The 144,179-nt window shown below is 47.0% G+C and overlaps 1 protein-coding gene and 1 non-coding gene across 2 annotated transcripts; both read left to right on the top strand.

The window, feature by feature from the left end:
• Positions 1-26,927: 26,927 nt before the first annotated feature.
• Positions 26,928-133,457, top strand: VIPR1 (vasoactive intestinal peptide receptor 1). Its single transcript, XM_053359216.1, has 13 exons — positions 26,928-27,351; positions 61,840-61,936; positions 89,319-89,426; positions 102,338-102,441; positions 104,034-104,131; positions 104,791-104,923; positions 116,940-117,093; positions 117,588-117,648; positions 120,316-120,382; positions 121,295-121,386; positions 127,218-127,350; positions 128,581-128,622; positions 133,189-133,457. The coding sequence occupies exons 1-13, from the start codon at positions 27,286-27,288 to the stop codon at positions 133,378-133,380; spliced, it is 1,347 nt and encodes a 448-aa protein (XP_053215191.1). The 5' UTR covers positions 26,928-27,285; the 3' UTR covers positions 133,381-133,457.
• Positions 44,925-44,998, top strand: TRNAI-GAU (transfer RNA isoleucine (anticodon GAU)). Its single transcript has one exon. It is a non-coding gene; the product is annotated as a tRNA-Ile (tRNA).
• Positions 133,458-144,179: the final 10,722 nt, after the last annotated feature.

The raw sequence follows: 144,179 nt of genomic DNA, 5'->3' as shown, positions 1-144,179 counted from the left end.
CCCAGCCAGATGGGCGTGATACAAATAATAAATAATTATTATTATTATATTATAAATGGTCCAAGATGAGGATCCACAAAGCCACCAGATGTGGTAGAAGGTGCCCTTTGGTCTGCAGCTTCTCAGTCAATTTGCTGAGATAGTTGGGGTGACATATGCAAACATTACTGGAGCAGCATACCAGCTATAAATCACTTTTAACCTCTTTGATGTTAGCAGCAGTGCTTTTATCTGGTGGGACGCACACCCCTAAACATTTTGTGAATCTAATGTGAAATTTTTCGTTTCTTCTCTAGCACAGTGAATCATCAGTTCCGTTGCTGCCCCTGTTGGCGGCCTCATTTCCTGTCTCAGCTGCTTCCTGAGTCTCAGACGGAAGCAAGCGTTTGATGTGTGAAGTAGGAGTTGGAATCTAACACGATGATTGGTCAGTTTCGTTGTTACCACCTCCAATGGCGACTTCATTTCTTTTCCAGGTGCTTCCTGAGTCTCAGATTGAAGCGAGCGTTTAATGTGTGAAGCAGTGTGGAATGTCGATGTGTACTGATGGAAGTCAGGAAGATGTTAGTGCACACAACTTCATGCCAATGTGCGGTGTAATATGAGGTAATGCATGTTCTTTGTACTTTTGTTCATTAACTGTATTTATTTTTCCTGATTTGAGCTATAAAACGGTGGTTTTCTTGAGTCAAAATGAGAGTACCCCTAAACATTATTTTTTTGGGGAAAGCACTAGTTAGCAGAGATGGATTTCAGGGATGGTTTAGTCCAGGGGTAGGGAACCTCAAGCCCCAGGGCTGGATGTGGCCCTCTAGTCCTCTCTATCTGGCCCTAAGAACTCCCCTCAAGCCATACCCATTGGCCCTACTCCACACCCCGAATAGCTTTGCCTGACTGAAGTGCATCCCTGAATCGTGGTCATGTCTCTTGCTCATTTATTAATTGCATTTATATTCCACCTTTTTTCTTCAAGGTGATGTTCTCCTCCTCCATATGTCATTCTCAAAACAACCCCTGTGAAGTAGGCTAGGCTAAGAGATGGTGACAGGCTCAAGGTCATCCAGTGAGCTTCGTGGCTGAGTGGGGATTCGAACCTTGGTCTCCCAGGCCATAGTCCAGCACTCTAACCAGTATGTCATGCTGGCTTGTCTGGATGGAGGACCAGGAGGTGGGTGAAGAAACTAATCTACAATTAACATTTGTTGCTTCACCTTCTTTTGTCTCTGCCCTGCCCACTACTGGCATCTTGGAAGAGTGTTCAAAAGAATATGGGGTCTTTGGAGTGAGAAAGGTTATATACACACACTCCAGGGAGAAAGAAAGAAAGAAAGAAAGAAAGAAAGAAAGAAAGAAAGAAAGAGGGGGGAGGGAGGGAGGGAGGGAGGGAGGGGAGAAGGAAGGAAGGAAGGAAGGAAGGAAGGAAGGAAGGAAGGAAGGAGAAGGAAGGAAGGAAGGAGAAGGAAGGAAGGAAGGAAGGAAGGAAGGAAGGAAGGAAGGAAGGAGAAAGAAGGAAGGAAGGAGAGAAGAAAGAAAGAAAGAAAGAAAGAAAGAAAGAAAGAAAGAAAGAAAGAGGGGGAGGGGGGAGGGAGGGAGGGAGGGAGGGGAGAAGGAAGGAAGGAAGGAAGGAAGGAAGGGGAGAAAGAAGGAAGGAAGGAAGGGGAGAAAGAAGGAAGGAAGGAGAGAAGAAAGAAGGCCCCACTGCTTTGAGTTCATGTCCATCCTCCATATCATTTTAAAACTTTCAGTAGAGCTAATGTCTATTTCTGTTCATAACGTGTAAATACTTGAAACCGATGCTTCTTCAGATTCTCGCGCTTGGAACATTAAGGACTCAAATGGGGTTAAAGGTCTTGCGGCTTGACTCTTTACAAAGCGAGTTGTCAGGGAGATGTTTGGAAACGCTGAGATGTTCTGCTATTCATTGTCATGGCTGATTTACTTTTTATGGGCTGCGAGATACTTAGAGTGTAATCTTTTGTGGAGAAGCACCATTGGAGATCAGGCGATGATCATATGAAATAAATGCTTGTGTCAAGTGAGGTCTCGAGAGAGTCCTGAACTTCCCAGGAGGCAGATGTAGCTTGTGTAATTCAATTCCCTGCCCTGCCTGATGTTACAATATTTGGCAAAACAATTAGATATGTAGAAAGAAAGCCAACCGACAAACATTTGCAAACTGTGTTTGAGTTTCTTCTTGAAACAACAACAACCCTCAAATGGTCAATTTGAATTAAGTCTCTTTATTCTAACTTAATTTATCTTGACCAAGAAAACCAATACTGTGCTTCCTGCATGAGGCTACGTGAGGATTTGCTGCTGTCCATTGTACATACTGAACTAGAATTAAATCCCTGAGCCAATGGCTATTTTTTCGTGCTCATTGAGGAAGCTGGGACAGAGCCCAGATTTACAGCCTAAACCACCAGTTACAAGAGGCAATCGCTGTGATCTCGGCACGTCCGAAAGCTTCAGCCACCTTGGCAATTTTGAGACAGGGCTGCAAAAAACTGCTTTTCTAGTCCCGTGTAGTTTAAGACTACAGTTTCTTGCACAGGCTCATGACAAAAAATTTGCACAGATTTGGAATCATTGCATGAGGACAGGATAGAGGTATAATATTATTCACGGTTTGGAGAAAGTGGATAGGCGAAGTGGATATGTTGCTGGCCTTCAAATCCTATCAGTCCCAGCCAGCATGATCAATGGTCAGAGATGATGGGAGCTGTAGTCTATTCAGAGCTGTCAACTTTTCCCTTTTCTTGCGAGGAATCCTATTCGGAATAAGGGAATTTCCCTTTAAAAAAGGGAAACGTTGACAGCTATGAGTCTATTATCTATCTATCATCTATCTATCTATCATCTATCTATCATCTATCTATCTATCTATCATCTATCATCATCTATCTATCTATCATCTATTTATCTATCTATCATCTGTCTATCTAATCTATCGATCTATCTGTCATCTATCTATCATCTATCTATCTATCATCTATCATCATCTATCTATCTATCATCTATCTATCGCCCTATACCTGGAGTTCTCAGGGTGGTTCACAGAACAAAATCAAAATATAAATATAAAACCACAAAATATATAATCAAAATCCAAACAACAACCCAACACACACACACACACACACACACCCAAAACACCACATTTTAAAAGGGCATAGGATGTCAATCAAATCAACCCAAGGCCTGATTACAAAGGAATGGTTTTGCCTGCCACCTAAAGGTGTATAATGAAGGTGCCAGGCAAACTTCCCTGGGGAGAGCATCCCACAAATGGGGAGCCAATGCAGAAAAGGTCCCGTTCTCGTGTTGCCACCCTCCGGACCTCTCAAGGAGGAGGCACATGAAGGAGGGCCTCAGAAGATGATCTCAGGGTCCGGGTAGGTTCATATGGAAAGTGGTGGTCCTTGAGCTGCTTAAGCAGTCTTGAGCTGCTTAAGGCTTTATAGGTCAAAACCAGCACTTTGAATTGTGCCTGGAAACTAATTGGTGGCCAGTGCAGTTGGACCAGGATTGGTGTAATATGCTCAAACCTTCTTGCCGCTGAATTCTGCACCAGCTGAAGTTTCCGAACCATCTTCAGAGGTAGCCCTATGTATAACACATTGCAGTAATCTAGTCTAGCGAATCTGGAGGGCCACAGTTTCCTTGCCTCTACCCTAAGAACTGGTGATACCAAAAGAGGGAAACATCCAAGCAGATGAAGCCACCACTGTATGACTGGATGATCTCAACATATTCCAAAGTCTCCAGAGTTTTGTCAATGAGATGTTTTCGCATTCCATCCTGGAATCCATCTGTTGGGTATTTATCCCATTTGCATCACCATCCAAACACTTGAAATCACTATCCTCCTTAATCCTAATATTATGGTGTTTAGAGAACTTGGCTCATATAATGAGGCAAACAGTAGAATGATTCAGTGGTGAGTGAGCAGGCTGTTGCTCACTGATAGCAGAACACTAACATTATAGAGTTCGCTCCCACAAGAGGCAGTGATGGATTTGGATGGCTATAAAAGAAGATTAGACAAAGGCATGCAGGATAAAGCCACCGGTAGCTACTAGCCACAGTGGCTATGTACTCTCTCCATTGTCAGAGTCAGTAGGCCACCGAATAATAGTTGTGGAGAACTGCAGTTGAGGAGAGCACTGTTGTACATTTCCAGGCACAATTCAAAGCGTTGGTGCTGACCTTTAAAGCCCTAAACAGCCTTGGCCCAGTATACCTGAAGGAGCGTCTCCACCCCCATCGTTCATCCCAGATACTGAGGTCCAGCTCAAAGGGCCTTCTGGCGGTTCCCTCACTGCGAGAAGCAAAGTTACAGGGAACCAAGCAGAGGGCCTTTTCGGTAGTGGCACCCGCCCTATGGAACACCCTCCCATCAGATGCCGAGGAAATAAACAACTACAGTATTTTTTGCTCTATAAGACTCACTTTTTCCCTCCTAAAAAGTAAGGGGAAATGTGTGTGTGTGTTATGGAGCGAATGCAGGCTGCGCAGCTATCCCAGAAGCCAGAACAGCAAGAGGGATTGCTGCTTTCACTGCCCAGCGATCCCTCTTGCTGTTCTGGCTTCTGAGATTCAGAATATTTTTTTTCTTGTTTCCCTGCTTCAAAAACTAGGTGCGTCTTGTGGTCTGGTGCATCTTATAGAGCGAAAAATACAGTACTTGACTTTTAGAAGACATCTGAAGGAAGCCCTGTTTAGGGAAGTTTTAAATATTTGATGTTTTATTGTGTTCTTAATATACTGTTGGGAGCCGCCCAGAGTGGCTGGGGTATAAATGTTGTTGTTGTTGTTGTTGTTGTTGTTGTTGTTGTTGTTGTTGTTGTTGTTTTGCACTTGGATCCTGTTTCTGAGCTTCCCAAAGGCATCTGGTTGGCCACTGTAAGTACAAGATGCTGGACTAGATGGGTCATTGGCCTGATTCAGCTACAGGACTCTGCTTGCATTCTAGAAGACCTTGAGAAAGTACCTGATCACATCTTGGAGCCAAAACCTTCTTCCACCCTTCATTGCAGCCATTCATTTTGTCCAGTTCACATATCAGCACTGTTTGAAATTCATGCTGGTGTCAGGAAGGATAAGCGTATTAGCAAAACACTCTCCAGCAAGGACAGGGTTGCAGGGATAGTGAAGCCCAAACAAACAAAAATCAAGCATGTCTAGGTCCAAAACATGGTCCAGAGGCAAGGCAAGGCTCAATATTGTCCAAGCTCAATATTGTTGTTGTTGTTTAGTCATTTAGTCGTGTCCGACTCTTTGTGACCCCATGGACCATAGCACGCCAGGCACTCCTGTCCTCCACTGCCTCCCACAGTTTGGTCAAACTCATGCTGGTAGCTTCGGGAACACTATCCAACCATCTCGTCCTCTGTCGTCCCCTTCTCCTTGTGCCCTCCATCTTTCCCAACATCAGGGTCTTTTCCAGGGATTCTTCTCTTCTCATGAGGTGGCCAAAGTCTTGGGGCCTCAGCTTCAGGATCTGTCCTTCCAGTGAGCACTCAGGGCTGATTTCCTTCAGAATGGAGAGGTTTGATCTTCTTGCAGTCCATGGGACTCTCAAGAGTCTCCTCCAGCACCATAATTCAAAAGCATCCATTCTTCGGCGATCAGCCTTCTTTATGGTCTAGCTCTCACTTCCATACATGACTACTGGGAAAACCATAGCTTTGAAAACCGGACCTTTGTTGGCAAGGTGATGTCTCTACTTTTTAAGATGCTGTCTAGGTTTGTCATTGCTGTTCTCCCAAGAAGCAGGCGTCTTTTAATTTTGTGACTGCTGTCACCATCTGCAGTGATCATGGAGCCCAAGAAAGTAAAATCTCTCACTGCCTCCATTTCCTCCCCTTCTATTTGCCAGGAGGTGATGGGACCAGTGGCCATGATCTTCGTTTTTTTGATGTTGAGCTTCAGACCATATTTTGCGCTGTCCTCTTTCACCCTCATTAAAAGGTTCTTTAATTCCTCCTCACTTTCTGCCATCAATGAAGCTCAATATTACAGGGAGTCTATGTGGGGTACAGAACAGTAAAGCTTGAGAACTATCATCAACAGCAAAGAGCCCTCCTCTCCAGAGCTTTTTCCAAGCAACCAGAGACTGCGCCTGCATGGAGTTAACCTCTCCTCTGCCCTCTTCATGCCTCTCCTGGTCCTGGGAGACAAGGCGAGAGGGGAGCTTGTCACAGCAAGACTCTTCTCCCGCCTGACTCATCTCCGCCTTGTGGCCTCCCTCCTTCCTCTTGCCTACTTGAGCTTCTGCCTCTAATTCTGGACTTCTCTCTGCCACAGATTCTCCCAGCTCACTAAGCCCTGTTACCTCTTCTCAGTCTTCTGCCTCTGACAACTCATTGCTGTCCCACCACTGCTCTCCAGGCTCTGAGCCTTCATCCCGTGGTGGTTCCCCAGCTGGTTCCTCTCACCATTCCTCTGCATCCAACCAGTCCATGGTATCTAGCAGGCCACATTTGGCCCCCAGGCCTGAGGTTTCCCACCCCTGCTACAGATCCTTTCCTCCACAAACGATGACTCTGGGGGCATGTATAGGACGCACTTTTCCCCCTCCAAAAATTAAGGGGAAATGTGTGTGTGTCCTATGGAGCGAATGCAGGCTCCTTGGCTTCAGCAATAGCAACGCGAAGCCTCCAAAGCGCAGAGGGAGTGCTCCCTCCGCGCTCCGGAGGCTTCGCGTTGCTTTCGCTGAAGCCTGGAGAGCGAGAGGGTTAGGTGTGCACCGACCCCTCTCGCTCTCCAGGCTTCAGGGATAGCCGCCTGAAGCCTTCGGAGTGCAGCACGAGTTCCTGCTGCGCGCCACAGGCTTCGGGTTCCTTTTGGTGAAGCTGGGAGAGCAAGACTCTCCTGGCTTCAGCAGAGAGGGAGAGCTGTGCAGCGCCCCTTCAGTGAAGCAGGAGGAGAAATGGAAGGGGCTCCGTTTCTCCTGCCACTTTGCTGAAGGGGCGCTGAGCAGAGAGGGGGATAATTTTTTTTTTCTTCTTCTCCCCCTCTAAAACAAGGTGCATCCTATGGTCAGGTGCGTCCTATAGAGCAAAAAATATGGCAAATCTTGAGTATGAACTCTGCCAATGCATTTGAAAATCTTCCCACCTTGCGCGATGGTCTCTGAATAAATCTGAGGTCTCTCCTGTCCCAACAGCTGATGAAAATAGCCTGCACAGCTCCTAACTTCCTGGTAATGGGCTTGGGGAAACCCTTCTTGGGTCCTCTGGCTTTCTCCGGTGTTATGTACTGAGTTGAATAGGATCCAAACTGCAGCAGTCTGATTGGTCCTAGAACAATAGGATCCAAATTGCAGCAGTCTGATTGGTCCTAGAACAATAGGATTCAGAATGCAGCAGTCTGATTGGTCCTAGAACAATGCAGCAGTATGATTGGTTGGCAGGAACCACCCAATCATGCTCCAGATAGAAGTGAATCCACAACCTGATTGGCTTACAGTAGAATTCCAGAATTAGCCAATCATGTGCAGCCCATTGTGTAAATAATGTATATAAAGCAGATACTTTGAGGGGACTTTCATTCATTCCTCCTCACCACTATGAGCTGAGTAAAAAGCATGAAATCACTTTGCGACTCTGAGTATATTTCATCCCTCCAAGTATCAGATGGGGGAAAGGTGATGTTACCACGATGACTTGGCAGAGCTGCACATGATTAATTGAGGGAAGTGTTTGCTCTGGCAGTTTCTACGACTTAAGACATCTAGCTCCCAAAAGCTCGTGACTATCCGAGCACGGCTTTAAGAGCAAAGTTGCAATATCTCACTTCCTTTGGAGAGGTGGGTGGACTGTTTGCTATTGGGGGATGAATCATCTCCAGCTTGGTTAAATGAAAAACCCTGCCTATTCTTCATTTATATGAGTACACCGGGCATATTCATGATGGATCTCGTGCACAAGTCACCATCCTAATGCTCTAAGGAGCAATCAAATGGTAAGCTTGTCTGTACCTACGCATCCCTGAGGATTAAGATGCTTCTTGATGGCTAGTTGCATCAAATTGCTATGCCATTATGCACTTTATAACTTGGGTATCTGGGCAAACGAGCGAAGAGCAAGGCCAATGATCCTTCGTAGCAAAGCAAGAGATGGAACAACTGAAGCAAGGGATGAAGAAGACATAGTCAAGTTCTCCTATGCAAACCCTGCTGACTGGAGGATTCTCAAGATTAGGAGAGTATCCCAGCAGACACTGTTCATAGGCAACTTGAGGAGTAAAAGCCAGGAGTCATAGCCCAGGAGCCAGAAATCATGAGCTGGGAGTCACAAACTGAGAAGCAGACACCGTGTCTACTGCTGTTGCTCAGAAAAAGCCCTAGACCACGGACGTCCAACTCCCAATAGACTGCGATCTACTCACAGTATAAAAAACTGACAGTGATCTACCCATTGTCGTTTGATGGATCAAAGTTGTTAAGGGTTTTTTTTTTTAGGAAGCAAATGAATGAATGGAACTGGATATATGAATGAATGAAACTGAATCAGCATTGCGATATACACAGAACATAATAAAAAGTGGATTATATAAAACACACAGTTGAGGGTCCTGAATCTGCAGTCAAATAGTGGACCTTAATCTGATGGTCCATTTTTTTGCTAAGAAGCAGAAGTTGCTGAGCTTTTTTTTGAAAGGCAAAGTTGTTCAGCTTTTCTTAGGTTGAGCTTTTTAAATTCTTTTTTATTTTTTTATTTTTGGGGGGAAGGAGATCCCTGAGGGACCAGAGATCTACCAGGAACACCCTGTGATCTACCTGTTGGACATGCCTAAAGGTAAAGGTAAAGGTACCCCTGCCCGTACGGGGCAGTCTTGACAGACTCTGGGGTTGTGCGCCCATCTCACTCAAGAGGCCGGGGGCCAGCGCTGTCCGGAGACACTTCCGGGTCACGTGGCCAGCGTGACATCGCTGCTCTGGCGAGCCAGAGCCGCACACGGAAACGCCGTTTACCTTCCCGCTAGTAAGCGGTCCCTATTTATCTACTTGCACCCGGGAGTGCTTTCAAACTGCTAGGTTGGCAGGCGCTGGGACCGAACAACGGGAGCGCACCCCGCCGCGGGGATTCGAACCGCCGACCTTTCGATCGGCAAGCCCTAGGCACTGAGGCTTTTACCCACAGCGCCACCCGCGTCCCCCATTGGACATGCCTGCCCTAGACCAACTCAGAAGCCTCTATTGCCCATTTCGATTGGAAGGGGCAACTGGGCAGCCTGCATGGATGGAGTCCCTTTGGACTGAGCAGGGATGTGGAATCTCAGGCCTGGAGCCAAATTTGCTACCCCAGGCCTCTCCATCTGGCCCTGGGGACTCTCCCCCATGTCCCAAACCCCTCTTCAGCCACACCCCTCTCCACAGACCACACCCCTCAGCTGCCATATTTCATATCTTTGTGGAGTATTTTTGCCTGACTGGAATGCATCAACTTTTACCATCAATGAAAAGGCTTGTTCTCTTGTTGCTGCCCCTGAAATTCTGTTGGAGGTGGCACACAGAGAAGAGTCTCGGGTGATTATTTTATTTTGTGAAACTTACACATCGCTTGATTATAAACACACACAAAAAACTCAAAGCAGTTTGCAAAAGATAAAAGAGTAAAATCAATTTTAAAAAATTGCAATCCTCCTTTAAAACGTATGAACTAAAACAGATTAAAATTAACTTGACTTTCTAATCAAGGCCCAGAGAGAGAGAGAGAGGGAGGGAGAACTAAAGGTATGAACTAAAACAGATTAAAATTAACTTGACTTTCTAATCAAGGTCCAGAGAGAGGGGGGGGGGGAGATGGCCCAGAAGATAGCTGTATAAGGCTTTATAAACCAAAGGTAGCAGTTTAAACTGAGCTCAGAAATGAACTGAAATTGGAAACAGAATATATTGCTTGTCCTGCACTCATGCACAAGCAGACTCGCATATATACCACCCAGACCAGGTCCAATACATTGTGGAGCCAGTGTGGTGTAGTGGTTAAGAGCGGTAGTCTCGTAATCTGGGAAACCGGGTTCGCGTCTCCTCTCCTCCACATGCAGCTGCTGGGTGACCTTGGGCTCGTCACACTTCTTTGAAGTCTCTCAGCCCCACTCACCTCACAGAGTGTTTGTTGTGGGGGAGGAAGGGAAAGGAGAATGTTAGCCGCTTTGAGACTCCTTAAAGGGAGTGAAAGGCGGGATATCAAATCCAAACTCTTCTCTTCTTCTTCTTCTTGCTACCCAAGGCAAAGGGCAAGACGGTGTCCTCTCCCATTCTAGGGAGCTGATAAGACCAGCCACTGAATCTTACTTTAACCTTGGTGATGGGATGACAACGTCTTTCACTGCATGTGAGACCAGCAGGGTAGTACAAGACAGATCAAGTTGCCCTACACAGCTGTGCCCTCAAACATCTAGCTGCTACTGCCCACTCCACAGCATCTACCGCCTGAGGCAGCTGCCTTACTTTGCTCAATGGCAGGGCTGGTTCTGATACCACCCGTCAGAGTGATGGGTATTTTACTATTAGACAGTATACATCCGAGTTGCATAGGTTCTCTGTTTCTCTCACACACAGACAGAGAGCAGAAGGCCTAGGCAAACTTCTCCAAAGCCCAAACCTCCATTCTGAGGAACCTGCTTTTGTCAGTGTGCCAACATCTCCTCTCTTTGCCCAACTGTGAGTGGGTGGTATTTGCAAGTCAAACCTGTTATCCAGAAATTGCCCTTCCCTCATTTGTTCGATCTTCCTCTTTTCCTTTCTTTTTAACTTCAGGCAACTCCACATGGAAGAAGAATCTACTGGCAGATTTCTAGATGGTCTGAGGTAGAGGCACAAGGATTTCTGGTGCCTGAATGGTTCCAAACTCACAAGGGTTTCTGACTCTCAATTATCAATATGGAGGGGGTCACTTCCCCGCCAACCCCTTTTCTGTGGTGGTTGCATTTTTAGATTAATGAACATCCAAATCTGACCACTTCTACAGAGCTGTAAGGCTCTGGGTGATAATTCAGTCACTAATTTGAACTCTACAATGCTGGCTCCAGCAAGCTCAGCTAAGAATTTTATTTATTTATAAACCACCATCTCAAGGTTCTCCCCCTCCTGATGTAATCTCCACAACAACCCTGTGAGGTAGATGAAGCTGAAAGAATACAGCGACTGGCCCAATGTCACCCACTGAGCTTTATGGCCCGGTGGGGATTCAAACCCTGGTCTCCCATGTCCTAGTCCAACACTCTAACCGCTGGACCAAACTGGTTCTCAGTCCCCTCTGCATCCTCCCTTTAGTAGGCATTCTTGATCTCCACCAGCTCCACTGGTTGTTCTTATTTCATTCTGTTTTTTGCCCAGCTGGCAATCAAGTCGTAGCAGGAGCTACTCCTTCAACTCCCTGCCAGGGCCAATCTCTCGCCCATCCCCATGAAAACCTGAGCAAGTTTTGCAGATGCCACCCCCTCTGGTCTCTTCTCTCTCCCACCCTTAGGTCAAACCACCCCTCCCCACATTATGCAGAAACAGACAAAATGCTCTCTCACAAACTTTGATTATCCAAGGGTACTGGGCGAAAGAATGAATCTGAGCCTTGAAAGGCACATTGAGATGAAAGAGGAAGTGGGAAAGTGTCGGATTTGACACTTCCGCCTTCAGTTCTAGGTACATTTCACAGAAGGAAAGGTCATCGCCCTCACCTTCCCATGGCCAAGGAGGAAGAGAACAGGGACTTGGACACCTCCTGGGCACCAGAGAAAGATCTCAAGGGTGTTGCATGGCGAGTTCCCCCCCCCCAAGGTGGAAATAATGACACATGACACAATTATTAAGGTTAATGGGCTAAAAAAAGGCCACAACGTTATTGGTTACAGATGAAGAGCGGTATTGGCTTAGGCATTGGTCCTAACTGACTATATCCGACTCCAGCCCATCTGCATAAAGTCTGGGAAGGGTTAACCACCAGTAGGGGGAGTCCTGCTGATGCACATCAACTAGGAATTCCCCCGGGGTCACCGATAGGGGGCGTGTCTTGGGCCCTCACCTCTATAGGCTTCGGACAGGGCCACGCCCCCCGGAATCTTTTAACGGACTACCCTTCTATATGCGGGGCAGGTGATGGCGTTACCACCCCTCTTCCATCTACAGAGCAATACCAATGCCTAACCCCAATACCCAGAAAGTTGTGACGATTTGCTACGAGGTAGGCGGAAACCAAGTGGCTGGTGTCAATTTGCCAAGTGGAAAAATTTCTACCAGGCCCCTCAACGGCGCCCAGCCAAGGTCCATAGCAAGGTCAAGGAATGAAAACCTTATAGGGTGGGAGGGTGGGAAAAGCAGGAACAGCTGGCGGGTGGCAAAGAGGGAGATTCCAGGTGTGTCCTGCCTTAAATAGGGCAGGCCATGCCCCGCAAGCCAGCTGATTGGCCGGCCAGGGGATGACGCAACCGGGAATCCCCTCAATTGTGCAGGGCTGGCCTCCAACCAACCGCGCACATGGAGGGGCCATGCAGCCCACAACCCCACCTGCTTAGGCAGAAGTGGCTCTGTTGCCCTCGCACCCACCCTGAAACTTCAGAGATTTAGCCATTTCTCAACTTCCATCTCTATAGGAGCAAAATGGTACACCTGCTGAACCCCAGTCCCTCTTCCAGCCATTTCTCAATGAATTGTGATGGTGCCAAGGGAGTTACTATGGGGGGCGGGGGGAAGAGGGAGCTAGGCTTGCATACTAAATCTTTTCTGCTGGCTGGGGAGCGAGCCAGCCAGGAACTATTTTTAAATCCCTAAGGAATGAAGCGGCGATGTGGTGCCAACACCAGAATTCTCAATGTGCAGTTATAACAAGAAGCTTTCCTTTTGCGGGGAGCTGGGGGAGAGGGTTGCCAGCAACTGGAGAAAAATCATCACGACCATCAGTGCAATTTATCAGGCAAGCTTGGTACTGCAAAGCCTTAATTAATTAAGGATGAAGTTTCTAGTTAAATGTGTGTGTGCTTTTTAAAAAAAGGAGTACCAAATTTTTGAATCCAGCTTCCTCCTGACTAATTTGCATAAGAGACTGGCATACCAGTGAACCTAGCACTAGTCAGTCACAACCCTCTCGCATGAATCAAGAGGACCACCTGGCTATCATATGTATATTTAAAGGTAAAGGTAAAGGGACCCCTGACCATTAGGCCCAGTCGTGGCCAACTCTGGGGTTGCAGTGCTCATCCCACTTTATTGGCCGAGGGAGCCAGTGTACAGTTTCCGGGTCATGTGGCCAGCATGACTAAGCCGCTTCTGGCGAACCAGAGCAGCGCACAGAAACGCCGTTTACCTTCCCGCCAGAGCGGTACCTATTTATCTACTTGCACTTTGATGTGCTTTCGAACTGCTAGGTTGGCAGGAGCAGGGACTGAGCAACGGGAGCTCACCCCGTTGTGGGGATTCGAACCACTGACCTTCTGATCGGCAAGTCCTAGGCTCTGTGGTTTAACCACTACACTAGGTTCTTGGCAGGTAAGTAATTTGGTCCAGAATCCTATTCTCACAGTGGCCAGTCAGATGCCCCAGTGGGAACCCTGTAAGCAAGACCTGAGAGTGTTCTGGGAAATGATATATAATGAAATGGGGGGGGAAATGTTTAAAATAACCTTTGGGTTTTTAAAAAAAAAAAAAAAAACAATGCCCTCCCACCAGATGTCAAAGAGAAAAACAACTACCAGACTTTTAGAAGACATCTGAAGGCAGCCCTGTTTAGGGAAGCTTTAAATGTTTAATAGAGTATTGTATTTTAATATTTTGTTGGAAGCCGCACAGAGTGGCTGGGGAAACCCAGCCAGATGGGCAGGGTATAAATAAATTATTATTATTATTATTATTATTATTATTGTTGTTGTTGTTGTTGTTGTTGTTGTTGTTGTTGTTGTTGTAGAATGTGTGCTTTTACTTAAAATGCATCTCTGGGTTATTTGTGGGGCATAGGAATTCATTCATTTCCCCCAAAAAAATATAGTCCGGCCCCCCACAAGGTCTGAGGGACAGTGGACCGGCCCCCTGCTGAAAACGTTTGCTGACCCCTGGTTTTAACCATGTGAGGGCTGGAGACGTGCTTCCTTTTGCCTGTCCTGGATCCTCTGAAATTTTAACAGCAAGCCAAGGAATTAGTGCTGTGCAGCACATTTATGAAGTTAAGAAGTATACGTACATTATTTTGCTGCACTCAAATTGTAGCCTCAAGCAATAGTCAAGAGAAGAGATGAAACTGCAAGATTCTGCACCCAGAGGTGCAAGGCATATCTTTTAACACCTGACAAATTGTGGTGTGTCCCCCCCAGTGAAAATAGAAACCATCAACACTGTGGTTAAAGAAGAAGCAACAGAAGCAATAGAAGTACCATATCTTACCTGGGCTTAGAATTAGTATGAAAACCACAATGTCATCATGCAGAAAAAGGAAATTTCTAGAGAAAAATCTCCGAATTAATCATCCCTGATATGCAGTGCACATCACATCAACTTAGCTGTCTAAAAGAAGAAATATGGAATATATCCAATTAAGGACTGGTAGGAAAGAAAAGGGAAGTTTTTAATGAGAATTGGTTTTTGATGGCAACTGTTACTTTTCATTTAAAAGGGCTGCAACCGTTAAGTCAATTGCTTGGATTAGCTGATTAGAAGAGCCTTTTGATCAGCTCAAAAGGTGCCCCGATTCATTAGGCAGTCATTTAAACTTAAATGATTTTTAATGCAAGCTTCTAAAAATGGCAGACAGAAATGCCTTGAGGGAGGGAGGGGGACAAGGCAGTGGAGGAGTTGACGCAGTGCACACGCATTGGCAGAGCCAATCCAGCAGTCCTGCTGGTGCATTCACACTGCGCCAACTTCCATGCTGCCTTAACCCTCTATGCCTGTTAGTGATAAAAGAATTAGAACCCCCAGGTGTGTGTAGGGGTATGTGTGTATAAAATATATTTAATAATGTTTCAGTGTTTCACTTAAATTGCATTTAACCTTTTAGAATGTATTAGGCTTGATTATTGTGTGTGTGTTTTTCTCTTTTTAATAATTTTCTTTTGACAAAGTAATAAGAATAAATAAATAAGAATAAAAGTGCGCCCCCCAACCCGAGACCATTCCATTGTAACTACCCAACCTCCCAAAAATCCATGACTTCTTGCAATGGTTTGACCCCTTTCCGAGTCTCTGGTAGAGTAGTGTTCAAGCACTGCAGGAAACATGTTCCCTGGCCATCAATCTTGCTTCTACGACCATCAGCAGGATAGATTGCGGATTTTGAGGAGATAGGGAAGGTGGTTGCGTGGCAAGTTTCCTCCCCCATGTGAAATGAAGACTCAGACACATTATTTAAGGTTAATGGGCATAAAAGGCCACAACTTTATTGATTACGGAATTGAAGGTATTGGCCTTAGGCATTGGCTTCTATCGACTACCCAGGATGGTGACCGGGAAGGGTTAAACACAAACCGCGGGAGTCCTGTTGAAGTACGCCAACTAGGATCCCACGGGTGTCACCGCTCGGGGGCGTGCCGGCGGCCCTACCTCTCCAGGCTTCGGACAAGGCCACGTCCCCCCTGGGAGTCCTCTACCGGACTACCCCTTCTTCTTGGGGGAAGGTGATGGCGCTCCCTTCCCCCCTCCTTCTTCCTAAAATTGCCCCATGCCAATGCCTAACCGCCAATACCGCGAAAGTTGTGACGTTTGCTACGAGGTAGGCGAAAAAACCAAAAGGCAGGAAGTGCGCCAACTTGGAAAAATTCCTACCAGGCCCCTTGCGGCGACCAACTGGAGTCCATAGCAAGGTCAAATCTAGCTAAACCTAAGGGTGGGTGGGATGGGGAAACCGCTCAGCTGCTGTGCAAGGGGGAAAAGAGGGCGGTCCCTAGGCGTGCCTGGCCTTAAGTAGCCTAGGCCGCGCCTCCCCCGCCCACCAATTGGCGGGCTGGGTTGCAGGCACGCCCAGGGATTCCCCCAACTCTCGCGGGGGCAAGGGAAGCCCCCGCGAATGTGGGAGGGGCCTGCCCGCAACACCCTCTCCTCATCAGGCTTGGAAAGGGCTTTGTAGAATTTGTACTGTTAAAACGGAAAGGGGTTGTACTTGTATATATAGAGTGAGAAATGTTAGTTTGTTGTTGGGTTGGTCGGTTGGTTGGTTGGTTAGTGAAAGCTGGCAGTGTTGAGGTGTGTACAGTTGGTCAGTCACTTTTGCAGAAAGACTTTTAAGAATAAAAGCAGAAAGTGCTCTACAAGGATACTCTTCTAGTGGACTCTTTTATGCCGACAAGGGTCCGAGGACCAGGCTGAGGCGACAAAGGGAGGTCAGAACCTTTTTTTTTTCTTTTTTACAAACACTGACAATTTCTCCTGCACATTCCCGTCTTACCTTAATAGCACATTAATTTATCATTAATAGCTATATCCGATTTTTGTGTGTTCTGCATTTGTGAGTCTCCTTGCTCCTACGCTATATTCTGTGTCTCCTCATCTACCCCTGAAAGTGGTACAAATGGCAGGATGTTTTCGCACCGGAGAGTAAATCAGCTATCCTTGAAGCTCTCTCTGAGACCCAGAAAGAGGATTTTATGATACTCTTCCCTCACTGAATAATAATAATTTTTATTTATACCCCGCCCTCCCCAGCCAAGGCCGGGCTCAGAGCGGCTTACAAGTAATAATAAAAACAAGTTGAATGAATACAACTTAAAAACAAAATTAAAATACAACATTAAAATATTGAAACATTAAAATATTAAAATGCAGCCACATCACAGGAGGAGAAAGGAAAAAAGAAAGAGGGGGAGGGAATCAAATTGGCTCCAAGCCAAAGGCCAGGTGGAACAACTCTGTCTTACAGGCCCTGCGGAAAGAAATCAGATCCTGCAGGGCCCTGGTCTCATGAGGCAGAGTGTTCCACCAGGCTGGAGCCAGTGTTGAAAAGGCCCTGGCTCTGGTTGAAGCCAATCTAACTTCCTTAGGGTATGGGACCACTAGGGTGTTGCTATTTATGGACCTTGAGGCTCTCCGTGGGGCATACCGGGAGAGGCGGTCCCGTAGGTACAAGGGTCCTAGGCCATGAAGGGCTTTAAAGGTCAAAACCAGCACCACCGGGAGCCAGTGCAGCTTGAAAAGCACTGGGTGAATATGCTCCCATGGCAAAGACCCCGTGAGGAGCCTCGTTGCAGCATTCTGCACCCTCTGGAGTTTCTGGGTCAGCTTCAAGGGCAGCCCCGCGTAGATTGAATTACAGTAGTCAAGCCTGGAGATGACCGTCGCATGGATCACTGTGGCCAGGTCGGGGCGGGAAAGGTAAGGGACCAACTGCTTGATGCGGCGAAGGTGGAAAAATGTCCCCTTGGTTGTTGCTGTAACTTGAAGGCTAAGTTGCCAGGGTAACGCTGAACATCTGAGACCTAAAGTGGTCAAATGGCCTGGGCACATTGGGGCCACTCTGAGGTGATGCAGGTCTGAGGTGATGCGGAGGTCAAGATGGAGCCATGCATTATTTACTTCTCTTTTTAATAATAATAATAATAATAATAATAATAATAATAATTTTTATTAAATTTTCCATTTTAACAATCCAATCAGATCACATTAAGTATTCCAAATTATATAAATACATATCATATAGTCCAAATATTCTGCCAAATTATAAATTTTTGTTGGGGCTTCCCATGCTTCAGGTTCAGTGGGGTTCCAATCATCTTATGTTTCTACTGCCTTGAGTTTCCAATATTTCCTTCTTTAAATCTTCCTGTTGTTATCCTTCCTTCTTTCGTGGCCTCTGAGTTGTTTCCACAGGCGAGTTGAAGTAAACAATAATGTGCTTCTGTGTGAAATTTGCATGACTCTCCTTTTTTTTGCAGCTGGTAAGTCTATTGTTTGCAGAATGTCCTCACACGCTGGTGTTTATGCCGAATTACGTAATCCAAACATCCTTCTTTAGTGGCAGACGCCATCTTCTCTCAGGTCCTATGAAATAAAATCTAGGCGTTTGCTCATTAATTTTCTCAGACAGGTTGCATCAAACATTAGTCTTTCCAGGGGAGATTTGCCAAATCAGACTTGAAATACAGATATAATAACAATTTAAGAGCTCACCTCCCCCATGACTATTTATCTCTGCAACACGGTCTTACCCCATAATGGCGGATCCCAATTAAAAAATGTGTCACATCACCCTTCTCAAAGTCCATCCAAAGTTTTTTTGTGTCTCTCCAGCGGCTAACGAAATCCTTCTTCTTTCTAATATCAATATTCGGAGAGTATTTTATCTTCTTCCAAGCGTTTCAAAAAACAAAAGCTTTAGTTATATAGTATTGTTATTTCCTATAACAATACTATATATGCAAAAACGATGCAAAAGCCTTTGACTGTGTCGACCACAGCAAACTATGGCAAGTTCTTAAAGAAATGGGAGTGCCTGATCACCTCATCTGTCTCCTGAGAAATCTCTATGTGGGACAAGAAGCTACAGTTAGAACTGGATATGGAACAACTGATTGGTTCAAAATTGGGAAAGGAGTACGACAAGGCTGTATTTTGTCTCCCTGCTTATTTAATTTATATGCAGAATACATCATGCGAAAGGCTGGGCTGGATGAATCCCTAGCCGGAATTAAGATTGCCGGAAGAAATATCAACAACCTCAGATATGCAGATGACACAACCTTGATGGCAGAAAGTGAGGAGGAATTAAAGAACCTTTTAATGAGGGTGAAAGAGGAGAGCGCAGTCTCTGGTTGCTTGGAAAAAGCTCTGGATAGGAGGGCTCTTTGCTGTTGATGATAGTTCTCAAACTTTACTGTTCTGTACCCCACATAGACTCCCTGTAATATTGAGCTTCATTGATGGCAGAAAGTGAGGAGGAATTAAAGAACCTTTTAATGAGGGTGAAAGAGGAGAGCGCAAAATATGGTCTGAAGCTCAACATCAAAAAAACGAAGATCATGGCCACTGGTCCCATCACCTCCTGGCAAATAGAAGGGGAAGAAATGGAGGCAGTGAGAGATTTTACTTTCTTGGGCTCCATGATCACTGCAGATGGTGACAGCAGCCACGAAATTAAAAGACGCCTGCTTCTTGGGAGAAGGGCAATGACAGGCCTAGACAGCATCTTGAGAAGTAGAGACGTCACCTTGCCAACAAAGGTCCGTATAGTTAAAGCCATGGTTTTCCCAGTAGTGATGTATGGAAGTGAGAGCTGGACCATAAAGAAGGCTGATCGCCGAAGAATTGATGCTTTTGAATTATGGTGCTGGAGGAGACTCTTGAGAGTCCCATGGACTGCAAGAAGATCAAACACATACATTCTTAAGGAAATCAGCCCTGAGTGCTCACTGGAAGGACAGATCCTGAAGCTGAGGCTCCAGTACTTTGGCCACCTCATGAGAAGAGAAGACTCCCTGGAAAAGACCCTGATGCTGGGAAAGATGGAGGGCACAAGGAGAAGGGGGCGACAGAGGATGAGATGGTTGGATAGTGTTTTCGAGGTTACCAGCATGAGTTTGACCAAACTGCGGGAAGTAGTGGAGGACAGAGGTGCCTGGCGTGCTCTGGTCCATGGGGTCACGAAGAGTCGGACACGACTAAACGACTAAACAACAACAAATTGTTATTTCCACACAGTTTATATTTTCCCATCTCACTTGCTGTAAATAATGTAAACGGTTCTTCGGGGGGGTTGTTAGGTATTATTGTAGTAGAAAAAGAAAAAGTTTTATCCCCCCCCCCCTTCTCATGACCTGTCACCTTTCCTGACATCTGTGAAGATGTTTTATGGCTCTTTGTCTGCTGTATTCGAACTACTATATAAGCTTTTATTCTAAAGTGCCTCAGGGCAGGCCTTCTCAACTGGCACGTTGAGTTGAGTGAGTTCTGCCCTATTGCAATAGCTATAATACCAATGCTGGGTCCCTAAATCTGGATGCTGTACTTGAAAATAGTTTCCTTGACATTGTAAACAGATCAAAACATTAGCAGGATTAGCATTAACATTAGCCAGCAATAATCTAGAGAAGAGATGAAGCTGCAAGATTCTGCACCTGGAGATGCAAGGCGTATCTTTTAACACACGACAAATTGTGGTTTTCTTCTCCTTAGTGAGAACAGAAACCATCAACACTGTGGTTAAAGAAGAATTAGTATGAAAACCGTAATGTTCTCATGCAGAAAAAGGAAATTTCTAGAGAAAAAGCTCTGAATTAATCATACCTGGTATGCAATGCACATCACATCAACTTAGCTGTCTAAAAGAGGAAATAAGGAATATATCCAATTAAGGACTGGTAGGAAAGAAAAGGGAACATTCCTTGTTTTCCTAGAGTAGACATGCAAGGGAATGTTTTGTCCAGTCAGTTGAAATTTCCTGCTCCTCCTGGCCTGGACCATCCTTCCTTGCATGTGACTAGTGGGTTGGTGTGACTTTTCCAGATCTGGTAAAAGGACAAGGCATGCTGTCACTCTCTGTGTTTTCCATCTTCCTTTCGTTCTGTGAACTGCTGGACCGCTAGCCTGCAGTCACTAGGTAAATCTCCCTTATGGGGTCTGTTAGTATAAGTTTGTAACTTTAAGCCTTAAGCCTGCCTTCAGAGATCACACCGTGCTCTGCCTGATCGTGAGTAAGCTTTCTTTTTATTGCTTATGAATAAGACTGTGATGTCTTTATTCTTTTAGGAGGGAATCAAGGGGTCTTACCAGGAAAATATTAGAACACATTTCAATCCGGACAAGCCAGATGGAATTGCATATTGTCTTAAGAAACTCACATGAGTTTGCAACTAGTTTTCTGCTGTGTAAAGGGGAATGCACTCTGCTAAGTAAAGGAACTTGCTAGCACAAGTTAGGAAGGATATTAATAAACAATATATCCTCTCCTGCCTCCCTGAACATTCCCACAATGGGTTATGGGCCCAGCATGCTTCTGCTGCGGAACTCTGCTAAGTAAAGGAACTTGCTTGCACAAGTTAGGAAGGATATTAATAAACAATATATCCTCTCCTGCCACTCTGAACATTCCCACACACAATGCATGTCAATGGTGTCTGCTACTCCTGCAGCAATAGGTCCTAAATCTAATCAGCCAAGGGAGCCATATTCTGTCATGCCCCAAAAGGAAGGATCATTCCCCTACTTTCTCGAGTCTATTGCAAAACGGTGGTGGGTGTCCCCATGGACTATCAATTATGTTGAGTCAGTGGCTTCTACCAGCAATGAGCTGGGCTGTGTACACGGTGTTAAAGCACTTGATCCTTTAGCTGGGATTCCTGCATTGCAGGGGGTTGGACTAGATGGCCTCTGGGGTTCCTTACAGTTGTGGACCACTGGGATTAAATTTACGGCATGTAATGCCTTAAGAGAGAATATTATGAAAATGATGTATAGGTGGTACATGACCCCAGTCAAGCTTGCAAAAATCTATCATTTGCCCGATAACAAATGTTGGAAATGTAAAGAAAATGAAGGTACATTCTTTCACCTTTGGTGGACGTGCCCTAGGATTAAGGCTTTCTGGGAAATGATATACAATGAGTTGAAAAAGGTATTTAAATATACCTTCTTGAAGAAACCAGAGGCCTTTCTCCTGGGCATGGTCGGCCAATTGGTGTCAAAGAAGGATAGAACGTTTTTTATGTATGCCACAACAGCAGCAAGAATACTCATCGCAAAGTATTGGAAGACGCAAGATTTACCCACTCTGGAAGAATGGCAGATGAAACTGATTGACTGTATGGGATTGGCAGAAATGACTGGCAGAATCCGTGACCAGGGAGAAGAGTTGGCAGAAGAAGATTGGAAAAAATTTAAGGACTATTTACAGAAATATTGTAAAATTAAGGAATGTTGAATGATGCTGGATTGAAATTGAGTGGTTTCTAGCTGTAATGGTATAAAGGAACATGAAAAAATGGTTGGATAGAAAATAAGGTGTTTTTATAAGCTGTAATGCTTTGAGTTAAGGATTTGCTGAACAAATAATTTGAAATGGAATACAAGAAGGGGAGGTATGAGGAGGTCAGAGAAATATGTTGTCGAAAACTACGTATTATGAACTATATGTCTTTTTAATTTTTTGTTTGTTTTTTGTTTGCATAAAAAATTGAAAACTTTAATAAATATCTTTTTTAAAAAAAAATAGATGGCCTCTGGGGTTCCTTCTGACGCTACAGTTCTACAATTCCATAAGCTCCAGTGGTGCAGCACTGACTCAGGTTTGGCTTCCACTGAAAGCAGGTCATTGGACGTTTGCTGGCATTTTGCGATCCTGACATTTATTTCGAAATGTTCTATTGGAGACATGTAGCTTAAGCCTTCTGACAAATAGCCATAGTGTAGCGCTCTGCATTAAATCCAAGCAGACGGCCAAGCTCTTAACAGGTCTATCCTGTGCACACTCAGAACTCTGTATCTCCCTCTGTCTCCTAAACTCAAATTCCAATTGGTTTCCTTTCGTTTCATTGTGGCGCACAGATAGCCTAGCTCACACCACCCCCAACAGTTGAGGGTGAATCTAGCCATCGTGGCTAGTAGCCACGGAAAGCCTTCCCTTCCATTAATTTGTCAATCCTCTTTTAGAGTCATCCGAGTCATTGGCCATTGCTGCCTCCTGTGGCGGTGAGTTCCACAGACCAGCTGCATGCCGGCGAATCAATACGTTCTTACGTCTGTCCTGTGCGCATGAATTTGGCTTTGCAGTGTGCTGTCTGTTGCCACATCTGCAGGAGATGCAAGCCTTTCAGCTGCTTCTCTGCCTACCTCCTAAATCAGAAACTGCAATTACAGAGAAACATGCTTTTCTTCTTCTTTCCTTCCTAAAGAAACTCTCCTTTTACATTGGTGCATGTGTGTTGTTCGTGACTTGCGCGTGCGTGTCTATTTGAGACCCCGTGTTTTTGCTCATCCTCTCCCTTGCACCATCAATCACCACTGCTGTAAACTTTTGAGACAGCTCCTGGGTCACTGTCAGAAATGTTCATATTGTTTAACAAATGAGCAGGAGGAGAAGCCTGAATACTTGAATTAACATATACACCAGCCATATTCTCTGGAATGTTCATCTCAAAGGAAAAGAGGGAGGGAGCATCTGCCTTGCACACAGAAGTGTACAAAATACCAAGCCTGGTGGACCAGGGCTCCGATTCAGTATAAGGCTGCTTCGTTCGTACCTATTCAAACAGTTCTTGCTTTAAAAACATGAGGACTAGGATCTTACTTTATATTCAATGGAAGAGAGGTCAGTGCTGGAGCACCTGCTTCCCACATAGAAGGTCCAGGTTCATTTCTTAGCATCTGCAGGTAGGGCTGGAAATTTCTTCTGCCTGGAACCCTTGAGAGAGCTTCTGCCGGTCTGTGCAGGAAGTATTGGGTTATGGCCTAAGGCAACTGAAAGAAAGAAAGAAAGAAAGAAAGAAAGAAAGAAAGAAAGAAGAAAAGAAGAGTGCTGTTTTTCTAGAAAAAGAGGTGCCAGAACTCACCATGAATGCCTTCCTCATTCTTTAATAATAATAGTAGTAGTGATGTATGGAAGTGAGAGCTGGACCATAAAGAAGGCTGATCACCGAAGAATGGATGCTTTTGAATTATGGTGCTGGAGGAGACTCTTGAGAGTCCCATGGGCTGCAAGAAGATCAAACCTCTCCATTCTGAAGGAAATCAGCCCTGAGTGCTCACTGGAAGGACAGATCCTGAAACTGAGGCTCCAATACTTTGGCCCCCTCATGAGAAGAGAAGACTCCCTGGAAAAGACCCTGATGCTGGGAAAGATGGAGGGCACAAGGAGAAGGGGACGACAGAGGACGAGATGGTTGGACAGTGTTCTCGAAGCTACCAGCATGAGTTTGACCAGACTTCGGCAGGCAGTGGAGGACAGGAGTGCCTGGCATGCTTTGGTCCATGGGGTCACCAAGAGTCGGACACGACTAAACGACTAAACAACAACAACAACAACAACAACAACAACTAATAATAATAATAATAATAATAATAATAATAATAATAATAATAATAATATATTATACCCCACCCTCCCCAGCCAAGCCTGGGCTCAGGGTGGCTAACAACCAATAATAAAATCAAGGTGATTAAAATACAACTTAAAAAACAAGATTAAAATGCAACATTAAAACATTAAGATGCAGCCTCTTCACAGGAGGATAAAGGAAAAAAGAAAGAGGGGAAGGGAATCAAATTGACTCCAAGCCAAAGGCCAGGCGGAAAGAAATCAGATTTCGCAGGGCCCTGGTCTCATGAGACAGAGCGTTCCACCACGCAATAGCACCCACAACTAAGTTCCAGTGAGTTCTGGCTGGGGGGGAAAGCCCTGGAGAGAAGGAAAGAAAGAGAGAAAGAGAGAAAGAGAGAAAGAGAGAAAGAAAGAGAGAAAGAGAGAAAGAGAGAGAGAGAGAGAGAGAGAGAGAGAGAGAGAGAGAAAGAAAGAAAGAAAGAAAGAAAGAAAGAAAGAAAGAAAGAAAGATGTTTGTTTGGCTGTCTCCTAGGCTTTGATCAACAGCATCAAGATGACAATTCAGTGGTTATATATTGTTCCACGTTGTCACTACATTCTCTCAGTTTGTCATCACTGAGTTCTGCCTCTGTTTGGCTAAGAGCAGAATTTCCTTCTGCGCTTTGTGGTTAGAGGGGAACTGCCTTGTTAATGCACTTGTCAAGTCGCCTGTTGTCTCAGGCTGCTGAAAGAGCTCTATTAATCCCTAGCCGCAGAGGATGTGAGGCGCATCTAACACTGTCAGCTTTTGACAGCGCTGGCTGCGGCAGATGGGAGTTGTGGTCTGAAACACTAAGCTGGCACTGGGTTAGGGAAGGCTGCCCTAGACATGGGCATGCTGTCTTGCTTGCTGATAAAGGAAAAGGTAAAGGGACCCCTGACCATTAGATCCAGTCGTGACTGACTCTGGGGTTGCGCGCTCATCTCGCTCTATAGGCCGAGGGAGCCAGCGTTTGTCTGCAGACAGCTTCCAGGTCATGTGGCCAGCATGACTAAGCTGCTTCTGGCGAACCAGAGCAGCGCATGGAAATGCCATTTACCTTCCCGCTGGAGCGGTACCTATTTATCTACTTGCACTTTGACGTGCTTTCGAACTGCTAGGTTGGCAGGAGCAGGGACCGAACAACGGGAGCTCACCCCGTCGCGGGGATTCGAACCACCAACCTTCTGATCGGCAAGTCCTAGGCTCTGTGGTTTAACCCACAGCGCCACCCGCGTCCCAATGCCTTCCTCCAATCCCATCGTTCATGAGGACAGGTCAGCAACCCATTCCAAGCACTGCTCCTCGGTGCCAGGTAGGTGGCTAGAGAAACCTCTGCATAAAAAAATAAAAAAATTCCTTCCAGTAGCACCTTAGAGACCAGCTAAGTTTGTTATTGGGTTTTTTTAATTTTTTTTTTATTTCAAAACCAAAAGGAAACAAAACACAAGCACCAAATTCAAAATCCATATTCATTTTCTAACATAAGCCTATTACATAGATTACCTAAATTAAAATTTACATGATTACTCTAGGCTTCCCTTTGCTGTACGTAAATACATCGCAGTTAAGAAATTTATATTATACATAATATTATAGATTCCCACATGCCCCCCACAGCCCTTCACCCATGTGTGATCTCAATATTATTATTATTTTGCCATCTTGTTGGGTTGTTATAATTTAATAATTATTCAGCCGTTTCTATTGTTATTTTCTTGCTTATCCCTGCACGTTTTACACATTATCTATTAATATTTCAATTCCGGAACAATATTTTTTTCATATGTTCCTTCACTCCATCCCACTTTTTGATTATTCTCCGATTTAAGTTACCTCTAATAATTGCCGCCAATTTTGCCATTTCTACAAATTCACAGTTTGTTTTGCCATTCTAAAAAGGATGGGCTAGGTTTGTTATTGGTGTGAGCTTTCGTATGCATGCACACTTCTTCAGATGCACACAGAAGCTCGTACCAATAACAATCTTAGATGGTCTCTAAGGCGCTACTGATCACTACAGATGGTGACAGCAGTCACAAAATTAAAGACGCCTGCTTCTTGGGAGAAAAGCAATGACAAACCTAGACAGCATCTTAAAAAGCAGAGACTTCACCTTGCTGACAAACGCCCGTATAGTTAAAGCTATGGTTTTCCCAGTAGTGATGTATGGAAGTGAGAGCTGGACCATAAAGAAGGCTGATCGCCGAAGAATTGATGCTTTTGAATTATGGTGCTGGAAGAGACTCTTGAGAGTCCCATGGACTGCAAGAAGATCAAACCTCTCCGTTCTGAAGGAAATCAGCCCTGAGTGCTCACTGGAAGGACAGATCCTGAAGCTGAGGCTCCAATACTTTGGCCACCTCATGAGAAGAGAAGACTCCCTGGAAAAGACCCTGATGCTGGGAAAGATGGAGGGCACAAGGAGAAGAGGACGACAGAGGACGAGATGGTTGGATAGTGTTCTTGAAGCTACCAGCATGAGTTTGACCAAACTGCGGGAGGCAGTGGAATAATAGCTTTAACTATACAGACCTTTGTTGGCAAGGTGATGCTTTTTAAGATGCTGTCTAGGTTTGTCATTGCTTTTCTCCCAATGACAATCCTGAGAGTTATAGTTCGTTAAAGGGTGCCAAGTGCTACAGTTCCCAGAACTCCTGGGGAAAGCGATCGACGGGAAACCACCCTGAGAACTGCAGGAGAAAACTCTTTCCCTCTTTTATTTTTTTCTTTCCTTCCTTTCTTCCGCGTCCGTCCTTCGTTCCTTACGTTCCTCCTCCATCCTCCTTCTGCCTGCTAAGCTATCCAAACGCGTGTCCCTACCTGGACCCAGCCAAGCCGAGCCTCTTCCCATTGGCTTTCCCCGCCAGCCCCGCCCCCTCCCTCCCGCAAACCCCGCCCTCGGGGCGGAGCCAAGGGAAGCCCTTCCACGCGGCGCCTCGGAGAGAGCCGCACATTGACTTGAGCCTTGTTGCTGGCTGGTGCCTCTCGCTCCGGGTCTGCGTCTCTTCTGCGGAAGAGAGCCTCGTCCCTGCCAGAGTCTGCAAAACGAAAACGGAAAGAATCGAAGGAGGACGCTGGTGGATTTTTATTTTTTAAAAAACGACTTTTCTTATTTAAAATTCAACTTCTGCAAAATGCAGAGATCACTTTCTCTTGCATGAAGAGGAGTTTTTTAAAAAAATGAGCAAAGCAACGCACGGGGCAGAATAATGTAGTTGTTATTATTATTTTAAATTGTCCAAGAGAAAATCCGGCAGAAAAGAAGCAATTTTACATTGTTGGATCTTCCTTGCCCCGCACCGTCACGCTATGGAGTATAAAGCAAGACCGCGTCTGTGGTTTTGGGTGACCGTCCTCGGCTGCATGATTTCCGAGGTGAGTACCCCTTTTTCTCTGCGAAGACGGTAAGGTAGGAAATTCTTAAACAGGAGAAGGGAAAGTCTCTGGTTTCTAACCACCTTCATGCCTTAGGAAGATAGGGAGCTGCTATCTACTGAGCCAGACCATTGGTCCATTTCATATAATCAAAGAATTGTAGAATTAGAAGGGTTCCCAAGGGTCATCTAGCCCAACCCCCTGCAATGCAGGAATCTCAGCTAAAGCATCCATGACAGCTGGCCATCCAACCTCTGCTTAGACACCTCCAAGGAAGGAGAGTCCATCACCTCTCCTGGGAGTCTGTCCCACCGTCGAACAGTTTCTACTGTCAGAAAGTTCTTCCTGATGTTTAGTCGGAAAGTCCTTTCTTGTAGCTCGAAACCATTGGTTTGAGTCCTACCCTCCAGAGCAGGAGAAAACATCCGTGCTTGGTTTCCAGACCCTTGATCATCTTGGTCGCCCTCCTCTGCACACCTTCCTGCTTGTCAACATCCTTCTTAAATTGTGGCGCCCAGAACTGGACACAGTATTCCAGGTGTGGTCTGAAGAAGGCAGAATAGAGTGGTACTATGACTTCCCTTGATCAGGACACTGTACGTCTGTTGATGCAGGGACGCGGGTGGCGCTGTGGGTTAAACCACAGAGCCTAGGACTTGCTGATCAGAAGGTCGGTGGTTCGAATCCCCACGACAGGGTGAGCTCCCATTGCTCGGTCCCTGCTCCTGCCAACCTAGCAGTTCGAAAGCACGTCAAAGTGCAAGTAGATAAATAGGTACTGCTCCGGCGGGAAGGTAAACGGCGTTTCCATGCACTGCTCTGGTTCGCCAGAAGCGGCTTAGTCATGCTGGCCACATGACCAGGAAGCTGTACGCCGGCTCCCTCAGCCAATAAAGCGAGATGAGCCCTGCAACCCCAGAGTCGTCCGCGACTGGACCTAATGGTCAGGGGTCCCTTTACCCTTTACCTATGACTTCCCTTGATCAGGACCCTGGACTTCTGTTGATGCAGCCTAGAAGAGCACTAAATTCGTTCTAAATTCAGTATTTCCTACCCTGACTGGCAGCTGCTCTGTGGGTGGTTTCAGATGGGGTATGATCCTAGCCCTAGCTGGAGATGGGAAGATGGGACTTTCTGCACGCAGTTCCTCTGCTACTGAGCTACACCCCTTTCCCCTATTAGCGACATAGGAATTTGCCTTGCCCTGGGTCAGACATTTGGTCCATCTAAGCCTGTATCGTCCACACTGGCTGGCAGCAGGTTTCAGGCAGGGGACGTTCCCATCCCACAGCAGGGAATGAATCAAAGCTACCAATGAGCTGCGTCTTTTCAGTCTCGCCCTATTTGGAGTAGCGTAGTGGGGAAACTGGGGTGTCAGGAGAAAAGCCCATGAGGATGGATGCTGTGTTGGGTCAAAACATTGTACAGCGCCTGGCACAAGGCACCTAATCGCAGTAAACATACTGGGACTTCTTCCAGGGGGTGACGTTATGAATGGGCTGTCTGATGCTTTAAGAATTCCACTTTGTGTTTATACATGCATGCACAAAATACGCACACACTCGCACAAATATCGAACTTGATTTTTTAAGGCATCCAGCAGTGATCTGGACAAGTTTACTCTGAATGTTGGAAGGATGCAGCTAACCACTAAAACCATTTATTTATTACGGTGACCACTGGTCTCTGTCTCTCATATATGCACAAATGCATGTCTGTGTGTATAGACAGATATCAAACGTACTTGTGTTTTTATTTTGTAATATCTATGCTTTGGTTTTATTCTACACCCCTGAGAGGTTTTTAAGAATATTTATATATTGAGTAGCATAGAAACGGTCTTAAATTAATCAATAGCATTTGGCAGTATTGATCTTCCAACTTTATCAGTGCTTAATTTCTAGACAAACAGGCGATGAGGCAGGTGCTTTCTGCACATGCTCAGAGCATTTTCATTTGCTCCTGCGTGATCTAGTTCTGGTATTGAGATAAATGGATCAGCCTTGGGGAGCTTAAAGTCATCTTATGTCAAGGGACATCATTAATGCTTCTTATTTTGGGTTTATGGGGGGAGAATTTCAGGTTTTTTCCTCAGCACAGGGCAAACAAAAGCTTTCCATTTCCCCCGTTCGTTGATTCATTTGGTGGGGGCAAAGTGCTTTAGCTGAGGATCAGACCCACACATGACATCAGGAGATTTGTGATGGGACCTCTTGACAAAGAAGCTGATGGGAGGCTGTTTCTCAGTGGTCCTGGGGGGGGGTATTCAAACTTCCGCCTCCACACACACCACAATATTGATCTGAATCGCTGCCCTTTCATCCCCACAACAAGCCTTTGTTGTTGTTGTTGTTTAGTCATTTAGTCGTGTCTGGCTCTTCGTGACCCCCTGGACCAGAGCACGCCAGGCACTCCTGTCTTCCACTGCCTCCCGCAGTTTGGTCAAACTCATGCTGGTAGCTTCGAGAACACTGTCCAACCATCTCGTCCTCTGCCGTCCCCTTCTCCTTGTGCCCTCCATCTTTCCCAACATCAGGGTCTTCTCCAGGGAGTCTTTTCTTCTCATGAGGTGGCCAAAGTCTTGGAGCCTCAGCTTCAGGATCTGTCCTTCCAGTGAGCACTCAGGGCTGATTTCCTTCAGAATGGATCGGTTTGATCTTCTTGCAGTCCAGTGATCCATGAAGGGGACAACAAGCCTTACAGTGGGTAAAAATCCAGCATACATCTCATCCAAAGTTGAATCAATAGCCCCAATAGAGGCCGCAGACTCTCCATAGCTAAACACTTCTGAGCCCTGATGATTTCAGCAAGAAAGTTAAGCAAGTGTTTAATTCTTCTCTCTCTCTTTGGGAAGTCAGTAGGAGGGCTAATGTTTGGCTGGGTTGTGATCAATTTTCAAAATGCTTCGTGGGTGGTGCTGTGGGTTAAACCACAGAGCCTAGGACATGCTGATCAGAAGGTCGGTAGTTCGAATCCCCCCGACGGGGTGAGCTCCCGATGCTTGGTCCCTGCTCCTGCCAACCTAGAAGTTCGAAAGTATGTCAAGTGCAAGTAGATAAATAGGTACCGCTCTGGCGGGAAGGTAAATGGCATTTCCGTGCACTGCTCTGGTTTGCCAGAAGCGGCTTAGTCATGCTGGCCACATGACCCGGAAGCTGTATGCCGGCTCCCTCAGCCAATAAAGTGAGATGAACCCCAGAGTCGGCCACAACTGGACCTAATGGTTAGGGCTCCCTTTACGTTTACTTTACCTTGAACAAAGAGGGTGGTCACGGAGTTTGTGCAGCAGGACTTGGGTTTCTGCCTATAATCATTTGCTTGTCCCCCAAGTTTTGTTTTGTTTCCCCCCAGTCGTCGTTGTTTTTTAATCATCGATCATTGCTATATTATTCCAGGGTTCGTTTTAAAACAGACCCTGTTGGACTGTAATCACCTGGTTGTACCACAAGTTGTATTTCCACACACCACACACACCCCGCTTCCCATTGATCACTTCCATTTCCCACAGTTAATGCCTTTTCACTCGCTCCGTTCAGCTGCAAAATACATTTGCGCTGCAGAACATACAGGCTGTCACAGATTGCATGTTATTCTCATAATACTGTCACCAGTGTGTATGGAGCTCTGCAGAGAATGAAAATAGAGGATCTTACAATCTAAACTTCTATACTGCAGGTTATTGAGGGACGAATAGACAATCACTTCAGTTAACGTAGACATAGATTTAGTTCATGTAAGGGCAGGGGCAACCCAGGTGATGATTTCCTGGTCTGCAGTTAAGAACTGCAATGTCCATCCTAGAGCCATGATGGGATTTGTAGTCCACAACATCAGTCTATCCCTGAAGTGGGACATGAGAGCTGATAAAGTCATAATGTGAAAACTGAGAATAATGGCACATCAGGATTAAGGAGACCGGGGGTGGGGACAGGGGACAAGCTGAATCTCTCCTGCCTTTTCCGACTTGCAAGAAATTGTGTTTCTTCTGTGGCCCACATGTCTTCTTTGCAATACTCCCTTAGAATGCTGGACATACCTGGGAGATGGTGAATTTGAACCCCACCCTTGCGGGAGGGTAACCAATGTGTCACTTGACCTCAGTCCTCCCATCTGCGAAATGGGTTCATGCAGAAGGCGAACGGAAAAGGGGGTTGATGTTGTCACACCTCCAGTCCCTTCCTACCCACAGTTGGCCCCAAAGTTAAGCCCCACTTGAGTTCAGTAGGACTTGCCCCTTAATACCCGTGTTTCTAATTGTCGTTTGAGCTTTGCTGTCACCTTGGCTATAAAGAAAGACGGTCCTTTGATGGCTATTCTCAGGAGCCAAATACACATTTTGGCACCTTGCCTTCCTTAAAACCGAGAATTCTGCGAAATGAGAAAAAGCTCGGAGGAGCTTCTCTCTGCAAGTCATATTTCCTCAGGGTCATTTTCCGGGACTGTTCCCATGTGCACATCCCATCACCTAAAAACTGTAACTTGCCAGTATGAATGGGCCATAAACAGAGCCCTGACTGCTGGATCTGACCATCTAGTTCAGTGTGCAGAGGCAAATCAGATTATTTCTGGATACTCACAGACAGCGCATGAAAGGGATGAGCCCTTCCTTGTGTTTTTACTGGACATCTATTATGCAGTGATATACTGCCCCTGAACATGGGGTTTCCATTAAACTCTTACAGCTGATAGGAACCAAGAAAATTATCCTTTCTGATATTGAGGGATCTTTTTCTAAGCCCAGTGGTCATCAAAAGATTCTACTGATGTTTTAAAAAGCCATCTCCTGCTATGCCAAGCCTACTCCATCCTGCTGATGCCCTCAGGATGGTTTTGAATTAAAATCAGTGCTTTTCAGTGGAATCCAACTGCATCCATTTAGCGCAGATTAACAGGCATACTGTGGTTGAGCGTTGAGATTTCAAATGATGTGTGAATTTAGCCTCACTCACCCAGCCATTCTTGAAACACCAGCTTCCCAAATCGGCTTCTAATTTCTTAGCTGGAAGCACTTGAGTAACCATTGATATATTCACAATAATTCCCACATGCATCACTTCCCTTACTTCCCTTCCCTTTGGTCGTCGCGGGGGGGGGGGGGCAGTTTGCTTCCTTTTGCTGCTTCGTTACAATGTTGTGAAATTGGTTGCAACGCAGGCCAGTTTGCAACATAGACCACAGATATCAACATAGCGTAAAACCCAAACCAGTTATATAAATTCAATTCTGGTAGGAAATACAAATAAAATACAAGTTCTCATAACAGCAGCGACATATAAGGAGGAGGAGATCGACAGCCGGGTGTCTAAAATACAAAGAACAGTGCAAAAATGCAGAATCTTTTCTCTACCCAAAGGTGCCTTTTAAAAAGAAAATGACAGACCCTCCCAGCTCTGACTTTGCAGCTTTCCTTTCTTCTCCCATTCTCTCATCCTGGGAGATCTTTCTTGCCTACCTTTCATGGTCTTTCCATCACCTACCCTATTTTTTGCTCTATAAGACTCACTTTTTCCCTCCTAAAAAGTAAGGGGAAATGTGTGTGCGTCTTATGGAGCGAATGCAGGCTGCGCAGCTATCCCAGAAGCCAGAACAGCAAGAGGGATTGCTGCTTTCACTGCGCAGCGATCCCTCTTGTTGTTCTGGCTTCTAAGATTCAGAATATTTTTTTTCTTGTTTTCCTCCTCCAAAATCTAGGTGCGTCTTGTGGTCTGGTGCGTCTTATAGAGCGAAAAATACGGTACCTGCCACTTTCATACTGCTTTCACTGGTAGTTTGGGGGGGTATTTTTAAACAGCTTCTGGGCTCTGTCCCTCTGTCACACACTAATGGGACGTGGGTGGTGCTGTGGATTAAACCACAGAGCCTAGGACTTGCCGATCAGAAGGTTGGTGGTTCGAATCCCCGCAGCGGGATGAGCTCCCATTGCTCGGTCCCAGCTCCTGTCCACCTAGCAGTTCAAAAACACGTCAAAGTGCAAGTAGATAAATAGGTTCCACTCTGGTGGGAAGGTAAACGGTGTTTCCATGCGCTGCTCTGGTTCACCAGAAGCGGCTTAGTCATGCTGGCCACATGACCCGGAAGCTGTACGCTGGCTCCCTCGGCCAATAAAGCGAGATGAGCGCCGCAACCTCAGAGTCGGCCACAACTGAACCTAATGGTCAGGGCTCCCTTTACCTTTAATGTGAGCAAGTAATTGGAACACAAGGCAGGGTTGTGCAAACTGAAAATGGCCCGCTTTTCTTGGCGGTTCCCATTCAGTTCCATGTGATGAGGAACACGGTGAGCAGGATTTAATCTGGGATTCGTGGAATGGAGCGGGCAGCCTGCCCCTTAGCCTGAGGGCCACTGGGGGAAAAGGGGGTGCTTGATCCCCAATTCAATGAGCACATCTAGTTTCTCCCTTATAAGTGAATGGAAGAAAGGAAAGTAGCTTACTTGGAGGTATTGTTGCATTGGGAGAAATCCTCGCCCCATTGCCTTTTAATTCTCCACAACAACCTTGTGAGGTAGGTTAAGCTGAGATAGAGAGTGTGACTGGCCCAAGGTCATAGAATCATAGAATTGGAAGAGACCACAAGGGCCATCGAGTCCAACTCCCTGCCAAGCAGGAAACACCATCAGAGCACTCCTGACATATGGTTGTCAAGCCTCTGCTTGAAGACCTCCAAAGAAGGAGACTCCACCACACTCCTTGGCAGCAAATTCCACTGTCGAACAGCTCTTACTGTCAGGAAGTTCTTCCTAATGTTTAGGTGGAATCTTCTTTCTTGTAGTTTGGATCCATTGCTCCGTGTCCGCTTCTCTGGAGCAGCAGAAAACAACCTTTCTCCCTCCTCTATGTGACATCCTTTTATATATTTGAACATGGCTATCATATCACCCCTTAACCTCCTCTTCTCCAGGCTAAACATGCCCAGCTCCCTTAGCCGTTCCTCATAAGGCATCGTTTCCAGGCCTTTGACCATTTTGGTTGCCCTCCTCTGGACACGTTCCAGTTTGTCAGTGTCCTTCTTGAACTGTGGTGCCCAGAACTGGACACAGTACTCCAGGTGAGGTCTGACCAGAGCAGAATACAGTGGCACTATTACTTCCCTTGATCTAGATGCTATACTCCTATTGATGCAGCCCATGAGCTTTACGGCTGAGTAGGGACCTGGTCACTGAGGGACCTGGTCACTGAGGTCTTATTTTAACACTGCAACCCCCACAGTAGGTAATGGTAAAGGGACCCCTGACCATTAGGTCCAGTCGCGGACGACTCTGGCTCTATTAATCCCTAGCCGCAGAGGATGCGAGGCGTATCTAACACTGTCAGCTTTTGACAGCGCTGGCTGCGGCAGATGGGAGTTGTGGTCTGAAACACTGAGCGGGCACTGGGTTGTGGAAGCCTGCCCTAGACATGGACATGCTGCCTTGCTTGCTAATACCTTCCTCCAATCCCATCATTCCTGAGGACAGGTCAGCAACCCATTGAAGCTTTCAAGCACTGCTCCTCAGTACCAGGTAGGTGGCTAGAGAAACCTCTGCATAAAAAAATACAAAAATTCCTTCCAGTAGCACCTTGGTAAAGGGTAAAGGGACCCCTGACCATTAGGTCCAGTCGTGGCCGACTCTGGGTTTGCAGCACTCATCTCGCTTTATTGGCCGAGGGACCCAGCGTACAGCTTCCGGGTCATGTGGCCAGCATGACTAAGCCACTTCTGGCAAACCAGAGCAGCGCACGGAAACGCCATTTACCTTCCCACCAGAAGGTACCTATTTATCTACTTGCACTTTGACATGCTTTCAAACTGCTAAGTTGGCAGGAGCTGGGACCGAGCAACGGGAGCTCACCCCGTCACAGGGATTCGAACCGCCGACCTTCTGATCAGCAAGTCCTAGGCTCTGTGGTTTAACCCACAGCACCACCCGTGTCCCTGACCCCCACAATATGTCCTTGTTATTTACCTTAGATACTGAAAATGGGCTTCTAACTATGACACTGCTAGCTGTTTGGTTACAGGTGACCCCTGGAAATGCTGGTCAGAGAGCCTTGAGCTGAGGTTCCTGCAGAGCGCAGCTCTTGTTGTGGCAACAGATGAAGTCACAGCCAATTGCCGTCAGCAAGAGATCTGAGAAACAGAAAGCTACTCAGGGCCGGGGCAGCAGGGAGAGGAGGGTGAAATATTTTTAGGGCCAGGAGAAGCGCCTGGCAGGGCAAGAACTCACATTGAAGAAACAGTCTCCCGAGAGAACGTGATGCTTCTCTGTAGGAATGTAAACCCAGGCAGGGTAAAATGCTAGGATACATAGCTTGGGGAGAACGTACCTCGTGAATCACCGGGCTTCCTCGCTTTGACATCTCTGCACACATTCTTCCATTGCTGGGAGCACCCAGCTGAATCGTTTCCCCTCTTTATGGAAGGCAGGCTGCACCAGCAACCAGAGAACCCCAGAATGAGTGGTTTCTTCATTTATATATTATATTGCATTTATAGTCCAGCTTTTTTCTCCGTGGGGTTTAAGGTGGTTTAAATGGTTCTCCTCCTCCTCCTCACTGAATCCCCAAAGCAATGACCCTGTGAGCTGAGAGCCCAAGGTTCCCCAGTGAGCTTCACAGATGAGTGAGGATTCGAACCCAGGTCCTAGCCTGACAACCACTAGACAACGCCGGCTTGGGGAAGGCTGATGCAGGCAATTAAAGGAGCACAGTCCAATTTTCATAACATTTGTGTGTCAAGCGCTTCATTGCCTTGGACCCTACAAACCCACGCAGTCTTAGAGCCAAAGTAGCCATGACATGTGTGTGTGTGTTGTTGTTTTTTTCAAAAAAGAAAATCAGATTGAATGGGGACCTAATAATTTTGGGGATTGTGGCAGGCGGGGAGGGAGGTGGAAGTTTAACCCTTTCCTTCTTTGCTGAGGATAAACACATATGTTGAAACTGGGTGTGGGAGCAACTGTTCCTTTCAGGGATACCAAATTCAAAGCAGGGGGTTAAATCTGGGGAGGAGAGGGTTAGATACTCCCCTCATGCCTGCTCTGATCCTCTTAATTATCAGCCTTCTCAGCTCCCCCCTCCCAGAAAAAAAACCCTACAGCTGACACATTTATAAGGTCACATCACGGTTTGAGGTTCTTTTTCATTTCTTTGGATAATAATAATAATAATAATAATAATAATAATAATAATAATTCTGGATTATTCTTCCCAGCCACTCTGGGCAGCTCCCAACAAAGATTAAAAATACATTAAAATATCACACATTAAAAGCTTCCCTGAACAAGGCTGCCTTCAGATGTCTTCTAAAAGTCTGGTAGTTATTTTTTTCCCTTGACATCTGATGGGAGGGCGTTCCACAGGGTGGGTGCCACTACCAAGAAGGCCCTCTGCCTGGTTCCCTGTAACTTGGCTTTTCACAGGGAGGGAACTGCCAGAAGGCCCTCAGAGCTGGACCTCAGTGTCCGGGCAGAACGATGGGGGTAGAGATGCTCCTTCAGGTATACTGGGCCAAGGCTGTTTAGGGCTTTCAAGGTCATCACCAACACTTTGAATTGTCCTCGGAAACGTACTGGGAGCCAATGTAGGTCTTTCAAGACCGGTGTTATGTGGTCTCGGGGGCCGCCCCCAGTCACCAGACTAGGCAAGGTTGGGTTGTGGTCGCTCCTTAGGCAACAGAAACCGCTCTGTATATGCTCAGAGGGATGCTCATTGATGTTTTTATTCCTCGTGTCATGGAGTGCTCTGAGTTGGGGGAGAGGCTGTTCTGTTCTTCCTCTCTGGAAAGCTGTGCCAAGCTAAATTATGTAAGAAGGCGAGATGTTTATTAATTCCAGCGCATTGTATGTTTGTTTTCTTCTCTTGCAAACACTCGGAGAGCAATGCTCTTTCCCTTCCCTTTGGGCCTGATATTCACACCGTTTGCCGCAGGGTGTTGGTTAGTGGAGTGGGGCTTGGAATCGAATCCCCCCGCTCTCTGGAATCGGAAAGCCAGAAGGCGCCCCTGAACTCTGATAACGCCCCTCGCTCGCCTGGATGGAGGGCAGAGAGGAGCTTGTCTGGAAACTGCTGTACAAAGGCCAAATTTGCATGGTATCATAGCCTCGCAGAGTTGGAAGGGATCCAAGGGTCATCTAGTCTGACCCCCTGCGATGCAGCCCCGCCCACTTTTCCTCTCGCCCCGCCCACCGTTTGCATGCTGCCATTGTGAGCATGAGCAGTGCTTGCTACGAAAGTGAAATCATCGCTGCTGGGATAGACACCCACCCTTCTCTCTAAAACTCCCACAAGCAGAGGCGGTGATTTTTTTTTTGTTTTTAAAAAAGGAGAGCTCTCAAAATGATTCATGCCAGAAAACTAGGCTGCCTGCATACTGTTGGGGAAAACGACTCTCCTCCAGATTTATCGGGCGTGGGCGAGGAGGAGAATTTGTTTCTTCAGACTCTCCCTTGGCATTCTTTTCACTTCCCCCCCCCCCTGGTTCTGTGCTGGGAATAGCAGCGAAACAGGCTGGTGTTCAACAGGCGAAGCTTTACCTGTCTGAGCCCTGCAATGAAGGGCGATGCTTCAGCTGTGTTTTGTTTATTTATTACTGGGTTTATATCTTGACTTTTTCTGCAAGGAACTCAAGGGAGCATAAATGGTTCTTCTCCTCTTCATTTAACCGCCACAACAATCCTGTGAGGTAGGTTAGGCTGAGAGTCAGTGATTGTGTTATGTACTGAAGTTCTCACCCTGGGCCAGCAGGGGGATACTGTAGATAGTTATGCAAATAAGGGATCGAAAGTGACGTTCAGTGATTGGATAGTTTTAGAAAATTGTTACAGTTACGTTGTACTGGAGCTCTATATAAGCAGGCTGACTGAACCCTTCAGTTCAGTTCTGTTCTGGCCTGTGAATAAACAAGAGCTGTTTGAAGAATCGCTGTGTCGTCTGATATGTTCACCCACAACTTAACAGATTGGACCAAGGTCACTCAGTGGGTGTCATGGCCAAGTGAGGATTTGAACCCTGGTCTCCCAGGTCCTAGCCCAACGCTCTAACCATTACCCCGCACTGCCTCACTGCATAGGAACTTAGGAAGCCAGCTTCTACAAAGTCAGACCCATTGGTCCTGCTAACTCAGTATTGTCCACACGGACCGGCAGCAGTTTGCCAGGGTTTGAGGCATCCCAGCTCTACCTTGAGGTAGCATTGGGGACCTTCTGCATGCAAAGCAGGTGTTCTGCCAACGAGCTACACCGTTGAATTTCTGCCTGTTGAGAATTTCTGCCCACTGAAGGCAGAGAGCCACAAGATAAGCAAATGTCCAGCCCACGGGACGTTCAGAGTGGCAGAACACTGCCCTTTCCTTGTTCTGCTATCGCCGTGGTGAATGGATGACAAAGCTCTCACGGCTCTGTGCGAAATCTTGTGATATACTGTATTCTTTGCTCTATAAGACTCACTTTTTCCCTCCTAAAAAGTAAGGGGAAATGTGTGTGCGTCTTATGGAGCGAATGCAGGCTGCGCAGCTCTCCCAGAAGCCAGAACAGCAAGAGGGATTGCTGCTTTCGCTGCGCAGAGATCCCTCTTGCTGTTCCGGCTTCTGAGATTCAGAATATTTTTTTTCTTGTTTTCCTCCTCCTCCAAAAACTAGGTGCGTCTTATGGTCTGGTGCGTCTTATAGAGTGAAAAATACGGTATATATTTTTTCTGCCAGATTCATTTCAGCACAGCTTGACTCTTTCGGGTCGCTGTGAGTTCTTTGTGTGGCAGGAGAAAGAGGCCAACCTTTCTCCTGCCCTCTAAAGCAGCTGTTTTGGTCGGAGACCCGGAGCTAAAATTCCAGGAGACGTGGGATGAATATGTTTGGGGGGCCAAGAGCCAAAGGCTTCTGAGCACCTGGCCTGAAAGACAAATGGGCCAATGACAGAAGTTTTGACAGAAGGTCTGAGGTTTCTTAGAGCTGCCAGCCCTCGCCTTAGATTTATAAGGACGGCATCTGAAAAATTATTGTAAAATAGTTTTCCTGGCTTGAGCAGCATTGAGCTGATGCTACAAACCTGCTGTAAAAAAAGAAAATTCAGGTGTGCTGATGCTTGCTGTGAATTCTGGCTCTGATGCTTAGAGGTGGCGAAAGGGAATTCAGTTCAGGTTGAATACAAAGGCAAACCTACCAAATCTGCAAACTGAACCCGAGCCGTCCTTTGAAATCCTTTGCCTTTTGCCAATTCAGTTCTCAAGCCTAGTAATGTGTGCAAAATTTGTTTGCTTATTTAATTAAGCTAGCTATGTGCTGCTTAACCACTTAAATGGTTTGTGAGGATACGATACAAAAAAAAAACCCAACAGGAGTCAAAACTTTAAAATCAGACTTTGATTAAAATGTTTGCTCGATTTTTACTTTTTGCGTATTCAGTTTGAATATGCCGTGTGCTTTACATTAGTGAAAACAACATACAAAAATGTGTTATATTATGTGGTATTGCTTTGCTAAAGCTAAAGACAAAATTATGAACAAAAATCATTACATGTTTGGAGATCCGCACTGAAATGCTGGTTTGTTTGTTTTTCGGTTTTGTTTTTTTTGAGGACTTTGAAAAAAAAAATAACCACAAACTGACGTCAAAATGTGTAGAGCTGGATTTAAGATTGGAAAAATGAGAAATCCATTCACTCATTCCTATTGATATATTAAGTTTCATAGAATCATAGAATTGTAAGGGACACCCAGGGGTCATCCAGTCCAACCCTCTGCAATGTAGGAATCCCAGCTAAAGCTGACTGAAAGAGTCAGAGGAAATGAATCACATGAACCCCCCTGAGGACTAGTGAATTTATTTGTAAAGAAAAAAGGCAGCTGATGACGTAAACTGGGACTTAAGTACATAGCGAGAGCCCTACGCCATCAGACCAAATTGTCCATCTTAGCACAGCATCCTGCTTCACGTAGTAGAGAAGCAGCTGGTTGGATACTTCTGGGAAACTCTCAAGCAGAGGCTGAAGGTGATAGCCCTAACTTTGGTGTTCCTCCCAGCAGCTGGTGTTTGCAGGTAGACTGTCTCTGCACATCGAGGCTCCACGTTGCTGGGTGCCTCCTGGTTGGTGCTGACTCTCAACGGGGCCTTCTCGGTGGTGGCTCCCTGATTGTGGAATGCCCTCCCTGTCAATGGCCAGAAGAGACTATTCCCAGGAGCCTTGAAATGATTAGCTCCGGGGACCCATGATTGCCTTAAAAGGTTTTCGGATATCTTAATATTTTTCAGATGCTTTTATCTTTAATTTTCTGGTTTTTGTTGCTTTATTTGTGGCCTCAAATTCGCTTGGGAGATAGGGCGGGCTAGATATAAATAATAGCACTAGTACCAACAGCTGAAGTTTGAAATAGTAAAGTCCTAGGGAAGCTGTACTATATACAGTAGATACATAAATAGATAAATGTGTAATTCAGTGCTCAGGGTGAAGAGTATGGGAATTAAAACAGGGAAGGAGTTTGATAAGCTGAAGTAACTGTGTGAAAATGCACTTAGCCATGTCCATTTCGGGACGCGGGTGGCGCTGTGGGTTAAACCACAGAGCCTAGGACTTGCCGATCAGAAGGTCGGCGGCTCGAATCCCCGCAACGGGGTGAGCTCCTGTTGCTTGGTCCCTGCTCCTGCCCACCTAGCAGTTCAAAAGCACATCAAAGTGCAAGTAGATAAATAGGTACCGCTCTGGTGGGAAGGTAAATGGCGTTTCCATGCGCTGCTTTGGTTCGCCAGAAGCGGCTTAGTCATGCTGGCCACATGACCCGGAAGCTGTACGCCGGCTCCCTTGGCCAGTAAAGCGAGATGAGTGCCACAACCCCAGAGTCGGCCACGACTGGACCTAATGGTCAGGGGTCCCTTTACCTTTACCTTTATGTTTATTTCACAGAGTAGCAACACCTCAGTGTGATTGAAGAGGGTGGGCGATTAGATAATGAAGGATGTGAGCTTCAGAGTTAAGCAGAGCTCTCCTTCACGCGTTGCTTTGCAAAGCCCCAATCCAGAATTGGCATCGCAGGACCGAGCCGAGTGTTGTTCCTTAACACCAGGAAAATTAGAGGTTTTTAACCAGGAGTTGTGGTGGGTGCATTGCAAATCACCCTCCTCCTCTATCAGGAACCCTGATGCAAAAAATCCTTCTTCCACCACCCCAAAAACCTTCGTGGAGTGAGAAAAATGTCCGTCGAGAGGTTAAAAAGAGGGAGGGAGACATGACTGAGTGCCACATTTCCACCGGGCCTCAGTTTGAGTGCATTGTCCGCTGCGAAAATATCGCTCTGCCTTTGCCAGCGGAATTACAACCACGTAAATCCAGCCTGGATGGGAGCCAAATTGAACACATTGTCTTTTGCATAGCCAAAGTGTACAGTTGGCACACTCAGCTGTCTCGCTGGTACATGAGAACTGCTCATGTTCTCTTGTTTCTCTCTTGCCCATCCCCCTTTTGAGCTCTGCTTCCCAGCTTTCTTCATTCTGCCACCTGGCGTTACTTAGGGAAAGGTTTGGCTCAATCGGTAGATCGTTGGCTTTGCATGCAGAAGGCTCCCCCGGTTCAATTCCTGCCCGGCGTCTCCACATAGGGCTGGGGAAAGTCTTCCATTAAAAAACCTGGAGAGTCAATGCCAGGCTGCCTAAACCAGCCATACCCAGCGTGGGCTCTCCCAAGGGTTTGGAACCACAGCTCCCCTTGTTCCTGCTGGGGCTGATGGGAATTGTAGTCCAAATCACAACGAAGAGCTAGTGTGGTTAGTCAGCAGGGGTCAGCAAACTTTTTCAGCAGGGGGCCGGTCCACTGTCCCTCAGACCTTGGGGGGGCGAATTATGTTTTTTTGGGGGAATGAACAAATTCCTATGCCCCACAAATAACCCAGAGATGCATTTTAAATAAAAGCACACATTCTACTCATGTAAAAACAGCAGGCAGGCCCCACAAATACAGCGGTACCTCGGGTTACATACACTTCAGGTTACACACTCCACTAACCCAGAAATAGTGCTTCAGGTTAAGAACTTTGCTTCAGGATAAGAACAGAAATTGTGCTCTGGTGGCGCGGTGGCAGCAGAAGGCCCCATTAGCTAAAGTGGTGCTTCAGGTTAAGAACAGTTTCAGGTGAAGAATGGACCTCTGGAACGAATTAAGTACTTAACCCGAGGTACCACTGTAGTTTGCAAAGGGATGCATTTTAAATAAAAGCAAACATTCTACTCATGTAAAAATACACTGATTCCCGGACCGTCCACAGGCCGGATTTAGAAGGCAATTGGGCCGGATCCGGCCCCGGTCCTTAGTCTGCCTACCCATGGATTAATGCAGCCATGGGCAAACTTGGCCCTCCAGATGTTTTGGGACTACAACTCCCATCATCCCTAGCTAACAGGACCAGTGGTCAGGGGTGATGGGAATTGTAGTCCTAAACATCTGGATGGCCAAGTTTGCCTATGCCTGGGTTAGTGTCAGACTAGGATCTAGGAGATCAGGGTTCGAATCCCCACTTGGCCATGAATCTCACTGGGTGACCTTGGGCTAGTCACTGACTCTCAGCCTAAGCTACAACCAGGTTGTTGTGGGGATTAAATGAAGAGGAGGAGAACTTTGGGTTGTTGTGCGGAATAAATGAGATGGGGGGTGACTATGTATGTGCCTTGAGTCCCTTGGACAAAAAAATTCTATAAATGCAATGAATGAAAAAATGAAACAAATGAATGAAAAATGCCTGGAGGGCACCATGTTGGGGCCAGTCGACACAGAGAATACTGAACACCTCTGCTCTTAGACCAAGTGGAAGGCTTTGCAGGCATCAAGGACTTGCAAAAGCCATGCCTAATGTGGATACTCACTGCAGAATTGAGGGTTCACCACACAGCTCTGCCTGCCTGTCTGCCTCCTTAGTTAAAACCAGCCAGGGGGTGGCTCTGCCTGTCGTTAGCGCCATCTACTGTTGATCTCCTGTCCTTCTGCCCTATCAGCTGCAATGGGTACCAGCCACCACTGTGGCAGAGGTTATCGCCTAAGAACAATAATAAGCTAAGTGTGGGGGGAGGGGAATAGCAAGATGGACCACACTGGACATAAGAAAATAAATGCTTCCTATCTGTATGTGTGAGAACCTTTTCATTAAAGGTTCTTTTTCATTAAAGAACCTTTTAATGAAGGTGAAAGAGGAGAGCGCAAAATATGATCTGAAGCTCAACATCAAAAAAACGAAGATCATGGCCACTGGGCCCATCACCTCCTGGCAAATAGAAGGGGAAGAAATTGAGGCAGTGAGAGATTTTACTTTCTTGGGTTCCATGATCACTGCAGATGGTGACAGCAGTCATGAAATTAAAAGACGCCTGCTTCTTGGGAGAAAAGCAATGACAAACCTAGACAGCATCTCAAAAAGCAGAGACATCACCTTGCCGTCAAAATCTGCATAGTTAAAGCTATGGTTTTCCCAGTAGTGATGTATGGAAGTGAGAGCAGGACTATAAAGAAGGCTGATTGCCAAAGAATTGATGCTTTTGAATTATGGTGCTGGAGGGGACTCTTGAGAGTCCCATGGACTGCAAGAAGATCAAACCTATCCATTCTTAAGGAAATCAGCCCTGAGTGCTCACTGGAAGGACAGATCCTGAAGCTGAGGCTCCAATACTTTGGCCACCTCGTGAGAAGAGAAGACTCCCTGGAAAAGACCCTGATGTTGGGAAAGATGGAGGGCACAAGGAGAAGGGGACGACAGAGGACAAGATGGTTGAACAGTGTTCTCAAAGTTACGAACATGAGTTTGACCAAACTGCAGGAGGCCGTGGAAGACAGGAGTGCCTGGCGTGCTCTGGTCCATGGGGTCACAAAGAGTTGGATACGACTAAACAACAAAAAAATCTGTACGTGTTATGCTTTCATGTCCAAAAGACTTTCCCCACATTATCTAGTTGCTATCTTTACAACAACCCTGCAAGGCGAGCCAGAATTCATATGCCCCATATTGCAGATGTGGGGCAGGACAAGGGAGCTAAAGGCGAGAGAGTCGCTTGCCAAATGTTGGTACTAAAGGGTTAAGAGGTAACAAGTCGCTCTAATCACTGAGCAGCTGGAAGTCATTAAGCATCCAGGAATGTGAGTTAGTTTGTATAAATAGTCAGTTCACCTGTGTGTTCTCCCCTTCCTCTCTTTGACCTGACTCGCAGACTCAGTTTGTGGCCATGGGCGTGTTTGCTGATATGAGTTAAGTTTAGAGTAAAGTTTTCTTTATACCGGAGATAAAAGCATGTGTGCTTTATCGCCAGGGGTTTTTTTTTTTTTTGTAAATAAAGTTTTTTCCTGAGTTCCAAAGTGCTTGCTCCAGGATTCTTCATTGAAAGGTACTGACTCTCCTGCCTTCTTCAACCGCTGCACGAAATTCTCTGCTGAGATAAGATTTATGGCGTTGGAAGCGCACTGGACGTTTACTTAACATTAAACTAATTAAAGTTTAATGGACACCTAAGGTCTGCTGGTGAGTCTGTGGCAGTGGCCTGAGTCAAAGGGGAAAGCTGAGAAGCGTATCAAAGAGAAGACATGGGGAATGGATGGGTTGAGGGTAAAAACGAACTTGCAAAAATAATCAGCCTGGATAGCTCAGTTGGTTAGAGTGTGGTGCTGATAACGCCAAGGTTGCAGGTTCAATCCCTGTCTGGGACAGCTGTGTATGGGTGTGGACTAGATGACGCTGCAAGTTTAATACACCATAATAGCTGTCTAAATATTCATGATAAATCAATCCTCCCACTGCTTAGGGAAACGGTGCCCCAGAGAGAATCATTGCTGGCTGATCTTCTCATTTTAAATTGCCTTTTAAGCCTTCTGACCTGTGAAATGGAATTGCAGGAGAAGGAGGAAAAGGAAGGCTTTGTGCAAACTGTTGGCACTGATGGGGGAGCTAGGTGCATGCTTAAGGGTGAACATAAGAAGAGCTTGCAGGATCAGGCCAATGACCCATCTAGCTCAGCATCCTGTTCTCACAGCGGCCAACCAGGTAGGAAACAGGATCCGAGCACAAGAGCCCTCTCCCCTCGTGTGATTTCTAGCGACTGCCGTTCAAGTCATTAATGCCTTTGACCAGAGGATAGTCATCATGGTTAGTAGCTACTGATAGCCTTCCCTTTGATACATTTGTCCAAGCCTCTTTTAAAGCCATCCAAGTTGGTGGCCATCCCTGCATCCAGTGGGAAGGAGTTCCATAGTTTAACTATGCACTGCATCAAGGACTTTTTAAAAAATCTGTCCTGAGCCTTCCAAGCATTCAGCTTCATTGGAGGTCCATGGGTTCCAGTGTTATGAGTGAGAGAGAGAGGGAGGGAGGGAGGGAGGGAGGGAGGGAGAGAGAGAGAAGCGTTTCTCTATCTACTATCCATCCCCTCTTCCAACTGCAGTCTGCTAGTGCTCCTGAAAGCATTCCCAATCCATCCTGCTGGACAGACTGGGCTTTATGTGGCTTATGGAATGGGAAGAGACAAATTCACAGGGGACGATGGGCCTATTGCTTGAGGTTTTGGGGGGTGGGGGGTTCCAGCCAGCCAGCGGTCCAGCCCCTGCCCCGCAATACTCCTTTCCATTCTTCCTTCCTTGGATTTCAGCCCACCCCGACCCTCCACTCACTAATCAGTCAGTATTCCACATCCACAGAGCATGCTCCGTTCTTATTCGCCTATTTGGGGGGCTCCTACCCACCTATAGGTAGGGACGCGGGTGGCGCTGTGGTCTAAACCACTGAGCCTCTTGGGCTTGCCTATCAGAAGGTTGGTGGTTTGAATCCCCGCGACGGGGTGAGCTCCCGTTGCTCGGTCCCTGCTCCTGCCAACCTAGCAATTTGAAAGCACATCAAAGTACAAGTAGATAAATAGGTACCGCTCCGGCGGGAAGGTAAACGGCGTTTCCGTGCGCTGCTCTGGTTTGCCAGAAGCGGCTTAGTCATGCTGGCCACATGACCTGGAAGTTGTATGCCGGCTCCCTTAGCCTATAGAGCGAGATGAGCACCAACTGCAAAGTTGTCCGCGACTGGACCTAATGGTCAGGGGTAGCTTTACCTTTACCCACCTATAGGGATCTCTTTCCCTTAAAAAATGTTTGAACTTCTCCAGACCTTTGATTACATAAGGATTGGCACTCACACCTGAACTTGGGAAATGGAGAAAACAATAGTGAAATAATGATGATGATGATGATGATGATGATGATGATTTTATTATTTATACCCCTTCCATCTGGCTGGGTTTCCCCTAGCCACTCTGGGCAGCTCCCAACAGAACACTCAAAACAGAATAAAACTTCAAACATTTAAAAACTTTCCTAAATGAAGCCTCCAAGTTCCTAGGTAATATACCTCCGGGTGAAGCACTGCTTGTGCATTTCTCAGAATTTGCCAAAGCAATTGGCTAGGGCTATCATATATCAAACAGTGAAAAACCAGACTGAAAAGTTGTTGAGCGTTTTTTTTTGGGGGGGGGGGTCCAAAGTTGCTGTGCTTTTGCTTTTCTTTGCTTTTGGTTTTTGCTGAGCTTCTTTTGCAAAATGGCAATATAAGCCATTTTGAGCTATTTTTATGGGAAATTGGTAAAAATGACACTGACAATATGGAGTGCCATACGTCTGGATGTTTCCCCGATTTCCGCCCAGACGCTGCTGCCGACTGCAGTATTCCAGATATGTCCGGGAAATTCTGGACGCATGGCGACCCTTTGTTTGGCTAATCAGTGTGGGAAGCCGGATGTCGAAGGAGGTGGACTTTTTGCTCTCACACAGCAGGGCACTTTTTATGTTCTTGCATCTGGCTCCTGAGTCTTCATTCATGAAATTGTTGCAGCCTCTTCTTCCCAGGCCTAAAGAACCAGGGTGCATCTATTTAGGAGATCAATGGGTCATGTTCAAAGGGAAAGGGCCATAGCTCAAGGGTAGAGCATTTTCCTTGCAAATTCAATCTTGGAAAAGACTCCCTGCCTAAAATCCCAGAGAGCAACTGCCAGTCAGTGTAGGCTATAATGAGCTGGATTGACTCCATATACGGCAGCTAAGAAAGCTCCTATGTTTTTTTAAAAAAATATTTTTATTAGTTTTTTAGCATATCATTTTCAAGTTATAAAAGTATGTTTAATATCTTATACAATTTTTTTTTACTTCCATCAATCACATCTGAAAATTTTCCAATCTTTTCACTTCATATACCTTTCTTATTTTCACTATTACATTTAAATCTCATAATGAATGTCTCCCTTCTTTCTCTTCTTTGCAATATTTCATATATTTCTCCTTACAAAACTTCTTGTAATCCTACTAGTGTAATTTGTTGATTACAGTTGCTCTTCAAATAATTTGTATATTTCTTCCAATCTTCTGTAAATCTCTGGTCCCGCAGGTTTCGGATCCTTCCTGTCATTTTATCCAATTCCGCGTAGTCCATTAATTTTGTCTGCCATTCTTCTTTCGTTGGTATTTCTTCTTGCTTCCATTTCTCAGCCAACAATACTCTTGTCGCTTTGGTTGCATATAAGAACAATTTTGCATCCTGTCTATTGATATCCTCACCTATAATGCCAAGTAAAAATGCTTCTGGTGGAAAGCTCCTATGTTTTGAGCTTCAGGACATGGGATCTGTCTGGCTTTAAAGCCAGATAGTTCCAGGGCAGGTAGGTAGCCGTGTTGGTCTGACGCAGTCGAAATAAGTAAATAAAAAATAAAAATTGTCCAGCAGCACCTTAGAGACCCACTAAGTTTGTTCTGGGTATAAGCTTTTGTGTGCATGCACACTTCTTCAGATACACTGAAACAGAAGTCACCAGACCCTTATATATAGTGTGAGGGTGGGGTTTTTCTCAGAAGGGTAGTAGTAGAAAAAACCCCAGCCCACCCTCACACTATATATAAGGGTCTGGTGACTTCTGTTTCAGTGTATCTGAAGAAGTGTGCATGCACACAAAAGCTTATACCCAGAACAAACTTAGTGGGTCTCTAAGGTGCTGCTGAAGGGACGTGGGTGGCGCTGTGGGTTAAACCACAGACCCTAGGACTTGCCGATCAGAAGGTCAGCGGTTCGAATCCCCGTGATGGGGTGAGCTCCCATTGCTCGGTCCATGCTCCTGCCAACCTAGCAATTCGAAAGCACATCAAAGTGCAAGCAGATAAATAGATACCGCTCTGGCGGGAAGGTAAACGGCGTTTCCGTGTGCTGCTCTGGTTCGCCAGAAGCAGCTTAGTCCTGCTGGCCACATGACCGGCTGTACGCCGGCTCCCTCGGCCAGTAAAGCGAGATGAGCGCCACAACCCCAGAGTCGGCCACTACTGGACCTAATGTTCAGGGGTCCCTTTACCCTTTACCTTTAAGGTGCTGCTGGACAATTTTTTAATTTATTTTGACTTCTAGGGCAGTGTTAGGAACTCGGATATATAAGCTAGGCACCCGATGGCGGCTCCTTAAACCAGGGAATGTCTGGTTGCCTTTTTGCAGCCAGGTGGCTAGAAGGTCATATTTCCCCCTATTTTCAAACTAGACTGGATGGTAAACACAAATAACCAGCGTGGAAGGACCCAAGATGCAATGGGATGCAGGGGGTGGGTGGGTTAACTCATTCCCCCTACCATAAGGGCAATCTTTGCTATGGGAGAAAAGCTTCCATTGGTGCCTGTGGGAGTTTTCTTCCCTTTGCAAAATAGCAATGGGTGGGGGCTGCTTTCAGTTGAGTCTGCGGCAGAAGCAAAGGGTTAAACACACACACACACACACACACACACACACACACGCCATCACCTCTATCTGATAGGTCCCTCCACCTGGCTATTTTGTTTGGGTTTTTTTAATCAGCTGTATGATGCCAAAGGCCAGATCCATCTCACCACCAAAGCCATACTGCGCTGTTTTGTTTTTAAAATAAATCAGCCCTGCGATGCCAAACTATATGACAAATGTCATGTGTAGTTTGGACCTCAGCTCAGGAAGTAGGAACTGAAAAGCAACAGTGTCATCTTGATTTAGCAAGTGGGAGATGCCAGTTCTTCTTAACTCTTGTTATGGAAACATCTCGTTTTTGATTAATTCTAATTTCATTCTGGGCTTTATACAATCCTCACTCCCAGGCTTGACAGTCTATGCAGCACAAACTTCCTCATTTCCTCAGCGTTCCAAACCTCTGGCTGCGATAATATTTTCCATTTTTGCTCGAGCCAGTTACGGGTGCTCATTTCTCTGGTGCAAAGGAATTCACCCAGGGGCAGGATTTGTGGCTGGGTAGGGAGTCAAGAGGGGACTAAACCACAGAGCCTAGGGCTTGCCGATCGGAAGGTCGGCGGTTCGAATCCCCACAACGGGGTGAGCTCCCGTTGCTCGGTCCCTGCTCCTGCCAACCTAGCAGTTCGAAAGCACGTCAAAGTGCAAGTAGATAAATAGGTACCGCTCCGGCGGGAAGGTAAACGGCGTTTCCGTGCGCTGCTCTGGTTTTGCCAGAAGCAGCTTAGTCATGCTGGCCATGTATTTGATATTTTATGTGCACCACCCTGAGACCTTTGGGTATAGGGTGGGATAGAAATTAAATAAATAATAATAAAATAGTAATAGGCTTCTGCGCTAGCTGTACATGCTGTAGAGTGAGCCTGTGGCACCTGCTTGCAAGTAGATTTACTCATCTGTAAATGCTCTAAATCTTATTTTCTGCACCAAGGATGGTTATAGAAGTGATTAATTTTTTCCCCTTGGCATGAAAAAGCAACAGTTCTCCAGAAGCCACTGTCCTTCCATTCTGTCGGCCCTTGATTTCAGCCCTCTAAAAAATAAAATAAAATAAATTCCTGGACAGCAAAATGCCTCCCATCATTTCTATGCAGCCTCACTTTGCTTCCGTGCAAAAACAAGAGACTATTGTTATGTAACTCTTCTCCTTCTCTCTCCCCCCCCCCCCGCTGCATTGAGTAATTGGGGGGGGGGCAGGTTTGTTTTGTTTTTTTGCTGAGAATAAATGTTAGAATTCTCACGGACAACGTATGAACCTTGGCTCCTCTGCCGAGAAACTAGCCCTGGAGCGCATCTCTGCTTTTGGAGATTTCATAAAAGAGCTGGCTTTGCCTGAGAAGTCTCTAAATCTGTTTTGACATCTTGGTAGTGCTGAATAAGTGGCTGGCCACTTTATTAGAAGACGGAGATCTCTCCATCGTGGCTCCCTTTACAGAGGCAGTAGAGGCTGGATAATATTCTTGCATGCCACTCCAATCTCTGAGCGGCGCAAGATTCCCAGGGTTCAAGGCTCTTAACCCAGTGTCCGTGCTTCCTTTGGAAATGAGGCACAGAGGAGATTATGGTGTCTTTATGTGGTTTATTTGCACATATCTACAACCTGAACCTACAATGGAGGGTGTCAGGGAACGGACATCAGAGATCAACGGAGAGGGAAGTCGCTTCGAGGATGCAGGGGAGGGAACCAGCAAGGAGAGAGAGAGAGCTTCCGCTGGGGAAGGAAACCAAGGTGACACCAGGAAGAAAGGGGAGGCTGAGAGTACTTCGGAGGGAAGGCTCCGAGACTCTTCCAGTGAGATCAGTGGGGAGAGCGCAGGACCTCCGCTTGGCACGCCTACTCTGCGCAGAAGGCTTCCGCGCAGAGAAGCTAGGCGGAGATTGGGGGTCAAGGAATTTTTATGTTGGAAGAAGTTCAGGAAACGCCCACTGACGGATTCTGGCAGTGATTAAAACAGTCGCATTTGCAAGGCGCTGTCAAACCAGGGAAAGTTTGAGCTATATAACCTGCTTGGAGCAGTTTGGAGTTTTACGCATGAGCAACACCATTTCCCATTACAGAGGGCTTTACAGCAAGAAGAAGAAGAAGAAGAAGAAGAAGAAGAAGAAGAAGAAGAAGAAGAAGAAGAAGAAATAATAATAAAATGTTATTTATATCCCGCCCTCCCCAGCCGAAGCCGGGCTTGGAGCAGCGAACAACAGTAAAAGTAACACAGCATTCTAAAATCAATTCATTCTAAAATCAATTCAAAATCAAATTAATGGCAACCATTGCACTAGAGTTCTATGAGGATTACCAAAGGCTGTGCCTTGGCCAAAGGCCTGGTGGAACAGCTCCGTCTTGCAGGCCCTGTGAAAAGATGTCTAGTCCCGCAAGGCCCTAGTCTCTTGTGACAGAGCATTCCACCAGATTGGGGCCACAGCCGAAAAAGCCCTGGCTCTGGTTGAGGCCAGCCTAACCTCCCTGTGGCCTCGGATCTCCAAGATGTTTTTGTTTGAAGACCATAAGGTCCTCCGTGGGACATACCAGGAGAGGCAGTCCTGTAGGTACAAGGGTCCTAGACCGTATAGGGCTTTAAAGATTAAAACCAGCACCTTAAACCTGATCCTGTACTCCACCGGGAGCCAGTCACCCCCCCCCCCAAATTTCAGCTCCATTCGGGGAATCACTTCACTACCAAAAAAATTAAATATGGGATCAAACAACTGCCCCCCCCCCTCCTTGGAATAAAACTTCATCAATGTCCCTGTCACCTTCTGCGTCTTGGCCTGGGTGGTGAGGGAGAGAGGGGAGAGGACTATAATTGTGCAGGCCAAAATCCAACAGGTGCAAATGCAGCCAAGAGGAAAGCTGCACCTGCAGAATTTTGGCCCGCTGGTGCATAAGACACAAGAATCAACTTTGGTGGCCTTGCATGTATGTGGTTCCTTAGCTCTATAAATCCGGGACTTCTCTGCTCCAGTTTTCTCACCACTGTCATCTGATAATGACAAATCACTCTTTGTTTGACCATTGTCGATATTGTGGCTAGAGTAAATATTTTCTATGCGTCGCCTCTGACATCATTTCCTCAGGTTTATGAGATCTGGGCTTTGAATTGGCAGCAGTCTAAGGGGCTGAAAATGCCTGGAGCTGCTCTCTGCGGAAATCCGATCAGGCTCTAGAGGGGTTATGGACACATTTGTGTTTCCAAACATTTAGACTGGGATTATAGCAGCCAAAGGAACAATCATCAAGGGAAGGCAGAGAAGGATGTGTCAACCTTGTTAGACAGCTCTAGGCGAGAAAGCAAGCAAATAAGTGACGTGGGCTGGAGATAACTTGAGGGTGCCTTTGAGCCAGGCAAAGGGTGACTTCCCATGTTAGAGGCTCCAGGGCAGGCTGTAGCAACCTAAAAATCCGAGATTAAAATCAGTTGTAGCAATTCATGACTGTGCTCTATGGAACTGGGTGATAACCAACTCTGGAAAGTGAAATAGCATACATTTGAAACACCATTGAAGAAGCCTACAAAGACCCCATTCCATATGCCCCCCCCCTTTGTGATGTTTTTGTGACATTTTCGAGTCACTTCCAGGTTTAGTGTGTGTGCAGTCACACAAATATCGGACGCACCTAAAACAGTGGCTGCCTGTAGTCCTCTTTTCCACCTGAGCTCTGCTTTGACCTTGGGAGTCAACTAAGGGATTGAAATCCAGAAGAACTGATAATAAACACCAGATCTCCATCTTGGTACCCTCTCTTGGGAAAACAGCATTTTAGAGCTAGTTCTCTGACCAAACTCTCAGCAGTTTCCTTGTTGTTGTTTAGTCATTTAGTCATGTCCGACTCTTTGTGACCCCATGGACCAGACCACACCAGGCACTCCTGTCTCCCACTGCCTCCCGCAGTTTGGTCAGACTCATGCTAGTAGCTTCGAGAACACTGTTCAACCATCTCGTCCTCTGTCGTCCCCTTCTTCTTGTGCCCTCCAGCTTTCCCAACATCAAGGTCTTTTCCAGGGATTCTTCTCTTCTCATGAGGTGGCCAAAGTATTGGAGCCTCAGCTTCAGGATCCGTCCTTCTAGTGAGCACTCAGGGCTGATTTCCTTCAGAATAAATAGGTTTGATCTATGGGACTCTCAAGAGTCTCCTCCAGCACCATAATTCAAAAGCATCGATTCTTCGGCAATCAGCTTTCTTTATGGTCTAGCTCTCACTTCCATACATCACTACTGGGAAAACCATAGCTTTAACTATACGAACCTTTGTTGGCAAGGTGATGTCTCTGCATTTTAAGATGCTGTCTAGGTTTGTCATTGCTTTTCTCCCAAGAAGCAGGCGTCTTTTAATTTCGTGGCTGCTGTCACCATCTGCAGTGATCATGGAGCCCAAGAAAGTAAAATCTCTCACTGCCTCCATTTCTTCCCCTTCTATTTGCCAGGAGGTGATGGGCCCAGTGGCCATGATCTTCTTTTTTTGATGTTGAGCTTCAGACCATATTTTGCGCTCTCCTCTTTCACCCTCATTAGAAGGTTCTTTAATTCCTCCTCACTTTCTGCCATCAAGGTTGGGTCATATGCATATCTGAGGTTGTTGTTTCTTCTGGCAATCTTAATTCTGGATTGGGATTCATCCAGCCCAACCTTTCACATCTTGCCATCTCATTTTTGACCACATCCAACTTACCAAGGTTCATTGCTGCAGTTTCCTTAAGAAATCCCTTTACTGAGCCGTGTTTCCAAGAGATGCCCACTGCAGTCTTGGATAGCTGCTGCAACAAGGTCCAGTACGTGGACAGACTTTGCATTTGGGTCAACCTCAGACGGAAGACATCACTCGATATCTGTTACTCTGCCTCCTACATAGAGACCCAAGAGATCGCTTTCTGAAACCTTTGCTCACACCAGCAAACATGGCACACCCAGGCAGAAATGGTCCGGTTTCTTTTGAGTGACAATAACAGCTTCGTAACGCAGAGGAGGGCATTGCTGCGTTGTGTAATAAACAAAAATCTGCCCTTATTCCCTTATGGGGGACACAAGAGCCCTTATAGAGTCCTTTGTAGGTTCTCCATCGGAGAAAATAACAGAGGCCAGCCAGAGAATATGGAGAAGCAAAGCAACTTGTAAACTTGATCTTTATTGAACTGTTGCAACAGGGTGTTCCCCTCACACGCAGGAAAGGAGGAGGACCCTGAACAAAGGTGTGCCCACCCTTATATAGTCCAAGACCACCCCCAGAAACATCACACATACATCACAGAAGGGGTGTAGCTCAAGACCACCTCCCAGATACATTATACCTACATCACAGAAAGGGCGGTCTACAACAGAAATCCGAGTGCGTTATTTATCTCCTGTTTGGCAGGTTACCTGTTAATGGTCACTTGACTGGATTATCTGGGGAACCTGGCCAGTCTTTCATAATGACTAATACTTAGTTCCTGAGCCAGGTCACAGGCTCACACCCTATTCATACACAGGCATACCCTTAAGACAGGATTTGTGAACGAAAAGACAATGGGGAGGCTTTTCCACTTTCCTTTGACCTTGCAGAGAAATATTTGAGGTCAATTTGGGAGGGACAAAATGGTTTCAGGATTTTTTCTGTGGTGTTTCAGACATGTGGTTTATATATGCAGTTATGAACATTTATCATAGATATATGACCTTAAATTTTTTATTTCATTTGGCTGCAAATGAAAAATAAAAACCAGGAACAGGGAGTTAGATAAAATCACTATAAATTGTTGAGGAGTGTCGGAGGTTTAATTTGAAATCAAGTTTGTTGGTGTCTCTGCCAACCTCTCTCTTATATCATGGATGTTGGCTCATATTATGGACGTACAATCTGCATTGCTTATTTGGTACTGTTGCTGCGGGTTTGTCTCAGCCTTTGGCTAGAACAACAAACTTATACGTATGTAGCTTGCGCCTGTATGGCTGTTCTCTTTTCCAAGACTGCTTGCTGCCTGGAAAGAAAGGGCTGTGTTGATACTGCCCTAGTTAAGCATCTGACCCACTTGTGGCAGTGCCTGTGGGGAGTTAAGGATCTGAGGATGTCATCTGACAACGCTGCCTGTTTTCGTCGCGTTCACCCAAAGCAGTGTGCTTTTCTTAAGTGGATCAGAAAACAGAAGGAAAAGCAAATTAGGAGGGAGCAGCAGAGGTCGTTTCATCTGTTGGACTACAACTCCCATCATTCCTGACCATTCGCCACAGTGACTGGGGCTGATGGGAGTTGGAGTTCACCAACATCTGGAAAGTCACAGGTTCCCCATCCCTGCCTAGAGGGGTAACAGCAGCTGTGGCACAGTACTAGCTTCTGGAATCAATTTGGTAGGAGTGGAACAGTGTCCCCTAAATTCCAACTGTCTCAGGTGACCCAGAAGAATTTGATGAAAAGTCACTGAGAGGTCCAGTAGAATGATCACTCTCCTCTAAAGATGTAGATTGCTGATAGCAGCCACTGATGTAGATCCAGTCCTTTTCATTTTATTCAGTCATAGAAAATCATCTAGCCCAACTCTCTATTGTTCATTTTATTGATAAATTTCTATCCTACGTTTCATCCCAAAAAAGCCCAGTGCGGCAGAACCTTTGCCTTGAACCCAGATTCTTTGGAGTCTAGACCAGGCATCCCCAAACTCGGCCCTCCAACTGTTTGGGGACTACAATTCCCATCATCCCTGACCAAGGGATGATGGGAACTGTAGTCCCAAAACAGCTGGAGGGGCGAGTTTGGGGGGTGCCTGGTCTTGATTAACTGTCTCATGCAATAAATCTGAGAGCTGACCCATTTTTCTTTTGCTCAGTTACCCCTCACTTAATAAAGCCCAGAGTTAAGCGACTGCAATTTTGCTCAATTACTGTCCTGTAAAAGGCAGTTTGGAAATGAACCTATTATTGAGATCTGCCTTATCTAAAAGGAAGGAGTTTTGTTGGGGGTTTCCCCCCAGAAGAGGTTGGATTCCAGCCTCCTTTTAACACTCGGGGAGGGGGAGCCGCCTTTTCTCTAGGCTATAACATTATTTACCAAGGTTCTTGTGAAGCTAGTCAACTGGGTACTTCATACTTGCCATGACGGCTACTAGCCATTTCTTAATGGTGACCTGCACTATTCATAACACAGGAGTATTCTTCACAACTGTGAGCGGGGCAGTAGGGGGTGTAAGTGAAGACAAACAACAACAATTAACTATAAAGTTGTTCACTCCTCAGGCTGCACAGATAAAGCATTTTGGTAACCAGTGTGGTGTAGTGGTTAAGAGCGGTGGACTCGTAATCTGGTGAACCGGGTTCGCTTCCCCACTCCTCCACATGCAGCTGCTGGCTGACCTTGGGCCAGTCACACTTCTCTGAAGTCTCTCAGCCTCACTCACCTCACAGAGTGTTTGTTGTGGGGGAGGAAGGCAAAGGAGATTGTTAGCCACTTTGAAACTCCTTCGGGTAGTGATAAAGCGGGATATCAAATCCAAACTCTTCTCTTCTTCTTCTTCCGATTGTGTAGATAAAGTATAACTGATATGAATTCTACAGGCTGTGGTAGTAGTGTGTGAAAACGGTCCAGATCAACGGATTCTCAGGCATGCACCTCCCGATGGTGGAGATGTCAGGTGTCTTCCTGGCACCCAGATATCTTCACTTCACGCATCCGGCGGATTCCAAAGCATTGCAGACAGGGAGTCTCTCTCCCAACTGAATATGGAGGTGCCAGGGACTGATCCTGGCTCCTTCTGCAGGCAAAGAAGATTCTCTACTGCCAATCCACAGCCCGGCTCCTACAAGATTAATTGAATTATAAAGGCACAAATCTGGGAGAAACCGCAAGCCCTTTCAGAGGATAAAGTCCAAATTCCAAGTGACGGCGATAAACTAGACTCTGGTTACCCGAGAGACAGCAAAGTATGTGTGTGTTTTACAGTAGAGTTTATGGACAAACCCAGTGTAAGCGAGTTCTAACTTTATAGGTGCTGTTACAAGCTGGTAAGCCCAGATTTGTTATGTTCCATTTCAGACATGATGGTCTCCCAATACTATACTTTCTTCAGCTTTCAGTTTATGCCAGCAGCGTGAGCTTGCAAAGTTAGCGTGCTCTTTGCCCCTGCAGGCTGATTTCAGTGCTAAGATGCACACAAACCTTAGGATAGTAAGAGGGTGGCGGATTGGGTATCTGTGTGTTTGGCTTATCTGATGGATGGGGAGGAGTAGTGAGGAAGTGGCTGCAAGGAGGAAACCAGGGGTCAGCAAACTTTTTCAGCAGGGGGCTGGTCCACTGTCCCTCAGACCTTGTTGGGGGCCGGACTATATTTTGGAAAAAAATAATGAACGAATTTCTATGCCCCACAAATAACCCAGAGATGCATTTTAAATAAAAGCACACATTCTACTCATGTAAAAACACCAGGCAGGCCCCACAAATAACCCAGAAATGTGTTTTAAATCTCGATTTCTTATTCTTCCGGTAAGTTTCGCCATTTCTGCATATTCCATAAGTTTTTGTATCCTTTTCTTCCTTTGCTGGGATGACTTCTTCTTTCCATTTTGGGGCAAGTAACATTCTTGCCGCTGTAGTTGCATACATAAATAAATTTCTATACGATTTACATAGGTTGTTCTATCCCTTTGGCAATCTAAGGTGTATCGGTCTAATCCAGGCTTCCTCAAACTCAGCCCTCCGGATGTTTCGAGACTACAGTTCCCATCATCCCTGACCACTGGTCCTGCAAGCTAGGGATCATGGGAGTTATAGGCCAAAAACATCTGGAGGGCCGAGGTTGAGAAAGCCTGGTCTAAACAACAGAGAGAGAGAGAGAGAGAGAGAGAGAGAGAGAGAGAGAAGTCAGCATAGACATAAAGGTATGTGGATAGTCTGGGAATCTGGAGGTTCCTCAATCTCACCTACTGTGCTGGTTCCGAGGGTGAACCGTGCAGCGAGGTCCAAGTCCAGTCTGAGGTCAAGGGTGCAGTATGGAGGCTGTCCGTCAAGGCTGAAGCTGGGTCCAAGGCAGGGAGTCGGGTGAACTCAGGAACTCTGGCAGGAGAGCAGAACAGGGTGCAGGCAGGAACAGGCTACCAACAATGTTACTCCCGCAACTTGGGGCTGGGGCTGGTCGGCTTTTATCTGCCCCGAGGCATAGGGTGGCCCCGATCCACAGGTGACTCACCTCTCCTGGCCTGGAGGCGAGCACTCCTCCTGCGGGAACTTAGTTCCCTCCGCCTCTCTGCCCTGAGCCTCTGCAGCTCAGGAGAGGCTGGAGGGTTACTGGACCCAGAGGCAACCTCACCTTCCCCCCATGGGGCTGAGAGTGGCGCACCTGCAGGCAATGGGTCCTCCATCACCTCAGGGGCCAGAGCAGACTCAGCTGGTGCCTGCACCTGAGGATCCAGCACAGGTGAGGACCCTTCAGGCTCATGCTCCAGCCCCGGCTCAGCTGGTTCTGGAGGCGGGGAATCCTGTGCAGGCTGGGATCCCTCAGGTTCAGCCTCCGAGTCCGAATCCCAGGCCATCACACCTCCATGCTAGCCCCTCTTTTGCAAGCTGAGTTGCACCCAAGCCTCCAATAGATTAGCATTCTGGTTCTTCTGACAGCAGTGTTTTTCTTATTGTTCTACATGCATGTTCTACATGATTCAGAGGAAGTCCAAACAGCCACTGTGAGCAGTAGGCACACAGGCTTGCAATGACCTTCACAGCAGAAGGCCAGGGGGAACAGGGCAAACTCACCCTTTGTATGTGATAGTGTGTCTCCTTTATATGCCCCAATCCAGCTGTAGCCACAGTTCCAAAAATATATATATATTAATTTTAAGTTGTGCCAGAATGTAGGTGGGAATGTGTGTTTCAATGTGCATCAAAATGTGCCCTGCATTTGATTTTTCCATAGGCATTCAGAGTTAGATGCGTTTTCCAAGGTGCATTGAGATGCAAAAACCAGTCTGTGTCTGAAATTCCTGATCTAGCCAGTGCTGACACGCACAAAAACCTTGCTGACCTGCATGAATCTCCTTATCTGGTTTGGAGCAACAGATCTCTTGTATCAGATCAAGAGTCTATTTTGCCCGTTTTTCCTAGCACCAAGAGTAATGCTAGCAGTCTCCTCCAGGAAATATCACTTGAGTACAGCAATAACGCTTGGAGTTTGCTTGCTTCTCCATCTTCTCTGCAAATCTGGTCTGTTTTTTCCATTCTGATTGAGCTTTGCACAGGTATTTCATTTATGTAAATCATTCCGAAAGTAGGTAAAATGCCGGCATCAGCTTAAAAATCCTTCTTCCCTGAAGACATGATATAAAAAACGCAGTACCAGTCTGTTAAAATCTTCGAGAATCTGTTTGACGTGGGTAGTCCTAACCTTCCCTTTCCGTCCATTTAAGGGAGCTTCTCAATCTTTCATTTATTCAAATGTATTTACTGCCTTTTGAGCTTTCAAGGCAGTTTGCAGCATAGTGATGTACTTAAAATGCTTAAGATCAAAGCTGAAGGAAAGTGAAAAGAGGTTGGAAGATAATATCACCTGAAACAAGCCACAGCATTAGTGATGCACATAGTGTTTTGTAGAATAACATCAGTGCTTCTTTTTCTGGGGGTATTAAGGTAAGGTTACCAGATTTTTTTCAATGAATCCGGGGACACAATCAATCAACCAATCAATCAATCAATCAATCAATCAATCAATAAATGCTACACGTTGAGGAGCAGCCCCATCCCAACTCCAACTTGCGTGTAAGCAGGAGGGGTCAGGGATCCCTCAGCTGGGAAGAGAGGCTTCCCATTGCCTAACTGAGAGATCCCTGCCCTCTCCTGCTTGCACACAAGTAGGATTTGGGAGGCTGCTCTGATAGGCAGCATGAAGCCTCCCTTCACAGCTTAGTTGCTGGGCTCAGGGAAGGTGGAGGCAGCCCGGAAGCTGCATCTTAGAGCCCCTCCACCACCATCATATGGGGACTTCTGAGCAGCTCCTGAAGCCAGCCAGAGCCAACTGCTCCGGGCTGCTGAGACTGCCGCCGCTGCGTTTCCCCGGGACATTAGATGAAATCCGGGGACATTCCAGGGATGGAATTTGTCTGGAGACTTATTTGCAAATCCGGGGACTGTCCTAGGGAAACGGGGATGTCTGGTAACCCTATATTAAGGGTACACAGCACTGGCACTTTTTCTTTAAGAAAAGCGCTGGTTAAAAGTATGGCACTTACTGTAAGAACTGTATGTTGAGTACCAGCACCTATTTTTCTAGAACTTCCGGGTCAAGTGGCCAGCAGGACTAAGCCGCTTCTGGTGAACCAGAGCAGCACACGGAAATGCCGTTTACCTTCCCACCGGAGTGGTACCTATTTATCTACTTGAACTGTGTGCTTTCGAACTGCTAGGTGGACAGGAGCTGGGACCGAGCAACGGGAGCTCACCCGTCGCGGGGATTCGAACCGCCAACCTTCTGATTGGCAAGTCCTAGGCTTTGTGGTTTAACCCACAGTGCCACCCGCGTAGCATTCTGAAATTTGATCACAACCCAGCCAAACATTAGCCCTCCTATTGACTTCCCAAAGAGAGAGAAAGCCCTAGGCTCTGTCAGTCATGCTGGCCACATGACCCGGAAGCTGTACGTCAGCTCCCTCGGCCAGTAAAGTGAGATGAGCGCCACAACCCCAGAGTCGTCTGCAACTGGACCTAACAGTCAAGGGTCCCTTTACCCTTTACCTAACAATTTTGCTCCTGGGCAACCACCCCAGTGTGCGCGCGCACACACACGCACACACACACACACACACAGCATGCTATACCACTGCTCATGGGCCTTATCTACATTTAAGTTTCCTCTGATTTTTTTTTCTTTGATAACATTTTATTAATTTTCCAAAAATAACAATACATTAAAAGAAAAGGAAGGGAAAAAACAAAACATCGTAAACAAATTTTAAAACCATAATTTTTTGCTTGACTTCCCGCCACTCCCCCTTTTGGCTCCATTGATTAGTATGTCCATAAAATCTTATATTCTTAACTATCCAATTTTAAACCTTCTTCATGTTATTACAAGTGACTTTTAAAAGTTATACTAATGTAAAAATCTATACACAAAGCTTGAAGAGTGTACATTAAACATTTGCCCTTTTATATATATATATATATATATATAAATACAAATTCCTCTTTGTTGGGTTTCAAGTTAACTACTTTGTCCTACATAGTTCAATAAACACATTTAAGTTTCCTCTGATCTTTCCAGAGACAGGATTCCTGCATTGTAGGGGGTTGGACTAAATGACCTTTGGGTTCCCTTCCAACTCTGTGATTCTAGGTCCGTGCTTTTAGGCTCCATATCCGAGCACCCTTTCTTTCTTTGCTCTGGAGCTTTCCTCGTGAAAACATGCTCTTTAAAGCTCATTCGGAGCAAACATCTGCTGAAAACCCAAATTCCCATTTGCTCTGATTGAGTGCTTGAAAGGTGGGGGGTTTGCGGGGAAAGCTGTGGGGTGGGGAGCCCCACTCAGACAGGGAGTTTTTAAGTGCAGGCCTGTGCCTGGAAAGAGTGGGGCAAAAGTTAACTGAATGTGTGAACATAGCAGTTCCAAGGTCCTGGGTCAGTTAAGGTCAGCTCCAGTACGGCGTGTCTTTTTTATATGATCCTGCTATTTTAACACAGGAGTTTTATTCTGAGTGTTTTATTTTCCTGACGGTAGCTGCCCTGAGAATTTTTTAATGGAAGGACAGCTCATTTTAAACAAACAGACTCAATTCTTGGATGAGGGTTAAAAAAATCTCTTTTTCTCTCTGGCCTTCCTGCAGGTATCGAGCATGTCTCCCGAATGTTCTATCATGCTGATCATCGAATCCGAACGGGACAAATGTTTTGAGCACTCAGACTTTGATAACCAAACTTTAGGTAAGAATTGGGGTTTTAGAATTTTAAACAACTCTTCTGCTTTCTGTGTATCCTCTCCAACTCAGTCTGGTTTGTTTGTTTATTGATTGATTTACCATATTTTTCGCTCTATAAGATGCACCAGACCACAAGATGCACCTAGTCTTTGGAGGAGGAAAACAAGAAAAAAAGTATTCTGAATCTCAGAAGCCAGAACAGCAAGAGGGATCGCTGCGCAGTGAAAGCAGCAATCCCTCTTGCTGTTCTGGCTTCTGGGATAGCTGCGCAGCCTGCATTCGCTCCGTAAGATGCACACACATTTCCCCTTACTTTTTAGGAGGGAAAAGGTGAGTCTTATAGAGCAAAAAATACAGTAATCTGTTGCATTTTTATCCCAACTTTTTCTCCAAGAGGCTCGTAAGTGGCGTAAATCCTTTTGGAAGGAGGTCGCTGGAGGCTTAGTGTGGTGTTTTGCAACCATTTGGGTTTATTTGCGAATACGCAGGCAGAAGCGCAGCTTAAGCAGACACCCAAAGCCCATGTCAGACCTTAAGGAGAGAGGTAGCACTCTGAAAAACCGCTAATCAAAAACTCAGGTTTTCTGAGTCTTAGTCTCACTCAAACAGCAATCTGTTGTCAGCTTTCGCCCCATTCAGAAGACTTAAAGAGGAGGTCTAGCAGTTAGTTTCCATGGAAACTCCTCACCTATAGCTTCACTAACAAAAGGATGTATCTGACCAAAGGCTAGGCAGTAGTTTGACCAATTTTAAGCAATTCTTCTGGTCCTGTTAACTCTCTCCTGCCCAAACCTGCAATCACATTATTAGGCTAAAGTGCCAGACCAAGAAGAGGAAAACTACAAAAACACCTAGTTCCAACTGAGGTGGTCAGTTGATGTCACACATGGATCCCCCACAATATAGAAAACAAGCATGTCAGAAAGAAATTACAGTGGTACCTCAGGTTACAGACGCTTCAGGTTACAGACTCCGCTAACCCAGAAATAGTACCTTGGGTTCAGAACTTTGAGAACAGAAATCACGCCGCGGGAGGCCCCATTAACTAAAGTGGTACCTCAGGTTAAGAACAGACCTCCAGAACAAATTAAGTTCTTAACCCGAGGTACCACTGTATTCTCTCTGCCAGGCTTGTCTTCTCTGCATAGAGGGAATTTTTTTTTTTTTTTTATGAAGGCATTTGGTCATGTGAGCCACCCACCACTACAGTCTGAAGCGGCGCATCCCAGATATAGCTTTGCCACCTCGCTGAGAACTAGCCCCTTGCAGGGCTTTAATGTTCCTCTGGCTAAAAATGGCTGCCGCGGCTCCGAAACCAGTGTCATGGGATTCAGTCACGTTTGAAATCCAGGATGGAGGTTCAGGAGAGGGTGGGCCCAGGTGTGAGCTCTGCAGACAGAGGGGACTTTTCAGGTCCAATTGTTGAGGCAGGTGTGTTTAACTTGCCTTCCCCGTGTTCCCCTTTGGAGTCACCGAACGAGTTCTTTCTGTTTAAAGGAGGCTTAAGGAACGGGGCAGGTTTGAATGCGGCGTAAACAAACCGCTCTGTGAGTTGGCCTCAGCTGTCAGGGAGCATTCACCCTTTCTTGTAGTGCAGAGATTGATTTCACTTGCAGGGGGAAAGCAGATAACCTTTCTGAATTTAGCAGCCTGAAAGGCCAGCTTTAGGAATATATCTTTCCAGAACACTCTCCAGATCTGGTCTTCCTTTGTGTGGTGTCTGGAGAGAGTTGGGAAGGGGGAATTGGGACCAATGAACAATTCTCCCTCAAAATAAAAATAAAAATGTTCCTACTCAGCTGGCTATTGGTCCACCTAGCCCAGTCTTCTACAACCTTAGGTCCTCAGTTGTTGGACTACATTTCCCATCATCCACAGCCATCTTAGCCCAGTGGTCAAGGATGATGGGAGCTGTACGCAGGCTCCCTCGGCCAATAAAGCGAGGTGAGCAACCCCAGAGTCGGCCACGACTGGACCTAATGGTCAGGGGTCCCTTTACCTTTATGTATATTTAACTGATACTGCATTGCAAAAACTAGATGTGTGCGTGCAATCTTTCTGCGTATATCAGTGAAGGAACCACAAATTGGGTCAGTCGTCTTTAAATAGTTGCTCTGTGTAGACGGTAGCTACCTAGTAGAACGGTCTGACCTCGTATAAGGAAGTTTCCTTTGTTCCTATTTAAAGCAGTCCCTTTGCTTGGAAGTTATGAGGGCTGGAATATTATGCTGTTTTTAGAAGAGCAGCCACAGGTCAGAGGGAGAGGATCGGAAGAATTTATTTGTTTACGCTGTTTATAGGCCCCCAGACATCATGTGTACGTCTGCTGCCCCTTCACAGAATCATAGAAGTGTAGATTTGGAAGGGAGCCTGGGGGTCATCTAGTCCAACCCCCTGCAATTCTGGATTCTCAACTAAAGCAGCCATGACAGATGCCCAGCCAATCTCTGCTAAAAGCGTCCGAGGAAGGAGAGTCTACCCAGGGCCGTCTTAAGCATATGCAGTAGCAAGGTGCAAAGATCCTCCCAGCACCCCAGGGTGCCCAAAGTTGTTGACCTTTTTTTAGGAAATACCGTATTTTTCACTCCATAAGACGCACCAGACCACAAGACGCACCTAGTTTTTGGAGGAGGAAAACAAGAAAAAAAATATTCTGAATCTCAGAAGCCAGAACAGCAAGAGGGATCGCTGTGCAGTGGAAGCAGCAATCCCTCTTGCTGTTCTGGCTTCTGTGATAGCTGTGCAGCCTGCATTTGCTCCATAAGATGCACACACATTTCCCCTTACTTTTTAGGAGGGAAAAAGTGAGTCTTATAGAGCAAAAAATACGGTAGATGTTTACCTTTAGAACAGTTGTGGGACACAGGGACTCACAGCGCCAACCAACAGGGGTGCCAGCGCTCCACGCACAGGGGTGTACGAAGGTGGATGCGGGTTCCATGCTGGGGGGAGCAAAATGTCGCGCAGCACAGTCAACGTGCTTTCTGCCCACTGCCTCTCCCCCCGCACCGCTGCATGGTGGCAAACTGTTTCGGCTGTGCACGCAGTGCCCAGAGCATTGTATAATGTTGTGGGTGCTGCGCAACACATTCTGTTGTGTGCGCCAAGCTGCGGGTTCCTTTATTGGCTTTTCCGCTGTCGGCGCACGCTCCCAGCGCCACCCAACGTGGGGTGCCAGTGCAGAAAGATCTCCGGATGGGATCAGCGCTCTCCTATTCGTCGGGTTTCGTTGTTGCCGTTGGCGCACAGCGGATCCCGTCTGGAGATCTTTCCTCCGCTGCCGCTTGCATTCCCCGTCATTCTGCCCTGGCGTCCCATGTTGGACGGCACTGGGAGCATGCACCGACAGCGGAAAAGCCAGCAAAGGAACCCACAGCGTGGCGCAACCAACAGGCGGCGCCGTGCAGTGCTCACATCATTATACGGTGCTCTGGGCACGGCGCCGACACAGCTAGCCGCTATGCAGCTACGGCAAGAGCTGACAGCCGAGTGGAGCAGAGCCCATTGTGGTGCCGCAGGCTCTGCTGCAGGCGGCTCGGCGCGAGTTCGGGGCGAGCGTTGGAGTCCAGGGAAGAGCCGGCCACAGCAGAAGAGCCTGCGGCGCTCCAACGGACTCTGCTTCGCTCGGCTCTTCCCCGGACTCCAACGCTCGGCCCAGGACTCTCGGCCTGGCGCCCCTGAGAGCCCGACGCCCGGGTGCCGGGCACCCTAGCGCCAACGGTTAAGACGGCCCTGAGTCCACCACCACCACCCTAGGGAGTCCTGTCCACTGCTGAACAGCTCTGACTGTCAGAAATTTCTTCCCAATGTTGAGTCAGAATCTCTTTCCTTGTAACTTGAATCCATTGCCTTGAGTCCTACTCTCCCTCAGCCTTCTGCAAAGCCCCATGTGGCCTGCCATCCAGGCATCTCTGATCAGTTCCAACATGCCTGTCATTTGCACATACAATGCCCCTTGGCCGTGGCAGCGAGCATGAAAATCCTTGCAGTCCCAAATCTAATAGAACAGCTTTATAGGCAGATTCGTGTATTAACTGCTGCAGCCGCTTGCATCCTGTGGTCACATGGGAATATCGGTCATTGTTTAAAAAGCAATTTGTTGCCTTTGGCTAATGAAATGAAGGGTGTCTTTTTAAAAAAAAGAAGGAAAGAGTCAGACATAATCAGTACAAACTGAAAAGAACATTGGATTTAGAAGCCCTTTTATCACTTGCATTGATTAAAGGTGATTAATCTGCTTGGACATGTTTGATTAGGCCGCTGACTAGTCATTACTCAAGACCAGCCCTCCGCAATGCCTCATCCATCATTCCTTTACCTCTGGACACTAAATATACAAGCTGTTTCCTTCTATGAAGCAGGAAGAGCTGGCTGCGATTGGTGGCTTGCAAAAAGCAAACGGGGAAACCATCGGTTTGGCTCAGTTTATTGCTAAAGGCGAAGACAGACGAAATTGTTTAGGCGTGGTAGTTTGGTAGTGTTGTCACTGCCCTCCAAGAAAACCTGTTGCCTGTGCCTTGCAGCGAGTGCTAGCTGCAGGATCTGTGCTCCTTCAAATGTTCTCGGATTCCAACTCCCATTGAACCCAGTCAGCACAGCCAATAATCTAGAAATATAGTTCATCAGGACGTGGAAAGCTGCAGAGTTTGCGTCCCCATGCGGAAATGGAAGCTGGCTCCTGGGGTTTTCAGCTGCCATTTTGTGCTGTATTAGAGGAAGCGGTTTGTTAAAAAAAGCATTTCTGAGAGAATATGGTGGTGCTGGCAGGTGTGGGCACCTTCTGTCCAGTATACCTGAAGGAGCATCTCCACCCCCATCGTTCTGCCCGGACACTGAGGTCCAGCTCCGAGGGCCTTCTGGCGGTTCCCTCACTGCGAGAAGCCAAGTTACAGGGAACCAGGCAGAGGGCCTTCTTGGTAGTGGCGCCCTCCCTGTTGAACACCCTCCCACCAGATGTCAAAGAGAAAAATAACTACCAAACTTTTAGAAGACATCTGAAGGCAGCCCTGTTTAGGGAAGCTTTTAATGTTTAATAGGTTATTGTATTTTAGTGTTTTGTTGGAAGCCGCCCAGAGTGGCTGGGGAAACGCAGCCAGATGGACGGGGTATAAATAATAAATTTATTATTATTATTATTATTATTATTATTATTATTATTATTATTATTACTACTACTACTACTACTACTATCTGTCCTCACAAATACTGACTGCAGCTGAGATGGCCAACGTGGTGCTTTCAAAGCATTGTAAGAACTACAATTCCCATCAGCCCCATTTAGCAGGTCATGCATGTTGGGAGCTGTGGTCCAGTGGTAAATGGCGTAATGGTTAGCATGTTGGACTGTGAACTGGGAGACCAGGGGCAGGAGCAAACAAGCTTGCTCCATCTTCCATGTGACTGCCCTTCAGATATTTGAAGACAGCTACCCTAACTCCCTCTCAGTCTTCTCTTCTTCAGGCTAAGCATTCCCAACTCCCTCAACCATTCCACGTATGGCTTGGTTTCGAGACCTTGGTTCCCCTCACCTGCACACGTTCCAGCTTGTCAGTATCCCTTCTTGAACTGTAGGGACGCGGGTGGCACTGTGGGTCAAACCACAGAGCCTAGGACCTGCCGATTGGAAGGTTGGCGGTTCGAATCCCTGTGACAGGGTGAGCTCCCGTTGCTCGGTCCCAGCTCCTGCCCACCTAGTAGTTCGAAAGCACGTGAAAGTGCAAGTAGATAAATAGGTACCGCTTTGGCGGGAAGGTAAATGGCGTTTCCGTGCGCTGCTCTGGTTCGCCAGAAGTGGCTTAGTCATGCTGGCCACATGACCCGGAAGCTGTACGCCGGCTTCCTCGGCCAATAAATCAAGATGAGCGCCGCAACCCCAGTGTCGGTCACGACTGGACCTAATGGTCAGGGGTCCCTTTACCTTTACCCTATCCCCCTCTCAGTCTTCTCTTCTCAGGCTAAGCATTCCCAACTCCCTCAACCATTCCACATATGGCTTGGTTTCGAGACCTTGGTTCCCCTCATCTGCACACGTTCCAGCTTGTCAATATCCCTTCTTGAACTGTGGTGGCCAGTTCTGGCCACAGTACTCCAAATACTGGCAGAAGAGAGCAGTATTATTACTTCCCGCTATACTCCTGTTGATGCAGCCTAGAATAGCATTATTGAGGGGAGGGCATATCAAAGCCAGTTAAACAATATGGCAGCTACTCATCCACATGGGTGTAATCTGATTATCTCATTTTAGCTAATCAATTTCCTTCCTAATCACTCATTCTGTTAATACACACACAAACCATAACAAGCTTTTTCAATCTGTTCTGGCTCATTTGCTGGGCTGCTGGCTGCTCAGGCAAAGCGTTCCCCGGCTCTTCATGTTTCCACAAACACAAAACCACCCAGCATGGCACAGAGGAGTAAAGTGGAAAGAACGGATCAGAAAGCGACTGGCGTCTTGGGCAGCCTGGTCCGGTTCTTTGAAAGCCTTAGTAGCCCTGATTGCTTTAACAAATTGGATGAAGAAAAACCTCTAGGGGGGTGAATATTAGAGTAATCAGGATGAACAGTGCAGCTCAGGAGAAGCAAAAGGAATTGGGGGCGCAAGGTGGGGTGAGTCACAAATGAAGCAAAAGGGAGCACAGTTTCGTTTTCCTAATGGGGTCCGCTGCCGTAGCTTCTCAGCACTGCTCCTACAGTAGTGAGGCGGTAGAAGTGGCTGATTCTGAAGGCCTGGGATTTTCTTATTAAAACATTATTTTTTTAAAAAAGATATTTATTAAAATTTTCAATTTTTTATACAAACAAAAAACAAACAAAAAGAAAATTAAAAAAACATATAGTTCAAAATACAATCATTTCAGTAACATATTTCTCTGACCTCCTCATACCTCCCCTTCTTGTATTCCCTTTTATAATCTTTGTTCAGCAAATCCTTAACTTAAAGCATTACAGCTTATAATATCTCCTTATTTTCTATCCAAACCCTTTTTTTCATCCATGTTCCTTTATATCATTACAGCTAGAAACCACTCAATTTCAATCCAACATCATTCAGCATTCCTTAATTTTACAATATTTCTGTAAATAGTCCTTAAATTTTTTCCAATCTTCTTCTGCCGACTCTTCTCCCTGGTCCCGGATTCTGCTCGTCATTTCTGCCAATCCCATACAGTCAATCAGTTTCATCTGCCATTCTTCCAGAGTAGGTAGATCTTGCGTCTTCCAATACTTTGCGATGAGTATTCTTGCTGCTGTTGTAGCATACATAAAAAAAGTTCTGTCCTTCTTTGGCACCACTTGGCCGGCCATGCCCAAGAGAAAGGCCTCTGGTTTCTTCAAGAAGGTATATTTAAATACCTTTTTCAATTCATTATATATCATTTCCCAGAAAGCCTTAATCCTAGGGCACGTCCACCAAAGGAGGAAGAATGTACCTTCATTTTCCTTACATTTCCAACATTTGTTTCTTATTAAAACATTAAGGCAAGGGTCAGCAAACTTTTTCAGCAGGGGGCCGGTCCATGTCACTCAGACCTTGTGGGGAGCCGGACTATATTTTTGGGGAGGGGGGAAGAACGAATTCCTACGCCCCACAAATAACTCAGAGATGCATTTTAGATAAAAGCACACATTCTACTCATGTAAAAGCATGCTGATTCCCAGACCGTCCACAAGCCGGATTTAGAAGGCGATGGGCCGGATTCAGCCACCTGGCCTTAGTTTGCCAACCCGTGCATTAAGGGGATGGAGAGCTGCAAAGGATGTTTTATGACAGTGTTGCGGAATAGAGTTGTCATGCAGAGACATTGCCAGTGTTCAAGGACACGAGCCGTCAGGCAGAATCCAGTGGATTCCCGCTCACCACTGAATCATAGAATCGTAGAACTGTAGAGCTGGAAAGCATCCGCAAGAGTTATCTAGTCCAACCCACTGAAATGCAGGAATCTTCTGCCCAATGTGAACCAATGTGGTGTAGTGGTTAAGAGCAGTAGTCTCGTAATCTGGTGAACCGGGTTCGCTTCCCCGCTCCTCCACATGCAGCTGCTGGGTGACCTTGGGCCAGTCACACTTCTTTGAAGTCTCTCAGCCCCACTCACCTCACAGAGTGTTTGTTGTGGGGGAGGAAGGGAAAGGAGAATGTTAGCCACTTTGAAACTCCTTAGGGTAGTGATAAAGTGGGATATCAAATGCAAACTCTTCTTCTCTTCTTGAACCCATGAGCCTGAGATTAAGAGTCTTGTGCTCTACCGACTGAGCCATCCTCATTCAAATCTCAATAAATGGCCATCGCGTTATTCCAAAATGTGTACTCGGTGGTTTTCTTCCTTGGTCTTCTCCCCTCATGTATTCGATAAACAGTATTATAAAAAGAGAAAGGATTAGATTTTCCTTGGGCTGCTCTGAGTTGACATGTTAGCTTTCCAACTAATGCTACCAGGGCCGTCTTAATCGTTGGCGCTAGGGGTGCACCGCACCCGGGCACCAGGCTCTCAGAGGTACCAGGCCAAGAATCTGGGGCCTAGCATTGGAGTCTGGGCAAGGGCTGCCGACAGCCGAGTGGAGCAGAGCCCGTTGGAACGCCATGGGCTCTTCTGCTGCAGGCGACTCTGCCCCGGACTCCAACGTTTGCCCCAAACTTGCAATGAGCCACCCGCAGCAGAAGAGCCCGTGGCGCTGGGAGCATGCGCCAACAGCGGAAAAGCCACCAAAGGAACCTGCAGCTTGCGCATGCAACAGGATGCGTCGCGCAGTGCCCACAATGTTATACACCGCTCCGAAACAGTTAGCCGCCATGCAGCTGGGGGGTAGGGAGTGGGCGGACAGCACGGTGACTGTGCCACCCGGCATTTCTCCCCAGCATGGAACCCCCACCCACCTTCCTACGCCCTGCAACCATTCTAAAGGTAAACAACTAAGTCATACCTCATGTTACGTCCGCTTCATGTTACATTCTTTTAGGTTATGTCCCGCGGAGACCCGGAAGTACCAGAAAGGGTTACTTCTGGGTTTCGCAGCTTGCACAGATGCGCAAAATGCCGTCATGCGCAGAAGTGGCGAATCGCAACCCGACGCGCCACTACGGGTTGTGTTCCTTTCATGTTGTGAATGGGCCTCCAGAACAGATCCCGTTCGCAACCAGAGGTACCACTGTATTTCCTTTAAAAAGGGTCAACAACTTTAGGGTCCCCCCCAAAAAAGGTCGACAACTCTGGGCAAGCTAGGAGCACCGGGCGGATCTTTGCACCTGGCACCGCATATGCTTAAGACGGCCCTGAATGCTACTCTCCAGCCTTGAGCATGCCATGATTCAGTTTTAAAACGTTCTCCTGACTTCTGGCATCTGGCTATTTCTAACAGTGCAAGAAGACTAATCTTCATCAGTCATCTTTTGGTTAAGATAATCCCCAAACCCCGATAATGCAAGTGCAGGAGAAATGCTAGCCATCACATTGTAGATTTCAATGGAAACCTTTGACTTGTTGTTGTTGTTTAGTCATTTAGTCATGTCTTGCTCTTCGTGACCCCCTGGACCAGAGCACGCCAGACACTCCTGTCTTCCACTGCCTCCCGCAGTTTGGTCAAACTCATGCTGGTAGCTTCGAGAACACTGTCCAACCATCTCGTCCTCTGTCGTCCCCTTCTCCTTGTGCCCTCCATCTTTCCCAACATCAGGGTCTTTTCCAGGGAGTCTTCTCTTCTCATGAGGTGGCCAAAGTCTTAGAATCATAGAGTTGGAAGAGACCACAAGGGCCATCGAGTCCAACCCCCTGCCAAGCAGGAGCCTCAGCTTGGAGCCCCAATCTTGGAGCCTCAGCTTCAGGATCTGTCCTTCCAGTGAGCACTCAGGGCTGATTTCCTAAGAATGGATAGGTTTGATCTTCTTGCAGTCCATGGGACTCTCAAGAGTCTCCTCCACCTTCGACTAGAAAGACCAAATAAGATTACAGTTCCATTTTCAATCCCTTGCCTAGTCATCTCTAATGTGGAATTTGCTTTTTTCACAGCTGTCGCACTCTGGCATGACATCTTCATCCAACTTTATTCACTGTAGCGCATGAGAGAGGCTCTGTCTCCCCTCTGTAACACACAGCGAACGTGTATAAATCCAAAACATTTGATCATTTCCTTCCGACAATGATTTGCAGAAATGTATTCTTGAAAGGGTCTTGTCTTGGAGATCCCAGCAAAGATTACTTTGTTGTGATTTCCTTTCTGCCAGTCTTTGTCGAAAACGCACCACGTGGTGCCCTTCAGGAGGGGAGATTTAGCAAAGCACAGAAAAATGTTAAAATAATAATAATAAAAGCTGTCAAGAAAGGTTAATGAGTTTTCCAATGTGGCATCTGTTCTATTCTTCAGCTTGTAGAGCAGCAAGATAAGAAATTAATTAATGCATCCTTTTGCTTCCTCTGAGAGGGTAAATTCTTGCTCTTTCAGTCTGGATGACGGCAAAACCGCCTGCTGGGGAACCGAAAAATTAATCTTTGAAACTTTTGTGGAAGTTGCATTTGAAGTTCAGAAATGCCATTTCCAGAACCTAGAACTTTGGAAGAAAGGAAGGAAGGAAGGAAGGAAGGAAGGAAGGAAGGAAGGAAGGAAAGCTATTAAATAGTTTCTATATTTGGAGTCAGATACAGAGCCTTCACTATGCAGGTAACTTGCATCTTATAGGAGGGTTTGGTTCCAGGGTCCACACATAAATGCAAAAATGCATAAAGGCAGGAAATGGCCCCCCAATACCTCCCCCCCAAGGTGGAGGGCTGCTTGCCTGGCTTCGGGAAGACAGTATCCCAGAGCCCTCCTTCCACCTTCACAAAGTCCAGTAAAGGAGGCACTAAGCCAGGCACCCCCAAACTCGGCCCTCCAGATGTTTTGGGACTACAACTCCCATCATCCCTAGCTAACTGGACCAGTGGTCAGGGATGATGGGAGTTGTAGTCCCAAAAACATCTGGAGGGCCGAGTTTGGGGATGCCTGCACTAAGCCTTCACACAGCCTTACCAGCGCCAAGTAAGCCTGTGATCACAGCAGTGTGCAGGAGAGAAGGGATAAAGAAATGGGGAGTGGTGAATGGTGGGTTTCCTCCACTCCACATTTATTTATTTATCCCCCCATCACATACACACACACATGCAAAGCTGCAATCAGGTAAGGATAATAAGCGAAAGATGTGAGTTACCTGTACAGTGGTACCTCTGGTTAAGAATTTAATTCATTCTGGAGGTCCGTTCTTAACCTGAAGCTGTTCTTAACCTGAGGTACCACTTTAGCTAATGGGGCCTCCTGCTGCTGCCGCACGATTTCTGTTCTTATCCTGAAGTAAAGTTCTTAACCCGAGGTACTATTTCTGGGTTAGCAGAGTCTGTCACCTGAAGCGTCTGTAACCTGAGGTACCACTGTATTTACACCTGTTGGAAATTAAGTGGGGGATACCAGTTAATCCTGGGTCCTGGAGTGGGGAAACTGCAAAAGAAAGAAGAAATTCAGACTGCCTGAATTCAAAAAGTACAGTATTTTTTGCTCTATAAGACTCACTTTTTCCCTCCTTAAAATTAATGGGGAATGTGTGTGCGTCTTATGGAGCAAATGCAGGCTGCACAGCTATCCCAGAAGCCAGAACAGCAAGAGGGATTGCTGCTTTCACTGCGTAGCAATCCCTCTTGCTGTTCTGGCTTCTGAGATTCAGAATATTTTTTTTCTTGTTTTCCTCCTCCAAAAACTAGGTGCGTCTTGTGGTCTGGTGCGTCTTATAGAGTGAAAAATGCGGTACATGGAGTTTGGGTCACTCCCTAGCCAAAAGAGACTCCAACAAAGTTTTATACAAAAGTAGGTGCAGTGTTTGCAAAGCACGGCAAAATACAAATTGCCAGATATTTGCGTGTCCTGGTACAGTGGTACCTCAGGTTACAGACGATTCAGGTTACAGACTCCACTAACCCAGAAATAGTACCTTGGGTTAAGAACTTTGCTTCAGGATGAGAAGAGAAATCGTGCTCCAGCACGGGGGCAGCAGGAGGCCCCATTAGCTAAAGTGGTACCTCAAGTTAAGAACAGTTTCAGGTTAAGAACGGACCTCCAGAACGAATTAAGTTCATAACCTGAGGTAAAAAGGTAAAGGGACCCCTGACCATTAGGTCCAGGCGTGACCAACTCTGGGGTTGTAGCACTCATCTCGCTTTATTGTCCGAGGGAGCCAGCATACAGCTTCCGTGTCATGTGACCAGCATGACTAAGCCGCTTCTGGCGAAACCAGAGCAGCACACGGAAACGCCGTTTACCTTCCTGCTGGAGCGGTACCTATTTATCTACTTGCACTTTGATGTGCTTTTGAACAGGATCAGGGACTGAGCAACAGGAGCTCACCCTGTCGCGGGGATTCGAACCGCCGACCTTCTGATCAACAAGTCCTAGGCTCTGTGGTTTAACCCACAGTGCCACCCGCGCCCCTAACCTGAGGTACCACTGCATTAAGTGCTCGCAATTGTGCTCCCCACCCCACCCCTCTCGGAGTAAATAGACCACAGCCTTAAGTAAGTTTAAATGCTTTACTTACAGGAATCAGAGATCTCACTCATGTATCATTCAACACTGCAGCAGAAACAACACAGGCAAGGTATTATTGGTTACAAAATACGGACGTTGGTCTCAAACATAAGTCTGAGGTGTCGGCTCAGTTACATAGTTCAAAGAGAAGATGGGAGGACAGGAAGCAACCCTTATTTACTTCCTCTCCAAAGTTGAGGGGGACATGACCTAACCAAGCCTTCTGTAACAAATCACAGCAATTTACAGCTGCCTGGTCCTTAACCCCATCATTTATTAACTAGCACAGGCATGCATTGTTAAGGTTTGAATGCAATATCTCCCACAATACAGGCAGAGAGCATAATATATAGTAAAATGTCCGACACAATTTTAGGCCTATACATGACAGGCCCCGAGTGAGATTTTGTTTGGCTGTTACCACTTCTCCCTGACCAGCAAACTTAGCAAAATATTTCTCACTTCCTTCCCCATTTTCCACCTAGTTGCTTTGTTTAGCTACGGGTTTGCAACCTCATTCCAGAAACGCATGGCATTTTGTTTGCTCCGTGGCTGCAGCGCGAACACTTTTTGTCTCTCCGCCGCCAAGGCAGAGGCATGCAAGCCAAAGAGTTTGTTTGACTTGTAGCTGGAGAGAAAAACAGCTGTCCTCTATCTTCTGGGATTAAGCAGCCTTTTAGCAGCAAATCACCTTGTGCTGTGAAGGAAGAGACGTTTTAAATTTGGAACAGCTTCCTCTCCTCTCTCCCACCAAATCTTTAGAAAATAGTATGCAAATATGCTCAGGATTAGCTCTCCTAACAACTGTCGCAATAAACACAAGGATGCAATTGTTGCTGTGATTAACAGCGATGAGTTGGAGTCATTCACTTGCTATCCCTGGGCCCCTTTTCGCACTCTTTGTCTTATTTCTTTTGTAGGGTGTTTATTCTGGCTCAGATAAGGGGAACTTTCTTCTGACTGAGGTCCATATTTTCTCATGGGCAAAGGTTAGAGTTGTATAGACGCAAACACACACCTGTCTCCATCTTCCACCCAGGCAAGCAAGGACCTTGGGGCCAGTGATGGACATGGCTTAGAGATAGGGGATACTGCTCCGTGAGAGTCCTGAGGACCAGATAGAAAGGCCTTGGGGGCCATATCTGGAGGTACACACCTCATTTGTCACTTGCGGAAACCTGGTTGCTGTCTTCTTCTTTGGCGATCCCTCGTAGCCAAGTAAGATTGTCTTCCATAAACATGGTTTTAACAGTGAGTCCGTAAGTGACTGTGGAGGCCAATTCTGGATCCACATTTCCTTCCATGGTGGGGACATTGGTTTCCGGGCGGGAGTTAATCATGGTGAGGGTTTGCCAAGTGTGCCTTCCTCTTAGCACGTTTCTCCCTTGCGTCCTGAGTTCTAGTGTCTTCAAAGCCCACGACACCTTTGGTAAAGGCTGTTCTCCAACTGGAGCAATTGCAGGCCAGTGTTTCCCAGTTGTTGGTGTTTATACTACATTTTTTTAGATTTGCCTTGAGACTGTCTTTAAACCTCTTTTGTTGACCACCAGCATTACACTTTCCATTTTTAAGTTCGGAATAGAGTTGTTGCTTTGGAAGATGATGATCAGGCATCCGCACAACATGACCAGTCCAACGAATAATAATAATAATAATAATAATAATAATAATAATAATAATAATAATAATAATAATTTATTATTTGTACCCCGCCCATCTGGCTGGGTTTCCCTAGCCACTCTGGGCGGCTTCCACAGAAACCAAAATACTCTAAAATATCACACATTAAAAACTTCCCTGAACAGGGCTGCCTTCAGGTGTCTTCTGAATGTCAGGTAGTTGTTTATTGCTTTGACATCTGTTGGGAGGGCATTCCACAGGGCGGGCGCCACTACCGAGAAGGCCCTCTGCCTGGTTCCCTGTAGCTTTGCTTCTCGAAATGAGGGAACCGCCAGAAGGCCCTCGGAGCTGGACCTCAGCGTCTGGGCAGAACGATGGGGGTGGAGACGCTCCTTCAGGTATTCATCGACGAAGTTGATGTTGAAGAATCATTGCTTCAACACTGGTGATATTTGCCTCTTCCAGTACACTGATGTTAGTTCACCTGTCTTCCCAAGTGATGTGTAGCTGTAACGAAGCAGCGACCTCAATGCAGGCTGGCTAGAGTGTTAGTAATAAATACTTGGGTTTGGCTAGCAACATGCGCAACAGCATATAGAGGCCCAGAGCTTGGTGGTAGAGCTTCTGCCTCAGATGCAGAAGGTCGCAGGTTCAATCCCTGGCGTCTCTCGGCAGGCCTGGCAGAGATGTCCTGTCTGCAACCCCATTGATTTATTACTTATTTGTAAAAATATTTGTGTACCATAAAATATATATATCATTTTTAAAAAACTACCAAAGTGGTTTATAGCAATAAAAACATGAAACCATACAGCAAAACCACAAAAGGGAATTTTAAAAGGCACCGGTGGTCTGGGGGCTGGCAACACGAGAACAGGCCTTTTCTACAGTGGTTCCCCATTTGTGTAATGCTCTCCCTACAAAGGTTTGGCTAGCGACTTTATTATAAACCTTTAGGCGCCTGGCAAAAGTGTTCCTCTTTACCCATTGACCTCCAATGCCCTTTTAAAAGGTGTTGGGGCAGGATTATTGAGCTTTCCTTCTTATTTTTATTATGTATTTTGTGTTTTTATATTGTGATTTTATGTTGTAACCGCTCTGAGACCTGCAGGTATAGGGCAGTATACAAATTTAATTAAACATCATCATCATCATCATCATCATCATCATCATCGAATCTTAGAGTTGGAAGGGACCCTAGGGTCATCTAGTCCAACCCCCTGCGATGCAGGAATCTCATAACAATAATAATCCTTCAACAACCTGGTGATGTTACTGGACTCCAACTCCCATCGTCCTTGACCAATGCTGAGCCACCAGGGGAAGTGCAGCACTCAATATTTGGAGGGCACCGGTTGGGGAAGCCTTCTTCGTTTTGTATTTCATCATTTTGCATTTCCCTCTTGGTTCGAACGCGGGGGGGGGGGGGGGACCGGGACCTGACACTTGTCTCTTCAGAAGGGGAAGCAGTTGTTGCAACAGCCACTTCACGGAAACATTCCTGTGTGGTTATGCAACCTGACGGATGTGCTGGTCCTCCGCCCGACGAAAATATTTGACTTTTGAGAAAGAAAAGCTTGCGATTTTGGCTGGGAGATGTTGCCTTGCACATACACACACCCTTTGCTTGAACAGCGACAAGCAGTTGAGTTTCTGAGCATCATCTGGACCGCAGGATTGTTCCTGTTCTGCTTGCCAAAAGTTCCCTGGCTATGAGCGGATCCAGCCGCCGCCTCCTTGATCTCGGAAGCAATCGATAGCCGGGTGAGCTGGTCCCAAACAAGAGAGCTATTTATTATGTATTACAAGGAAGAAACCTGTATGTGTCGGGTTATTACTGGTGTCCTGTGATGGATTACTGCATGCTCAAATATTGATTGGAAACTCAGATGAGGGTTTGCAAAACTGTTGCCTAGATATGTGCTATCCCAAAGCCTTCAGGTGGGTAGCAGTGTTTCCCTGTCTTGTTCTGAATAGCCAAGTTAGTAATGGGAGGCAGCGGTCGTGTAGTGGCTAGAGCGTCAGACAAGGACCTGGGAGACGCAAGGTTTGAATGCCCACTTGGCCATGCAACTCACTGGGTGACCTTCGGCCAGTCATGGCCTCGCAGCCTGACCTACTTCGCAGGGTTGTTGTGGGGATTAAAATGAGGGAGGGGGGACTGTCCCACCTTGAGCTCCTTAGAGGAAAAGGAACGATATAAATGTTGCCGGTCAGTCAATAACGGAGACCGCTGTCACTTCGCATGCAGAAAATGACCAGAGGGGCAGAGCAACTTCCCAGTGTGGTGTAGTGGTTAAGAGCAGTGGACTTGTAATCTGGTGAACTGGGTTCGATTCCCCGCTCCTCCACATGCAGCTGCTGGGTGACTTTGGGCTAGTCACACTTCTCTGAAGTCTCTCAGCCCCACTCACCTCACAGAGTGTTTCATAGAATCATAGAATCATAGAATCATAGAGTTGGAAGAGACCACAAGGGCCATCGAGTCCAACCCCCTGCCAAGCAGGAAACACCATCAGAGCACTCCTGACATATGGTTGTCAAGCCTCTGCTTAAAGACCTCCAAAGAAGGAGACTCCACCACACTCCTTGGCAGCAAATTCCACTGTCAAACAGCTCTTACTGTCAGGAAGTTCTTCCTAATGTTTAGGTGGAATCTTCTTTCTTGTAGTTTGGAACCATTGCTCCGTGTCCGCTTCTCTGGAGCAGCAGAAAACAACCTTTCTCCCTCCTCTATGTGACATCCTTTTATATATTTGAACATGGCTATCATATCACCCCTTAACCTCCTCTTCTCCAGGCTAAACATGCCCAGCTCCCTTAGCCGTTCCTCATAAGGCATCGTTTCCAGGCCTTTGACCATTTTGGTTGCCCTCCTCTGGACACGTTCCAGTTTGTCAGTGTCCTTCTTGAACTGTGGTGCCCAGAACTGGACACAGTACTCCAGGTGAGGTCTGACCAGAGCAGAATACAGTGGCACTATTACTTCCCTTGATCTAGATGCTATACTCCTATTGATGCAGCCCAGAATTGCATTGGCTTTTTTAGATGCCGCGTCACACTGTTGGCTCATGTCAAGTTTGTGGTCAAAGTTTGTTGTGGGGGAGGAAGGGAAAGGAGAATGTTAGCCGCTTTGAGACTTCTTCGGGTAGTGATAAAGCAGGATATCAAATCCAAAGCCTTCTTCCCTATGAGGAAAGTCTGGCAATGTTTGGGGTGTTGTGGTTTGGGCGAAAGGAAAGTGGGGCGAAGGAGGGCTCAGTAGACGTGTACAGTGGTACCTCGGGTTACATACGCTTCAGGTTACAGACTCCGCTAACCCAGAAATATTACCTCGGGTTAAGAACTTTGCTTCAGGATGAGAACAGAAATCGTGCTTCGGCGGTGTGGTAGCAGCAGGAGGCCCCATTAGCTAAAGCGGTGCTCCAGGTTAAGAACAGTTTCAGGTTAAGAATGGACCTCCGGAACGAATTAAGTACTTAACCCGAGATACCACTATACTTGTCAGGATTCAACTTCAATCCATTATGTGCCATCCATCCTTAAAAGCATTAGAAGAGTCTGCTGGATCAGGCCAGTGGTCCACCTTGCCCAGCACCCAACTGGGAGAGATCAGTTGAGTTGGCAGGTGTGCATTGACAGCCCCTCGGTGCATGGGCTGTTCCCTTCTGCCAGCGCATATTATAAGAGAGGTTTATGGTAGCAAGTCCTCTGCCCAGAGACCATCAAGACCAGGCAAGCACAGATCACTTTGCTTTGGAGCTCTCTTCCCGGCCTGTTGTTTGCACAGGAACTTGGGCGAGTGCGAAACAGGTTCGGCCACAGCAATGTGCACAAGCAGAGTTATTCTAAGAATATAGCGCCAACCCCACTCCCACTAGCAAATAGGAACAAGTCAGGCATTTAAAAATAAGCATGACTGACAACACCGAAAGAAAAGGGTTTCAAAACCAAACAAGAGCTCTCGAGCTTGCATTTAAAGAAATGTCATTATAGGATGGATATGTGAGCAGGATTTGAACTATGAGCAACAGAAGAAGAACTTAAAGGCAGTGTTGCTAAGATATGAAGTAGAAGGCAGAGTGCTACAGAAGGAGGGAAATCAAAACATCATGGAAAAGGGGATGGGAAGTTGCCAAAAATAACAAGGGGGGGAGTGCTTTACTGTGTATGGAAGTGTATGTGTTAAATTTTTGGAAAACTTAATAAAAATTTGAGTTTAAAAGTGCTATTGCGCCTTATCTTGCATGCATCCAGGCGCACAATGGAATTCAATGTCAGAGGGCGAACCACTGGATCTTGAGCAGGAGAGTGAGAGAGAGTTTCCTAGCAAAGCTAGCTGGGAACCGAAGGAGCTTTGAATGGTGTGACTGGAAAACAGGGGTATACCTAGGGGTAAGGTAAAAGGTAAAGGGACCCCTGACCATTATGTCCAGTCATGGCCGACTCTGGGGTTGCGGCGCTCATCTCGCTTTACTGGCCGAGGGAGCCGGCATACAGCTTCCAGGTCATGTGGCCAGCAGGACTAAGCCGCTTCTGGTGAACCAGAGCAGCGCACGGAAATGCCGTTTACCTTCCTGTCACAGCGGTACCTATTTATCTACTTGCACTTTGACGTGCTTTCGAACTCTAAACTTAAAAATAGAAGGCGTAATGCTGGTGGTCAACAAAAGATGCTTAAAGACTCTCTCAAGGCAAATGAAAAAAATGTAGTATAAACACCAAAGTCAGGGGACTGCCATCGGGACAGGGGAGGGAGGCAGGGGGGCCGTTGGGATACAGAGAGCCTCCGAAACTCCTGAGGAGCAGTTCCTCTTCCAGGGGTGGAAAAAGCCACACCTCCAGTGGAGAAGAGAGGGAAGGGGCCAGCCAAGCAAGGAAAGGGCTCGAGGATGCTGCTGAGAGCCCCAGCGCCTCACCTAGCCAGGCTGGCCAGGAGGGACACACGCCACATCCATCGCCCACCTTGCACAGAGGAGTGAAACGCAAGAAGGGGAGGAGGAGGCTTGGGGTGCCGAAGTTCTTATGTTGGGGGAGAAACCGGAAGGGACCACTCTCGGATTCTGCAAGTGACTGAGACGGACATGAACTTGGTAGATCTGCACTGTAAATAGTTTGCCTGTAAAAAAACCTGTAAAAGACAAGTCGGAGTCCTGCCTGGTTACTCACGAGCAACCACCACCAGCATCTGACAACCAACAACTGGGAAACACTGGCCTGCGAGTGCTCCATTTGGAGAACAACCTTTACCAAAGGTGTCATGGGCTTTGAAGACACTCGAACTCAGGACGCAAGGGAGAAATGTGCTCAGAGGAAGGCACGCTTGGCAAATCCACACCATTATGGAGCTGACTCCTCCAGGAGGCAATGATGGTCACCGACCTGGGTGGCTTTAAAGATGATTGGAGAAATCCAAGGAAGAGCAGACTATCAATGCCTACTAGTCAGGAGGGGCTACCTCCACAGTTGAGGCAGTCAAGCTCCTAAATACCAGCTGCTGTAAACCAACAGGAAGGAAGGCTGCATTTGTACTCAGGTCCTGTTTGCAGATTTCCCCCAGACATCCTGCTGTGAAAACAGAACGTTGGTCTAGGGGGGCCATTGGCCTGGTCTAGCAAGCTCTTCCAATGTTCTCAATGTTCAGTCCCTGGTATCTCCAGATTGGACTGGGAACGTTCCCTGCCTGAAACCCTGGAGGGGCACCATCGGTCAACCCTGAGCAAGCTGGACCAATGGTTTAACCCTGTATAAAAGGTAAAGGGACCCCTGACCATTGGGTCCAGTTGTGGACGACTCTGGGGTTGTGGTGCTCATCTCGCTTTACTGGCCGAGGGAGCCGGTGTACAGCTTCCGGGTCATGTGGCCAGCATGACTAAGCCACTTCTGGCGAACCAGAGCAGTGCACAGAAACGCCGTTTACCTTCCCGCCAGAGCGGTACCTCTTTATCTACTTGCACTTTGACATGCTTTCAAACTGCTAGGTTGGCAGGAGCAGGGACCGAGCAACGGGAGCTCACCCCGTCGTGGGGATTCAAACCGCCGACCTTCTGATTGGCAAGTCCTAGGCTCTGTGATTTAACCCACAGCGCCACCCACGTCCCTTTAACCCTGTATAAGGCATTCCTAAGTGCAACACCCAAGTGAGAGAGGATCGCTCTCTATCATCAAGGGGCACATTTCTAACATCACCCATTTTAAAAGAGGGCTACTTCCATTAAAACAGTTCTTCAGAACCCTTTATTTTTGCACTCCATCCCTGTCGAGGGATTAAGATGCTGATAAAATCTAGACTAAAGGCTGAGCGTTCACAACAAGAGGCTGACTATATTGCATTCGTGGGCAGACTTCACAAGTTTTCTAGTTAATAGCAGGCATTTGAAAACAGGCGTTACTAGTCTTTTCAGCAGAGTTTATACATCCAGCTATTATTCCTTTAGGGACGCGGGTGGCACTGTGGGTTAAACCACAGAGCCTAGGGCTTGCCGATCAGAAGGTCGGCGGTTCAAATCCCCGCAATGGGCTGAGTTCCCGTTGCTCTGTCCCAGCTCCTGCCAACCTAGCAGTTTGAAAGCACGTCAAAGTGCAAGTAGATAAATAGATACTGCTCCGGCGGGAAAGTAAACGGCATTTCCGTGCGTTGCTCTGGTTTGCCAGAAGCGGCTTAGTCATGCTGGCCACATGACCTGGAAGCTGTATGCTGGCTCCGTCGGCCAATAAAACGAGATGAGCGCCACAACCCCAGAGTCATCCGTAACTGGATCTAACAGTCAGGGGTCCCTTTACCTTTACCTTTACCAGTTATTCCATTGCGGAGAGAAAAACCTTAAGTAGCTGAGAGAGTTTTGCTTAGTAGTTGCTACAGTGCCCTTATATGAGAGTTGGTGGAACTGAAAATAGGATGGTTTCCAGATTTCCTCTTGTACTAAATTAGAATTGCCGGGCATCAGTTTGGCTTTCGTTCCTGATGAGTGTCCATGAAGGGGTACTTCCATGCATGGAAAATCATGCGAATGGGGCACCCTTGAAGATAGGAGTCTGGTTGTTCTCCATGTGTCCTGCAAAGGGTTATGGCAGGGTCACCAACCATATTGATGGATGAGTGAGTGCTGTGCACACCACTTCCTTCTTTGACCTTTGTCTCCCTGTTGCAGGAAACCCCCCCCCCAATCATTCAGTTTGTACAAACATGACACACACACACTCACAACATACGCAACGTTTCTGTTATAAATTCATAGTAAATCAACCGTACATCAGATTTACACCGGTCCACTTTTATTTTGCTCCATGAAGGACTATCAAAGGGGGATGGTTTGATACAGGATGGCCATAATCCCTTAACCATACCAACATGTACTCAGGAGCCCTGCCCAGACAGAAGACCATCAAGGACACAAAGGTAAAGGGACCCCTGACCATTGGGTCCAGTTGTGGACGACTCTGGGGTTGTGGTGCTCATCTCGCTTTACTGGCCGAGGGAGCCGGTGTACAGCTTTCGGGTCATGTGGCCAGCATGACTAAGCCACTTCTGGCGAACCAGAGCAGCGCACAGAAACGCCGTTTGCATATGGGAGTGGATTCAACCCGGACTGGAACAAAGGACAATGATCAGATCTTCCCTCTGGGGGCAGGAAACTGCCAACTCCCCTTTGTCCTCTGGAAGTGACTCATGGGGAGGGGGAAAGGAGGAACCAGCCAGGTGACAGGATACTCAGGTTACCGCCACAACTCCTCCCTCAACCCATCCTTTTTGTGATGTGTCAATGATGTAGTCAATGATGTAGTTGTGATGTAGTTCTAGGGGTGTAGCTTGGGGGATTAGTAACTAATAAAAGTTGGGGTCTTCTTTTGTTCTGGGCTTCCATTTTGTTTCACCTGGTGGCAGGTGGGAGTCCTGTTGCAACAGTCTTCAATAAAGACCAAGCCTACTGGCTGCTGTTTTGCTCTGGTATTACTGGCTGGTGTCCTTGTTTTTTTTTGTCCAAGGGAGCCCTCGGATTTCTTCTCCATTAATATCCCAAAATTTCTCTTCATGGCCACTTTTGATCTCCAGGGGCTGTTCCAAGCCACTGGGTTTTTCTTTCCCCACTTCTCTCTCCCTGAATGGGGGCTGGACGGGCGAAGCTCTAACATGCGGAGACTTACAGCTTTCCAGTTGCACTGTAAGCTCCTCGTTTATTTTTTTCTGTTGGCAGATGAAACACAGGGAGAAATTAAGACGCCTCTGCGCTTATCAGATGAACCAAGTTGAAATACTCCCACAGTGGGGAAAGTGGATCTCTTCCTCTCCCAACCCCCATACTCCTTTGAAAATGACTCACACCATCAACTCCGTGTTTACATTTCTCGCCCGAGGAGCAAAGATAACCCTCAAGTATTCATGCTGCTTCAACTCTTGCATATGTATAAGTTGTGCTTGAGATCCAAGGACTCTGGAGTTCCTTAGTGCAATTGGGTGTGATTTTCATTCTGCAGTGAAGCTCTGTCAAAAGACAGAAAATGGAGTGTGGCCTTTCAGGTGTCGATACCTTTTGAGGAATTGCTGGGCTGCTTGCTCTTTGGTGGTTTGAACTGGCCATCTTGATGCCTGGTTGAAGAGGAATGCTTAAAAAATCCTCGGGCAGTGCATGCCTCCTAGCTTTTACGGGAGTGGCAGGGAAACTGCAACTCCCATCACCCCAAACTCCTGGCCACGCTAGGAGTTGCAGTTCAGCAATATATAATATATAATATAATTTTTTATTTATACCCCACCCTCCCCGGCCAGCTGGGCTCAGGACAGCTAACACCAGTAAAATTACAATTAAATTACAATTAAATTACAATTTTTAAAAAAACCAATTTAAAATACAGGTTAAAATATAATTTGAAAATCAGCCTCATTTTAATAGTAGCCCATAGATCAAAACCATAAGGGGAGGGAAACATAAGGGTCAGACTGAGTCCAAACCAAAGGCCAGGCGGAACAGCTCTGTCTTGCAGGCCCTGCAGAAAGATGTCAAGTCCCGCAGAGCCCTGGTCTCTTGTGGCAGAGTGTTCCACCAAGTCGGGGTCAGTACTGAAAAGGCCCTGGCCCTAGTTGAGACCAATCTAACCACCTTGCGACTTGGGACCTTTAAAGTGTTGTCATTTGTGGACCTTAAGGTCCTCCGCGGGGCATACCAGTAGAGGCGGTCCCGTAGGTATGTGGGTCCTAGGCCGCGGCTGGACGGCTACAGATACCCTATGTTGGAAGGCGGACTTTAGAGGAGCAACACATTCCCCAAGCTCTTGTGGGGTATTTCATTCCAAACTCTCCAGAAGAGATCCAAAGTCACCAGGAGACTTTCTCTCCTACCATTGACTCTTATTGGCAAAACATCAACTGGTTACCCTGAGTTACTATTCAGCGCTCAGCCTAACCAAGGAATAGACTCTCATCAGCTTAGCACCATGAAGGCAAACATAACCAACACAGCTTGCCCATTCCATGCTCTCCCAGATGGTCCCTCTAGTCTCTGTAGTCGCCAGCATGGTGCCCGTGGGTGCGACAGTTGTGCTTGAGGTCTTCTGGCACATGCGAAGCCTCAGAGGCCCTCCATTTGTTACCCTCTTTGGTTGTGAGGTGGTACGGATGGGTGCATTTTCCTCTCTTGAAAAGTTGTTGTTGTTTAGTCGTTTAGTCATGTCCAACTCTTTGTGACCCCATGGATCAGAAGCACTCCAGGCACTCCTGTCTTCCACTGCCTCCCACAGTTTGGTCAAACTCATGCTGGTAGCTTTGAGAACACTGTCCCACCATCTCGTCCTCTGTCATCCCCTTCTCCTTGTGCCCTCCATCTTTCCCAATGTCAGGGTCTTTTCCAGGGAGTTTTCTCTTGTCATGAGGTGGCCAAAGTATTGGAGCCTCAGCTTCACGATCTGTCCTTCCAGTGAGCACTTAGGGCTGATTTCCTTCAGAATAGATAGGTTTGATCTTCTTGCAGTCCATGGGACTCTCAAGAGTCTCCTCCAGCGCTATAATTCAAAAGCATCTATTCACGGCAATCAGCCTTCTTTATGGTCCAGCTCTCACTTCCATACATCACTAGTGGGAAAACCATAGCTTGAACTATACGGACCTTTGTTGGAAAGGTGATGTCTCTGCTTTTTAAGATGCTGTCTAGGCCTGTCATTGCCCTTCTCCCAAGAAGCAGGCATCTTTTAATTTCGTGACTGCTGTCACCATCTTCACTGATCATGGAGCCCTAGAAAGTAAAATCTCTCACTGCCTCCATTTCTTCCCCTTCTATTTGCCAGGAGGTGATGGGCCCAGTGGCCATGATCTTCATTTTTTTGATGTTGAGCTTCAGACCATATTTTGCGCTCTCCTCTTTCACCCTCATTAAAAGGTTCTTTAATTCCTCCTCACTTTCTGCCATCAAGGTTGTGTCATCTGCATATCTGAGGTTGTTGATATTTCTTCCGGCAATCTTAATTCCGGTTTGGGATTCATCCAACCCAGCCTTTTGCATGATGAATTCCCCTTGAAAAGTACATAGTGCCAAAGGAGGAAGTTAGGGGAGGAGCCCTCTTTCCCACTTCCTCTTTCAGCTCTATCTGGTTTTCTGGGTTCCAATCTAGTTCCATCTGATACGCCAGCTGAGACCCTACCTGCCCGCAGACTGTCTCACCAGAGTGGTGCATGCTCTAGTTATCTCCCGCTTGGACTAATGCAATGCGCTCTAAGTGGGGCTACCTTTGAAGGTGACCCAGCAACTACAACTAATCCAGAATGTGGCAGCTAGACTGATGACTGGGAGTGGCCACCGAAACCACATAACACCAGTCCTGAAAGACCAACATTGGCTACCAGTACTTTTCTGAGCACAATTCAAAGTGTTGGTGCTGATGACCTTTAAAGCCCTAAACGGCCTCTGTCCAGTATACCTGAAGGAGCGTCTCCACACCCATCATTCTGCCTGAACACTGAGGTCCAGCACCGAGGGCCTTCTGGCAGTTCCCTCCCTGCGAGAAGTGAGGTTACAGGAACCAGGCAGAGGGGCTTCTCGGTAGTGGCACCTGCCCTGTGGAACACCCTCCCATCAGATGTCAAGGAAATAAACAACTATCTGACTTTCAGAAGACATCTGAAGGCAGCCCTATTTAGGGAAATTTTTAATGTTTGATGTTTTATCGTGATTTTAATATTCTGTTGGGTGCCACTCAGAGTGGCTGGGGAAACCCAGCAAGATGGGGGGCTATAAATATGATAGTGATGATGATGATGATTTCTGCTGGATCTATCACTCACTCAGATCCCTTGGAAAAGTGAAGTGTTTTGTCTTCCTTTCTGCTTGAGGGTGGGTGATGGTGATCCAGGGAGGGGGATAAAAAGGGTGTGTGGAGCCAGTGTGGTGTAGTGGTTAAGAGCGGTGGACTCGTAATCTGGTGAACCAGGTTCGATTCCCCGCTCCTCCACAAGCAGCTGCTGGGTGACCTTGAGCTAGTCACACTTCTCTGAAGTCTCTCAGCCTCACTCACCTCACAGAGTGTTTGTTGTGGGGGAGGAAGGGAAAGGAGATTGTTAGCCGCTTTGAGACTCCTTAGAGTAGGGATAAAGTGGGATATCAAATCCAAACTCCTCCTCCTCCTCTTCTTCTTCTTCTTCTTCTTCGTCTTCTTCAACACTCACTCAAAAATCCAAATGTTCCCAAAGGCTTGCAGTTGCTGGGTATCATCGTATCAGTTAAATTAGCAGAATACCCTGCTGCACAAATGAAGTTTGAACTCTCAATCAGAATCAGTTTTGCTCTGCTCTGTCTCTTGCCTTTCGGCAGCCTGACTCACTCCATCCCTTGGGGTTTTAACAAAAATGCCCAGCTGGACTTGTCCCTCCCTAAAGCAGCTTTCTAATACACTTTCTAATGTCACCTCTAGAGAGCAAAACAAGAGGAGATCAGCATTAAATAAATAACAAAGTCAAACAAAATTTATTTAGGGTGCATTGGATCCCTGTGGCAGAGGAGTGCCAAAATGCTGGTGCCACAGAGTAGCTCATGTTTCTTTAGCTCAGATGTTGTGTGGGATTGTTGTACAATAATACCATTCCACCAAGGCATCGTGGGTTTTTTCATAGAGCAGAGTGAAAATAGCTTCCTGGAATTGTCTGCATTCATGGCCGATGAAATGTTGAGGGTAAGGAACATTTGCATTGCTATCTCACCTTTTTCTCCAGTGAGCTCAAGGTGATGGTATACAATGCAGCCAGTGTGGTGTAGTGGTCAGAGGGTCGGACTAGGACCTGGGACACCAGGGTTCGAATCCCCACTCTGCCATGAAGTTCTCCCGGTGATCTTGGACTGATCACTCACTCTCTGCCTAATCTACCTCACAGGGTAGTTGTCAGGATAAAATGTGGAAGGTTGGAACTATTTATACCACCTTGAGCTCCCCGGAGGCAAGGCGGGATATAAATAAAAGAAATGAAATGAAATCATGAAATGTAATAGGTTCTTCCCATTTAAACTCTGCAGCAACCTTGTGAGGCAAGGTAGGTTCTAATTGCTTGTAGGGAGAAGGAATTTCCCATCACCTGGCAAACTCCACAATGCACTGTTCTAGCCTCATGCATCAGACCTAGGGCTGCATCTTGCAAACTTTTTGGGAAACAGGAGGCGACTGATTTTGACACCCGTTGCTCCTCCTATGTGCTGCTTCACCTGTGCAAATCACACCCCACTGTTTCACCATGTGGAACAGGCCACTGAAGACTCTACATCAGGCATAGGGAACCTTTGCCCTCCAGATGTTTGGGGACTACAACTCCCATCATCCCTGACCACTGGTCCTGTTAGCTAGAGATGATGGGAGTCGTAGTCCCCAAACATCTGGAGGGCCGAAGTTGCCTATGCCTGCTCTAGATCATGGGTAGGCAAACTAAGCCCCGGGGCTGGATCCTGCCCAATCACCTTCTAAATTAAGCCCATGGACAGTCTGGGAATCAGCGTGTTTTTACATGAGTAGAATGTGTGCTTTTATTTAAAATGTTATTTGTGGGGCACAGGAATTCATTCTTCTTCTTCTTTTTCAAAATATAGTCTGGCCCTCCACAAGGTCTGAGGGACGGTGGACCGGCCCCCTGCTGAAAAAGTTTGCTGACTCTAGATGTATGTGGCCCGCCATGCAGTGCTGCCTCACATGAAGTGTGCAAAGCTTCTCTCGGTTTTGCTGTTTCCATTGAAGTTTCCATTTCTCTTTCTTCTTAGGCTGCGGGAGTATGTGGGATAACCTTACTTGCTGGCCTGCAGGAAGTCTGGGCGAAGTCAAAGTCCTGCCCTGCCCTGCCTATTTCACCTTCTTTTCAAGGACTGCAGGTAAGTGGCTTTCCCAATTCAGAGCGTACAGGAAGATGGCTTTGTCTGTGGGTTTATATCTGTGGGTCTTTATGACTGAAGGCGAACAGATAAACCACTTTATAAACGGGCGCCCAGTCTGATGGCAGACATCTTGTCATCTCGAGGCACCCGCCTCTCATTATGGAGAAAGCGGGTAGAGAAAGGTTTTACTCCTTCTCACCTAGAGCCAGCGTGGTGTAGTGGTTAAGAGCAGTGGACTCGTAATCTGGTGAACCGGGTTCGATTCCCTGCTCCTCCACATGCAGCTGCTGGGTGACCTTGGGCTAGTCACACTTCTCTGAAGTCTCTCAGCCCCACTCACCTCACAGAGTGTTTGTTGTGGGGGAGGAAGGGAAAGGAGAATGTTAGCCGCTTGGAGACTCCTTTGGGTAGTGATAAAGCGGGATATCTTCTTCTCTTCTTCCCAGTCTCTTGGTGCAGCCTTCTCCAGCCAGCGCCAAGATAGTTCTTCCTACTTGTTCCCAGAACACCTTCAGATTTCAGAAAGGATACATTTTCCTGTGACATCACACACACCACCACCTTGTCACCCTCCCAAATCTCCTGTCTGTCCACTCCTCGAATAAGAGGGGAAGGATAACTTTTTGCATAGCCAGTGGCCCTCAATGACCCAGAACCTGGTTCCCCGTTGTTTCTTAATGGCTCTGCACTTAGCTAGCCCAGCCAGGCTGGTTTTCATAAACTAAACCAAGGAATTTCCTCTCTGTCCCAGTTCTGCAGCTTGTATTTTCCCTTCATATCCCAAACATTAGCTAAATACTACCATTTATTGCTTTCTACCACTCACAAACAGACTCTGCTACCTTAGATCTATGACAATAAGTTCAGCGACAGTGGCGCGCGGTGAATTATTTTGTAGGGGAACTGTTAGGGCCAGAGCTGCCAGCTTGCAAGGTCAACTGCAGGGGGTGGGGCTGACATTGCGCACGTGACATTGCGACGTCCCAAAGTTGCACGCGTGAGTTGCAAGCTGGGCACAAGCTGGATGCTGGAGCCCTGAGGCCTCCTGCCCAAAGCCGAACAAGCTTTGGGAAGGTGGCAGAAGGGCTCTTGGACCCTTTAGGAGACTACCCTGGTCCCCCTAGTTTACGAACCACACACAACTGTTCAGCGAGTTCCATAGTTAACTAGGCACTGTGTGAAGAGTACCTAGTTAAACTATCCCCTTTGCCTTCCTCAATCTCCCAACACTCAAGTTTCATTGAGTGGCCCCAACCTCTGGCATTGTGTTTGAGTCTGCCATCTTAAATGCACCAGGTACAGTGGTACCTCGGTTCTCAAATGTAACCCGATCCGGAAGACTGTTTGAGTTCTGAAACGTTTGAAAACCGAGGTGCAAAGGGCTGTCTACAAATTAAATTGAGAAAATTGAAAAACAAGCGGCAGAAGCCGTTCGACTTCCAAGGCGCGTTTGAAAACAGAAGCATTGACTTCTGGGTTTTCGGCATTCGGGTTCCAAAACATTCATTCAAGACGTTCGAGAACCGGGGTACCACTGTATTTAGTAGTTACTGATTGCAGTGGGACTTGCTTCTAAGTAAAGGTAAAGGTAAAGGTACCCCTGCCCGTACGGGCCAGTCGTGTCCGACTCTAGGGTTGCGCGCTCATCTCGCTCTAGAGGCCGGAAGCCAGCGCCGTCGGAAGACACTTCTGGGTCATGTGGCCAGCATGACGAAGCTGCAGCTGGCGAGCCAGCACCAGCGCCGCACACGGAAACGCCGTTTACCTTCCCACTATAAAGCGGTACCTATTTATCTACTTGCACTTAGGGGTGCTTTTGAACAGCTAGGTGGGCAGGAGCTGGGACCGAATGACGGGAGCTCACCCCGCCGTGGGGATTCGAACCACCGACCTTACAATCGGCAAGTCCTAGGCACTGAGGTTTTACCCATAGCGCCACCTGCGTCCCTTGCTTCTAAGTAGATGCCCATTAATCGGCTCATGCTGCCTGGCCAGTCAAGATATTCCTCAGGAGAGCTTTGACATTGTCTTTTCCTTTTATTTTTATTTTCTTGACACCATGCCAAGTGTTATTTTGAGCACATCTCTCCCAGTTGTGCCTCCATCATGCCAGGAACCCTGTAAATGAAACGGTGATTTTTTAAAATTTTTATTTCTGTTCTGAGGTCCCCTGACTTAAGAGCTTTTTTGGCAAGCACAGCTAATTTGATAGGCAGGATCGGATCTGTCAAAATGCCTTCACTGGAGATGGGCTGAGCTCCAGAAAGCTCATCCCCTGTTCCCCATCGCCTCCACTCAAACTTTTGTCAGGGCTGGTTGTAAAGAGCCTGTCTAAATCTCAGACTTCATGACAGCCCCTTGTTCTGTGGCAGTCGCTGAACGCAGCGAGGCAAGGGCAGAAGAAATAGATCTGTTGATTGCGAAACACTCGCCCTGAACACTAAAAGATTCAACTTTCCCCAAGAGTTTACTCACTGCAGTTATCACACCTGTCTTCTGCAGCCTTTTGAAATGTCATCATAAAACTGTGGCATTTTTTAACTCTACCTCTGATGATATTTGGTAGGGTTGGTGGTGGTCAGATGATAGTACCATCATCATCATCATCATTTATTACTTACCGTATTTTTTGCTCTATAAGACTCACTTTTCCCTCCTAAAAAGTAAGGGGAAATGTGTGTGCGTCTTATGGAGCGAATGTAGGCTGCGCAGCTATCACAGAAGCCAGAACAGCAAGAGGGATTGCTGCTTTCACTGTGCAGTGGTCCCTCTTGCTGTTCTGGCTTCTGAGATTCAGAATATTATTTTTCTTGTTTTCTTCCTCCAAAAACTAGGTGCATCTTGTGGTCTGCTGAGTCTTATAGAGCGACAAATACGGCATACCCCGCCCATCTGGCCGGGCCTCCCCCGCCAGTCTGGGCGGCTTCCAACAGGATATTAAAAACACCATCAAACATTAAAAACTTCCCTAAACAGGGCTGCCTTCAGATGTCTTCTAAAAGTCAGATAGTTGTTTATTTCCTTGACATCTGATGGGAGGCCGTTCAACAGGGCGGGCACCATCACTGAGAAGGCCCTCTGCCTGGTTCCCTGTAACCTCACTTCTCGCAGGGAGGGAACTGCCAGAAAGCCTTCGGAGCTGGACCTCAGGGTCCAGGCTGAATGATGGGGGTGGAGACACTCCTTCAGGTATACTCTAGAATTGTAGAGTTGGAAGGGACCCCGATGATCATTGCAGGAATATGCATCTGTCCCAAAATGGGGATCAAACCTGCCATCTTGGCATTATCAGCACCATGCTCTAACCCAGGCTTCCTCAACCTCAGCCTTCCAGATGTTTTGAGACTACAATTCCCAGCATCCCTGACCACTGATCCTGCTAGCTAGGGATCATGGGAGTTGTAGGCCAAAAACATCTGGAGGGCCGAGGTTGAAGAAGCCTGCTCTAACCAACTGAGCTATCGCTGACCCCTGGGTTGCCAGTTGGTTGTTGCTGTCAGGGCAAGCCTTGGGGTGTGGGCAGCTATCTCCAAATCTAGGTGCTAAAAGGGTGTTTTTCAGGTCCAGGTCTCTGGCTCTGTACTGCTGGATCTGGAGTCACTGAAGTGCTACAGGAATGAGATGCTTCTTGATGCATCACACAAGGGCAGCTCCTGGAATGGATAGCAGGCCTGGCCAATCCAGAGGCTTCAAACGTCCTGTCAATCACACAGACAGACACTGCACAACCCTGTTCCGTTTTGTGCCCAAAGAAGGTGCAAGCTTAATGTTCTAGGCCAAACTGCACATGGCATTAAATGGCACTTTCCCAAAGCCTTGCTTGAAAGAGTTTGGTCTCCTCTAACAGCCTGACTAGGGACAGGGGTGGCGCTGTGGGTTAAACCACAGAGCCTAGGACTTGCTGATCAGAAGGTCGGAGGTTCAAATCCCCGCAACGGGGTGAGCTCCTGCTGCTCGGTCCCAGCCCCTGCCAACCTAGCAGTTCAAAAGCACGTCAAAGTGCGAGTAGATAAATAGGTACCACTCTGGCAGGAAGGTAAACAGCATTTTCGTGCACTGCTCTGGTTCGCCAGAAGCGGCTTAGTCATTCTGGCCACATGACCCGGAAGCTGTACGCCGGCTGTACGCCAATAAAGCGAGATGAGCGCCGCAACCCCAGAGTCGGTCACGACTGGACCTAATGGTCAGGGGTCCCTTTACCTTTAACAGCCTGACTGCAAGCATGTGATGCTCCTTAGCTAGCCAGGATAAAGGCAGGGGCCAGGGCAGAATTGAGAAAGATCAGCCTTAGCTGAATCATGTAACTGCTGAGCTGTTTGTCTTCCCCCTCACTGCAGCTGACATCTTGTCCACATCACCAGCTCAGTTTTCCAGGCTTTTTTTTTTCTTTTCTGTTTTCCATTCTCCAAGACACCAGGATTCCTACCATCTTTCCCATGTCTGGCTGCCAAATCCAATTCCAGTAAATCGTTTTGCACTTGCTGTATGTTCTTTTTGCAGGCAGGGCAGTCCACTGGCTTCAGATAGTGTCATTTCCCCCACCCCACCCCCACCCCCAAAAAACCCCACGCATTGACTCCAGGCTATGTTTCTACACCTAGAAATTGAATGAGATGCCTTTTCACCCTGGAAGCCCTCTCTAAGTAGTGCTAACAGGAACCAGCAAGTTTACTCCCACAGCTTCCTCTGCAGATCAAGTTCTCCTATTTAGCTTCCTCTTATGGCATGGCTTTCCTCTTGTGGCAAGCTAGAGGCTTCTGGAATTATGCCTCAGCGTGTGTGTGTGTGTGTGTGTGTGTGTGTGTGTAAGGGTCTCACCCCATCACCATATACGTTGGTACCTTGGGTTAAGAACTTAATTTGTTCTGGAGGTCTGTTCTTAACCTGAAACTGTTCTTAACCTGAGGTACCACTTTAGCTAATGGGACCTTGCGCTGGAAAGGCAGTCCTTTAAGGTCCAAACAGTATTTGACTTTAAAGGTCAAAACCAGCATTTTGAATTGGGTCCAGAAACTACTTGGCGGGCAATGCATTCAGGTCAGTTTATATGATCCAGATGATCTGTTCATGCTTTCTTTTCATAGCCAACATGTTACACACCGGCTATAGTTTCCAACAGTCTTCAAAGGTAGCCCCACGTGCAATGCATTGCAGTAGTCTAACTTGGAGGGTCCCATCTCCCCTGATCATTGGCCATTCCAGCTGGAGATGATGGGAGTTGGGAGTCTGTCCAGAGGGCAGCGCAAAAACTACCCCTGAGCTTAGTGACAGAGAGGACTACTTGCAGAGGGTCCCTGATTCAGTCCCTGACATCTCCAGTTAAAATGGGATCAGATACAGGTGGTGGAAAACATCTGGTGAAGATCTGGAGAGCCAAACAGAGCAGATAAGTCTGATCTAGAGATCAGGGGTGCCCAAACTTTTTTCAAAGAGGGCCAGGTTTGATTAAGTGATTAAGGATTTTTAGGATTGAAGTTGTTGAGCTTTTTTTAGGATTTTACCCCAGGAGATAAACAGATTAGGCCCCTGAGACAGACTTTGGACATGCCTGATCTCAACAGACCAGTGATCTGACCATTTGGCTCAGTTTAAGTCAGATTCCTGTCTTCATATTACCAAAACAGTGTTAATTCTTTTCCATGGAAAAAAATGTGACATGCCAAGCAGAGACTTTTTATTTTTATTTTTTTCGACCAAATCAGGGTTTTGGTCTTGTTTCTTGGCCAGGAACATTTATTCTGAAATTGATTGCTGTCTCTTTAGCTCCATTTCTATGTTGGACCACGTAGAGGAGAGGGGTTTTTTCCCCCCTTCTCTCTCCCGGATCATTTTGTTCTCTTTTCTGCTTTTTGCCCCGGCAGAATCAATCACGCCGCCTCCCAGAAACGAGGCAGCAAACATAAACAGTCCCTTACAATTTCGCCGCCGTCTCCTTCATCCGTTGAGCCGTTCCCGGGGAGAAAAACTGATGCATTTTGGACTCTTGCTTACATTTTTAAGGGGAATTCTGGGTAAACACGGAACTTGGAGTGTCGCCAAGTGAAGCAAGGCCAACTGTGATGGCCTGGGAATCTGATTCAGAGGCTGAACCTGAGGAATCCCAGCCTGCACAGGAGTCCCCGCCTCCAGAACCAGCTGAGCCGGGGCTGGGGTCTGAGCCTGAAGGGTCCTCACCTGTGCTGGATCCTCAGGAGCAGACACCAGCTGAATCCACTCTGGCTCCGGAGGTGATGGAGGACCCATTGCCTGCAGGTGCTCCACTCTCAGCCCTGTCAGGGGACGGTGAGGTTGCCTCTGGGTCCGGTAACCCTCTAGCCTCTCCTGAGCTGCAGAGGTTCAGGGCAGAGAGGCGGAGGGAACTAAGTTCCTGCAGGAGGAGTGCTCGCCTCCAGGCCAGGAGAGGCGAGTCACCTGTGGACCGGGGCCGCCCTATGCCTCGGGGCAGATAAAGGCCAGCCCACCCAGTCCCAGGTTGCGGGAGCAACATCGTTGGTAACCTGTTCCTGCCGGCACCCTGACCTGCTCTCCTGCCAGAGTTCCTGACCACGCCCGACTCCTCGCTTTGGACCTCGCTTCGCCCCTGACGGACAGCCTCCTTACCCTCAACCTAGGACCGGACTTAGACCACGCCACACGTCCCCCCCCCCCGGGACCAGCACACCAACAATTCCATGGAGAATAGAGGAGTTGGAATATGAAAGTCATTTTCATCCCATTCAACTGCAGTGTCAGGCAAAATGAAGTGTACTCATTCATTCCTTCACAACAGGGTTAGTGAAACTCAAGTCTGGTAGTCTAATGTGGCCCTCCAGGCCACTTGCATTTGGCCCTTGGGAATTGCTCCAGGCCACATACCTTCCTGACCCACACCCTTCCCCCCCCCAGGCCACTCCCCTCACCAGCCCAACTTTATGGCTTCCTTGAGTGTTGGAATATCTCCTTGATCTCTGATAATGCTTCTTGAATTTCTGGGTAGAGGCTATGTTGGAATTTTGGAAGATTCATGACCGATAAAAGAAAGCATGCAACGCATAGACTATGGAACTCCCTGCCACAAGAGGCAGCAATGGCCACCAACTTGGATGGCTTTAAAAGAGAATTGGACAAGTTCATGAAGGAGGCAGCTTTCAGTGGCTGCCGATGACACCTGCAGATAATACCAAACTGGGAAGGGTAGCGAATGCTGCAGGTGACAGAATCAGAATTCGAAATGACCTTAATGGATTGGAGAACTGGCACAAGCTAACAAAATGAATTTCAATAGGGACAAATATAAGGTTCTGCGCTTAGGCATGAAGAACCAGATGCACAAATATAGGATTGGGGGCACCTGGCTTGCTAGCAGAACATGTGAAAAGGATCTAGGGGTCTTAGTGGACCAAAAGCTTAACATGAGTCAACAGTGTGGTGCAGCAGCAAAAAAAAGCTAACATTATTCTAGGCTGCATCAACAGAAGTCTAGTGTCCAGATCAAGGGAAGTTATTTGTTGTTGTTTAGTCGTATCCGACTCTTCGTGACCCCATGGACCAGAGCACACCAGGCACTCCTGTCTTCCACTGCCTCCCACAGTTTGGTCAAACTCATGCTGGTAGCTTTGAGAACACTGTCCAACCATCTTGTCCTCTGTCGTCCCCTTCTCCTTGTGCCCTCCATCTTTCCCAACATCAGGGTCTTTTCCAGGGAGTCTTCTCTTCTCATGAGGTGGCCAAAGTATTGGAGCCTCAGCTTCAGGATCTGTCCTTCCAGTGAGCACTCAGGGCTGATTTCCTTCAGAATGGAGAGGTTTGATCTTCTTGCAGTCCATGGGACTCTCAAGAGTCTCCTCCAGCACCATAATTCAAAAGCATCCATTCTTCGGTGATCAGCCTTCTTGATGGTCCAGCTCTCACTTCCATACATCACTACTTGGAAAACCATAGCTTGAACTATACGGATCTTTTTCGGCAAGGTGATGTCTCTGCTTTTTAAGATGCTGTCTAGGTTTGTCAGGGAAGTTATAGTCCCACTCTATTCTGCCTTAGTCAGACCACACTTGGAATACTGGGTCCAGTTCTGGGCACCACAATTTAAGCAGGATGTTGACAAGCTGGAATGTGTGCAGAGGAAGGCAACTGAGATTATCAAGGGTCTGGAAACTAAGCCTTGAAGGAGCTGGGTATGTTTAGCCTGGAAAAGAGGAGACTGAGAGGAGATAGGATACCCATCTTCAGATATCTTAAGGGCTGTCACATGGAGCATGCTTGTTTTCTCCTGCTCTTGAGGGTAGGACTCAAGGCAATGGCTTCAAGTGACAAGAAAGGAGATGCTGACTTAACATTTAGAAAAGCTTTCTGACAGTCAGAGGTGTTCAGCAGTGGAACAGACTTCCATGAGAGGTGGTAGACTTGCCATTCTTGAAGGTTTTGAAGCAGAGGTTGGATGGCCACCTGTCATGGGTGCTTTAGCTGAGATTCCTCCATTGCAGGGGGTTGGACTAGATGACTCGTGGGGTCCCTTCCAACTCTAAGATTCTATGATTAATAATAATAATAGTAATAATAATAATAACTTTTATTTATATCCCGCCCTCCCCAGCCGAAGCTGGGCTCAGGGCGGCTAACAACAATCAAAATAATCCAACATTCTAAAAACATTCATTATAAAATTAATTAAAATCAAATTAAAATCAAATTGATGGCAACCAATTAAGCAAAATTCTGTGCAGATTGCCAGAGGAGGGGGTCAGGCTGCCCCTGATGGGGCTCCAGGCAGCTTACAGGTAAAAATAAGAACCACTAAAAACATGGGGAGAGGGTGGAAACCGTTAATTTTTAAAAAATAAAAATGAAACAAGTGATAGAAGTAAAACTATTGTTGTTGTTTAGTTGTTTAGTCGTGTCCGACTCTTCTTAACCCCATGTAAAATCTATTAAGCACCAGCTTAATGTGAAGAAAGGCAAACTGATGTCAGTGTACTGGAGGAAGCAAAGATCACCAGTGCCAAAGCAATGATTCTTCAACATCAACTTGGTTGGACTGGTCATGTTGTTTGAATGCCTGATTATCGTCTTTCCAAAGCAACTACAGTGGTATCTCGGGTTACATACGCTTCAGGTTACAGACTCCGCTAACCCAGAAATAGTACCTCGGGTTAAGAACTTTGCTTCAGGATGAGAACAGAAATCGTGCTCCAGCGGCGCGGCAGCAGCAGGAGGCCCCATTAGCTAAAGTGGTGCCTCAGGTTAAGAACAGTTTCAGGTTAAGAACGGACCTCCGGAACGAATTAAGTACTTAACCCAAAGTACCACTGTACTCTATTCCCAACTTAAGAATGGAAAGCAAAATACCGGTTGTCAACAAAAGAGGTTTAAAGATGCTCTCAAGGCAAATCTTTAAAAATGCAGTATATGCACTGATAATTAGGAAACACTGGCCTGCGAGTGCTTCAGTTGAAGAACAGCCTCTAGCAAAGACGTTGTGGACTTTGAAGAAGCACTAAGGACAAAAGGGAGAAAGGAGCTAAGAGAAAGGCATGTTTGGCAAACCCTCACTGTCATCAACTCCCACCCGGAAACCTGTGTCCCCTCTGTGGAAGGATGTGTGGATCCAGAATTGGCCTCCACAGTCCCTTAAGGACTCACTGCTAAGACCATATTCATGGAAGATGATCTTACTTGGCTGCGAGTGATTGGCAGGGAGAGAAGAGAAGCTCTGTCTCCATAGCTGGAGACAGTGATGCTAACCCTCTGACGCCTTTCCCCTCTTCCTCCCAATTAGCACCAGTGCCCCTGCTGGTGGGAAGCTAGTACTGCAGCTCTGCCCCACCAGTCGAACCACGTCTGCTCTGCGCATGATCCAGCCATTCTCATGGTTATTCCTTCATGGCATTCCAGAGTTTGGGGTACGGGAAGATTCTGGGGTTCCGACAAAGCCCTGGGTAAGAAAGGCAGACAAATCCTGAAATGAAGCAGAATCTGTTTCAAATCTCCCATCAATGTGAGTGGAAGGGGCGCGAAACTTTTCTCAATGGGAGGGCACTTCAGTCAAGTGTAAGGAACAGGAGAACAAAAGCATCGTGGAGAGGATGAGCTTTAAGAAGAGGCAGAAATTGCATTTAGGCGAGTTGCCTATTGATAGCCAAACCCACGCAGCAGAGCTAATGTGCCAAGCACTTAGAGAAACAAAGCGCAGCACAGCTGAGTACTTATTACGGTGCTGTCAAAATGTGGGCAGTTCGTATAACCCAGCGGGAGTTTCTGGGGATTCGACGTTATTAAGAATTAAGAAATACGCCTGGGCCGCGTTTGCAAACTTTGGCATTTGGGCAGAAAGGCGAGTTGCAAATTTAAGTCATACAAGTGCAGATAAATAATACAAATGGCTTTGCAGATAATACAGTTATACAAATGACTACCACGGTGCAGGTGGCGCTGTGGGTTAAACCACAGAGCCTAGGGCTTCTGATCAGAAGGCCGGCGGTTCGAATCCCCGTGACGGGGTGAGCTCCCGTTGCTCAGTCCCTGCTCCTGCCAACCTAGCAGCTCACTGTTACAGATGCACAACCTGACTTTCTGTCTCCATGCACCGTGATAAAGGTAAAGGTAAAGGGACCCCTGACCGTTAGGTCCAGTCGCGGACGACTCTGGGGTTGCGGCGCTCATCTCGCTTTATTGGCCGAGGGAGCCGGCGTACAGCTTCTGGGTCATGTGGCCAGCATGACTAAGCCGCTTCTGGCAAACCAGAGCAGCGCACGGAAACGCCGTTTACCTTCCCGCCGGAGCGGTACCTATTTATCTACTTGCACGTTGATGTGCTTTCGAACTGCTAGGTTGGCAGGAGCAGGGACCGAGCAACAGGAGCTCACCCCGTTGCAGGGATTTGAACCACCGACCTTCCAATCGGCAAGCCCTAAGCTCTGTGGTTTAGACCATCATGTGTAGTGCACCTATGTACTTTTTGAACTTTCAATAAAGATGTCTGGGATGGGGGAAAACATTCCCACATTTCACTGCATTGGACCCCTGCTCTTCCTTCAGTCATTTTGTGACTGGCACCCACAAACTTTTCTCCACATCCCAAAAGCGTCGACTGGCCCAGAGAGGTTGGTGGCCCCTTCTGCATCCCATAATGAGTGTGATATAGAGCAATAAGGTTTGGCAAATTGCCCTTCTGGAAAAGGTATCTCATAAACTAAAAATATCTAAAGGGCAGAGCTTGAATGGCCATATAGACCGGGGTTTCCCAAACCTCTTGTTTTTGAACTACAGTTCCCATCCTCCCTGACCACTGATCCTGCTAGCTAGGGCTGATGGGAGTTGTAGTCCAAAAACAACTGGAGATCCAAGTTTGGGAAACTCTGGCAGAGATGGAGAGATAGAAGGCATGATTTTATTTCTTATAAGAACAGTGAGGTACATAGTCGCTCACTGCCACCAGTAAATGCAAATGCCTGGCAGGTTTAAGACTATACAGAACCTTTATTCTCAGTAATGATGGAACTCACAAGTGGACAATGCTTTCATTTTTGTATATCTTTATTATTTGTAAAGGGATTTTTTGTACGAGTCAATACTTTATTTGGATCTGTGCTGCATCTTTGTACTTTTGTCCTTCCAGGCTGTGATGCTTTGTGGTTTTGCCTTTTTTATTCTTTCTTTTTGTTACATTTGCACTTTTCTTTGGTTAACAAATCAATAAAATACCTTTTTAAAAGATGGAAAAATGCCTCTGAGAAGCTGGGAAGTGGTAACTTGTTCGTTTCCCCCTCCCCTCACAAGACTCTGGCTCTGAGGTAGGCTTTCTCTCCTACTCTCCACCCCCTCCACCCCCAAGTTGCACACTCAGGCCACATTCACACCCTGCACTTAAACCACTTTGATACCACTTTAAAGTGTCGTGGCTTCCCCCAAAGGATTCTGGGAAGTGTCGCTTCTTAATGGTGCTAAGAGTTGTTAGAAACCCCCTGTTCCCCTCACAAGGCCACAGTTTGCAAAGAGGCTGAACAATCTTTTCTTCAGCACAGGGAACTCTGCTGAGGTAATTTCTAGCTCAGACACTTGGCTCGTAACTACTAGAAGCCGTGCATTTGGTGTTGCAGGTCCAATTTTTGGAAGTCCCTCCTGAAGGAGGCACCCACTTTCTGAATTTGGGGCACATGGCAGAAACTGTCTCATTCCAGCACAGATGAGAGATAGATAGATGATAGATAGATAGATAGATGATAGATAGATAGATAGATAGATAGATGATAGATAGATAGATAGATAGATAGATAGATAGATAGATAGATGATAGATAGATAGTGTAATGGTTTTAGGGGGTTGCTCGTGCGTAAGTTACCGCCACTCTGGGCTAGGTTGCCTGGTTAAACCTTTTCTGTCTGGACAGCCATTCACTTCGTGGCTGTTCAGTCGCTAGCAGAATCCGTCAGTGGGCGTTTCTTGAACCTCTTCCAGCAAAGAAGTTCTTTGACGCCAAGTCGCCGCCTACTCTCCCTGCGCGGAAGTCTTCTGCACAGGGTGGGTGTGGGCAACGGAGGACCCGTGCTCTCCTTGCTGGTCTCCTGCGAGGAGTCCTGGAGCCTCCTCTCCGCTTCCCCCATCGGCCCCCCTTTATCCCTGGTGTCACGCTGATTTCCTTCCCCAGCCAAAGAGCTGCCTCTCTCCCTGCTGGGCCCTTCTCCAGCATCGCTGTGGAGCCTTGCCTCCTCCTCTAGTTCCGATGGCAGTTCCCTGACAGATAGATACCTGTAGATAGATAGATACTTTTCTGTTTTTACGACTTTTTATTGTTTCAGACTCTGTGGGGTTTATTTTGGGTAGACCCGTCAAAAAGGCAAGCAATCAAGTAGAATATGTAATTCCCAGAGATTCTTACCCAATTCTGTATCCGTCAAGCCTTGCAACCCTCTTGCTTTCTTCCCCTCTAGGTAATGTGAGCAGGAACTGTACCAGCGAAGGCTGGTCTGAAATGTACCCTCCATACATCGCAGCGTGTGGGTATGATCCCAATGCCACAAACGTGGTGGAACAGGTCAGTAAACTCGAAGCAAGGTCGGGTTTGGTAGGGTTGCCGAGAGAAGCCGAATATTCGGTTTCCAGAAGCTTTTGGGACAACGCTGCATTTGATGCTATGAGAGCGACAATGCACCGGTGGCTTGGGCTGGGAAATGGGTTCAGTTCCACACCTCCTTCAAATGCATTTGCCTTGTTGGCATGTGTCCTAGAACTGCGACGATGCTTCTTTCTTGCCTTGAAGGAGGAGAGGAGAAAGGAGCGTGTTCGTGTAAAAACCACTGGCTTTTGTGCAGCTGGAACTCAACCCACTGTACAGTGGTACCTCTGGTTGTGAACAGGATCCGTTCCGGAGGCCCATTCGCAACCTGAAAGGAATGCAACCCACGTCTGCACATGTGTGGGTCGCAATTCGCCACTTCTGCGCATGCGCGTGACATCATTTTGCGTGTCTGCGCATGTGTGAGCGGCGAAACCCAAAAGTAACCCTTTCTGGTACTTCCGTGTCACTGCGGGACACAACCTGAAAACGCTCAACCTGAAGCAAACATAACATGAGGTATGACTGTACAAAGAAAACAGTCACATCCTTTGCTCATCCCACAGATACCTTGGCCTCATCTGCTTTTGCACTTTCTACAAACAGGCCCCAAAACGTTCTCCACGAAGGACTGTGGCCCTCAGGCTGCAATAGGTTATCCACCCCGACTTAGAGAGTAGTAGCATGGAGTTTCTTTTACTGACCCACAAAATACTGAGGGCGGTATAGGTTGTACGATCTGCTGAGCGATAGGTAATAGCAGTTGACGTCCTGAAATGAAGGCTGAGGTACTGGGATTGGGGGAAGTTGAAGTAAGCTGGGAGATGAGGGAAGATGGAAGCAGCATTTGAATTTTAACTGAACATCAAAAACTGCCTCAGACCATTGGTCCATCTACCTCAGTGTTGTCTACACCGACCGCCATCAGCTCTCCTGGGTTTTCTACAGGAATGTTTCAAACCATACCTGGAGAGGGTGGAGATTGTCAGGTGAAGTGACTGCCTCAGGTGGCAGCCTCCACAGGAGAGCAGATCCCAACGTTTATTCCTCCCTTGTTCCTAACGTAGCTCTTAGGAACAAGGGAGAGCCATTGTGGTGTAGTGGTTAAGAGCGGTAGACTCGTAATCTGGGGAACCGGGTTCGCGTCACCGCTCCTCCACATGCAGCTACTGGGTGACCTTGGGCCAGTCACACTTCTCTGAAGTCTCTCAGCCCCACTCACCTCACAGAGTGTATGTTGTGGGGGAGGAAGGGAAAGGAGAATGTTAGCCGCTTTGAGACTCCTTCGGGTAGTGATAAAGCGGGATATCAAATCCAAACTCTTCTTCTTCTTCGCTCACCCCTTCTTCCCTGGTGGTTTGCCTCAGGCGCCAAAATGTATTGGGCCAACCCTGGGGCTCAGATCTGGAATGTTCTTCAAGAAAAGCAGGTGTTCTGCCCCTGAGCCGCAGCCCTGCGATCGAAAACATTGTAAGCTTCTTTGAGGGCCTGTTGGCAGACAAGCGGGATACAAACTGAAATAACGAATAGGCAAACACACTGTTATTTGCTTCTCTTTTCTGTGTTGACAGAACACATTCTACGGCACTGTGAAGACTGGGTACACCATTGGGCACAGTTTGTCGCTCGTTGCTCTTACGGCAGCCATGGTGGTTCTGTGTCTCTTCAGGTAAGAGACTGTGGCGATCACGCAGGGTCCCCGGACGTTTCGCCGTCTATTGATCCCTGTGCCACCACTTGATTTCTCGCTGCCACCACCCAGGCCCTACCTGGTACAATACTGAGTCCAGTCAGGGTTAAATTGGAACATAAACTTCGGTTTATTTATTGCAGTTTAACAAGCGTGTGGTTTCATAAACGGTATCGGTCAATTACAATCATGGGGTGCCTATCCAGACCTATAACTTCCGCTACCTGCTCTCACTCACTAAGCCGCCTCTCAGATATTTTATTGTCTTCCTAGCTCCTAACTGTTCCTGATTCAGCTTATTTCGCTACACTAAATCAACCTACCCACAGACTCTGTCCCAATGCACTCCCACTCCAACCAACCTCCCAATGAACTTCTTCCCTTCGCCCCTCCCAGAGCTGGTTTTATAGTCCCTCTGACTCCACCCCCGGGTTCTGATTGGGTTAGGGTTAGGGTTAACCTGTTTAACTATTTCACCTCCAGCACTCTCATATGTTAACGTCACAGAGACACACAAGGGAAACTTGAGGGAGGGGAAGAGAGTCGGCTTGTCCCTTGGCTCTTAAACCAGTTTCAGTCAGGCTCTCTGCGTGGTGGTCCCCTTTTAAAAGACTCCTTTCTCTCTTTTTCTCATCCAGGAAACTCCACTGCACTCGGAATTACATCCACATGCATCTCTTCATGTCCTTCATCATGAGAGCCATCGCCGTCTTCATCAAGGACGTCATCCTCTTTGAGAGAGGGGAGTCCGACCACTGCTCCATTGGCTCGGTCAGTTGTGCCTTCCGCTGGGAGCGCTCAGGGACGGGTGGGGGTCTCCTCTGTGCTAGTCTTGCATGCTCCATTTTGCCTCTCTCGTAACTTGACTGGGAGTGGCCGCAGAGACCATATAACACCGGTCCTGAAAGAGCTACATTGGCTCCCAGTACGTTTCTGAGCACAATTCAAAGTGTTGGTGCTGACCTTCAAAGCCCTAAACAGCCTTAGTCCTGTAGACCTGAAGGAGCGTCTCCACCCCCATCGTTCAACCTGGACACTGAGGTCCAGCTCCGAGGGCCTTCTGGGGGTTCCCTCCCTGCAAGAAGCGAGGTTGCAGGGAACCAGGCAGAGGGCCTTCTCGGTGGTGGCGCCCGCCCTGTGGAACGCCCTCAGATGTCAAGGAAATAAACAACTATCTGACTTTTAGAAGACACCTGAAGGCAGCCCTGTTTAAGGAAGTTTTTAATGTTTGATGTTTTATCATGTTTTTAATGTTCTGTTGGGAGCTGCCCAGAGTGACTGGGGAAACCCAGCCAGATGGGCAAGGTATAAATAAATTATTATTATTACTATTATTAACCGTATGCTTGCCTGAAAAGGGCTGCAGAGGCAGATTTAAGGCAGCGTGACTGGTTCCCCCCCACAGGGGCCAAGGGAGGGTGTCTTTCCTCCTCCTTCCCAAAGCCTAGAAAGTGCTGGGCTTTGGGGGAAAAGGCATGAGGGCTCTTGCAGGGTCCTAGAGTCCTCCTTCTTCCTTCCCAAAGCCTAGTTAACCCTTACCTAGCTTTGGGAAGGAGCTGGGAGGGCTCTAGGACCTGCCAGAGCCTCCTTCCCAAAGCCCAACAATTTGCTTACCCGCTTCTGGGAATGTGGTACAAGGGTCGGAGGAGTGTCAAATTTTGGCCTCACACAGGGCGTCGTATTACCAAGGGCTGCCGCTATGGGCTGCTGCTCCTGGTGTCTTCCTTCCCCTGCAGTTATTGGCTTTGGATAGCTCAACTGGTTAAAGCGTGGTGCCAATAATGCCAAGGTTGCAGGTTTGATCCCCGTATGGGACAGCTGCACATTCCTGCATTGCAGAGGGTTGAGCTAGATGATCTTCAGGTCCCCTTTCAACTCTATGCTTCTATGATGCTTGGGTTTCTTGCTTGTAAATTAATGTTCCTGTTCAGCCGCTGCAATGCACAACTGATGCAAGGATTCCTCTGGCTGGCCGACAGTTTTAATTGGGGCCATATTTTGCAAAACACTTATGTCACTGAAAAGAACGTACAAAATTTGTTATATTAGGGATGTTGTTTTGCAAAAGAGGGGAAAATGTGCACAAGGCAAAATTGCATATGAGGATAAATTCAGATTGCAATCCACGGTTGGAAGGCTGTAATCCTTCTGAATGGCGGCAGCTGGAAACTGCATGGGGGGAGCGCTCTTGTGATTGGATACCGCTTGAGGGTTTCTGTTTTGGGGGATCTGGTTAGCCAATGTGCGAACAGGATACTGGCCTGATCCTGAAGGCTATCTTCATGTTCTTAAAATGCTGGCGACTTTTTAAAAGCACAGACTAATGTAGAGTTGTAGAGCACAGCAGCGAAGACTGGGCAAGCGATTGGGCACACTAAGCAACCTTTTCGCCCCAAGAAGTGTGCATAACATGTTTTGCTGCGATGTCACGTAGCAGTGCTAAGGACTGTTCCCCCGCCTTGATGGTCTCCTAGGAGAATGCGGCTGTTTTGAAAGCGGTCTTGTAAAAGTCATCCGTATAAATGCTGTAAAAAAGAACGATTATATTAATAAAGTCCGTGCTGATTCATATTACGGGCTTCTCATCCTACTCCTCCTCCTGCCCCCTCTGCTTTCACAACAGCAGCGAGCTGGAAGAAATCATATACAAAAGACGGCAAGGAAGGAGGGGGGTCTCCCTCACACACACACACACACACACACACACACACACACACGAAGCCCCCCAAATAAATCCCTGTATCTTCCTCACTACGTACACTGCCTCTAGAACATCATTATTTAGTGCAGGCTTCCTCAACCTCTGGGACGCAGGTGGTGCTGTGGGCTACGCCACAGAGCCTAGGGCTTGGCGATCAGAAGGTCGGCGGTTTGAATTCCCCGCTATGGGGTGAGCTCCCGTTGCTCGGTCCCTGCTCCTGCCAACCTAGCAGTTCGAAAGCACGTCAAAGTGCAAGTAGATAAATAGGTACCACTCCGGCGGGAAGGTAAACAGCGTTTCCATGCTCTGCTCTGGTTTGCCAGAAGCGGCTTAGTCATGCTGGCCACATGACCTGTACGCCAGCTCCCTTGGCCAATAAAGCGAGATGAGCACCACAACCCCAGAGTCATCCACAACTGGACCTAATGGTCAGGGGTCCCTTTACATTTGCCTCCTAAACCTCTGCCTTCCAGATGTTTTGAGACTACAATTCCCATCATCCCTGACCACTGGTCCTGCTAGCTAGGAATCATGGGAGTTTTAGGCCAAAAACATCTGGAGGGCTGAGGTTGAGGAAGCCTGATTTAGTGCATAGCTATAATAAAGGTAAAGGTACCCCTGCCCGTACGGGCCAGTCTTGACAGACTCTAGGGTTGTGCGCTCATCTCACTCTAGAGGCCGGGAGCCGGCGCCGTCCGCAGACACTTCCCAGGTCTAAGTCCACTGGCTCTGTATTCCTATATTGTGTTCCTATGTTTATAAAAACATTATTATTATTATTATTATTATTATTATTATTATTATTACCCCGCCCACTCTGGGTGGCTTCCAACAAAATATTAAAATACAGTACAGTGGTACCTCGGGTTACAGATGCTTCAGGTTACAGTCGCTTCAGGTTACAGACTCCGCTAACCCAGAATTAGTACTTCGGGTTAAGAACTTTGCTTCAGGATGAGAACAGAAATCACGGGGCAGTGGCACGGCAGCAGCGGGAGGCCGCATTAGCTAAAGTGGTACCTCAGGTTAAGAACAGTTTCAGGTTAAGAACGGACCTCCAGAACGAATTAAGTTCTTAACCCGAGGTACCACTGTAATGCATCAAACCTTAATAGTTTCTCTAAACAGGGCTGCCTTCAGATGTCTTCTGAAAGTCTGGGAGTTGTTGTTCTCTTCGACATCTGGTGGGAGGGTGTTCAACAGGGCGGGCGCCACCACCAAGAAGTCCCTCTGCCTGGTTCCCTGTAACTTCACTTCTTGCAGTGAGGGAACCGTCAGAAGGCCCTTGGAGCTGGACCTCAGTGTCCAGGCAGAACGATGGGGGTGGAGACGCTCCTTCAGATATACTGGACCGAGACCGTATAGGTCTGTATAGGCCAAAACCGACTTCTCAGATGGAGGTTGTTGTTTTTCGTCCAGCTGGATCACTGAGATTCATTGCCCGGGATGTTTGGGAAAGTGCCGGAGCTTATTTATTTTTAATCAGAGTTCATGATGGAACTAAATTTCTGGCACGTAAACGCCTTCCCTCAAGGCCCTCGTTTGATTCCCTTAATTTGTTTCTTGCATGACAAATGATCAGATACAATCACACTATCATGAGTAAGGACCAATTTGCTCTTAATGCCTCATGAATTTGGCAAGATGTAAAACTGATTTACACAAAGCGTCAAAACTTGTTAGTATTCCGTACCAGTCCCAAAAGTCTTGCTTAAAAAAAATAAAAAATAGTAAAGAACTTGGGAGACTGGGAGTTGAATGGGGAGAAACCCTAACCCCATTTGCTTGTGAGTAAGTCCCACCAAATTCAATAGGATTTGCTTCTGAGTAAACACGGCAGATTAACCTTGCTATTCTGAGATAAGGTAAAGGTAAAGGGACCCCTGACTATTAGGTCCAGTCGCGGACGACTCTGGGGTTGCGGCGCTCATCTCACTTTATTGGCCAAGGGAGCCAGTGTACAGCTTCCAGGTCATGTGGCCAGCATGACTAAGCCGCTTCTGGCGAACCAGAGCAGCGCACAGAAACGCCGTTTACCTTCCCACCAGAGCGGTACCTATGTATCTACTTGCACTTTGATGTGCTTTCAAACTGCTAGGTTGGCAGGAGCTGGGACCGAGCAACGGGAGCTCACCCCATCACGGGGATTCGAACCGCCAACCTTCTGATCGGCAAGTCCTAGGTTCTGTAGTTTAAACCACAGCGCCACCTGCGTCCCCATTCTGAGGTAGGGACCCCCATTAAAGAAAATGAATATCCACCTCCTGCTCAGCTATTGGCTTCACTTTCAAATAGCAGTTCAATTGGCATTCAGGCCTTTGAACATAAGAACTCTTTTGTGTCCGTCCAAAGGTCCATCTAGCCCAGGGGCCACTGGTACATTGTCCATGGGTGCATTGATGCCCTTGAAGTCTTTCCTTGGTGCCCACAAAGCCTCTGAGTGCACGCACATGTCCCCCTTGGTCACAAGCCAGTGTGGTGTAGTGGTTAAGAGCGGTAGTCTCGTAATCTGGGGAACCAGGTTCGCGTCTCCGCTCCTCCACATGCAGCTGCTGGGTGACCTTGGGCCAGTCACACTTCTTTGAAGTCTCTCAGCCCCACTCACCTCACAGAGTGTTTGTTGTGGGGGAGGAAGGGAAAGGAGTCTGTTAGCCGCTTTGAGACTCCTTAAAGGGAGTGAAAGGCGGGATATCAAATCCAAACTCAAGGTTGTGAGCCTGCTTGCATTTTTCTCCCTTGAAAAATACACAGAGCTGAAGGAGGAAATTTGGGAAATGGCCCTCTTTCCCACTTCCTCTTTCAGCTCTATGTGCTCTTCAAGGCTCAAATTACTGGATCCAACTTTTGCCCAGATCCCTTGGAAAAGCAAAATAAAGGCATATTATTCTCTCACTTTCCCATCCCGGGGAAGGGGGCACAAATCCACACTAGGGCGTGGGAAAAGTGACCAGATGGGGTGACACACTTGGTCGAAATTCCAAATCTGCCCATGGGCCTAAAAGTTCGGTGATCCCTGATCTACTGCAATGTCCTGTTTGCAAGACCTCTAGGGGTCTCTTTCAATGCCACCTGAACCAGTGATCCTCACCATTTGCTATGGGTTGTGAGTTCCATAAGTTAGATGTATTAGATGCTTAAAAAAGAATGCAGAACTGAGCAAATGACAAACACCCCCTTAGTCTTCTTCTGGTGGTTCTTTTAAAAAAGGGAGGGCGTTCCACAGGGCGGGCGCCACTACCGAGAAGGCCCTCTGCCTGGTTCCCTGTAACTTGGCCTCTCGCAGTGAGGGAACCGCCAGAAGGCCCTCAGAGCTGGACCTCAGTGTCTGGGCAGAACGATGGGGGAGGAGACGCTCCTTCAGGTATACTGGACCGAGGCCGTTTAGGGCTTTAAAGGTCAGCACCAACACTTTGAATTGTGCTCGGAAACGTACTGGGAGCCAATGTAGGTCTTTCAAGACCGGTGTTATATGGTCTCGGCGGCCGCTCCCAGTCACCAGTCTAGCTGCCGCATTCTGGATTAGTTGTAGTTTCTGGGTCACCTTCAAAGGTAGCCCCACGTAGAGCGCATTGCAGTAGTCCAAGCGGGAGATAACCAGAGCATGTACCACTCTGGCGAGACAGTCTGCAGGCAGATAGGGTCTCAGCCTACGTACCAGATGGAGCTGGTAAACAGCTGCCCTGGATACAGATTTGACCTGTGCCTCCATGGACAGCTGTGAGTCCAAAATGACTCCCAGGCTGCGCACCTGGTCCTTCAGGGGCACAGTTACCCCATTCAGGACCAGGGAATCCTCCACACCCGCCCGCCTCCTGTCCCCCCAAAACAGTACTTCTGTCTTGTCAGGATTCAACCTCAATCTGTTAGCCGCCATCCATCCTCCAACCGCTTCCAGACACTCACACAGGACCTTCACCGCCTTCACTGGTTCTGATTTAAAAGAGAGGTAGAGCTGGGTGTCATCCGCATACTTAGAGCAGTTGACACAGGTTCTTCCCCAGGAAGTCTTCAATCAAAGGTTCCTCCATGTTGTTTCTGCCCGTCTCCTGCCCAGGTACTTATAATTCTGCCTTTGTAGCTCAACACACATTTTCTTAGACTGCAAAACAACACCGGCAGATACACAACTCCCCCTTTGATGTTAGTGGCTTGGCCTAGTTCCACTTGGCAAACAGACAGCAGCATCAGAAAGGGGCTAAAAACAACTGTGAGTGATTTGCAGGAATAACACCGTGAACAGGACAATAGCTTCCATTCAGGGCAGCTGATGGAAGGGGATTAATTCTATTTTTATCTGGTTTTTGAAACCTGATTTGACACGTGAGCCCAGCAGGTCAACCTTGGCTGCCATCAACCAGCCAAGTTCACAGAGGGTAGAAAAAACCCGGGCCCAGCAGGTGTGATGAAGGGTGGAAAGGAGGGGTGGAATCGTGGCACGGGAGTGGGTCTTAAAATATGAACAATATGGGATGTTAGGGGAGGGATAGTACATTATGCTCCTTCTGGGGTAGTTTGTCCACCTTTGAGCCCCACCTTGTACTCAGCTCTCACCTATGATTCCTAGAAGCTGTCAGCATGCAATAGCAGCCACACCCCAGAATGACTTTGACTAGCCGGCTAAACCAGGGTAGCTGATGGGTCTCAAACCCTCAGTGGGGTAGCGACCTTCCCCTGCATGTGAAGACAGTCAGATTGAGCAGAAGAGACTGATAGTAGGTCCAACGGTCAAGAAGGCGGTTTCTGCAGGTGTGTAGGTGTGGGTGTGGGTGGCGCTGTGGTCTAAACCACTGAGCTTCTTGGGCTTGCTGATCAGAAGGTCAGCGGTTCGAATCCCCATGACAGAGTGAGTTCCCGGCACTCTGTCCCAGCTCCTGCCAACCTAGCAGTTTGAAAGCACACCAGTGCAAGTAGATAAATAGGTACCGCTGCGACGGGAAGGTAAACGGTGTTTCCGTGCGCTCTGGCGTCCGTCACGGTGTTCTGTTGTGCCAGAAGCGGCTTAGCCATGCTGGCCACGTGACCCAGAAGCTGTACGCTGGCTCCCTCGACCAATAAAGCAAGATGAGTGCCGCAACCCCATGACTGGACTTAACTGACAGGGGTCCTTTACCTTTTAAAAATCTCTTAGCACCCATAACAAACTACAGCTCCCAGAATCTTAACAACCTACAGGATTTCTTTTGGGGGAAAGTCACATGCCTTAAATGTGCTTTGGATGTGCTTTAAACGTGCGGTGTGGATCTGCCTGAAATGTTTGCGTTGGATACAAAATATTTAGAGAACAAATGAGGGGGGGGAGGGAATAAATAACCCAAAAATAGATAAAACTCTTTGAAGAAAAAATGAATATTTGGGGGAGATGGTTGTTTTTCATGTGTGACATCCGTTCAGCACCTTCCACAGATTTGGGGCGAAAGCTGTTGAAAGACTGACATATTAGGGGCGGGTACACGTCTGTGGTTCATGTAGCCTGCCTGTTCGGAGAGATGGATTTTTAAATGTCTTGACATTTCCTTACCGTCAGAAGAAATTATTGAGGTCAGATACAAGCGAATGGCTAAGAGTGGGTGAATAGGATGGAAATCCTTTGGGGGCAGGCAGTGGAGGGGCGTGTGGAGAAACTGTTGCCTACATAAATCTTGCAATTTCACCCAAGATGAATCCCATCAACAAAAAGCTAACCTTCCAGTCACCTGAATAGGATTAAGAGTCTGCCATATAAACAAAACACACACACACACACACACACAGGCAACCCACCCACCTAAAATTCATTCTGGGTCCTGTTTGGTTGGTCGCTGGTTATTTGTTCCTGGTTTTTTCTATATAAAATAAATAACCCTGCTCTCCTGTACAAACTCATCCAACGCACAGTTTCATTTTGCTTCCTGGTAGCTGAGACTTTTCTGGCTTTTCTCTAGAGACACAAAAGTCAGTCATGTACCTGTATTTATTGATTGACTTAAGCTGCCACTGTGAATCTTGGGCAGCTGGAAGTGGCTTGAAGATGTCACAAATAAGGAACACTTTCTTGATGAAAAAGATGCCCTGAGTTTGAAAACATGGGATTCCAAATTTTACGGTGCCCGGTTTCGCTCCCAATATTGAAAGCTCAAATGGTTTTAACAGTGGAATAGAAAAAGAAAGCAGAGACATCACCTTGCCGACAAAGGTCTGTATAGTTAAAGCTATGGTTCTCCCAGTAGTGATGTATGGAAGTGAGAGCTGGATCCTAAAGAAGGCTGATCACCGAAGAATTGATGCTTTTGAATTATGGTGCTGGAGGAGACTCTTGAGAGTCCCATGGACTGCAAGAAGATCAAACCTATCCATTCTGAAGGAAATCAGCCCTGAGTGCTCACTGGAAGGACAGATCGTGAAGCTGAGACTCCAATACTTTGGCCACCTCATGAGAAGAGAAGACTCCCTGGAAAAGACCGTGATGTTGGGAAAGATGGAGGGCACAAGGAGAAGGGGACGACAGAGGACGAGATGGTTGGACAGTGTTCTTGAAGCTACTAACATGAGTTTGACGAAACTGCGGGAGGCAGTGGAACACAGAAGTGCCTGGCATGCTCTGGTCCATGGGGTCATGAAGAGTTGGACATGACTAAACGACTAAACAACAAAGAAAAAATGTTGTGCATGATACATACGTGAATAATTGTTAGTTTTTATTTATCTATTTGTAAAAATAATAATCTGTGTGCTGCTGTGTCATGAAGAATATATCGAAACAGTTCACAGCAATAAAAGCATTAAAACCAGACTATAAAAACCATAAACAATTAACCATTGTGGAATGATGTATTCTTAATTGCCTGCATAAGCTTGGCAGAATAGAAAAGCTGTCGGCAGGTGTTCAAAGGTTGGCACAGACATGATACCTTAGTGGAACACCCATGTTCAGCGAATGTATACCTCTGAAGGCAATTCTGTAGTTAAAACTTTGGCCTACTCTATAACCAACAATGCAAGATCGTGTGGCAATAGTGATGGCAGGAGGAGTTGGGAAAGAAGAAGAAGAAGAGTTTGGACTTGATATCCCACCTTTCACTACCCTTTAAGGAGTCTCAAAGCGGCTAACAATCTCCTTTTCCCTTCCTCCCCCACAACAAACACTCTGTGAGATGAGTGGGGCTGAGAGACTTCAAAGAAGTGTGACTGGCCCAAGGTCACCCAGCAGCTGCATGTGGAGGAGCGGGTAATCGAACCCAGTTCACCAGATTACGAGTCCACCACTCTTAACCACTACACCACACTGGCGTAGAAGAGGTTACGTCGGCCCTGCTCTGTTCTGATGAGATGCTAATGTCACGAGCACCACCTTAGCAACTCAGAAGCCTTTGCCTCATGGCCAATGACTGTCCTCAAATGTCCTCACAACATCTTGCCTTTGGTGCCATCTGAAAACCCGGTTGACTTGGCAAATTAGAACTTCGAGCCAAACACAGACTGAGCGCTTCTCGGTTTGATTTCAGGCGAACCCAGTCGTTTTGCAATATATCTCCTCCTTCTGTGCCCTGGACAGTGTTCTCTGAGTTTGCTTGCTATGCTATAATCTCCTGCAAGGGGTTAGAAACTGCAAAGGTTAAGAAACGGCCATTCTTGTCTGCAGGAGGAGATGTAACTAGACCTTTTTGGCCTTTTCGATTTCACTGGGCCACCCAAAGGGGCTGCACTTTTATAACCTCCAAGTTATTTGTTGCTGATGCCGTCACTGAATACAGCACCGTCGATGAATCTTTAGAGAGCAAAGCAGGCAAGGAAAGAAAAAAGGAGCTCTCTGCTTTTAGAAGTTTGCAGTCTAAATGTCAACAGCAGGGAAGAGAGACAGAAATGGGAGGAAAGTCAAGAATAGCAGGTGGGGTGAAGGGTCAAGCTTGGAAAAGGCATCCTTTGCTGGAAGGCATTAGCCCCCAGCACCCATGACCTCAGCAACATCTCATGCTCTTGACTTCCCTAGTGCTGGGCAGAAGATGGTATCGTCATGCCCCCTTCACATCAGCAAGTGGAAAAGAAAACAGAATGGAAGCAAGATTGTTTCCCACCCCCCTCGAGAAAAACTGCTCCCTGGTTTCCCCCAGGTAATTTGTGCAAAGGCGGCTGCTGTGTTGCCCTTTAGACCTGCTCTGCTTGTTCGGCACTGCAGCAGGGAAAATCCAGTAGGTGAATCTACACTGGTTGCTTATAGCGTTAGAAATGCGTTATGGAAATGTCACACCAGAGGGTGCTGCAGAGCAGCGATCTGTCGGCAATGGGAAATTGCATTGAGAGCTACATAACTTTTTTTTGTAGCCTTTGATAGCGTTTTTACAGGTCAGTGGAGATCCAGCTCTCTCCGCAGCCTATTACATCCTTCCTTGGCGAAGGATCACAGTTCAGCAATAAAGAAAATCCCCTGGTGTCTCCAGGTAGAGCAGGGGAAGGCTGTTTCCTAAAATCCTGCAGAGCTGCTGCCAGTCTGGGTAGACAATACCGAGGTAGATGGGTCAAGAGTCTGACTCTTTTACAAGAAAGGAGATTCCAACTAAACATCAGAAAGAACTTTGTGATGGTAAGAGCTGTTTGACAGTGGAACGGACTCCCTTCCTTGGAGGTTTGGAAGCAAAGGCTGGATGGCCATCTGTCATGGATGCTATAGTTGAGAATCCTGCATTGCATACGTTTTTGAAAAAACCAGAGTCTATGCAATAACAGCAGCAAGAATATTATTGGCCCAAAAATGGAAGCAAGAAGAGTTACCGACGATTGAAGAATGGAGGATGAAGTTAATGGACTATGCAGAATTAGATAAACTAACAGGAAGGATTTGAAACTGGCGAGACCAGAAATTCACGGAAGACTGGAGTAAATTTATGGACTATTTGAAAAGTAATTGTGAAGAACAGATGACGTTTGTAGGGTTGCAAGAAATTTTGTGAGGAGTATTATTGGAAGTATTGCAAAAATGGAGAAGGGGGAGGATGATTTGTTAAGAGATGTAAAGGCAATGTAAAGTTAAGAAATGCATAAGAAGTGGTTAAAACGGTGGATCATCAGAGCTGCTGATACAAGTCTAAAAAGATTGTATAAGTGATAAGTTTTGTGGTACATTTTATAATTTATATGTTAAAATGAATAAAAAATATTATATAAAAAAAGAAATGGCCAAGAAAAGAAAAGAAAAAACCAGAGTCATTCCTCTTGGGAATGGTGGGAGAAGACATTGACAAGAATGACCAGAAACTGTTCTTATACATAACAACGGCGGCGACGTTATTGCTGGCTCAGGTATGGAAACAGCAAAAATTGCCTACAATAGAAGAATGGCAGTAGAAGGTTATGGAGTACGCAGAAATAGCCAAATTAACAGCAAAAATTCGACATCAGGGGGATGAAACATATCAAAAAGAATGGGGGAAATTTATGTTATATAGAGAGAAGATGATGTGAAATAGGGAAACCAGTAGAATTAAAATAATATCTCATAACGGGAAAATACAAGAAATTTACTGGATAATAATATCAAAATGAATTAAAAATGTATATTAGGACTACTATTGAACAATATTTGTAAATGAATATAGACAGGCAACAATAATTTGTATATATAGAAAGATGTATTTGTTTACGGACATTTAATGGAAAAAATGAAGAAGAACAATCTTATTGAAAATGGACAAAGACAATGCGAAAAGTCAAAGAGGACACAAAGAAGCCAGAAGAAGGAAGGAGGGAAGTCAGCTCAGGAGAGCAAAAACAAATGTGAAATATAATGTATGTGTATGTACAGTATGTAACTAGAAATTCAATAAAGATCATCTGAAAAAAGAGAGAGAGAATCCTGCATTGCAAGGGGTTGGACTAGATGACCCTTGGGGTCCCTTCCAACTCTACAATTCTTTGATCCTGTGAAGGGACAACAGAAGTGCAAAGGGGTTTGTGGATGGTACATGATGTCAGGGGGCTACAAAAAAAAGCCCATGCATGTCAGGTTATGTTGAAAGAGACCCATTATGTGCTTCAACATCCCTGACCTAGGTTTGCTTACAAAGCAGAATCAGCCGACCCGTTAAATTTCTCATTCTCATCTTTCCATTTCAGGTTGGCTGCAAGGCTGCGATGGTCTTCTTCCAGTACTGCATCATGGCCAACTTCTTCTGGCTCCTAGTTGAAGGCTTGTACCTCCACACGCTTCTGGTCATCTCCTTCTTCTCAGAGAAAAAATATTTCTGGTGGTACATCCTGATTGGCTGGGGTAGGCAAATCTCTTCGGTCGTCGTGCCTTTTTTCTGATATAGAAAAATGTTGCTGTGTTTTTGCAGGAACAGAAATAGTCTGTAGCAGAGGGTGAAGGACCTGTGCCCCCCCCCCAATGTTGCCGGACTATACCTCCCATCATCCCTTTTTTATTTTATTCCTTCTTTTTCTTGTATGTATGCAACATAGCACCATTTAAGAAGAGCAAAACAAAACAAAAGAATATCCAGGGCTGAAAACAAACAACAGTTTAAAAAAAATGAAACAAATTGAAATTGTAATATTCCAAGTGGTTTTTAATTGTTTTTAATGTTGTTTTAAATGTAGCAAAGCACCCTGGGGTTTTAGGGTTAAGGGCGGGAAAGAAAGAAAGAAAGAAAGAAAGAAAGAAAGAAAGAAAGAAAGAAAGAAAGAAAGATGTAATACAAATGCAACTTTCAGATTGAAAGCAGAACTTTGAAATCTAATCAAAATCTGATCCTCACTTGGCAGGTGCACCCAGCTTGTTTATCTCTGCCTGGACTATCACTCGGATCCACTTTGAGGATGTTGGGTAAGGAGGCAAAATTCATCCACAAGGCTTCCTGGTTTCAGGAGAAAATGTTGGCTTGATGAGGAGGGCTCTGTAGGTGACAAAACTGGGCTTTAATGCCTAAGCAGGGGCTGCAGAAGTACTGACTCTCTCCATTCATTTTGTTTGTGTTGAAGAGATGCTCAGTTCCTGTTTTCCAAGAAGAGCTGGCAACTTCAGTATCTGTTGATTTCCGAGTCTCGCTCCTTCCTTGCACCCTCTTGGGCCCAGAATTGGCATTATGCAGAGTGAGGCAGCAACCTCAGGCAGTGGTATTTAGACAACAGCGCTGAGTATGTCACAATGGAAGATAGATACATCCAGTTCAGTTTGCATTTAAAGGGAAAACCTGCCTAATTTTCACTTTCTGAAACAATACCCAAACTGAGGCACAGCCATCCTTTGAAATCCACACTCCTCCGAATTTTCAGATGACGTTCCCTAGCCAACTAATAAGTACAAAAATGCATATACTAGTGTTATTCCTGAAAATAACATAGGAGAGTGCATTGTATTTGGGAGAACTGCTTTGCAAAAAAGTGTGTGGCAGAAAATATTTGCACCGAAATACTGGGGATGTTTCATGAGGACGAGTCTCCTGTTTGGGATGTTTATCCAACACTACTCAGAAAGGGCCATGACTCAATGGTTGGACACCTGTCTTGCATGTAGAAGGCACCACGTTCAATCCACAGCTAGAAAAGAACCTTTCTGAATTCCTGGAGAGATAGACCAGGAGTGGGGAATCATTCTCAAGCCATATTCCCTCACAGGGAGCACTGCGCTCTACGTGGGGCTACCTTTGAAGGTGACTCAGAAACTACAACTAATCCAGAATGTGGCAGCTAGACTGGTGACTGGGAGCAGCCACCGAGACAATATAACACCAGTCCTGAAAGACCTACATTGGCTCCCAGTATGTTTCCAAGCACAATTCAAAGTGTTGGTGCTGACCTTTGAAGCCCTAAACGGCCTTGGTCCAGTATACCTGAAGGAGCGTCTCCACCCCCATCATTCTGCCCAGACACTGAGGTCCAACTCTGAGGGCCTTCTGACAGTTCCCTCACTGCGAGAAGTGAACCAGGCAGAGGGCCTTCTCGGTGGTGGCGCCGCCCTGTGGAATGCCCTCCCATCAGATGTCAAACAGATAAACAACTATCTGACTTTTAGAAGTCATCTGAAGGCAGCTGTGTATAGGGAAGTTTTTAATTTTTGTTGTTTTATTGTGCTTTTATATTTGTTGGACGCTGCCCAGGGTGGCTGGGGCAACCCCATCAGATGGGCAGGGTACAAATAATAAAATTCCTGTTACCATTATTATTCTGGGGGTCACTTGCCACTGGTGGACAGAGCCGGGGAGAAAACAGGTGGAGGAACAGATGCAACCTTTAGCATTGTACAGTACAGTTGTACCTTGGTTGCCAAATGCCTTGGAACTCGTACGTTTCGGCTCCCGAACAATCAAAAACTGGAAACCAGTGTTCCGGTTTCTGAACAATTTTCAGAAGCCGAATGTCCGGCGCAGCTTCTGTGGCTAACAATTAGCTGCAGGATCTTCCTGCAGCCAATCAGAAGCCGTGCTTTGGTTTCCGAATGTTTTGGAAGACGAATGGACTTCCGGAACCGATTCCATCCGACTTCCAAGGTATGACTGTAGCTAGATCCCAGCTCTGTGGAAGCCTGAGTTTACTGAGTATATACACCACAGCTCTACATGCAGGCAAACAAGGCATTGTCACATTCAAGCGAGAGGGCATGGTCTCAGGTATTGCCTAAGGATGAGATGTGGCCTAGAGAGGCCTGAGGGCCACCTGAAGAGACCTGGAGAGCCACATTTGGCTCCTGGGTCTGAGGTTCCCCAACATTGACCCCGATATAGACATTACAGAGCAAGACGGGCCATGGCAGCTTCCGGTATTCCTCTCTTTCCCTGCATTGTGCAGCAATTGGGAAATGTTAGTTGTGGTCTGGGACGCGGGTGGCACCTAGGGCTTGCCGATCGAAAGGTCGGCGGTTCGAATCCCCGCGGCGGGGTGCGCTCCCGTCGTTCGGTCCCAGCGCCTGCCAACCTAGCAGTTCAAAAGCACTCCCGGGTGCAAGTAGATAAATAGGGACCGCTTACTAGCGGGAAGGTAAATGGCGTTTCCGTGTGCGGCTCTGGCTCACCAGAGCAGCGATGTCACACTGGCCACGTGACCCGGAAGTGTCTCCGGACAGCGCTGGCCCCCGGCCTCTTGAGTGAGAAGGGCGCACAACCCTAGAGTCTGTCAAGACTGGCCCATACGGGCAGGGGTACCTTTACCTTTTAGTTGTGGTCTGGGGCCCATTTTCAGTTCCTGTGGGGCCCCACAGGCCTCGTCACTGCTGCACATGAGCATATATCATGCAGAGTCAAACCACTGGGTCCATCTAACCAACGATAGTTGACAGCAGCTTCCTGTGGTCTCAGCTGAAGGCCTAAGATGCTTTTGCAGAGATACCAGTATGTGCTTCCACCCTTGAGCTGTGGTCGCATGAACTGTGTGTGCCTCTTTAAGATACAGACATCCTCCTTCTACATTGTCTGGAACTGAAGGGTATCATGTACTTCCTCAACTGCTTCCTCCGTACCCAAGAAGAAGTTCTTGATCTATTTGTATTCCTTTACAGTTGTTGGGACTTAATCGAATCTCCCTTTTGGTGGATCATCAAGGCTCCCATTTTGGTTTCCATATTGGTAATGTATCCATGGATATATATCCCCCCCCCATCATTCCTTCGCTGGCCTTTTCATGCATCACTGTTGCTTCTGGGGAGGCAGAAATCACCTCCGGTGTTTCGTTACTGGATTCTAGAGAGGAGTTTTGCTAAGAATATGCTTTGCTTAGCAGGAACAGAACCCAGATGTATCAATTCTGATTCACATCCTTCACAAGTCCAGTTCATGCTGACGTTCTGCTCCAGGCAGTTGTCTCAGCCAGGAGAGGGAGGGGTTCTAGGCCACATAGGTACATGTTCTAGGCTCAGATTTTAAGACACGTGCTGCTAGACCCTGTTGAGGGTCCATTAAGCAACACGTGGTCTAGCAGATTTCTGGGTCCGGGGCACTAACCTTAGGTGTGCTGTGGTAAACGGTACCTCTCCGTCTCCTCCGACTAACCGAAAAGGCTCTTGACCTGTCATGGCATCGACGTGTGCATAGCTGTGCTCTGTGGGCTTGACATCATCATACTTGGGATGTCATAACACAAAAGTCCCATGCAGGCTGATGTCAGGCCCAAGATGGCTGCCGTCCTGTCTTGCTTTACCTTGTCCCTCTCTGAGCGGTGTCTGGTCTTTGTTGTCTCTCGATTATGCTGCGTACACCCAAAAAATGAAGTTGTGGTGGGCAAAATAATCCTTCTGAAGCAGGGCTGTTCGACGAGCTCGTACACACGACTGTTTTACCACACATTACCTCACACATCTGGACCTAATGTGTGGCAAAATCTTAGTGCGCCACATGGCAAGGTAACGAAGAGGACAAGAGCTAACCCCGTATCACCTCCTGGCGGTTTAGTCATGTTTGTTGACTCTGTTTGGCAGAAAGGGAACTGAACTTTCCTGTCTCCTTTTTCTAATTTTGTTTCTCGATTTCTCTCCCCCACAGATAAATTTCGTCCTCTTTATTTGCATCATCCGGATCCTGGTTCAGAAACTTCACTCTCCAGATGTCGGACGAAATGATACAAGCCAGTATTCGTAAGTCTGAATTTACTTTGCAGCTCAAAAACTGATATTATTATTTTTTTTTGCATTTCCTGAGGTTAGATAGATAGATTGATTGTTAATATTTATACCCTCCATCTCCTCCTAGGAGCCTCAATGTGGCATTCATGGTTCTCCTCCCTCCCTGTTTTATCCTCACAACTATAAGGACATTTATAGATGCTAGGAGACGGTACATTTAGTAGATATTATCCTTCCTTCCTCACATTTGTGAGTTCAGCAGACTGCATCCCTTTGCAGCTTACAAAGGGAAGCTTTGGTAGGCTAGTTTTAGCCTTTTCATTTAAGTAATCCAGGTTGCTTTAAGGCTCACCAGATTCTCCCGATATTTTCCCCTCCCCCCCCCCCCGAAAACAATAATCACACAGACAATCTTGCAAAAAGTAACAATAATATTTATTCACTCAGAATACTGGTTGAAGAGTAACAGATGCAGCAACTTCGTTCAGGCAGGCTTAAAATGACAATCCAGTTACAAAAGCATACTTTAGTCCAGTTTAAAATGGAGTCTGAGCTATGGAGCAAGGGCGCTCAGAAATGCGTTGTCCTATCAACTTTAGATGGCTTCAAAAGAGAATTAGACCAATCCATGGAGGAGAGGGCTGCCATGTTGGAATATTCTAGAAGAAACTTGGAAACGGTCTCGAGCAAGTTACTAGGCGACGGAAAATTTCCCCAGGAACAGGTGTCCTTATTAGGGCATGTGGTTGACTAAGTCTGGGTCAGTGTAAATGAGCATGTGAATGAGTCAGCATTAGGTCTCTCTGGCCTGGATAGCTAAAAGAGGAAAAAAATATGTTGCATTATTTATTTATTTATTTATTTATTTATTTAGGGCCAGTGTAAAGTTTTGTAAATACTGTATTTTTCTGTGTATAAGACTATGTTTTCCCCCTAAGAAATAATGTACAAAATTTGGGGGCATCTTATACACGGGAGCCATCTCCCCCCCTCCCCATTTCCTTAAATCGGAGTCCCCCCAAATAGGGGGCGTCTTATACACGGGGGCGTCTTACAGATGGGAAAATACGGTAATAAAGACTCTAAGAAGCAGAACCAAATGGTGTGTATTCCTGTAGTGGGGATTTCAGTAAGAGATAGCTGGGATGCTGCTTCAGCTGTAAAAAAGTAAAAGATGCAGAAAAGCTTTTCTGTAAAAGGAACTCTGCTGCAGAAAGAAATGGAAACCCAAGATTAGATGCTCACACATCAACATACCAGTGGCTACAGTGCCGGATTTACGTATAAGCTAAACAAGCTATAGTTTAGGGCTCCACCCCTTGGAGGCCCCCAAGAAATTTAAAGGAAAAACCACTTGATGTACATTTCCAAAATATAAGATAAAAGACAAATAAAATAAAACCTACATCCAGCAACCGTGTTTTGTGTTGTGTTGGTTCCTATGATGTAAGTCTTGGGCCCCACCTGCTAGCCTGCTCCCTAAAATATCACTGGTTTGCTCCTTTCTATATATAGGGTGCCTACATTCTGCTATGTGCAAATGGCTTGAGATACCTATTAGGTCCATAAATTACCATATAGCATATCTTAAAAAGCAGAGACATCACCTTGCCAACAAAGGTCCACATAGTAAAAGCTATAGTTTTCCCAGTAGTGATGTATGGAAGTGAGAGCTGGACCATAAAGAAGGCTGATCGCCAAAGAATGGATGCTTTTGAATTATGGTGCTGGAGGAGACTATTGAGTGTCCCATGGACTGCAAGAAGATCAAACCTCTCCATTCTGAAGGAAATCAGCCCTGAGTGCTCACTGGAAGGACAGATCATGAAGCTGAGGCTCCAATACTTTGGCTACCTCATGAGAAGAGAAGACTCCCTGGAAAAGACCCTGGTGTTGGGAAAGATGGAGGGCACAAGGAGAAGGGGACGACAGAGGACGAGATGGTTGGATAGTGTTCTCGAAGCTACCAGCATGAGTTTGACCAAACTGCGGGAGGCAGTGGAAGACAGGAGTGCCTGGCGTGCTCTGGTCCATGGGGTCACGAAGGGTCGGACACGACAAAACGACTAAACAACAACAACATATATTCAAGACAAAAAACAGCAACAATTTGTTGTTGACAAAGGACAGCTGGACATATAAAGGGCCCCATTACCTTCAGTAGCTTAGGGCCGCATCAAACCTAAATGCGGCCCTGAGTGGCTACTACCCATGACGGCTATGTTCTGCCTCCATGTTGGACGCAGCAATTCTTCTGTATTCTAGTTGTTGGAAACCACATGAGGGAAGATTGTTGTCGTACCCCTTTCCTGCTTGCAGGTTTCGCCCAGGAATTTGGTGGCCCTGTGAGAACAGGATGCTGGTCCAGATGGATCTTGGGCCTGATCCACCAAGGATCTTCTTACATTTGCACCTTCACTTGATAACAAGTTTCCAGGAAGCGGAAGCCAAGGTGTTTCTGTTCAGAAACTGAGCTCTGCCACTTTGCTGGAAGCACCAGGCTGATCTGAAGCCATCGCACCTGCAGAAATTAGAGTAAGCAGCTCCTGGAATCCATTGGCAGTTCCTGAAACGAGGACATCAAGGAACCGCCGCCCTCATTGAGTGTTTCCTTGCCAGGCTGCTGTTTGTGTTGTTCTGATCCAGAGTCTTGCTATCAAGAATATTGGCAAGGAGGTGGGCTGTCTGAAGACAGCTCCTATTGCAAAAAAAAGAGAGGCTTCATTTTGTCAGTTATCACAGAGACGAGTTGAGAGGCTTGCTACATTATTGCATCAGTAACAGTGTCCCCAATACAGTCATACCTCGTTTTGCATTCCGCTCTTGTTACAGGTGCAGGTCCAATGAGGGCTTAATAATAATATATATAATAATAATAATTTATTATTTATACCCCACCCATCTGGCTGGGTTTCCGCAGCCAAGCTGGGCGGCTTCCAACAAAACACTAAAATACAATAGCCTATTAAACGTTAAAAGCTTCCCTAAACAGGGCTGCCTTCAGATGTCTTCTAAAAGTTTGGTAGTTATTTTTCTCTTTGACATCTGGTGGGAGGGCATTCCACAGGACGGGTGCCACTACCGAGAAGGCCCTCTGCTTGGTTCCCTGTAACTTGGCTTCTTGCAGCGAGGGAACTGCCAGAAGGCCCTCAGCACTGGACCTCAGTGTCCGGGCAGAACAATGGAGGTGGAGACGCTTCTTCAGGTATACTGGACCGAGGCCGTTTAGGGCTTCCAAGGTCAGCACCAACACTTTGAATTGCAGACTCCCAGGAGCCACACAGGGTGGCGCTGTGGGTTAAACCACAGAGCCTAGGACTTGCCGATCAGAAGGTCGGCAGTTCGAATCCCTGCAACGGGGTGAGCTCCCGTTGCTCGGTCCCTGCTCCTGCCAACCTAGCAGTTCGAAAGCACGTCACAAAGCAAGTAGATAAATAGGTACCGCTCCGGTGGGAAGGTAAATGGCGTTTCCGTGAGCTGCTCTGGTTCCCCAGAAGCGGCTTAGTCATGCTGGCCACATGACCCGGAAGCTGTACGCTGGCTCCCTCGGCGAATAAAGCGAGATGAGCGCTGCAACCCCAGAGTCGGCCACGACTGGACCTAATGGTCAGGGGTCCCTTTACCTTAGGAGCCACACAGAGGGACCTAGAGGGCTGTATCCAGCATGGTTTGAGCATCCCGGTTGCATCTGAGCCCCAATCCCCGTGAACCTTTTCTGACAGCTTCAGGGCTACACTATTCTGGCCCCTCTGTCTTCTCTTACGCCCTGCTGAACATTTGCGGCTTCCTCTCATTTTCAATTCAAGATGTCCCTGCTCCAAGGAGCTCTGATTAAATCAGCATATGGAAAGATGTCCCCAATCAGAGCAGCGTCATAATGGATTTGAATGCCTCTCTTTTAGCAGAGCTCATCGGGAACTCTGCAAGTCTAACTAGACCAGCATTAGATATTCATCAGCCAAGCACCTTTACAAATTAAGTAGTGCTGGTGGAAGGAAGTTGTCCTCAGTTAATCCTCAGAACTACAAATAATTCAGCCAGAGACAGAACAGAGGCACATTCTCAGCCCCAGATCTGCCAGAATGACAGAAGAAGAGAGGTGTTTTATGAAGGAGGGCTGGAGTCTGTTGACCACAAGTAGCAAGAGATGGCGGAAGAATAGAATCATAGAACTGTAGAGCTGGAAGGGACCACAAGGGACATCTAGTCCAACCCTCTGCTATGCAGGAATCTTTTGCCCAGTGTGGTGCTCAAACCCATGACCTGAGATTAAGGCGTCCTAGATTCTACCGACTGAGCTAAACGCAAAATATTGTGAAGTCACAACACAAAGTACATTCATGGATGAGGAGCTAAATGTGTAGCTGCCATTTTTCTGACACCCTTCCACATCCAGCATTAACTTGCAGTTAGTCTGTTGTTCTTATAGCACTCTTAGATACAATATTGTACCTCTGGGTGTAATAAGAGCATGAAAACTATATATATATATCAGCTCCCTTCCCCGAAGAGCTTACAGTTGGCACCACTCTCCATCAAATGTTTTCTGTCTGGCATGACCTCATGATCTAGCTCTCCATCTTTGGGGGACTGAGACCATGGACTGAGAGGAGTTATTGCTTTCAGAGCCAGCCCTGGATGTCCCCACTGCTCAAGGGACCCCAGTGCAAAATGGAGCACGTTCTCCTAGATCTCTCTGGCCTGAGCAGATCACATGGTCTTCCTCTGACTTAGAAGACTCCAGCCCAGAAGCTTCATCCAAGTCAGTGGCCGTTGAGGCAAGCTCTGTCCCTTTAGCTGACTAAATATTAGGAAGAACTTTCTGACAGCAAGTTCTGTTTGACAGTGGAACAAACTCCATTGGAAGGTGGCGGACTCTCCTTCCTTGGAGGTTTAGAAGCAGAGGTTGGATGGCCACATCTCATGGATGCTTTAGCTGAGATTCCTGCATTGCAAGGAGTTGGACTAGATAACTTACAGGGTCCCTACCATCTCTATGATCCTGGATGTGGTTTCTCACTGAGGATGGTGCCAACCCCCCTGGTGGAGTTGCAGTTCTTCTTAAGGCTCAGTCTGGGATTGCTTCTAGTTGGTGAGGTGTTCTGGGGCCAGACCTAAAGGCAGGTCTCTCTCTTATAGAGCCAGTGTGATGTAGTGGTTAAGAGCGGTAGACTTGTAATCTGGTGAACCGGGTTCGCTTCCTCGCTCCTCCACATGCAGCTGCAGGGTGACCCTGGGCTAGTCACACTTTTCTGGAGTCTCTCAGCCTCACTCACCTCACAGAGTGTGGGGGAGGAAGGGAAAGGAGATTGTTAGCGGCTTTGAGACTCCTTAGGGTAGTGATAAAGCAGGATATCAAATCCAAAATCGTCATCTTCTTCTTCTTCCACTCTGACTCTCTGGCCGCATCCCTTGCAGAAGGGGAATCTTTGTGGGAATGTTGTGGATAGTAGGAGAGGATATATTGATTACCGTATTTTCCGCTCTATAGGACGCACTTTTTCCCCTTCAAAAATGAAGGGGGAAAGTGTGTGTGTCCTATGGAGCAAATGCAGGCTTTCCATGAAGCCTGGAGAGTGAGAGGGGTCGGTGCGCACCGACCCCTCTCACTCTCCAGGCTTCAGGAAGCTATCCGCAAGCCTGCGGAGCCTGGTGGGAGTTCCTGCCAGGCTCCGCAGGCTTGCGGACAGCTACCTGCTGTCCGCAGTCCGGGGATTGCGTCGCTGCGCACCCCGGGCTTCGGGCAGCTCTCCGCAAGCCTGGGCATGCAGTTCAGTTCTAGATCTTCACGTCTTCCTCCATCCTGTGCGCCCATCTCTCTCTGTTCTTCTCCCTCCTGCCAGGAGACTTGCAAAATCCACCTTACTGCTGATCCCGCTCTTCGGCATCCACTACACCATCTTTGCCCTCTTCCCCGACAAATCAAAGCTGCTGGAGATGAAGCTGGTCTTCGAACTTGTGCTGGGATCCTTTCAGGTAAGCCACTTCCCCCTGCTGCAAGGCTGGATCTCACAGGAACGATGGCAATTTCATTCATACTCCACGTCTGTCCCCACCTGGACATCGGTGAGCTCCAAGGGTGCCTTTGGCTGTTTCCTGCACCTCCTCCTTCTGCTTAGTGTGGCCTCAGTGTGGGACAGTGGCTTTCCAATGTCCTTATCACCTTACTGTCTGCCACAGAACCATGACGCATTGCAGGGGATTCTGGGGCACAGTCTTAAGAAAGGCCTGTCTGGTCTAGCGACGCACTTACCATAGTGGTCAACCAAATGCCCGTTATGGGAAACCATTTCCAGTGGTGCCCCCTAGACCAGTCTCTTGCAACTGTGAATTGGGGAAGAAGATGGTTAGCAGGATTGGTGATATGCGAAAGTGAGAATTTTTTGCATTATTTTCATGGAGGGGAATTTTTCACCATGTCTCTTGTGGAAGAGATCTCACCATTAGCAACAAAATAGCTTCTTCTTTATTCTAAGATATTTTTTTTAATGCATCTGCATCAGCAGTTGTCCTCCTGGCCGCCATTTTGTATCTCCCACAATGCCATAGCTGTCAACTTACAGATTTGAAAGTAAGGGATCAGCAGCCTCGAAAATAAGGGATCAGCAGCCAAAATAAGGGATCAACAATTACTTTGATGAAATACATATTTTGTTGCGTGCAAATGGCTTTAGATACCTATTAGGTCCATAAATTACCATATAGCATATATTCAACACACAAAAACAGCAACAATTTGTTTTTGACAAAGCACAGCTAGACATAGAAAGGGCTCCATTACCTTCAGTAGCTTACTTAAGGGACATCATCAATAAGGGACAGCAGCGGGACATGGCGCTGGGATAAGGGACTGTCCCGCCAAATAAGGGGTGCTTGACAGCTATGCACAATGCCCAAGATTGGATGTCTTTGTGGGTATTGCTGGGGTGATCCAGTAGCGATCCACTTAGAAAACTCCTGTTTGTGCTTATATTAAGCAAGAGATTCTGCTCTGTTGTTGACATGAAACTTTGACCTTTTTTGCTCTTTCTCTCTTGTCTGGGAAGAGTTTGAACGGAATGTTCCATTGGGGTTGATACAAACTCTTCCCTAGCCTTTGGGATCTGGGGGTGAGGCTACACATTTAAATATGTCCCTAAAACAAAGGCAATGAAATAAAAATCTATGTTGTCTCTTCTTTTCTTTTCCCCCTTCCCCATTTTCTAGGGCTTTGTGGTGGCTGTCTTGTACTGCTTCCTCAATGGAGAGGTAAGATCAGCCATGATATTTGCAAAGGGAACAAGCATTACTGGGGCTGCCAAGCGATTAAATAACGTTTAGTTCATTAATGACCTGCCTTTTTGCTGCTCCGCCAACTAATTCATCGATCAAATTTAATTGAATTTGCTCCTTATTCTTGCACCGTAATGCATAATGCAGAGCTTAACAAATTATGACGCATCGTTTAACAATGGAAAAATAAGTATTTCTCAGATGTTGGAACGAAATATACATGAGGGCCAAACTGAGGTCAGATATTCATCACTACAAGGGAATCCCCACCCCCAAAGAGCCACTGAGACAAGTTGCAATGGCTCTCCAAACCTCTGAGGACTTTTAATAATTACTGCTGTCTTTTGATATGTGGTTCGTTTAAGAAATTTTAGTTTCACAGAACAAGGAACGTAGGCCGAATGAGAGCATCATTGCCGTTGTTTCGTAAAAGCGCCTAGAATTTACTGGATGCTATACACAGATTTAAAACGAAACAAGCCCATGCCTGTAGATTTATGAGCTAAAAGGCACAGCACAGAAGGAAAAAGGGAGGAGGAGGGAAGAGGCAGCCGTTCTTAAAGTCACATGAGGCCTATTGTGTGTTCGCTGCCAAGATTAAGAATTGCATGTTGGAGAAGGAGGAGCTGCACCTGCTGGCCTCTGACCTCCATACATTGGGGAGGCCTTCAATAGATAGATATTTCTGCTAAACGCACACAGAGGCTCCCAATTGTGAACTGGAACTCAGGCCAGCTATTCATTCAGGGTTCTATACGTTAGAGGAGACTTACCTGCATACATCAGGTTCCCCTCTACTGACGTTCCTCCTAATACATGGATATGGAGATGTTCAGTGGGGCAGGGCTGTCAGATGCTGCCCCAGCTTACCCCCTGTGCAATTATTATTATTATTATTATTATTATTATTATTATTATTATTACCCCGCCCATCTGGCAGGGTTTCCCCAGCCACTCTCAGCGTCTCCCAACAGAATATTAACATGATAAAACATCAAACATTAAAAACTTCCCTAAACAGGGCTGCCTCCAGATGTCTTCTAAAAGTCAGATACAGTGGTACCTCGGGTTACAGGCGCTTCGGGTTACAGACTCCACTAACCCAGAAATAGTACCTTGGGTTAAGAACTTTGCTTCAGGGTGAGAACAGAAATCATGCGGCGGCAGCGGGAGGCCCCATTAGCTAAAGTGGTGCTTCAGGTTAAGAACAGTTTCAGGTTAAGAACAGACCTCCAGAACGAATTAAGTTCTTAACTCGAGGTACCACGGTAGTTGTTTATTTCCTTGACATCTGATGGAAGGGCATTCCACAGGGCGGGTGCCACCACCGAGAAGGCCCTCTGCCTGGTTCCCTGTAACTTCGCTTCTCACAGAGAGAGAACCGCCAGAAGGCCCTCGGCGCTGGACCTCAGTGTCCGGGCTGAAAGATGGGGTTGAGACGCTCCTTCAGGTATACTGGGCTGAGGCCATTTAGGGCTTTAAAGGTCAGCACCTACACTTTGAATTGTGCTTAGAAACATACTGGGAACCAATGTAGGTCTTTCAGGACCGGCGTTATATGGTCTCGGCGGCCACCCCCAGTCACCTGTCTAGCTGCCACATTCTGGATTAATTGTAGTTTCCGAGTCACCTTCAAAGGTAGCTCCACGTAGAAGGCATTGCAGTAGTCCAAGCGGGAGATAACCGGAGCATGTACCACTCTGGCGAGACAGTCTGCGGGCAGATAGGGTCTCAGCCTGCGTACCAGGTGGGGCTGGTAGACAGCTGCCCTGGACACAGAATTGACCTGCATCTCCATGGACAACTGTGAGTCCAAAATGACTCCCAGGCTGCGCACCTGGTCCTTCAGGGGCACAGTTACCCCATTCAGGACCAGGGAGTCCTCTGTTAGAATTCCTGCTCCGTGATTGCAGTCATGGGATTTTTGTCTATCACATGATGGTGTATGTTTTGACTCCACAGAGTGGGAAGTGACGGAGACAGGATGTTTGTGTTACTGTGTTCCGTGAAGTGGGACTATTGTCCTTTGTTCTTTTTCTCTTTGCTGTCTTATGCTAGAGAGAGAGGGAGCCATGTTTCAGTGCTCCGTGTGTGTTTATATTAAAATAAAGTAGATTAGCCAAAATGCTGAGTTGCTGAGGTCTGTCACGCGAACTGCAGGGACTCTGCAGATCCCTAAGTGTGCCGGTGTCTGTTGGCATCGGTCGCTGTGCTGTTCGGGCAGAAGAAAGCTTTTGAAGCTCCCGAACGATCGACCAGGAGGGACAGAACATGCCAGTCGGGCATGTGTCTCTGCCAGGGTCCTACTCAAGAGTAGGACGAGCTCCTGACATCCTCCACACCTGCCTGCCCCCTGTCCCCCCAAAACAGTCCTTCAATTCTTAACTGTTTGAGTGAACACCCCAATAGGGTCTTGAATGGAAATTGCTCAGAAGAGGGGGTGAGCCAAATGTCAGCTGCTCCCTCAACTGAACTGTTAGGTTCGGCACTGCTATGCCATTTCCCCTTTTGCTTCAAAAAATCCTTTGGGTGTTTTAAACGCCCTCTCTTAATGAATACTCTCCATCATTGAGCAAGTTCCCCTGCCTTTACTCCATGGCTCAAGAGGCCTCTACTTATATCCTGCCCTTTGTCTGAGGCCCCAGGGCAAGTTACGGCAATAGGCAAATAAAAGAATCAATAATAAAAGAGAGATTTAGAACCAGCAAATAAAAGAGAGATTTAAAACCAGCAAAATAATAGATTTTTTAAAAAAAGGAATACCTGTCAGTTTTCTGCAGTCTACATTTGAAAGCCTGGCAGAAGACTGCAGAAAACTAGTAGGTATTCTTTTAAAAAAACAAAAAACACTATTATTTTGCTGGTTTTAAATCTCTCTTTTATTATTGATGGTTTTATTTGCCTATTGCTGTAACTTGCCCTGGAGCCTTCAGACGAAGGGCAGGATATATTTAGAAGGGAGGAAAGAAGGAAAGTAAGTAATGTAGAAAAAGAAAGAAGAAAAGAGTGGGTGGGGGAGAATGAAAAAGTAATAAAGGAAAAAAGAGGGAATGAGAGAGGGGGGAGAGAGGAAGGAAGGAAGGAAGGAAGGAAGGAAGGAAGGAAGGGCTGGAGATTTAGAGAAAGACAGATATTTTGGGTGGTGAAATGCAATTTGTGGTAAGCAAGATTCACATGGCTGCAAAATGCAGCAAGGATATCCATCATCCCCATGATGAATGCAATTACAGTCGTACCTTGGAAGTCGTACGGAATCCGTTCCAGAAGTCCATTCAACTTCCAAAACATTCGGAAACCAAAGCGCAGCTTCTGATTGTCTGCAGGAAGCTCCTGCAGTCATTCAGAAACCCCATCGGACATTTGGCTTCCAAAAATAGTTCGCAAACTACATAAGTGGAAGTACTTGCAAGTACTAAATTGGCTTAGGATTTAAGTAGGTTGAATTGTATAATACTATGGATTGAGATTATGATGTAAAGATAGGAAGTTAGTAATTTGAACTAGTTAATTATATTAGAACGTGAATATTGGGAAATTGCTAAAATGAGATTTAATGAAAATCAGTTAGGAAGGATACGAGGAAGTCATTTAATAATGGAAATTAATTTGGATTTTTGATTGGAAGAAATCTTATATGTTTGTTTGTTCTTTTTATATGTTTTGTTTTTTGTTTTGTGTTGTATTTGTTATAAATTTTGAAAATTAATTTAAAAAATTGGAGGGGGGGGAAATAGTTCACAAACCGGAACAGTCACTTCCGGGTTTGTGGCGTTCAGGAGCCAAAACGTTCAAGAACTAAGCTGTTCTAAAACCAAGGTATGGCTGTATTTGTTTTATCAATTGCATTTGTATCCCACCTTTTTCTCCAAAGAGCTCAAGGAGCAACAACCCTATGAGGTAGGTTAAGCTGAGAGGCAGCGACTGGCCCCCAAGGTCACCCAGTGACCTTCATGGGTGATTGGGGACTCAAACCCCGGTCTTCCAAGTCCTGGTCCAACGCTTGACCCGCCACACCACCCTGGCTCTCAGCCTAGAAGAGCTCTACTGTAGCCTTTCAGACCTTTCCCATTGGTTGGGTCTGTGTTGCTCCCGGAAGGGAGGAAGGAGTCAGTCAGACACCAAGGTTGGGTCAGAGAAAGAGTTTATTATTGTCTTGCAAGGTCTGTGCGTCAGAGTGGTCAGGATGTTTACAACCTACAAGATAAGCCCCAGATCTGCCATCCCATCTCCACTCGGAACTGACAAGGCCATCCATCATTAAGCCTTCATGGACTGATAAAGGAGACGGCTTTGTTTGCACAGCTGGGTCCTGTTTTATACAGCTCAAGTTAATGGATTTTAGCTAATGGATCCTTGAAGAAGGAATTTGGGAGTTATTGGGGCCTGGTTCGGGTAGCTGCACATTCAGGTTTGGGAGCTGCACATTCAGGTTTGGGTAACCTGTCCCTTCACCACGAAGCACATCCACAAATCCAGAAGACCTCCTTCTTTCTCCCTTCCCCAGTTCATCTGCCCTCTCCCTTTCCTTGCTCCCTTCTTTAGGTCCAAGCCGAGCTGAAGCGGAAGTGGCGAAGGTGGCACATGGAGAGGTTCCTGGGCTCCGACATGAAATATCACCACCCCTCCATGGGCAGCAATGGGACCAACTTCAGCACCCAAATCTCCATGCTGACCAAGTGCAGCCCCAAGAGCAGGCGCTGCTCCAGCTTCCAAGCCGACTTGTCTCTGGTTTGAGACCCGGACGGGAATGACCGAGGGACCAAATGGGTGGGACACAAAGCAATGGGAGAGGAACATGGCACCAGCCAGGATTAAGGGTGACAGGTGTGAAGTTGTGTATGTGCATTCTTTTTTTTTAAGACAGAACACTTTTCTGTCAACCAAAGCAAGACAAAACACTGGAATAGCGGAAGCCAGATGTTCAGGATAAGAAGAGGCCTGGTTGGCTGGTGGAGTCTCCCTTTGGTTCTTCTCAAGTCTTTAAGTTCTGAGTGTTGTTGGAGCGCTTGTGAATGCAGCGGAATCTCAGTGCATGGCGGATAAGAGAGAGCCTGCCTTTGCAGCTCTCAACCAGCAGATGCAGAATGACCCAATGGGGGGGAAGGAGCAGGTGTTGTGACCCCATCTGCCAAGATCTTTCGTGGGAGAGAAGGAATCATTTGATCAGAGAGATGCTCCCAGGACAGGATGCAGCCGACTAAGCCTCTGTCTCCAGATAAACTTCAGAAGCCAGAAGGCCATCTCAACTCCAGAGACAGCATGGGATCATCCTGAATGCTCTGTTGGTTATATATCTGAAGCTTTAACTGGGTCCCCAAAGGCACTCCGGGAAAAGGTTGTCTTCTATTCTGTTTGGGGGAGGAAACCATCGGTCCAGGAAGTGGCATAATTTCTGATGGGCAGAAACTCTTCAGGGTCTCAGCAAGAGGCTCTCTGGGCTCTGCTGCCTAGGGGCACTTTCAACTGGAGATACCAGGGATTGATTTTCTGCATGCAGAGCACAAGTGCTCCCAGTAAGCTGTGGCCCCTCCTGAAGTGACAAGCAGTGGTTTGCACACTGCTTTTGAATCAGTTACATCTCATGCGCTCTCTCCCCAACTTCAACCATCAAGCAATTCCTCCCATCAAAAAAAGAAAGGAGAGATGTTCCATTTCTTGGTGTTGGGAACATCTGCTGGTTGGAGAAAACACGATTCACCAGGTTCCTTGACCTGCATGTGGGATGGGTGAATAATATGCCCTTCCTAACTAGGCTTGCCCTTTCCAGGCTGGGTGGTGACATCTGCATCTTCTGAGCAGCTTGGACAGGGAGACTCCACTGCCAGGGTCTGTTGACACATACCCAGATGCTACAAGCTGGTGGAAGGACCTCTGTTTTCATGTTACCTCCATTGTTGATATTGCAAACCCTGTGGATTCTGAAAAGGACAGAAAGCATGCAAGGGGGAATGAGACTTGTGCGCTCTTGATAACTCATGGACTCTCAGTTCGGGAGCCTCTTATGCGTGTGGTTCAGATGGAGAGCAGGGAGAAGACCAACTTGTTCGATGTTCATCCTGCCCTTGGCTGCTTCCCCTTGAGGTGCCAGAGTTCTTAATTCCGCCCTCTTGTAAATATTCCGGAACTTTCTGGGCCTGCTCTTCAGAGAGCAGCACAGACTCTGTGCCCTCCCTCTTTCCACCGACGACCATTTCTCAGTGTGACGATTCTCACCATCTCCTCTTGGCCAGTGCAGACATGGAGCCTGCCTTGTTCCTTACGAACTTTGACCACGTGTTATTTATTTCACCAGACTTGGAACTGTAAATAGTTTGGATCCTTAGCCTTTCAATGGTCCATCTTGAAGGTGTCTCTTTTTTTCCATTTCAAAATGGTGGGGGTGGGGCGGGAGGAGGAATCTCTTCATTTATGGCTACCATTGCGTTGAGGAAATAATAAACTGATAAGGGGGAAAAAGTGCTGTGCTTAAACTCTACTTATAGGAAAGTGGTAACCAAACTCTTCCCAGTACAGTGGTACCTCAGGTTACAGACGCTTCAGGTAACAGACGCTTCAGGTTACAGACTCCCCTAACCAAGAAATAGTACCTCAGGTTAAGAACTTTGCTTCAGGATGAGAACAGAAATTGTGCTCCAGCAGCGCGGCAGTGGCGGGAGGCCCCATTAGCTAAAGTGGTACCTCAGGTTAAGAACAGTTTCAGGTTAAGGATGGACCTCCAGAACAAATTAAGTTCTTAACCCGAGGTACCACTGTACGGCTACTGCAAAGCATTTATGCACTCCTAGCCGCCTTGTACCCAGCCTTGCTGAGGAATTCCAAGAAACTAAAAAAATCGGTATGACTTTGAAAGATTCGCTCCACCATCTTGATTCAAAATGGCACCCAGCTCACTTCCCCATCTATGGGAAATGAGAGGAGAGCCTTCTGTTGATAGACGAAGAGCAGGAATGGGGGGGGGGTCAGCCTGGGGGGCAATTTTCTTTCATGGGCGGCCTTCCAGGGTGGGTAGAGTAGGTGGAACAACTGGCATGATTCCTAGCTTTGTACAGTAATAGGCAGGAGCTTCGACATACACCTGGACCCATCGCTCTGTCCTTTACACCACCCAGGCAAGCAAGGTACCCTATCACTGTCCAAGGACACATTCAGGCATGCCAAAAGCACAGGGGGAGGTGGAAGAACTGGACCAGTTTGAGGTGTGGACTGGGGATAGGAGATGCGGACTGGGAAAAGTCCCATGGGCCAGAGAAGGAGAACTGGAGGGCCACATTACGCCCCTCGCCAGCCCTGAGGTTCCCCACCTCAGCCCTGGCTCATCACTAGAGCCAGTGTGGTGTAGTGGTTAAGAGCGGTAGTCTCGTAATCTGGTAAACCGGGTTCATGTCTCTGCTCCTCCACATGCAGCTGCTGGGTGACCTTGGGCCAGTCACACTTCTCTGAAGTCTCTCAGCCCCACTCACCTCACAGAGTGTTTGTTGTGGGGGAGGAAGGGAAAGGAGAATGTTAGCCGCTTTGAGACTCCTTAAAGGGAGTGAAAGGCGGGATATCAAATCCAAACTCTTCTTCTTCTTCTTCTTAGGGGGGGAAAATCAACTCATCATTTAAGAAAAGAAAGAGAGCTTCCACGAGATGTTTATAGGGGACTCAGAAATAAATCCCATTTCAATGGTGCAGTCCCTAGAGACGCTGCAACCGGGCTGTGTTGTTTTCAAAAGAAAAATAATAATTGTTTTATTTTATTATTTTTTAATAAATTTTTATTGGAAATTTTATTTACAACATAACATAAACCCCACACCCGCCCCCCAGTACAGAAATCCACCCTCGTTAAACGTGAACATAACATACAATAAGCATAACATACAACAAGACAAACAACCAAATAGAAGACTATAAAAGTTATAATCAGAAAAATCTTAATAATTATTCATAAAGGAAACAGCTTAGAAGAAGTAAATAAGGAGGCCAGACACAGGATAAAGGAAGTCAAAAGAAAAATAATAATAACCCATCTCTAACCGTTTGCCTGATTAAGAATTTATACCAAGGGGCCCAGTTTCCAAGGCACTAAAGTCAATAAAATCCAAGAAAAGAAACAAGGATCATCTTCTGCAGATGAACAGGTGGCAGCTGCCTCCGCTTGCTTTGGTTAATCTCCTTTTTGCTACTAACCAATGGAGCTGAAAGTTCATGTCTGGCAGTGAAAACAGCTGTGATGGCCTGGGAATCTGATTCAGAGGCTGAACCTGAGGAATCCCAGCCTGCACAGGAGTCCCCGCCTCCAGGGCCGGCTGAGCCGGGGCAGGGGCTTGAATCTGAAGGGCCCCCACCTGTGCTGGATCCTCAGGAGCAGGCACCAGCTGAATCCGCTCTGGCTCCGAAGGTGATGGAGGACCCATTGCCTGCAGGTGCTCCTCTCCCAGCCCTGTCAGGGGAAGCTGAGGCTGCCTCTGGGTCCAGTATCCCTCCAGCCTCTCCTGAACTGCAGAGGCTCAGGGCAGAGAGGCAGAGGGAACTAAGTTCCTGCAGGAAGAGTGCTCGCCTTAAGGCCAGGAGAGGTGGGTCACCTGTGGGCCGGGACCGCCCTATGCCCCAGAGGAGACAAAGGCCAGTCAGCCCAGTCCCAGGTGGCAGGAGCAACATCGTTGGTAACCTGTTCCTGCCAGCACCCTGACCTGCTCTTCTGGAGTTCCTGGCCACGCCCGGCTCCTTGCCTTGGACCCCGCTTCGCCCCTGACGGTCAGCCTCCAGACCCTTGACCCAGGACCGGACTCTGACCACAGCACACGGTAACCCCCCCGGGACCAGCACAACAGCCTACCTCAAGGCTATGGCAAAACTCTCTTCTTTCGATCCCATCGGGCCTTGGCTAAATCACAACAGAGGGCGATGGACACGGCCTCTCCTACAGGACCCACACAAATAAGAAGGACCTGCTAAGTCAGATCAATGGCCTGTTCTCACAGGGGCCAACCAGATGCTTGTGGGAAGCAAGAGAGCAGGATTCGAGCACAAGAGCAGCATTCTCCCACCGGGTTTTCCGGCAGCTGGTACCCAGAGGTATTGCCGCCTCCGTCCATTCAGCAGTTAAAAACAGACGTCGTAAAATGAAACTGCATCTCCCAAATACGTGTCAGCTTTACGTATCTGGGGAGGCAAACAAGCAAACAGATTTAGCAGCTGCCGAAAACAGCTCAGTGAAGGTGCCTGCCTAAAATCAATGGGGAGGGAGTTCCAAAGACCACAGTTACTATCGTTCCAACCTTCTGCTCAATTCAGCCAACTCCCACATCACTTTGAGTTTCTTTATTTTAGAATTCCACATGGATGTTTGCCTGAGTTTCCCTGCCCATTTTTCAGAATTCATTCATGCATGTTAGGTGGTGTTGTTTAGTCGTTTAATTGTGTCTGACTCTTCATGACCCCACGGACCAGAGCACGCCAGGCCCTCCTGTCTTCCACTGCCTCCCGCAGTTTGGTCAAACTCATGCTGGTAGCTTCGAGAACACTGTCCAACCATCTCATCCTCTGTCGTCCCCTTCTCCTTGTGCCCTCCATCTTTACCAACATCAGGGTCTTTTCCAGGGAGTCTTCTCTTCTCATGAGGTGGCCCAAGTCTTGGATTCTCAGCTTCAGGATCTGTCCTTCCAGTGAGCACTCAGGGCTGATTTCCTTCAGAATGGATAGGTTTGATCTTCTTGCAGACTCTCAAGAGTCTCCTCCAGCACCATAATTCAAAAGCATCAATTCTTCGGCGATCAGCCTTCGTTATGGTCCAGCTCTCACTTCCATACATCACTACTGGGAAAACCATAGCTTGAACTATACGGATCTTCTTAGGTAGGTTCACCTTAAATGCAAAGTGAACTAATTCATCTTCCATCCTTGCCGTATGGAACAGCAGTGGCTCGTCTTGTTTTGCCACCTGAGGCAAGATGGGAATGGCTGTCTCCTCCCTCCCCTCCCCTCCCCATACCCCAACCCACTCACTACCACTTCCACAGGTGAAACAACCCGCCTCTTGTTGAAATCGGCAGGACCTGGGGCATTCTGCAAAGAGTTGCTGCTTGGAAGCTGAGGGTCAAAGCCATGCCCCAGACCACCTTCCTCTCAGCAGCAAGAGGACGTTCTGCTGGCAGTGGGGCTGATTCTGACAGGCAAACCTAGGGGGGTGCTCTCTAATGTCCCGCAAATAGCCTGTCCGATGACTCCCGCCATAGCAGGCATGTCCAAAGTCCATTTCGGGGGCTGGTTTTGACCTTTAAAGCCCTTTGCGGCCTAGGACCCACGTACCTACGGGACCGCCTCTCCTGGTATGCCCCACGGAGGACCTTAAGGTCCACAAATCACAACACTTTGGAGGTCCCAGGTCGCAAGGTGGTTAGATTGGTCTCAACTAGGGCCAGGACCTTTTCAGTACTGGCCCCAACTTGGTGGAACGCTCTTTCACAGGAGACCAGGGCCCTGCGGGACTTGACATCTTTCCGCAGGGCCTGCAAGACGGAGCTGTTCCACCTGGCCTTTGGTTTGGACTCAATCTGACCCTTCTGTTTCCCTCCCCTTATGGTTTTGATGAGGCTGCATTTTAAATTGCATTTTAACCTGTATTTTAAATTGGTTCCCCCCCCAATATGTTTTTACTGTAATTTTACTGTTGTTAGCTGCCCTCAGCCCAGCTGTGGCCGAGGAGGGCGGGGTATAAATAAAAATTATTATTATTATTATTAATCCAGCCCCTGTGGCACTATATCCTGGGGTAAAATCCTAAATCAGTAACTTCAATCCTGAAAAAAGCTCAACAACTTTATTCGGCCCTCACACATGTTCACTTCACCAAATCCGGCCCTCTTTAAAAAAGTTTGGGCACCCCTGCGCTATAGCCATCCCCGAATTAAAGCAGTATGCATTCAAACAGCCAGATGAAAATTGGCTTGCATTTGCTAAATTCCTCAAGGTTACTCAGATTTAATGGGTTCAGAATGTGCCTTTCCATTTGCTTTCTGTTTTAAATTCCTCAAATCTGCAACATACAACGCCCGTGGCTCAATTGACTCCTGGTGATTTAGAAGGGTTTCTCGTTGCTTCCAACGCGCTACCCATCTTGCTGCGTCGGCCGTGACCTATTTAGCATGAAACGAGGCGCTTCAAAGCAGATCACTATCGGCAGTAGGAAATGTCACATGTCTCCAGCAGGCTGCACTGGAAGGCAATTCGGACTTCCACTCTTCCACATGACCTAAAGAAAGAGGCAAAAGTTGTGACCGCTCCCTCGCTGCAACTTTTGAGGAGAGTTCGGGGAGGAGGGTCGTTTTTTCACAACCATCTTGCAACAAGGTGCTGGTTTGGGCCGCTGGTGGTCTAAATCAGGAGCAGCAGACTTCAAACTCGGGCCATACCCATTGCTGACTCTTGCTTTGCACCCTGAGTGTTCCTGCCAGGCTGGGAATAGGTCTGCAAACTCTGATCCTGTGTCACGGAGATGACAGGCAGAGCAGGTCATTCACAGGTCAGAGAGAGAGAGAGAGGCAGGGCAGAGCCATTGTGGGTAGTAGAAGAAGAAGAGTTTAATTTGATATTCCACTTTATCACTACCCTAAGGTGTCTCAAAGCAGCTAACAATCTCCTTTCCCTTCCTCCCCCACAACAAACACTCTGTGAGGTGAGTGAGGCTGAGAGACTTCAAAGAAGTGTGACTAGCCCAAGGTCACCCAGCAGCTGCATGTGGAGGAGCGGGGAAGCGAACCCGGTTCACCAGATTAGGAGTCTACCGCTCTTAACCACTACACCACACTGGCTCTCACTGGTAGCCATTGATTGCCTTGTCTGTCAGGAAGCTAAATCCTCTTTTGAAGCTCCCAAGCGATTGACCAGGAGGGAGAGAACATGCCAGTCAGGCATGTGTCTCTACCATGGTCCTACTCGAGTGTAGACTGAACTCCTGACAGGAACTTGCTCTCCCAGGAGACAACCTTCATAAGCTTTCTTCAGCCTGAACATCACAGCGACCGATGCCAACAGACACCGGCACACTTAGGGATCCACAGAGTTTGCGCAGTTTGCGTGACAGACCTCAGCAACTCAGCATTTTGGCTAATCTACTTTATTTTAATATAAACACACAATGAGCACTGCAACATGGCTCCCTCTCTCTCTAGCATCAGACAGCAAAGGAAAAAGAACAAAGGACAATAGTCCCACTTCATGGAACACAGTAACACAAACATCCTGTCTTTCTCACTTCCCACTCTGTGGAGTCAAAACATACACCCTCATGTGATAGACAAAAATCCCATGACTGCAATCACGGAGCAGGAATTCTAACAGTTTGACCATGGTGCCGTGTGAAGAAACCCTTTATTTTCTCTGTCCTGACTCTTCCAATCTTCACTTTCATTGAATGCCCAATGTTCTTGTGTTAGGAGAGAGGGAGCAGCTTTTCCCTCTATCTGCTTCCTCCACATAATTGTATAAGCTTCTATCGTGTAACCCTTTACTCGCCATCTCTCTAAACAACAACGCTGCCTCCAACAGTGGTGATAAAACACAGCCATTGTAGCCACTGAGAGCCTAAAGAGGTAAAGGTAAAGGGACCCCTGACAATTAAGTCCAGTCATGGACAACTCTGGGGTTGCGGCGCTCATCTCACTCTATAGGCCGAGGAAGCCGGCGTTTGTCCGCTTCCGCAGACAGTTTTTCCAGGTCATGTGGCCAGCATGACTGAGCCGCTTCTGGCAAAACCAGAGCAGTGCACATAATAATAATAATAATAATAATAATAATAATAATAATAATAATAATTTATTTATACCCCGCCCATCTGGCTGGGTTTTCCCAGCCACTCTGGGCAGCTCCCAATCGAGTATTAAAAACAATACAGCATTAAATATTAAAAACTTCCCTAAACAGGGCTGCCTTCAGATGTCTTTTAAAGATAGGATAGCTACTTATTTCCCTCACATCTGAAGGGCGGGCGCTCACTTCTCGCAATGAGGGAACCGCCAGAAGGCCCTCGGCGCTGGATCTCAGTGTCCAGGCTGAACGATGGGGGTGGAGACGCTCCTTCAGGTATACTGGACCGAGGCCGTTTAGGGCTTTCAAGGTCAGCACCAACACTTTGAATTGTGCTTGGAAACGTACTGGGAACCAACGCAGATCTCTCAGAACCGGTGTTTTGTGGTCTCGGCGGCCACTCCCAGTCACCAATCTAGCTTCCGCATTCTGGATTAATTGTAGTTTCCAGGTCACCTTCAAAGGTAGCCCCATGTAGAGCACATTGCAGTAGTCCAAGTGAGAGATAACTAGAGCATGCACCACTCGGGCAAGACAGTCTGTGGGCAGGAAATGGAAGCTGAGAGCCTATAGCTCCACAAATTAGTCTAGTCTTCTTTTTAAGCCATCCGAGTTGGTGGCCCTCACTGCCTCGTGGAGTTCCATAGTTTAACTTGGCACTGCATAGAAGGCAGCTTCTTAGACGGCAGCACAGAACGTTAAGGCAATTCCAGCTTCCTCTGCACTGGTAACTCCCATCAAACAAACAGTTCCCCGTGAGCAAATATGATTAAGGGGAAAATGCTTCTCACTAATGAGAAGCGCCATTACATTGGCTCCCAGCATCTGCATCCCAGATTCCTGCAGAGTGCCATTTCATTCATGCTTCAAAGGGTGACAATTAAGTGGTCTCCTGGGGTATTGAAGCTCTCAAAACAGAGCCCTGAAAGCACCAGCTTGGCTGATGGGAACGTCTCTACCTGTTGGTCAGTAGCGAATGCGCGACCTTGAGTGCTTGCCTGCTGTGTCAATTTGTATTCCTCCAAGCCTCCGTCTCTGACCACTGAGTGACCCTCTAATTCCAATAGAAGGAGATTGCCAAAATCACTGGCTCCTACGGGTCTCCTGCCCAGCTGTCCCGCTGCTCCTTGCCGCTTTAAATCTGCAAAGTTGCTGTAGAGACAAGCTTAGAAGCCAGGTTCAATCACTGGGCATTTTTAACACCCAATTGGCACCCGCTGGGAGTTTTGCAAGTCGAGCTTCATGCAAAGGGCAGAACATCAGAAATGGAATTTCTTCTGTAGTTTAAAGGCAAGAGGCAGTGAGCCCTGTTATTATTATTGCTACTATTATTATCATTTATGAATCACTTCCTGTGAGGCATTTTAAAGCAAATCACAACAGAATAACAGCCTATATAAAACAATCACATCTATAAAAACTGTTAAAATAATGGCATATATAAAAACAGTTTAAAAACAATAATGCAATAAATACAACAATTGCATATAGAAAATTAATTTCAAAAATGGGCAGATGCCATGTGTGACAAGTTTCTCCAATTTGAAGGATAGGTAATAGTTCCCTGTGAAGATGGATTGTTTATTCACTCTGGGAACTGTAGATCTGTGAAGGGAATAGTGGTCTAAAAACACTCATTAACCTTAACGAACTAAAGTTCCCAGAATCCTTTGGAGGAAGTTTAATGTGGTATCATAGTGCTTTAAATATATAGTGTGATCTCTGAATGTGGGGAGGGAAAGAGTTCTTCATTTGCACACTGCTCATCTAAATTCATTCTTCAGGCGTGTTTTTCTTGTTTTTAATAAAAGGATAACTTCCCATGTAAACAAGGGTGGGCAACTTGCAATCCTCAATCGAATTTCATGCAGCCCTCAATCTAATGTTCATGTGGGGAAGAGAGGAAAAATTTGGACAGGGGCTGGCAGAAGGAGACAAAAGGGTTTGGCTCCATACACCTTGGGCCCCAGCTCCACCCATGGCCAGTACATGGCCCCCAATAAAAATTCCCTGAGGGAATGTGGCCCTTAGCAGTGAGGAGGCAGGGTTTTCCTTCCCCGTTATAAAGATAACTGTAAGTAAAGGAACCTAAGTTTTGATCCATTTCTATCACAAGTTGTCCATAGAGTTTTCTTGGCAGGGATACTGGAGTGGCTTGCCGGTTCCTGCTCCAGGTGGATCACGTTTGGTCAAAACTCTCCACTATGAGCTGTCCATCTTGGGTGCCCTGCTCAGCATAGTTCATAGCTTCTCTGACTTATTCAAGCCCCTTCGCCACAGCAAGGCAGTGATCCATGAAGGGGACTGCAAGAAGATCAAACTTATCCATCCTTAAGGAAATCAGCCCTGAGTGCTCACTGGGAGGACAGATCATGAAGCTGAGACTCTAATACTCTGGCCACCTCATGAGAAGAGAAGACTCCCTGGAAAAGACCCTGATGCTGGGAAAGATGGAGGGCACAAGGAGAAGGGGACGACAGAGGACGAGATGGTTGGACAGTGTTCTCGAAGCTACCAGAATGAGTTTGACCAAACTGCGGGAGGCAGTGGAAGACAGGAGTGCCTGGCGTGCTCTGGTCCATGGGGTCACAAAGAGTCGGACATGATTAAACGACTAAACAACAACATCACAAGTTGATAAGATGATGTCTTTTGTTTCTATAACCCCCTCACGATTTACAGGACAAATGGTCCTTGGACTTTCTGACACTCCTTTATTTATTTTTAATTTATTTTTGCTTTCC

This window comes from Podarcis raffonei, chromosome 12 (assembly GCF_027172205.1).
Source record: "Podarcis raffonei isolate rPodRaf1 chromosome 12, rPodRaf1.pri, whole genome shotgun sequence".
NCBI lineage: Eukaryota > Metazoa > Chordata > Lepidosauria > Squamata > Lacertidae > Podarcis > Podarcis raffonei.
This window is presented reverse-complemented; position numbering and strand designations above follow the sequence as displayed.

Excerpts from the sequence above, each read along its gene's own strand:
- VIPR1 (XM_053359216.1), top strand. The coding sequence starts at position 27,286 with ATGGAGTATAAAGCAAGACCGCGTCTGTGGTTTTGGGTGACCGTCCTC. Across the intron at positions 104,132-104,790 it reads GTGGTTCTGTGTCTCTTCAG|GAAACTCCACTGCACTCGGA; the intron begins GTAAGAGACTGT and ends TTTCTCATCCAG. Across the intron at positions 104,924-116,939 it reads ACCACTGCTCCATTGGCTCG|GTTGGCTGCAAGGCTGCGAT; the intron begins GTCAGTTGTGCC and ends TTTCCATTTCAG.